Source organism: Anguilla anguilla, chromosome 7, assembly GCF_013347855.1.
Source record: "Anguilla anguilla isolate fAngAng1 chromosome 7, fAngAng1.pri, whole genome shotgun sequence".
Taxonomy (NCBI): Eukaryota; Metazoa; Chordata; class Actinopteri; order Anguilliformes; family Anguillidae; genus Anguilla; species Anguilla anguilla.
The window spans coordinates 7,265,557-7,409,735 of NC_049207.1; the positions used below are offsets into that span (position 1 = coordinate 7,265,557).

Here is a 144,179-nt window from a genome sequence, read left to right on the forward strand (position 1 = left end):
AGCTTTGAGTCACAAAATAACAGGGTGAAGCTTAACTGTAGCTGCTCAACGTGAGCACATAGCTCTCAGAGAAAGACTGAGAATTGGGGGCTGCTGGATGGCTCATTTGGGTTCAATTTAAAATACTACTGAGAAAATTTGAACAGCGCAGTGAGTTTCAGGCACGGGGGCGTTTCCAAAAACCTGCTTCTGGGATGAGGAATAAAAAGAAAGTCAGCAGTCTACATAAATAATAAAAAAATGTGATTTTAAAGTATATTCAGTCATTGCGAAATGAGAAAGAGTCTTGCATCATGGTTGTCTTGGAATTTCATCATTCTTCATGTGGAAAATTCCACCTCTTGGGACATTTTTTTCCATTACATAAGCATATTGGATATACTGTATTCGTAATTCACATATAGCATGTGTCAGCATATTACTGTAGAACTCTCTGGCCCTTTCTGAACTGAATATTCATATTAATAAAAAAATCTTATCACTGTGTATGAATGCTTCAATTGTAAGCATCGACCAGTAAACAGACTTCTATTCAACTGCTCAAATCATTAGCTCAGACTCTGAGCGATTATACTACAAAACAATACACATTCTGTAGTAATTAAAATTAATCAAAGTACAGTCAAATAAAACAAAATACATATTTTCCAAATAAGCAATGGATTCTTTATAATTTGACAAAGTTCCCGCCAATGTGCCCCGCAGTTAGACTGAACAGAGGCCTGTGTGTGAGGGACCAGGGGTACGTAAGGGGTACGTAAGGGGTACGTAAGTCAGTAAAAACCTGATGGTCATACAGTACTGTACACAGTGCTTGATGGACATGCAGTACTGTACACAGTGCTTTATGGTCATACAGTACTGTACACAGTGCTTGGTGGTCATGCAGTACTGTACACAGTGCTTGGTGGTCATGCAGTACTGTACACAGTGCTTGATGGACATGCAGTACTGTACACAGTGCTTGCAATACAGCGACTTGGTCACGGCCCTCAAAGGAGCTATACAGATGTCACAGAGAGCCCCCATTATAGTTTTTCTTCATAAAATATTTAATTTTTTTAAAAAAAGGTTTTTTTTTTCGGGTTTTTCCAGTGTTAATTATCCCAGGCAGCGCATGTGTAAGACAGACGGCAGAGATTCCCAGCGGAGCCTCTGTCCCCTTTGCCTGCCGCCAGCCCGTTCAGTCACACTTTCGTGGGATAAAGGCCCTCCTCATATATCCGCATCTGTTGATACCTTCCCCTCTCACGATCAGAGCCGCGCTTATAAAACGCTTGTTGCTAAACAGATGACGCCCCTGACATAAGCTGAGCGTGGAGGTGAGCAGTGCGCGACCAGCGATTATTTACCTCACTGATATACGTTTAAAAAAAAAACCGCCATGTTTCCATCAGATCCGCTTTTTATTGGATTTTAAATCAGTCCGTTTAAACGACATTAAAATTTAATTGCGCTTCCTGCGCCACGGCAGACCTACAGGACCCGTCGGACGTCTCCCGACCGATAAAATAAAACGCGTGCCAGCAAACCCCCCCCCCATTGGTTGCTTAATGGTTTGGCCTTCAAGCATCAGTGGGTTTATAATCTGTTCGCCACATCGGAGAAAAAAAAACCCAAAACCAAACACAATACGCGCTGCGGCCCATTACGGGCTGAAGCGTTTACACTGCGATGAATTTTTTAAAAATACCCGCGCGCGTTTCTTTTTTTTTTAGAAGGAGAGTGGACAGTCTACCCTCCTTACGCATTTTTTTTCCCCACTCTATCCAGTCAGATAAGCAGGAGCACAACGGGCTGCGCATAGAGACAGGATCACAGTGCAGAATGAATGTGCCGTGGCAGGGAATCGAACCCCTGACTGCACGGGGGGGGGGCATGGGTTAAGCGCCGCTACACTTAGGGCTTCAGCACGCGACGTGCCCGCATAGTGAGTTTCTCCAGCACCCCAGCTCCTCTGTCAGACTCACATTTCGACACACAGCAGAGGCACGTAGGGAGATCGACAGGGAGCTAATAACGCACCATCTTCAGTGCGATTCTACGCAAAGTTCTGAGTATTTTTCCATTTCGGAAAAGCGTCGATATCGGTGCTTGGCATCAGCCTATGGCGTCGTTGCATCTCATTGGTAAAATCAATAATATTTACTGTATCACCACACTGCTTATGGGAACGTATCGGTTTAAGAGTTGGGAAGGCCGAGTAGATGAATCCAAAAATGAACTCAAACACAGCTGATAAATGCATATCATACCTTGGCAGTTAATCATCAGTGTATTGGAACGTTAAAAAACATTATCAGAAAAGCTCACTGCATGTTAGATCCCTGATCAACTGAAAAAGAAAACAGGGTTTAGTCAATCAGCTCACAATTTTGTAAAGGCTGTCTTTATATTTAATTTCTGAAGGATTCTCGACTCCAAACAAAATTTGAGTACGAAACTGGAAAACCTCCCACTTGACTCTACTGCAAGCTTGAAGAAGGCCGACATTCTGAACTTCAGAATTACAAACACCACATTAAGAAAAATGGACAAACGTCCTTGGACTATTTTTCTTTACTGCTGATGTTCCCAGTTTAACAAAAGCCAGTTGACTACGGCTGTTAGACATTGTGTTGATGCTCAGAGTAGTGTATCTTTTATATGGGCAGGTTTTCAAGTGAATTACAGTAAACAGGTGGGCAGTGATTGTGTGCAACTACACATTTTTAGAGGACTTCTTCCCTTTTCTTCCCTTCTTCCCATTCACACCTGTGCCTGGTTCTCATTCCTCAGTTCCCCCTTTTCTGCTTTGCAATATCTTTAGCACTGTAGACCAGGTTGCTAATTTTACCGATTACATTTTTTAGGATTTCTCCTTGACATTTGCCTTCATTGCTGCAGTGTCCGATATTCCACGTTTAATATTCAGTTCTGTTAAGGGGGTTGTTGGGTGGGATCGTCCTGAAAAAGCACTGCTCTAGAGCTCAGATGGGCCCCACAGTCGCATGAAATCCAGACTTACTGTCACCCCATGTAGGGGGTCACACAATTGGCTCTAGCGTCACCCGGGTAAGGGAGGATGACAATATATTTCCCATCAGTGGCGTCACTAGACACCAACCCTAGTGACGCCACTGATGGGAAATATATTGTAATATTTACAATTACAGGTAAGAAGGATATGTAAATGTTTCGACCCCCCTCAGCCTGTTGTTTTTACCTCTTTTGGGGGGGGGTCCAAGTCTTAATTCGGGGGGTCAGACCCCCAATCCCCCCCCCCCCCCCCCCCCCCCCCCCCGTAATTCAAACCCTGATCTTCCTCCTGCTCACGTCAGTGTGAGCTCGGCTTTCATAATGCTTTGTGATAAGAAAGAGCTGAATTGTAGCTGAAAACATGGGCTTCGACCCTTACAAAAAAAAATCACGTGACATTTGCCTTATCCTATGTGAAAATCACAATTTTACATGCAAATTTAACGTTTTTTCCGATTGCACAGTTTTTGCTGGCCGCTCTGTTTTCTGATTGTTATGATTAAAATGTGACGAATCGTGTTAGTTTTTGCTCTTTCATTAAAATGTTATAATTAGCAGGCCGTTTGTGTCCGTGTGTAACTCCATTTCATCCGAACGTTGACGCGCAGCCAACGCTACTTACACATCCATTTGCTTTCACGCCACGGTAAATTGATAAACGCACGCTCTCTCACTAAGTGTATAGTGCAGGTCTCAGCCAAGTTTGTGCACATTTTAGCCTAGCAGGTCCCTGGGAAATGAACTACTGGCCACTACCATTTTACAGTTGACTCTGCCTGTGGCAGGATGGCTCTGTTTATGGCAAATGGGAGCGAATGATCATGTTTTATCGCCCATAATTATTTTGTAATTAGCGGGCTATTGTTTATAGCTTAGTTATAAACATTGTCATCAGAAGGATAATTCGTCTAACTTTGTTTCGATGGAGTCATCGCATTATCGTCAACAAAATACTGTCTAATAGCTGCGACGTACTTTAGACCCCCCCCCCCCCCACCCCCCACCCCCACAAGTCAGAACAATCCTGTGCCAATGGCCATTTCCCGGCTCAACCAGACGGTGAGATTAAATACATTTGTTATTTTATGACCTTTTACTTTTTATATTACCAAATTTTTAATAAGATCCCATAATTAGGAAAAGTCACAAACGGGATAATGCATAGTTTTAATTATCACACAATGATTAGACATCTGACACCCCCTCACACCCCCCAAACACCAAAATACAAGCAGTTAATTGCAGCAACAGAAATTGCCTGACATATGGCTTGAAACTGAAGCTCTGTCGACCCCTTGCTGGTGGAGGACTGAAATTACTGCAAAATAACATCCCAATTATTTCTCTAGTGCCCTACATTCCATAGACCCAACAGATAATCAACTCTATTTTTAACATTAAACATTCTGTCACCTTACTGTTGAAGCTTAAATATTCCAGTTTGATGAATCTTCCGAAAAAGGGGCACGACCAGGGAAAGAAATATGGCATTTTAAGATGATATTTGGTAAGTATGATGATTGTTTGTTTTCTTATTACCACCATTTTTGGAGTCTAAACCAAGAGCCCCCTTGGGCTGTAATTGGGTGTCCCTGGCATATAGGATAGAATGAACGCCAGAGCTGACTATCTAGTGAGCATAAAGAATCTCTGCTGCTCCTCGGCGAGCTGAGGTCTGCGGAACGAAACAGCGAACAGAAGCCGGTAACGTCAGGCGGAGGGTCCAAGGTCCGTGCGACGGGGGCGCTAATTTCAAACGCTTCACCGTATCAGGAACAAATCAGCCTGCATGACTCAGAGGGACCCCTGAATCGCATTCTTCCATCTGAGGAAACAGCGAAAGCTTCGCTGCACTTCATTTACACAGATTCTGAAGGATGACACAGAATCGAATGTAGGTGAGGCTGAACGACAGAGCGAGAGAGAGTACGGCACAGAGAAAGGACATGATGGGAAAAAAAACAACAGGGGGAGAGAGAGGGAGGGGAAATGGAGAGATGGAGAGAAACAACAGGGTATAGTTGCAGACGGGGAAAGAGATAGGCAGACCGGCAGAAACAGAGGAGGAGAGAAAGATATATATAGAAATCTCATCCAGACTTGCCTGCAATGGGGGGGGGGGGGGGGGGGGGGGGAGTATGCAGAGAATACAATAATCACAGCATAACCGATCTGCCGACACTGACCGGGAGGGAGGGAAGGATGGAAAGAGAGAGGGAGCGAGAGAGAGAAAGGGAGAGTGAGAGACAGAGAGAGAGAGAGTGAGAGAGACATGGAGTGAGCGAGACAGAGTGAGAGAGACAGAGAGAGAGAGAGAGAGACAGAGAGAGTGAGAGGGACATAGAGAGAGTGAGAGACACAGAGAGAAAGAGACAAAGAGAGAATGAGAGACAGAGAGATAGAGAGTGACAGACACACAGAGAGACACAGAGAGACAGAGAGAGAGAGAGAGAAAGAGAGAAATTGCCTGCCCACAGACTGCCGCTCCCGTCAGGGAGACAGACGTGTCCTTAACAGACAGGCTGAGGGGACGGTCTGTATCGCTGTCACACACCAGTCAGGGGGGGGGAAGGGTGACGGGGCCGGGGCACAGCTCTATCAGTGACAGGATCACAGAGCGCACGCACGCAAAACCTTTCAGAGGAAACAGCTCTGGAAGTGGAAGGCATACAGGTGCCTTCGCCCACCTGGATCTCCCGTCTTCAGGAGCAGAAGAACGCACTGCGCAGACCCAGCCCGTCCGACACGGCACCGCACACGCAGAAGAAGGACAAGCGGCGAGACTCATCAAGGGAAACTTAACACTGGCAGACAACCCCCGATGTTAGAACATTCAATTTCGCTCCGCCTTTGAAAGCGGCGGTATGAGGTCATTAAGGCGGCTCGGGAGAAGTCACAGGATATTACTCGACGCGCATTTTTATAAAGAGCACTCCCTCGCCAATAAAAACCATCAAAGCAGATCTGATTTTAAAGAACGACTAAAATGATAACACTGACATAACAGCCTTTAAAGCTTTTCACGGTAAGATCTTAAAAAAAAAAAACGCTGACAAAATATAAACCATTTCTCATCATGGTTTTTTTTTAGTGTTCCAGTTTATTATTGTGTACAGGGTTTACGTTTTTATTACGGCTAGAGGCATTAAACGGTCAACCCTACTCACGGGGTCAGGCGCCTTTTAACAGCACAACTGTCCCAGCAGCCAGTCAGGGAAACGGTGACCGGTGACTCACGCGGGTCTGACTGCACCCCTGTAATACCCCGCGAATAATATTACAAAACGCACGAGCTATTTTAAAACCTCGGTCACGCAGTGTGGTCCCTCTCGCAGAATCCCAGAATAGCGGCATCGCACCGGAAACCGTAGGCAGTTTCCATTCCGCCTCTCCCCGTCGTGCCAATAAACAGGCACGGTTATCCTGGCCCTGGAGGATGTCGGGACGTAAAACAAACGGGATGATGCGTATACGACCGCAAACAAACCGCCGTGGTCTCCGAGGACAATCGCCGCACTTTCAAAAGACGGTTACTCAGAAACACGAACGGACAGGCCTTGAGGGTTTGTGGGATAGCTGCGGTTTGACGATGTTGCACAAAGGCAACACCTTTCACATGGTCTCGGGGTTCTAAGGAACCTCAGCAGGTTATCCCAGGTCATGCTAACCTTTGTCTCTCCCGAGCACCCCCAACTAGGTACTGTTTGGTATCCCTACAATGCTCAAACGGGGGGGGGGGGGGATTTTGAACACATCAAGAGTTTACCTGTTGGGAAGTCGTGTGATGTCTTTTGTCGTTTGTCTTCTATGGTCACTTCCTGGTCCTTTTTCATCTCAGTCTTGTGTTATCTCTGATCTTGGCTTTTTTTCCCCTGCTGTTCGAAGCGGCTGCCACATCCTGGGTTACCATGGAAAAGAAAAGTCACAGTTTGGTTATTCTCTTTCATTTCCATGTCTGCAGAATTCAGTGTTCATTAAGGCAGTTGAACCTCCTGGTTAGACTTTGTTTTTGTAACTATTCATAAACTATTCATAATTTTAATCTGACTGTCAAATGTTCATATTGTTCCGCCAGCATGCTTTGTTTGCTAATGAATTTGGAGGATGACTTAACAGCTTTGGTCATAATTGCCAAAGTAAATCAAATAAAATATATCTCACACGTTGGATAAGAAGGGAATTTTAGCATGTGACGAGACTTACATTCGTACATGTTCAGAATTCCAAACATTAAACAAAGGGCATTAACCGTAAACAAAAATTCTGAAGTTGAATTCTAAAATGACAGTATTTACCAAATTCTCATTTGCCCAGTGTATGTTATTCCACAAAATTATGCAACATACGCAAGTCCTCGAAAAACAGCTCACTGGCACGAGGAGTGAGAATAACGTACAACACAGCCTTCCTTTTTCCTCCTCAATCCTGCGCGGCAGCAGGTTATCTTTAATAAATGCAGGAGCGTTTTTTTTTCGCGGGGTGTTCATTATGAGAGCACGTCCAACACAGCTGTAATGGAATATGTCAGCGCTGCAGGGCTTTCCAGACCCCCCCCCCCCCCCCCCCCCCCGGAGGCCAGAGGACCGCCCTTCACGCTACTGAAGGGGTACATAATGGCCGATTCGTTAATGAAGCCGTTTTAACTGTGTGCAGAAGGACGGGGGCTTGGGGACAGGGATGAGCCCCTGTGGGCTGCTGTTCCAGAGGGTGGGGGGGGTTAGGGTTGGGGGGTTGGTGGTGGATGTGGGGGCAGGCAGGGTGGGGGGGGTTGGTGGTTGGGGGGTTTGGTGGTGGATGTGGGGGCAGGCAGGGTGGTGGGGGGTTGGTGGTTGGGGGGTTTGGTGGTGGATGTGGGTGCAGGGAGGGTGGGGGGGGGTTGGTGGTTGGGGCATGGGGTTAGCTGGGCATAGATCCACCATGCCCACAGGCCGAAGCCCATGCCCCTTAACCCGCAAACGGGAGGGTTCGCGCCCCTGCGTTCTGTCCCCGCTCCCGCCCCTTGCACAGCTCCCGTTGCATGCGTAACCCCGTGGACACAGCTGGACTTTTTAACTAACCCTGAGTCAGTCGAGGCCGGGCGCGTCTGACCCACGAGGGCGACGGCGTTCATCCTGCCCCGGACCCGACACCCGCGACCCACACCCGCGGACCGCGTCGTCACCACGCGACACGTCATTCAGGAACAGACAAGAGCCCTGAATCAGGGCTACCTCTTTATTCTCCGTTCAGATGAATCACTACTAAGTGTTGTGCTTCAAATGGTAGCAGCATCATAACTGTGAATTAAATTTGACGAAGCTTCTTTTTTGTATTTCTATAATATAATTTTATATTTAAAAAAAATAAAAATAAAAAAAACATGTTTTTGAGCAGGTCAACATGCACTTACTGGATGAGAGAGCCACTCTCTGATTAATGACATCTGTTAAGAACAGTGCGTTGTGTATTCACTTTCCCTGTTTTAATTCAGATAGTTTAATTAATTCTAAGAACATTACCTTTCTTCAGAAAACGGTGATGGATATCGAGGTAGTCAGGGACCGCAGGACCATAAAACAAAATGTTTCACACTGGATGACAGTGAAAGTGCATCAGCCATGTAAAGTAGAGCAGTAATGCTTGCAGGGTCAATTAATAGACTTTTAATCTTCAATGTCACTTGGCCGCATGCTGAACAATACAGTTTTTGTTTGAAGCTTTATTATATGCATTAACCAGCATAGTGCAGAATTTACACTGAAATAACATTTAGGTTCTAAAACCAGCGACTGTAAAGGTCAGAATATGTGTAACTGGGTGTATATTGACTGATGAAACCCACATGTAATAAAATACATGGAGTTAAATATGTGGGTGGAAGAAACTGTGTCTTTTTTTTTGTCTTTGCTGTGGTGAAAGTCTGCAGAAAATGGGCGCATGGGAAAAATTAATTCTTTTATAAATTAATATTACCCCGATGACCAGTGAGTAAGTCCATTCAACGGTTACTGAGATCCAACACTCTTTTTTTCTTGACTGTATTTTTCACTGGGGCACATGGCTGATCAATTATGAGTTACATCTAAATATGTGAACAGACGTTTTCTTGAGCAAATTTCTTTTTATTGATTCATTGTGCTTATTTTTTAAACGATACCCATTAAACTAAATCTTTTTCGGGGCTCCTAATTGGCTCAGTAAAGCTGCCCCCCCCAGGTGATCGGTAGCTGCAGTTTTGAGCCTCGAGCTCTACCACACTGTGTCATCACCCGACTTTGACCAACACTTGGCTTCAGGGTGCCAAACGGTGTCCTCATGCCATGGGGTAACTTGCGTGGGCTTTTTAAGTCAGCCGGCGTCCCTCAGGTTACTCCTGCATCCGCGCCCTTTTGAAGACGCGCCAAACGTTCGCGGCCTACCGGTTGTTATTGCCGAGAGGTACAGTATAAATCTCTTCCAGCTGGCGCTAACCCTCTCTCCCCCCGCGCTACTGTGCGAACTGCGGGGTGTAAAATATTCACTGGCTGGCCGGTCGAGTGCATCGGCGGGCCAGGTGCACTGGATCCACACGCGCTTCTCTTCAGCTCCAGCGCTCCCGGCGTGTGCGGACGGACGGGCTCCACGGTAACCCGGGAGCCAGCGTCAGCGATTCCGAAACTGGGGATAAAGCAAATAGGGGGGGAATGATTGATAAAAAAAATAAAATAAAAAATCTAACGAAATGAGAATACCTGATATAGGATATAAGTCCAGTTCTCAAGTCCAACACATTTAGAGACTTCCCCCCCTCCCCCCCACCCCCCCATCAAATATAACGAAAAAAAAGAGTAAATAAATAAATAACTACATTTACAGAGAGTATTAAATTCCGGGATGGGAGCAGAGGAGACTCAGTTCACCCTAAAAATGCAGCAAATTGCCCCCATAAATCTCCGGGCCGCTCGTCCGGCGGTGGGGGGGGTGAGGGTGACGGCGGTGTTCTGTTTTCTTTCGAGGGACGGAGCAGCTGTGGCCTCGTGTGGCCCCTCGGCAGATTAATGAGCTTCTTAAAATCAAACGGGATCCAGTTAGGGGCTCACAGTGACTGCCTCGGCCGCCCTAACGAGAAATCAAACTTCAATTCCCCTCTCCTCATCAAGCTGGGGGGGGATTGGACCGGGGGCTCGATCCGAGGGGGGGGGGGGGGGGGGGGGGGCAGAGCGGGAACAAACAAACACCGGTGTAATGGGATTTAACGCGCTGCCCGTTCTGCCGGGGGGGGGGGGGGGGGGGGCTCCGGCACGGGCGCCCCGGCGCCGTCTTAAAAAATCCGGTTTGTTTTGGACGCCTGCGCGGAGACGCGTTCGCTCGCTGCCATTTCCTGCGTCTCTCATCCCGCTTTTTAAGCCCCCGCAGATGTTCCTCCGGTTCTCTAAAGGCCCTGGCGCCGCCCGGCGTGACGCGCCGGCAATAATCAACTTTGGGGTTTTCTTTTTGTTTTTTAATCCCTACGCCGCAGACCTGTTTGCTTTCGTCGCGTACGTCACGCCGCTGCTCGGCGGGTTTAACGAGATTTTACCGATATCAGACGACAAATGCATCCTCGTCCGTTTTTTTCCTTTGCTTTGTTGTTGTTGTTGTTGTTGTTGTTATTTTTCACCAATACCTTTGGCAAATACAAGACCCCCCCGCCCCCCCCAGCCCCTTCCCTTCCGCTACACATGAAAATGACTCGGGGGCTCCGTTTTTTGCCTCATTCAAAGGTAAGCCTCCGCCATCCTAAAAATGTCTGTTGGCGGTGGCGAGGGATTTAGACACCAACAAAGGCTCCCGGGGGACGTGAAATTTCATCCGCCGCTCTGGGATGCGAAGCGATTCGGGAAGCGTAAACGCACCGGGCACGGAACAGGGAGCACCCGGCCAAACGAGGAATAAAACAGGAGGGCTTACCAGCCGCAAACCCATCCAAGAACCTAACGGAGCCTTACCGTGTGCGCCGCCAGACAGTTATCAAGCAAGTACAGGGAAAAAAAAAAAAAAAACATTCACAAGAATCAGTGAGAGGAGGAAATTTGGAACAACGAAACGGAACACGAACGCGAGCGCACACACACACACACGCGCGCGTACGCGCCCACTCAGTCGCACACGCGCCCACTCGCTTACTCTCTCGCTCTCTCGCTCACGCCTACACGCGCACGCGCTCGGGACAAATTAAGCACCTCGGTTCAGGCCTGGCGTAAAAAGGGCACGGCGCGTGGGACTTCAGCTGCGAAAACAGATAAAAATACATCGCTAGTGTACCTCCGTTACGTAAGAAAGGGTATTAATACAAAGGCATAACAAGTAATCGAGCTTTAAAAGAAGCCAAACATCTAACGCGTCTAACATTCTCGAACATCTGGAATTCAAACCATCCACCAATAACATCTGCAACATCAATATTTTCCACAGGAACTGACATATTTACACAAGGACCCGACAGGAAGTAGTATTACAGACAAAAGCTCCACCGGGGACAAAACTCTGAACACCATTTCAAGCGCAAGTACAGACCGTCAAAGCTAAGTAACGGATACAGAAATTCACACGGGCGGTCCGCTCGCCCGTAAAGGGCAAAACACGAAACGCAGAGCCGCGTTTAGAAAGTCGTACACATGCCCTCTGGTGTTCGCGCGGTCCGCCCCGCTTTAGTGTAATTATTTATTCTGTTTCTAAAAAGGACTGCGTTTTTTTATTTTTTATTTCAGACCGAAGTTTTATATCGTGTCACGAATCGTGCTTTGTGTTCCCGGCGACGCCGCCGCGGTTTACTGTAAACACTCCTGGCGGCTGAAGAGACCCTCTCACGGTGGGTTTTGGGCTCTGAAGGACGGGGCCCTCCCGATGTTTCCGCTGAAGTGTTTCACTACGGCACTCCGAGGAGCGGTTGGCTGAATAAACAAACGCGGCCGGCGCGAGAGTCAGCGCCGCGCAATCGTTACTCTCAATTAGAGGGCGTCTTTCGCAAACCCAGAGGAACATTAGGCCTCGTTATCGATCGCATTTCCTAACGCCTGTTTTCTGTCTTAGCAGGCGCTAACGGAATCAGTCATCTGTTTTTTTTTTGTTTCCTCCATCTTATCTGCGTGCGAAAGACGGATTTGTGCCGATGCGGGCACCCGAATCGGTGACATCACGACAACAGATGACATCGCGTTAATCTTGTATTTAAACACTAACAGAAAATCAGGGAGGGAGAAAGAAATGACACAACTCTTGTCAAAAAATAAAAAATAAAGAAAAGCCACCTATGACCATTTTATGTCAGCCTACAGCAGACAAACCACAATTCTACAGTAGATGCTCAACCTCCCTCCTGACAGAAATCCCAACAGAAAGTCACACAGCCCAGAAAAAAAAAAAAAAAATTTTGGATGGCTTAAATCCACGGATACAGCTGTGGACCCGGTTCTCAAATTAAACCCTTCAGACGATTTATGGCTCCAGAAACGTTCCTCTTCCAATCTGACAGCACGTTTGCCTTCTCCTTTTTTTAAATTTTATTTTATTTTTTTAACTAACTGCTTGATATTATGAGATAAATATGAACGTGAAAAACACAGGAGAATTGCTAAGGAAAAAAAGACCTGACTACATAAAGCAGAGATATGTTTTATGCTGAGGTAAATCTGACAGCTTTGACAGCTCTCCAGGTGTCTGGCTGTGGTTATGTGAAAGGATGCGCAGTAACACGGGGTTATTTTTATTTTTTCGTGACTGGCACTTTCCGTCGGCCTCTGCCGTTATTTTCGTTTCACCGAAACACATCGCCAGAGGAGAATTTAAACTTTCAAGAGGACGCAAGACCTGTGTTGGTGGTGTTTGAATTGGCATAAAAAAATCTCCATTTCAGTTTGTTAAATCAAGGCAAACAGCGAAAACAGTGAACCGTGTTAACGGGAGTACACTGAGTGAGCTGAAACAGGACAGTTATCCATGGTGAAATATAGAATAGATAAATATCCACACTCTATGTCCATATTCCTGTTTTTTGACTCAGGACCACAAGAGAATTTAACACAGATCCAGTGGGTAAACGTCATCATTTTTGGTCTTACAAATATATGAATGCCAAAAACAGAAATGTCCATAGTATTAGGCAGCACTGCTGGCTCAGTTTTTTTGTGTGCCTTTAATCAGGGCATGCATTGACCAAGACAACTTTAAAACAATAATACTGTATGATAAGTCAAAAATGGTATAGAACAAGGAACTGAATATTACACCTACACCCCTTCACACTACGTTGAGTGTGTGAATGGTACATGCTGTAGAATATTCTCTCAAGGAACTATACTGGCAGTGTAATACATTTTCTGAACGTAATACAGAGAAAGATGCGGTGTAATACATTTTCTGTGAAAAAACAGTCAAATATGTGAACAACCAAAACAACCCTATTAACCCAAAAAAATCCCTATCGAGTGCAGTAAAATTGGTTAACTGGTTGATTAACCAATGAGGATCCTGCTTCCCTGAAGCCAGAGCTGACCTCAGGCTAGGCCTGACTCCAGCAAACACAAATGCGCTTGTGTAAGTGCGTTACCCCCCTACACTGTAGCCCGGGCTCAATCACAGAAAACCCGAGCACACATTTTAACTCCCACCGAGAACAATTACTTATTTCACCGGAAACTTTAAAAGGAAGACAATCTGATGGAAATGGGCGACTGTCGTCCCCCCCCCCCCACATCAAAAAGAGGGACTCTGTGGGACTGACAGGAGCCGACAGACGGAGACAGACACCCGGGCCTCCCCGCCGGGAGATGGGGAGACGGGACGCCGCCGTGGCCTCTGATCTGAGGACGGCTGCCAGCTCCGGGCAGAACGGCGGCACGTGGAAGAGGACGACGGGAGGAAGAGAGGGAGAGAGAGAGAGAGGGAGGGAGGGGGAGAGAGGAAGAGAGGGAGAGAGAGAGAGAGGGAGGGGGAGGGAGGGAGGGAGAGAGAGGGAGGGAGAGAGAGGGAAGAACAGAGGGATGGAGAGAGAGGGAGGGAGGGAGAGGGGGAGGGAGGAAGAGAGGGAGAGAGAGAGAGAGGGAGGGGGAGGGAAGAAGAGAGGGAGAGAGAGAGAGAGGGAGGGAGAGACAGGGAAGAACAGAGGGATGGAGAGAGAGGGAGGGAGGGAGGAGAGAGAGAATCATGTGATGGCTAAGCAGTAGTAAAATTGAAAAAGATGAACTGAGACCCTGAATGCCTTCATGGTAGTGATATGACAGACTGTGTGTGTGTGTGTGTGTATCTGTGTGTGTCTGTGTGTCAGTATGTGAGTGTGTCTGTGTGTATGTGGGTACATGTGGAATGGGAGGGGCATATCCTCGATATTGCAGGTTGAAGCAGCCAGGCCTATCACCAGACCTCACCATGGCCAGGAAGCCAGCCTTTGACATAACCCTGTGGGATGCCAGATCCACAGACACCCTGTGGGATGCCAGATCCACAGCCACCCTGTGGGATGCCAGATCCACAGCCACACCGTGTGAGGGCAGATGTTCCAACCAGAAGGCTATGAAACTGGCAAATGAAACAGCACATTTTGTCACATACCCCTTTCCTTTAAATCAAGTAATGTGTCACGTATCGATTGTACTCTACCTCCATTGGTGCAATAATTGAGACTAAATTAAAAACAATGTCCTTCATCAATGTAATATTTTAAATAAATTCAATGCGCACTAAACTAAAACCAGATCAATATAACCAAAGCCTATCCCCCCCACCCATACTCCATTTAAATTAACAGCGAATATTAACCTCTGCAATCAATAATGCAATAATGAACAAACGAGATTCATGGCTTCAGTGCGGTCTTGGAGTCCTTCACATTTTACGTGGAATAAATTCTGCAGATGTATGGAAGACCACTGCCAGGCTCTTGCGTGATAGAACAATAGAAATAAAACTGAAAATTATGCCCCATTCACATAACAAGAGTAGACACTGTTTAAATAAGAAAAATCCATAGATTGGATAAATAAGACTGCCTGAAGGGCTTCTTATATAAGCTAGTCGTCAGTTACGTGGAATTGAATAACTAAATATTGTTTTGCATCATGTTCTCGTTGAAAAGGTTAAAACAGCATTTGAATGTGCATGTCCATTTTGTCAGCCAGTTCATACTTCTAATCATTCTTGGAAATGAACTCCTGGCCTATACAGTACATTAACTTGGCCATCTATTGTTTTTTTTGTCTTATGTTCACGGTTCTTGAGAGAGTTCAAGAACAAGGACCACGCGCTACCGCATTTTTGTATTCCTGAGCACCGATGTTCTCGTCTACTGTATGTTGTTCTGGAAAAGAGCATCTACTAAGTGAATACACTGTAATGCAATGAGTTCACTTGTGCCATTTGCAAAAAAAATGCAGTCCTTGTGCCATTTCATTCATTCTGAATAGGCTACTTGTAGAGTAACTTTTAAAAGAACTGGTTCTGATGGGATTCACTGCAATTACTTTCAACCTGTCTCCTGTGACTGTAGTGTGAATCTGGTGCAAGAATGACTGGACAGACGGACACATAGAAATCCACTCGATTCACACACTGTTAGAGATTCACTCACTGGATTCTCACTGGCTGTTTGGAAGGTTGTCTGTCTCTTTACTTTTGAAAGGTGTGGTTTCCCACTGATGGTTATGCAGTAAACACAGGATTCGGTGTTTATTACGCAGAAGAAAGAGCCAAAATGTCGGAAAAAATATGTTGCGTTCTATAAACACAGATATTTCAAGGCCTTTTTTTAAAAAAAATTGGTAATGGTTACAATGGTAATTGAGCTAGACTTGAACCACAACAAGATAACTACTCCTGTTTCATTGAGCCAATCGTATTTCGGCGTCTGACATGTGTGTTGTTTTTTGATGGTAATATTTACACAGCCATTGGTAGCATTGCTAGATTCAAAAAGAAAGCACTAAATTTGAACGGAAAGTCAAAAACGAGATGCCACGCTCCACCTAGCTTGCTCAGCATGAGTAAATTAAAACTGAAATTGCTCCTAGGGTTTTTTAATATTATTAGCCTGCGTGGCAAAAATTCATTTTGATCAGAACTCCGAAACATTTGGCTTTTTATATCTTATTTTATCCCATTAATTCCGCTACTTCATCCCACTTCTGTTACAAGTGTTACAATAAAATTATGAACGACAAACATTTATTGTGTTATTGTTTTGAGTTGACTCATTATGGCAAAAAATGTTATATTTATCCAAATTTAAGTGAGTAAAAGAGAGTAAAAAACACAGATTTTGAAATGTCCTGCATTCCATGGGCTAGCGTGACCGCTGTCATGTCTTCTAAGCAGAACTGGAGAATCAGCGACATCCATGTGATGTGGCAACTGATAAATAATTGGATGCCTCCCCATCACTGGGTTTCTGAAGAGGTAGTGGTTAGGAAACTAGCAAGATACACATCTGCATTAGCGTTTCCGTTCTCCAGTTCGATATGCAATTATACGATACACGCAAATTCACAACTAGTAAAAAGATGGCCCTTGTCTGGTACTGCACCACAATGGCAATTGCACTGTTATATAAGAGGCATCGCCACTCTCGTGCAAGCTGTGACCGGAGGGTAATGCAGACAAATCGAATGCGTATTTGATGCTGTTTGATGTGGAAGAGGAGAGAGAAAATGTAGAAAGCTTGAGCGGAAGAACAAGACAGAGAGAGGGAAAGAGAATGAGCGTTGCTCTCCCCCGTCCTATTACACATGAAAATGAATTCATATCTCTCTTCAATGCCAATGGCCTGGTTCAGTAGAGGGAAAAAAAGCTCTGCAGAAGAACGTGACCTACCATATACCAATAAATGCAGTAATAAAACAAAGACTGAGAGACAGTTCTTGGCATCGAAATAAAAAAAGTAAACAAACTTCATCGCTAGAGGGGTCCAAGCAGAGACTTCCCACCTGCTGAATATCATAATGCTGCCAAGGAGAAAACGAATGAGACATATCTTGGGTAACTGATCACAAACGGCCTACTGATATATTCAGACACTGGACACTGACCAGACGAAAAGTGGTGAGAAAGGAGAGTTGGAGACAGAGAACATTTTTTTCCCACACATTTGAAAAAAGTTCATTCTACTTTATTCATACCACACCAGCCCTCCCCAACACTGAGCGAAACTGAGACAAAGTCACCCGGGGAGAAATCGCACGGTTGTTCCAAACTGTAAATGGAACCCTATCACGGAAGGACACCGAAGACTGAACATTGAAGCTCATGAAAAATCCTAATTTTAGACCAAACGCTAATGAGATGACGGACCTCCAAAGCGGCAGACCGCAATTTTTTTTTTGCGCAAGCACGCCCACGCTCATGTCGCAGGTACTGTCGTAAGTTACAAGCGTGAACGTGAGCGTGAGCACGCCCACGCCCACGCCCACGCCCACACGCACGTACACGTATGCGAATCCGTGCATCAAGCGAAACTATTTTCATTTAATGAAACGGAAAGAGAAAGAGGGGGACAGAGAGGGAGCGCGTGATAAAGGAAAAGAGAAAGAGGGGGACAGAGAGGGAGGGTATGATAAAGGAAAAGAGAAAGAGGAGGACAGAGAGGGAGGGTATGATAAAGGAAAAGAGAAAGAGGGGGATAGAGAGGGAGGGCGTGATAAAGGAAAAGAGAAAGAGGGGGATAGAGAGGGAGGGCGTGATAAAGGAAAAGAGAAAGAGGGGGACAGAGAGGGAGGGCGTAATAAAGGAAAGAGAAAGAGGGGGATAGAGAGGGAGGGTGTGATAAAGGAAAGAGAAAGAGGGGGATAGAGAGGGAGGGCGTAATAAAGGAAAAGAGAAAGAGGGGGACAGAGAGGGAAGGCGTAATAAAGGAAAAGAGAAAGAGGGGGACAGAGAGGGAGGGCGTAATAAAGGAAAAGAGAAAGAGGGGGACAGAGAGGGAGGGCATGATAAAGGAAAGAGAAAGAGGGACAGAGAGGGAGCGCGTGATAAAGGAAAAGAGAGGAAGGGGGACACCAGGGTGCCTCTCTTGGATTGCAATTAAGGGAAAAAAAGGTCATTAATTAACAAACAGGCCAGCTGCGATGCTCTTTAAAGCTTTGCTTCCCCCACATTAAATATAGATTACAGACCAAGACTGCCGTGCCGCGGCAACACTAATAAACCAATCTGATTATACCCATTGATTCTTTCCCTCCTGAATAATACAAATAAATGCGAGCATCCCGGTTGTCTGAAAAGCCGCCCTTTGAAAATTGACGGAGGACTCGCGGTGTCGGCTACGGTGTCTCCCAGCTCTACTGGGGGGGTGGGGGGCGGGGGGGGGGGGGCACTGGAAAAATCTACCTGACAGTTGCCATGGCGACGCGGGCGCAGATGGGTGAAGCGCTCGGCCTGCGGAGCCTCCCTTAATTGGAAGGCTTTTAGCCTGCGCGTCGTTCTCCGCCGCTTCCGAAGCTTATATCCAAAGAGATGATTAAATTTCTCGATTGACTCGCGCGGGACGGCCTCGCACAATATTGTTGTTCTCGGAGGTGGGCGCCCGACGCGCCCGGCGCGGCAGAGGTAATTTCGCGTAAGAGCCGGGGGTCCGAGGGGGCCGGCGGGCGGGCCGCTCGGTGACAGCGAGGGGCTCGCGGCGCTCTGCTACACCGTGCCCACGCGAGGGGGTCTGCTCCGGTGTGTGTGTGTGTGTGAGTGTGTGCGCGTGTGTGTGTGTGTGTGTGAGAGAGTGTGTGAGTGTGTGTGTGTGTGTGTGTGTGTGTGTGCGGTGTGTGTGTGTGTGTGTGTGTGTGTGCGGTGAGTGTGAGTGTGTGTGTGCGCATGTGTGTGTGTATATCTGTGCGTGTGTGTGCATGTGTGTGTGTGTGCGCGCATGTGTGTGTGTGTGTGAGAGAGTGAGTGTGTGTGCGTGTGTGCATATGTGTGCGTGTTTGTGCATGTGCGTGTATGTGTGGCGTGTGTGTGTGCGTGTGTGTGTGCACGAGTGCGTTCATGCGTGTATGTGTACGTGCGCTAGAGCGAAAGGTGCATTAATTAGCAAATACAGCCCTGTTTGACTGCTGACGTGGCTATGGACAAAATTTCCTGTCAATGGTTTTATCTTTTGTTTTTGTTTTTATACAACAAGGAATATCAGCCATCTTTAAGCACTGCAATAGCTTATGAGGGGGTAACAGCATTATGCTCATGAAAGCATTGGGAGGGTATGGAATGGGTTTTGTCAACATAAAAAGAGAATTCTCACAGCTGAGTCTTTCACACGGTCTGGGACTTCTGTTACAGACTGGAGAAGTCTGGAAGAAAAATATAACCTACACGGGTCCATCTACTCCGTATGTAATTACATTAACACAATGCACTGTACGGACAAGACAGAATATATTTATGGTATGTACCGAACAATCTATTATTAAGCACTGCGGTAAACAACAACATAAGCATCTCACAGTGGTCATGATTTTGCTTATGCAGGACATACCCAAACAGACAGGTGCGTACGTAATTAGCGATAAAGTCGCTAATTATTCTTGAGCGGCTCGTTCTTCCCTCCCTCCGTCAATAACGATCCATATCAATTAAGGCGGTTTGCATTCGAAACCACGCGCGTCCGCGCCGATGGCTTTCGCTGATTATCCAACGACGCGGCCCTGGTGCGGCGCGCGGTGTGTGTGCGTTAGCGTCCGCGTGTGTGTGTGTGCGCGCGCGCGTGTGTGTGTGTGTGTGTGATGTCTGTCACCTCTCATCCGACTCGCTCTGACGGCTATTGAAAAGGATCGCGCGCGCGTCAATCACGGTCCGCCATCGCAGTGACAGGTCAAGCCGGCTCTGCGGGCAATCCATACCGCGCGCGGGGACGTCAGTCTCCGGTCCGTCGAAACCTCGGAAAAATCATCTCTAATCGGACTGACAGCGAGAGAGAGAGAGAGCGAGAGAGAGGTATGCAAGACAAAAATATGGAGGGGGATGATCTGTCCTGCCAGAACCTATAGCCCACTAAGTGCTGAGGGCATGCTAATACTTGTTATACAGCCCTGTGATCCTATTGCAGCTCTGCAGCTGTAACTAGCTCCTTGTCGCGGACCGGATTTCTTCCTCTCGCACCGCGAGCGAACGACAAGCAAAGAAACGACGAGACCGGCCACTCTTTGTTCCCGAAGCCGCAGGTACGCGCCGGCTAATGCACAGCCACCTTCGTAATTACGGGAATTACAATGCAGAAATGTTCCGAAAGTATTATGCGCCAGTCTGGTGTCAGAGGTAATTTCCACCTTTTATTTCGCAGTGGATGTATAGTGCGCCTGCCTGCCCACGCTGTTAAGGGGGGGTGGGGGGGGGTGTGTGGGGGAACCGCAATAATGGCTCCTCTGTCTGCGACTGTTCTTTAAAGGTTAACACGCAACTCGGGGCGCACGCATTCTCTTCTGAACGGTCCCACTTAGGGGCACATGTGGCTTTGGCCCTTTTTCCAGGGGTTGCTTTCATACCGAATATCGATTCTCCCCTTCGCCTCTCGGTCCGGCTCTGGCCCCTAACACGGCAGAGGAAGTGACCTCACTGAGCCGGTGAATCGGCCCCGGAGGTCTCCCCCAATCAAAAGCCTGCCCCCCCCCCCCCCTTTAAACTAAGGAGAAGGAACACAAACACAGGCCACCACAGGGACCCCCACACAGACACAAACACACACCCTCCCAGGAAGAGAACACTTCCTTCATCGGAAGCCTCCTGCTCACACTCCCGCAGTCCCTATTTTCCCCTGCAGAAATTTCCCAGCATGCCTTTTGGCGCGGTCTCCGGACTCTGCCGCCGCGGTGCGTGGCCAGGTGTGACTCCACTTCACTCCGGAGTGTTCGGCGATATCGCGCTCGCTTGCCGCGCAGGAAATGAGCCGCTTCCCCTCCCCTGCACCCCCCCTTCGCCCCCCGCCCCCCCCCCCCCCCAGCCACTCCGCCCGGGGGCCGCCTATCTCGGCTCCCCCAGACGCGGACCCTCATCAGACCGGATCGATCCTTATCGACGCCGCCTTTAATCACATTCCATTAGCTGTCAGTCCTAATCCGGCCCTCTGCTCAGCCGCCTGCACCGCCACCGACCCTCCGTTTTTAATTCAGTTAGCCCGGCCGATAAGAGGGATGAGCTTCTTCAGACAATACCCCCGGTTTACATGAGACAGGCTGAGCCACTACTCCACCTCACCTCCTCTTTTTTTCTCTTTTCTTTTTTTTTTTTTTACTTCTTCCTTCCTTTCTCCTCCCTTCGCCGAAACAACATCGTTCTATTGCACCAGGGCCTCCTGACGGCGTGCCGTCGCCCGGCTCTGACGACGCGACGCGAGCGCCAGGAGAGAACCTCTCTCTCGCTCCGCTCACCATCCATTTCACTTCACGACTGCCATCTCTTTTTTTCTTTTTTTTATCTCGTGGCAGCTACGGCGCTAGGGCAAATCACGTTTTTTTTTTTTTTTTTCTTTTTTCTTTCGGCAAAAAAAAATCTGAGATTTTTTTCAAAGAGGTTCACTCATGCGTACGTAACGCGCGTGCGCAGTCTCCTCTCCCGGTGCCTCCTGGGACCCTCCTGCCGGTCTGGGAACCCGAAGACGCGGGATAATTAACGGGAAAAAGCCGCGGCGGTTCGTTTTTTTTTTTTTTTTTTTTTTTTTTTAAGGCGGCGAATCAAGATTCCGCTCTTGCAGAAAGGGGAAGACTGAGGGGCCGTCTGAGGCTGCGTCTCCCCTGGGGACGGCTGTCCTAACAGCGATTCGCACCTCTCCGCCGTGATTAAGAGCAATGCGCCTGATCCCCAAAAGCTGCCCGCGGGGGCCAGCGCTAACCCCCCCCCACTCCCGGCCGGGACGTCTCACAGGGAAATGAGTTACCCTCAGTCGCGTCCTGAAAGAGAGAGGGCCCCGCGCGTCACCAAATTACCTCAAATTGCCTGTCATGGCATTTAAATAAAAATAAATAAAAAAATATTTAAAAAAAAAAAAAAACAATCCGGATAGATAGGAATTTAAGACACAGTTTGAACCGTGTTCATCCTCCTAACAAGGGAGTGATTTAGAGCATTAAATGCAAATTCCCACTTTTTTCCCTTTTCCTACCCTGAAGGAGAGTCAAAATGTTAATTTAACTTAAATTACCTCCCATTACTGTTCTTTAAGTATGGTATTGAAAGCATGTTTCTTCTCTTTCGCGATGAACTGCAGACACACACACACACTTGTAAGGGAAGAACAATTTTTTGGCTCCTCCAGCAAATCTGTTAGTGCCTTTGTTTCACCGTTGATGTTAACAGACTAGCTGGACTTCCAAATACCTTCATACATACTCTAATTAAGAGTGCAAATTAAGGATGTCCTAAAAGAAAAGTAGGGTACAGAAGAGGTAGAGTGAGATTTGAACTTCACACATGATTAGTAACCGGCTAATAAATAATGCAAAGCTACAAAAAATAAAGGTTAGCTGGAAATGGTTTCTTTACTTTACCTAACTGACATGACTACATAGACAAAATAAGTATATTTGAAACAGGACGAAACAACAACTCATGCAGCCTGAATGCCGAACATTTTTGGCAATAAACTAAATAAGAACACTTCCTAAATGTTTACTGGTTTGAATATCCGTGCAGAGTATGCTCTTGTGAACACAGAGTGTTTTTTTTCTGGAAAATATTGCAGATGTTAATGATTTATAGTTATATTTTGTTGTAACAGTTGTACCACACCTCGGTTACAACTGTCTGCACGTTCTCCACAGACGTTACGTTTGTTTAAATTGTACACAAACCGTTTGTGAACACCTCAAACTTAATGAGACTTATTATAGCAGACAAATGCACACTCTTCGTTATGAAATTTCACAGCTTTTTATTGCATTACAACTGAGTAATTGAGTAAGAAGTGAAAGTTGTCACAATTGTGTCAGTTTCTCATCTATTTACTCATCTTTTCCACATATGGCCAGCTGTGTATGCACACCATCTTTATATCTTGATCTATTTAATTTTTTGTAACAATATACAAGAAGTGATGGGTGATGGACCTGAAAAAAGCAAAGATGACAGGAATGCAAAAATAAATCAAATTAAATAGCTTCTCAGTTACTCTCAATTACTTTCACTCAGTGCAATGCAATTCAGCAAGTGATTTATGTTTCGCCATATGCACCTATATAAGTGCACGTAAAAAATTAAGAAAAGAAAAATAGGGAGGAAAATAAAAAATTTTTTAGGTTTCTTTTGATAGTCTGACTTGCTTGTTTCCCCAATATATTGTATTTGATATTGATATTTTTGATATTTTTTTTTGATATTGCCTGATATTGTATTTTTATTGTGTATCTATGGTATTCCTGTTCCATCACTTCAACATTCTTGACCAATTCAGGAGGGTGTGGACTATGGCATGAGTGTCACCAAAAACGTGAGCAGCCATTTTGCTTGAAACCACATGCCAAGATCAACCAAAGCAGTCACGCTAGAGCAATGAGGTGGTGTCAACAAAAACTCCTAGCCTATGGAACAGACGCACTGGCACGGCCAGAATTTGTTCCAAACCGCGAGGTGGATCGCAACGCTGATATCCAGCGCGTTAACTGCGTACACCATCAAAAAGGCCCAAAATCCATAGGTTTTAAAAACAAAATGTGATGCGTACAAATGTGAGTGATTCATATTGCAGAGAAATAAACAAAATGGCCACAGTTCAAACGAAAGATCTAATGTTTCTCTCTCCACTCCGCCAGTATTACCCCGTGTCCAGTATGCCTCGTACTTTGCGCTAGGCCTTCGAAATCAGGCTTCGGCACCGTGGCGAGTCAGTCAGTCTCCATAACTACGCGTTCCCTCCGTTAATTCAGTCTTTGCTACAGAGTGTTGAAAGGCTGCCGTGCTAATGAACTAGCAGGGCTCCTAAAACGACTTCGGTTCACTCTGCGTTCCAGGCGGGGCCTGCCTGACGGACTGGGGGGGGCGGGCGATGTTTCCCGGTTGGCGGCCCGTACGTGGGCAGGCGGGCGGGCGGGCGGGCGACGCCGTCGTTCCCGACGCAGCTGACGAGGCGATGCGGATTCGGAACGACGACGATCCAGCGAGGCGACGGGTTGCGTGGGTGATTAATTAAACCCCCCCCATCCCCCCCCCGCAGCCAGAACGGCATGACGCTTAACTTCAAGATGGCGTTCGCGCGAGAGAGCGGCGGAGCCCAGCGAGGGGACCGAGCACGTGTCCCGTTCATGCCAGGACTCGAGATTCCGGCACGCTTCGGGTCCTCTGATGGCGCTCTGTCACAAATCCCCCTAACCCCCCCCCCCACCACCTCCCCTCCCCCCCCCCCTCCCCCTCTTTCTCTCTCGCAATGGAGAGACGATAAAAGCGAGCCTCGTGGTCCAGCACAGAAGAGCTAAGAAGCTGCACCATGGCACGGCATTATCAGCGCTTCACAGGGAGGGAATCGGACCCCCCCCCCCCCCGGTTGTACACTATGACCTCTCTTTTTATTCTCCAGACTTATCTTCCTGTTGGGTCAAAGGTCAATGGCAGCTTCGATACACTAAACAAGGACCGGGGCCGACAGCTCCGCTTCCTCAGGACATTCACTTGTGTCCATTGATTTTCTCTCTCTCTCTCTCTCTCTCTCTCTCTTTCACTCCCCACATCTCCCGCAGGGGGTTTTCGGATAAAAGCCCTCTCACACCCGGTTCCTCTTTCCTGTTTATGAGCATTTATTGCATTTTTCAGAGTAAAAATAACCGTGTTAAGCCTATACTAACATGAAGCAATTGGTGCAGCGACTCCCCAGCGGCCTAACGCTTCAGATATCGTAATAGTTCTGAATCCATACTCGGTCTGAAATCAGTGTTTTTAATAATGCATGCTTCTACAAGCACAACCTTTAAGTGCACGCTACCGCGATCGATCAACGAGACGAGAGGTCAGTTGAATGCAGATCGTGGATTGATGAAATATGTAACTCAATTAAGGTAAAGGATGAGAGTCTTTACCACTATCAACAAATATGATGTTATTAACAATGAATTTTGTTTTTCTGAAGAAGTGTTCTTACAGTGCATACAAAAAAAAAGATTGATCCCCATTGCTACCAGTCTCCACTGAACTGAAATAGCCTAATATTTTGGTTTCAGACCTTGTAAATGAAACCACAGATTATAAACATGCGCGATGCAAAATGGATGCTCACCTCTTAGGCACGACCTCAACTGTTAGCGGTAAAACATTACCCCGCTGCTCTTTAATGGAGACAGACAGGCAGACGAGCCCAGAGAGACGCGGAGCACAGAGTAAAATGCAACGTGAGCGTAACAAAGCCTCCGTCTTTTTTGATGTAGAGCGCAAGACTGACCGTATCGATTTTACACCTTCCAGAGCCGCTCGGCGGTGCTCAGAAACGCACACTCTAAAACGCTCTTTCCTGGGTGAACGACTGCCAGTCAGCTTCTTCAACCAGCGACACTGTATTTGTACCTGGCTGTGCTCTCTCTCACACACACACACACACACACACACACACACACGCACATACACACGTGCACAGACACATGCGGACGCGGACGCGGACGCGCGCGCGCACACACACACAGACACACACAGACACAGACACACATGCACATGCACACACACTCACACACCTACACACACACACAGACACACACACGTACACACACACACACACACAGACACACACATGCACACACACGTTATTTTATATATAATGTACTTCAATGGGGGGTATAGATAGTTTGTACATGTACACAGCGGTACACAAGGCCATATGACTCACTGGAACCTTCCAGAGCCTCTCTTATGTCATAGTGCAGAATCAGAGATTCCAAACTCAGTGTAAAAGAAGCACTTATGTTTGTGGTGAGGCTGGTAAGGTTGTGGGGGTGCTCGAGGAAAGGAGAATGAACTGGTGTCAGTTTAAGGTTTTTTTTATTTTTTTTATTATTTTAAAAAATATTTGTTCAATAGATTTTCAGAGCGGTATTGTTAAGTTAGGAATGGCCAGAAATTATTATCTTATCTTTCATAAAACAGCCTAGCAGGCCGTAAAATTCAATAACACCCCCCCCCCCGTCTGTGTGCCCCTAAATGAATTCGTCATTTCCTTAGACAGAAAACTAGTCCGGTAATTGTTAAGGTGTAATACTCTGCCATCAGATATGTTAGCCATCTAGTCAAAAAGCACAAAATGCAACGTGTGGGAGTGAATATCAAAATGAGTATTCATCTCCTCGAATCCTCTAACACCCCCGGTTGTATAATTCCAGGATGTGTTCATTTTGCCGTAGAACAATGCTAAAGCGGCACCTAGATTTTTCCTAGATGTTCTAGATTTTTCCTAGATGTTCTAGATTTTTCCTAGATGTTCTAGATTTTTCCTAGATGTTCCGCGTTTTGATAGCTCCGCCGCGAATTGGACTGGGCAATGATCACAGAAGCGTAAGTTCAGTTCGGAATGTTAAATACCCTTCAAAGTCGCGGAGAAGTAGGAACGTAGTCCACTAAGCAGAGGGAGTCTTTCATGACAAGATGAAAAAAACGTGTAATCCCTTTTTAGGTTCTTAAGGTGCGTCGCATATCTGACATTCCCCTCTTCTACAAAAAAAACGTCTTACAGTATTTGAAAGGACCAGGCTGGGAAAGTAGCAGTAGTGTGAGGCGAATCCATACGTGGTGCCGCGGTATCGTTTCATACTGTTATTGAGACGTCTGTGCAATCAAGAATATTATAAGATTAAAATCTTCAAACAGAACTTCAAATACATTTCGGGCATTAACATAGACTAGCTGTAATTTACTAAAGTAACAAGAGCATAGCCATGTCTATATTTACACTCCTTCAGCCCTTGCAGAAGAATATGAAATCGGATGGTAATATTTATTTTGAAACGTTTCTTGAATAAAGGCAGTACCCGCAGTCTTGCAGCTTAATAGATCCAAGCACTTACTGTCATTCTTAAATCAGCTCATGCACCAGCCCAGCTCAGGCTCAGGATACCAGGGCTTTTCATAACTCTTTCTTAATTAAATGGGATGTATTCACATAACTTGGAGGTAAGGTAGAGTAATTCTGTCAGTGGTAAATGTTCAAAAGACTTGATAGCCTAATCCTAGAAGGCCTTCCATTGGTAAGTGGAATGACGCTACATGGAGCTCTCGTGCATGAGCACACTCGATGTACACATGAAGGATTTTTAAAAAAGGAAGCAAACAAAACACAAAAACAGAACACAACAAGCTAGGGAATAAAATACTGTCCCAACGCAATTAAAAGCAAACATAGAAGATGGCGTTCAAGTCAGCAGAGCTAATTCTCGTTACGCTCCAGGCTTGACAAATGCCAATTTACGATTGTTGCACTATTGAAAAGAAAAAAGAAAAAATCCAATTGTCAAATTATTTTAGCTGAATTGAGTTAACATTAATCACTGAATCATTAGACGGTATAATTTCAATTCGACATCATAAGTGCGATTCTGGTGGGAGACTCGGATAGGAGGAGCTGAGAGCTGAGAGACAAAAAAACGTTTGGTGCTGAGGAGCCTCAGCTGAAGCAGCATCGCTAAAGGAACTAGCGGCGAGCAGTGGGCCTACCCCAACACCGACATGGAAACAAAAGCAAAAAGAAGGCTAATTGAAAATGACGGCACTGAAAGCTGACGCAAGTAGTGAATTCAACAACATGCCAATCCGGGATTCTAAAAATACCAAAACAAACAAGGCACGCAGCTGAAATATTTCTTCCCGGTAGAGAGAGTACTTGCAAAACAATAAAACAAGTTTTGGCCGTACATTTGTTTTTTCTGTAGCCTCTTGAATGCATTTAAACTTTGGGGGGAAAAAAAAGGCGAATATAAATGTTCCTCTTGCTCATAACTCAAGTTGATAAGTATGATATTGTAAATAAGAAGCTGAGGTAAGGCATTATTGCATCTGTTCAAACAACATCCATGCCAGTGTCAGTCATAACGTGAAGATACGTACAGTAAGCTCACATTAGCACGGGCATAAGCGGCTGACTGTAGTGATTTGAACCCTTTTCAGTGGGTGGAGGAGCAAATCCACACCAACCCACTCATCCAACCAAGCAGCACTGCATGCAGGCACAAGAATGGCGTATTGACCGTGCAGTAGGAGGGTATGGCTACTATTCTAAAACCCAGAATACCCAGGGGAAGGGTTGTAAATGAGGTATACGTCTCTTATGTAATCACCAGATACATATACAGTTATAGTTAGTACATAAGTAGAAAAAATTTCAGATTTATTCGGAGGTGTGGAAAAAATCTGCCAGTCTGAACCTTACTTCTCCGCCTTTCATCCTGGTTACTTATCAGAAGGTAAAGCAAAGTGAAAAGGCTGATGTAAACGTACCGATGAGAGCCTGCTAATTCACTTCAGCACGAAGCATTGACCCTCAGCGGGCATGGGCGACAGTGCCCACGTCTGCACCACCAACTTTACCCGGCTGTTCTTCTCCACTCAGCTCTTGAAGAACTTGTCTACAACTTGTCCAATCGCTTGGATTTGCTAATTAGCACAATCCTTAAGCCAGGAGGTAGAAATAATTAGCGAAATCAGCCGGGTGAGCTCGTAGATGGAAGAAACACATTGCAGGCCTTCTACTTTCTGACCCCTGGACTTTACGCGTCTGCTGTCCGTTCTGCGGTAGCTTGCTTCAGTCGCTAGACGCCGGAGCAAGTCATCAGTGCGTTCACGTTCAAACAGGAAGAAGCTTGACCACACAGACGGCCACACAGACGGCCATGTCATGTAGCTATTAGGCAAGTTAGCACGGCGACTATGCCTCATCGCCCAAAGTTACTCCGTAAAACCCTCCGTCTGCTTCGCTCGTGACCCGAGTCGCACCCCCGTGGGATTAAACTGTGACCCTTTTCAACGGCGAAATCAAAACAAGCCCCGTTTGATAAACACTTGTTTAGGAAATTGACCGCTTTGAAAATAATTGCGTCGTTAGCTCGAAAATAAGCGAAGGTAAGTACTTCACAGCCATCGATCAGAGCGCACGGCTTTCAAAGGCGGCACGTGGCCGGGGAAAATGAATAGAAGTTAGAGGAGGTTTAGGCATCCAGGCCAACCACGGTATATTGACCGCTGGCTTCAATTATATTTGACTGATCGGATCCACCCGTAGTTAAGTTGAAAAGCGTTTTTTATGTTGATTTTCCGGTGTAATAACCACTTAATGCCAGCCCCTTAATGCCAGCGGCCTTCTAGCACCTTATTTATTGAAATTACCTCCGAGCGAGGGAGGATTTATCGCTCTCTCTCTCTCTCCAGACTGGAGGGGACGCGGCGGAAGTCCACGCCGGGCGTGCGGCACGCGCTCCGTAGCGCCCCGGTCGGCGCGGAGAGAGGGAATGTCCGCGCGCGCAGGAAGCACGGGAACGCTCTGGCGTGATTTACGACACGAAGAGGAAAAAAACAACAGTCTTTATTTTCCCCGCTCGTCCTCCGGGCCGGCTTTCCCCGCGAAAGAAAAAAACCCCGTTTAACGGGCGTCGCTTCGGCCCCGTCCCGCGGGGGCCGCGCGCGGAATTGGCGGAGCCCCCCTCCCCTCGGTATCCGCCGCGGCGTGAGGGGTTTGCGGTTAAGAGCTTCCGCGCCGGAAAAAAAACCGGAGGAGGGGGGGGTCACGCGTTTGATTTCCCAAGTGGAACGCCGCAACACCGCCGCGCCGCCCCCCCCCCCGAGCGGGGTACTTTACCTGAATTGCTTCAGCCGGGGTCCCGCGGCGCAAACGGGTAATGTGTAAAATGTAAGCCGTGTAATGCACTGTCCGTCGGCCCCAGGTGAGGGGGGTGGGGTGAGGGGGTGGGGGTGGGGGGTGGGGGTAGGTGGAGGGGTGTATGAATAATGTAAACACGCTGCCTGTAGCCTTCTGATGGCTGACACGGACGGCAATGGGGACCGCAGGAGTGCGGTTTAAAATCCTATTTCGCATAGTCCCTATACGAGAACTGGTATAGCCCCCCCCCCCCCCCCCCCGGGTGTACCATCCATTTCAGTGCCTGTTAATGCAGGTAAACGCATTAATAAATAAAAAACAAGGCAAGCTGGGGGGGGTGGGGGGTGATAAACACAGTAAGCGCCCTGACCTTTCCACGCGAGCCCTCCTGCCCTCCCGCCCCACGGCGCCCTCCCCTACATAATTCATACCTCCCAGGTAGACCGAGCGGCTTTATTGAAATGATCTCTGTGATCCTGAGGATGGTCCATTATTCATGCCGCTGTGAGCTCGGTCATTAGGCTGGGCCGGCCAGCGGTTTAAGAGGCTACGAGTAGCGCTGCACCGCGGCTGGGAGACGGGGTGGGACTCATGAGAAATACAGATCGCTTAATGGAGGGACATCCGGCGTTTATGGGAGGTCCTCAGGGCTGGGGAGAGTGGAGCTTTTACATATAAAATATCTCACTGCACTGGATAAAACCACCCCCTGCACTGCATAAAACAACCCACTGCGCTGGCTAAAACAACCCACTGCACTGGCTAAAACAACCCACTGCACTGGCTACAACAACCCACTGCACTGGCTACAACAACCCACCGCACTGCATAAAACAACCCACCGCACTGGCTACAACAACCCACCGCACTGGCTAAAACAACCCACTCCACTGGCTAAAACAACCCACCGCACTGGCTACAACAACCCACTGCACTGGCTACAACAACCCACTGCACTGGCTACAACAACCCACTGCACTGGCTAAAACAACCCACTGCACTGCATAAAACAACCCACTGCGCTGGCTACAACAACCCACTGCACTGGCTAAAACAACCCACCGCACTGGCTAAAACAACCCACTGCACTGGCTAAAACAACCCACCGCACTGGCTAAAACAACCCACTGCACTGGCTAACACAACCCACTGCACTGGCTAAAACAACCCACCGCACTGGCTACAACAACCCACTGACACATTATACCATGGAGCAGCAAAACTATAGAGCCCAAAGACAACTGCAATGCCCAAAGACATGCTCAGCACAAATCAAAGCCTACATCAGTCTGGGTGCTTTTCCAATATTCAAAAGAATAGCGTGTCCACTGTCTACACCAACCTTTAACATGAACGGGTAGAGTTATTAATGAACGAAGATGAGGAGGCCAACTCACACTCTTATAGTAATGGACTGACCAATCTCTTATTGATTTAGACCATTGAGCGCTAGTAACTCATGAAATAGCTACATACAGTAAGCGAAGAAAATGAAAAAGAAAATGCCAGTTAATTTTTTACTTTTTTCTTTGGGTTTCATCTGTCTAAAGCTGCAATAATCCCCAGATGTGAAATAAATCTTCAGACTACCAACAAAGTTTATTATCCATATTCATTACCCATGGAATGCCTCCTACTGGCAAAGGCTGATTAAAGCAGGCTCGGTACAGGTCTCCTGATCTTAATATTTATGGAATATGGATGTTTTGGATGAATCATCTCTATTAACTATGCACTTATTGAATTACATAAAAAATCATCTGATTTGCATAGCGCCGGATACTGAATTGATGCCTGTGAATAAATTTGTTTGATGTCAGTCCACGAGAGATGTAAGCAGAGGAAAAAAAAGAACAGGAAAGATGGAGAGAAGCACAGGAAGCAGGGAGGTATAAACCAGACAGGGGAGAGGAAATAATATATATGTCCATACAGGCATTAGTGCAGAAAACACATGCACAGATGCACAGGCACACAGACGCACAAACCCATGCACACAGTACACACACACACTCACATGCGCACACACACGCGCACACACACACACACACTCACACGTGCACTCACAAGCGCACACACACGCGCACACGCACACACACACACAGCACTCATGGGCCAAAGTTTGCTTAGCTCACTCAGTTATAAAGAGCATGTCGCAGAAAGAGGCAGAGACCGGGGGCTTTTATTTTGAAAGGGGAGACGCACATCGCCACAAGCCCAGTGGCACGGGGTTAGAACTCCATGTTCCCGCGGGGGCAGCGCTACACATGGGTGCGCGTTCTCTCTCTCTCTCTCTCTCTCTCTCTCTCTCTCTCTCTCTCTCTCTCTCTCTCTCTCTCTCTCTCTCTCTCTCTCTCTCTCTCTCTCTCTCTCTCTCTCTCTCTCTCTCTCTCTCTCTCTCTCTCTCTCTCTCTCTCTCTCTCTCTCTCTCTCTCTCTCTCTCTCTCTCTCTCTCTCTCTCTCTCTCTCTCTCTCTCTCTCTCTCTCTCTCTCTCTCTCTCTCTCTCTCTCTCTCTCTCTCTCTCTCTCTCTCTCTCAGGGGTCCACACGTCCTTACACCCGCCATCCGCGTGCTAACGCAGGATCGCACGTCTTCACACATAAATACACATACCGCACGCGTGCTTGTGTGTCGGTGGGGGGTGGGGGGGTAGGTAACTAACCCCCCAGTTTAGCTTGTGACTGCAGTTCCTGAAGGCACACTGAGTACCAGAGCTCAGAAAGGCTAAGCAGCTCCAATAATTAACTCTTAATCTAATGTTTTTTTTTTCCAGTAGGTATTTGGATTGAAACCCTACCTTCAAACACCCAGCAGGCTGACAGGGTTGCAAATCTTTTATTGTTCATTGATAACTTTTAAAAAATATTTATAATTGCACACACACACACACACACTGTACATGCACACACACAAGCATTGTCACATGCACTTGCTCAGAATCCCAGAGAGAAAAACACCATTGTAAACAAAACCTTGGGAAAAAAAAAAAAAAACACTGAATGGTGAAGGTAATGACCCAAGCTAATCCCTTGAAAGATATAATCAAAATCAAAAATCTTATGGGAAAAACAGACAACAAGAGGAAAAAGAAAATAAAATAGAGAGGAAACGAGGTAAAAAAAAAGGAAAAAAAAAGGAAAATCTTTAACCGTTAAAAAGAATAAAGTATCAGTGTAACAAACAAAAACAATCAGATGACTACAAGCCACATGTCATTTGCGCTACATCACTAATAACTAGAGGACAGTGCAAATTCCAGGAGTGGCAGAAGCCGTTTCTCACAGGGCCACAGAACAGGAACAGGCAGGGAGTAACAAACCAGCTAGAGCAATGTTTCGAAAGGCCCCTGTGAAGGGCTGTTATTAGCCACACAGAAAAAAGAAAAATCCATGCCCACGCACGCACACAGACAACGTGTGCCTTCGAACGCACACTGTGCTTCCACAGAATTATATTCAGTAATGATCCAAGATCAAACCGTCCTCTGTTCGTACCGACTGATTCTAAGCAAATAATTACTGCGGAATCCATATGGGTGGGAAAACGCGGCGAGCGGATTCCTACGTTGCGTCTAATGATCTCTTCCACAGGGCAGGAAATGCGGGGGCTATTTGCACGGCGGATGTGATCTTTTGATATTTAGATGGACGCCAGAGACAATTTATGACAGTGGGTTCCCAGCCCTGTTCCTGGAGACGTGTCGTCCTGTGGGTTTCCCACTCCGAACCACAACAAAGCACATCCCGTTCAACAGCCACAGATCTCGCCGAGCTGCTAATTAGCAGAATCAGGTGTGCCGAATTAGGGTTGAAATGAAAACCTAAAGGACGGCAGATCTCCGGGAACAGGGTTGGGAGCCGCTGATTTAAGATGTTAAGCGGGACAATCAAGATAATTTGAGTTCTTCAGAGTACCTGAGGTAATCAGCGTTCTTCAAGAGAGGGACAAATCTAATCTGCGTTGATTTAGAAGACTGCACAAGGCAATTTGACTGGTTCATGACACTTGAGATGATCTGCATCGTGTAGGAGTACATCACAGGTAATAGTTTTTTTCTAAGGCTACCAGATTTAATCTGTGTTGTATAGAGGAAGATGGTAGGTAAACTGTAGCCGTTTAGGCCAACAGTGGTAATCTGTGGAGGGTAGGTGGACGTCAGAACTGATCTGCGCTTGTCAATCTGATGTTGTTTATGACGCTGGAGCCAATCTGTGTTCTGTACGAGGACACCACAAATAATCTCTGCTGTTTACGTGGAAACTGCGGGGAGCCTATCTTCTGTTTCTTTCTGCAGATACTCCGCCTCCAACTGCCATTTTCATGAGGTCAGTGATAGAGAGAGGGGGAGGAGGGAGGGAGGGAAAGGGAAAGGGAGAGAGAGAGGGAGGGAGATTGAGAGAGAGGGGAGAGACAGAGAAACTGAAAGAGAGAGAGAGAGAGAGGAGGGAGAAAGAGAGAGAGGGGAGAGAAAGAGAACGTGAGCGAGAGAGGAGGGGGAGAGAGGGGGGTGAACGAGGAGGGGGAGAGAGGGGGGTGTGAAGAGAGAGGAACAGAGCTACTTATATCCACTAAAAAAATAATAAAAAGAAAATATTATAAACCATGCGCAAACTTTTCCTTTTTTTTTACCAAGCGCCTGCCTGTCAGCCTGCAGCCGTCAGGTCGATACGAGCATCCTGTCCCCGGCAGGAGGGATTACTATCACTTAGGCACCACTGTGTTACTCCTCTCCTATTGGAGAGAGGCTAATCTCCTGGAGCCCCAGCGCAAATCATCTGTGCCGAGAACCCTCCACATGAGTAAACCAGGGAGATTAGAGGGAGGGGGACAGAGACCATAAAACACCTTTTTCTCAAACTCCGCAGGGGGATCTTTTTTTTTTTTATAATGGCAGGACAGTACTGGGAGGGCGGAGGGGGACGGGGGGGGGACGGGGGGGGAATAAATCTATACAAGCATTTAAAAGGTCTGCTTCTCACAACAGCAATTTATTCTTGCTGTAATGCCATTCCCAGATGGAGGGTGGAAGGTGTTTTGGGGGGGGGGGCGGGGGGGGGGGGGGCTGTTGGTGGTGGGTTGATGGTGGGGGGGGGGGGGGGGCTAGCATGCACAATCAAACAGAGGCATTATATTTTCATAAAAATAAAAAAAGATGAATGATGCAATATTTTCATGCCAGGGGGAAATTATTGCATTTCAATTTAGAAGGGTGACATGAATAGTATAAGAAGAGGAGGATTTGGGGAATATAAACCTACAGTGGTAGAGGAAATTATATGCTAATGATGGTCTATATTAAAAGCTGCAACCTCTGTGGTGATATTCAGCACGCAGAGAGAAAGCGAGAAACAGAGAGAGTGGGGGAGAGAGAGAGGGAGACAGAGAAGCAGAGAGAGTGGGGGGGAGAGAGATAGAGGGGAGAGAAACAGAAAGTGGGGGGAGTGAGAGAGAGAGAAACAGGGAGATGGAGAGAAACAGAGAGAGTGGGAGAGATATAGAGAGAGAGAGATAGATAGAGGGAGAGAGATAGAGAGTGGGAAAGAGAGGGAGAGAGATAGAGAGGGAGAGAAACAGAGCAGGAGAGAGATAGAGAGAGGGAGAGAAACACAGAGTGGGAGAGAGAGGGAGAGAAACAGAGAGTGGGAGAGAGAGAGAGAGGGAGAGAGAAACAGAGAGAGACAGAGAGAGGGAGAGAGGCAGGGGGAGAGCTGGGTGCAGGAGCTGTCAGGCGGGAGCAGGCTAAGCCCTCTCCCTACAAGCTCAGCTGTATAATGACTGCCTGGATGAGCGTGCTGGAAGCTGGCGGTCCCGTCAGCCTGACAGGCAGCAGCGCCGGGCCTGATCCACCCCAGCGGCTCCGCTCGACGGCGAGAGGAGAGGAGAGGAGGCGCAGGAAGTGTCAGCATCCCCCCCCGCCCACCCCCAACCCCGCTCCCCAAACCATACGTCAATGCGCTACAGCGGTACAACAGGAGCCCAACAACACATGACTCACCTCGGCGGGCCCGACGCTTGTCTGCGTGAGAGGGAGGAGCGGGAGCCGGGCGGAAGGGGGGCCGGGAGGAGCGGGAGCCGGGCGGAAGGGGGCCGGGAGGAGCGGGAGCCGGGCGGAACGGGGCCCCGCTCCGCGTTAACACGCCTTTGATGGGATGAAAAGGCGTAAGAGAGCCGGCGAATAACAGCGTGACAATGAGGCCCGGCACAAAACACGGAATGCTGTTCTGCCCGTTTCTGAAGTCTGCCCTTAAAATAAAATAAAATTTTAAAAAAAAGGTTTTTTTGAATGAAGAACCATTGATGGGTGCATATGCCAAGGGACAAAAATTTTTCCATTATTTTCAACCTTGTGCCCAGAATTTCTATCGGTGTGTGAAATGTTACGCTTGCCACATCGCTAAAATGGAGGGGTTTACTTTATCGGTGCTTCCATGGGCAGGTCCACTGACCTGGACCGACTGTTTGGCCACTGTGCTTTTTGTCCTCACATGCAATACAAACCCCACACCAGGAAATGCCGCGATTCATTTCTTGAGTTTTCAAATTCCAACTGTATTTCTACTCCCCCACCCTGCTTCGTTCTTAAGGTGTGGGAGATGGGTCATCCCTTACTCCCTTGCGTAAACAGAGTTTTTTTGTTTTTTGTTTTTTTGTTTCACGGGAGAAATCGTTTGATCTGGTTGCACAAACGGTGACAAAATGTAAACATGCCAACTGCCTCGGCCCTGTGGGAAATCACATCCTGTAAAAGATGCGTCAAAACACATTCAAACACGATACTTCAACGGTTCTATTTTCGGTCTCCTTCAAAAAGACCGAGGTAACAAAAACAGCAGACGAGATGAAGATCAGATCGGACAGAAGTTGAAAAGAAGAATCTTCACTTCGCATCAAACTCGCGCACTGGAGCCATGAGCTGCTAATTATCTGGCCGTTAAATTATAATATTTATCGCTATGGGGACCCTCTTCAAGTACTTCTCAGGAACGGTTAGTGATGGAAAGTCATCTTAAAAAAAAAATCACATTTTGCTTTGAGCAATTGTGGCACCTGGCTAACCTAAAATCTTCTCAACATGATTCTGCAATGTTGCCATGACATTGCCACACTGCAGACTTCAGTATTTTATTTTTCCCCATTTCATCTCCAAGTTTTCTCATCGCCAGTCCTAATCCCAGTCCTGGTTTGACTTCCTTTCATCGACAGCACATGCCACAATCCCAGAAGGCGAAGGCAAGCGCTAGCTTTCCCCTGATGCTAGCAAAGCTAATCACCACTTTTTTCCCCGCTTGATTTTTTGCGACTAGTTACTAGGCAACATAACACTGGTTGGAGAAGAGCACTATTGTGGCTGGCACAGGCACAGCTCTTGCAGCCACCACACTGCCAGTAGGTGTCACTGGAGAGCAACTGGAGGGTGATTTTCGCCCTGTTTGTCTATCCCTTCCCATGGCGACGTGGACAGTTACAAAAATGATCCAGCAAGATTTGAACCCACGCTATACTGAATCTTGGTCATGTGAACGGCTGTGCCCCTACTGCAATATATTTGAATAAAAAAATAAATAAAAAAATTTGATTTACATATCACCTATATGGGCAAACAGATACGTTTGACAGCAATACAGAACTGAGTATGGAATAAAGTATAAACCCAAACAAAAAAAAAAAGGGCAATAGTAGCTAAATTCTGGGTAAAAGGGCAGCACCTGACTAGACTAGTGAATGTTGGGGCATCTTCATTAGAGGACACAGTCCCTTCATCTACAGAGACAGGATGTACTGCTTGTAGTGTGGTCAACTGTAACTCCCAACGTAGCTCAATGTTCCTTGGTCATTCCCCATTTTGTGATTCGCCCTTGATGTCTATGAACGAATCGGGCCAGAATGCTGTCGGCGCATGTTTTTTAGGAGGAACCAATGAGGCGACACTGTAACTCACAAGACCCTCCCACCCGGCAGGACGAGGCCAATCGCATTCTCCCGAGGACTCGCTGAACACAGCCGGCTAATAGCACGGCCGAATCCGGAGGCGAGCGGGTCAAGCTCACCTGCACAATGGGCGCCATTGTTAGCCGAGACCCTCGGCAGCGCCGCGCAGTACCCCCCCCCCCCCGTTCACGCTGCGCGGGAAAGCAGAGAACAGGGCGAGTCCAGGCCCCGCAAAGAGGCTCTCAGGGCAGGGCTGCATTAGAACCCTATTTATGAAGAAAGAAAGAAATTAATTCCGAGCGGAAATAATGCCGAAAAAATCCCAGGTGCCGATTATGTCATGAATAATGCACCGGACCCCCTGGAAGCAGAAATACCACTCCAGGAATAAAAGCCACGGCTTTTCGGCCTCTGATTGAAGCGAGATCCGCGCTAATGGCGATATGATTTTGGCACCAGCAGTACACAGTTTGAAGTGCTGCTGACGAATTAGAGTTTATTGTATTTTTTTTTATTAAAAAAAAAAAAAAAAAAAAAAAAAAAAGAACAGAATGGAAAACTGCAGGAGAAAATTCCTAGCCTCTTTGGTAAAAGGCTTTTTTTTTTTGGCGCGGCCCGTTCGGGTTTCTGGCACGGGACGGCGGTCCGGTCCGTGCGGCCATGTGCGCAGGAAGCCCTCGGGCGTCGCGTGAGGGAAGTGTCAAGCGGAGCAGCTTGTTCCCCAAGGCCCTGGCACCCCCCAAATCTCCCGAGGAGCCCGCGTGCTGCCTCCCGGTGATGCAGAGACCCCCCCGCCTCCCCCCCCACCCCCCCCCCCCAACCCCGAGTCAGAGATAATTCAGAGGAGCTGCAGTGACAGCGCGTGGGGGGGGGAGGGGGGGTGCGGGACTGCGCCCGACACGAGCTCCGGGGACGCGCCGTCGAAGGCCCCCCCCCCCCCCGTGTGACGCGCGGCGCAGGAGAACCCCTGGGGTGCACCGCGTGACACCTGCCTGACAGCCGGTCAAATTAGGGATGCCGCGCACCTCTCCGTAAAACAAGGTGGCGGGGAGCAGATGACAGGCGGGGGATGAGCGGCAGCAGACAGCGCCGCGCCGGGAGCTCCATCTGGATCCCGCCGTCCTCGGCAGGCTCAGCCAATTACAGCGCGCGGAGCCGCCGTCCTCGGCAGGCTCAGCCAATTACAGCGCGCGGAGCGGCACCCGCTACCTGGTTTCCGCCGATTGCAGGTTCCCTCGCCCCCTCTGCGGCTTGCGGCTAGGTTTGGGGGCTAAAATAACTAGCGCCGCTGCACGCTCTGATCATGCGCACGGGGGTCAGCGGAGGCGATGGGAAAGAGTGAGTGAGTGAGTGAGTGAGCGAGTGAATGAAAATGAGTGAGCATGAGTCCAGGAATGAGTGACGGCTAGTGTGTGTGTGTGTATATGAGTGACTGAGTGACTGAGCGAGTGTTAACAGAATGAGTAAGTGAATTGAGAAGACGTGACTCATGTGTATCGGTGTTGCTAGGTAAGGGTGAGGCCATGAATAAGGCCTTGCTAAGTGAATGAGCAGACACAAGTAGCCTATAATGTGAATGAATGAGAGGGTAGGTGATGTCATAGCTGAATTGATGTTAGGGTGAGCAGGCGGTTGAGGGGATAATAGGTTGCGCAGTGAAAGCGGTTTCTGAAGACAGTGGGAAAGATATCACAGGCTTTAAGGCTATTGAAAGGCTTCATAACAGAAACGTTAAGTGCGTGTATGAGCTGGTGAGAGTACTGTAGGTGTGCTTTTCAGCCTGGGAGAGAGAACGCAGCTGGTACAGTATGCTGAATTTGCTAGTTTCCTAGCAACATTAAGTTAACAAATTTCCAAACTCTTTTTTTTTTTTTTCCTTCTTCTCCATTCTCACTGTCTGCTGCTTCCACGACTGCTCCGATCTCAGACATCTTTGAAACAACATTCGGCGACACAGGCTCCTTCAGAGCTTCATGTCCTCGTATTAAATGAAAGTGAGAGGAAGAAACTCGCATTGAATCCAATTAGCACAACGTGACTCTTTGGGGAAGGGAAGGGAAGGGAGGAGGAGGGAAAAAAAAAAGAGAAGAACTGTGGATACAAACTGAGTTGGAGCTCGCTGTGAGGGAAAAAAAAGCGAGTCCCACTCCAGTCTTCCAGAAGGTTCCAGCCCACGCACAGCTCGACACGTCCTCGGCAGCCAGTCTGTGACGACTGTGACAAAAGAGCCTCTTCCCCCCCCCCCTCCCCTACTGCTGGGGTACGTGTGGCGTGCTGGCTGTGGGGCTCAGAGGGGGGGGGGGGGGTGGAGAAGGGGTGGGGGTAGGGGGAGGGGGGGTGGGGGCGCTGAAATCCCAGGTGGAAGATTGTTCCACGCTTGACCAAGTCTGTTCTGCTCAAACGCGTGGGTGGAGACACCGACACATCCTCGAAAGCGACGTGTGAAATTGCATCTGATGGTGGTCTGGGTCAAATGGAACAATGAGAAATTAAATCTATTCCTCAATATATCTGTGGTGACCACAATAGCAAAATAATAATACAAATGATGAAAGAGGAATAATAATAATAATAATAATAATAACAATAACAATAACAATAATAATAATAATAATAATAGGAGGAAGATGTTGAAATACTGTATAAAATAGCTTGGAAATCCCTCATATTCAGAATGGATATACTTCTCTGAAATAGACTTATATGGCCTGATATTTACTGCTGTAATTGAAGCCGGTTGCTGAAATCTCCTGAGCTCTGGTTTGATCGTTCAGACTGATAGGGCGGTACGACTCTGACACCCAGACTGCACCCTTCCTCAGTTAAGATAATTGCACAGTTGAGAGAACGGTCCCTACGCTTGTCATTGTGCATGCAGGGAGATCCGGGATGTACGCCCCCACATGAACCCCACATTTTACACCTCCTCTCTCTCCAATTCTCAGCTCAGCCATGACTCTGCCAATCATCTGTGAAATGGGTCTATTAAAGAAGCCGTTCTTCACTGTAGGAGCGACTGAGCATTTGTGTGAATCAGTAGTGAAGGCCCAGTACTTATGAACAGATAACAAGGGGAACACAGAACCACGCACAAAGGGCTTTTGGGTCCAATGGCATTCATCTTTTGTGCTTATCATTTAGTGTGAAATTTAAGACCCGGGCTTATGAGCACAGGAGTATATGCTGAGCAGCAGCCCGAAGTATGTTAAAAATGTAGTTAAACTAAAACACATTGGTGCCTAGATGGTTCATGGTATATCCATTGTGATGCAAAACAAATTCTACTCTGAATCAAGATTACAAACTCTTACCCACCATTCTGTGCACAGTCCAATATGAAGATGTGCTTTTGCCCCTTCAGTTTGAGGGTGGGGAAGGTGATACCACTACACCTGACTAAAGCTGAATCCAGCTTTGTTGGCAACCAGTGTTAAATAAGAGAATGCCATGCAATAATTACACATAAAAAGTGCAGAACTCTGATAATTCTTCAGTTGATTTACTTTTCCCCCAAACAACAGTAATTATGAGAAATGGGTTCCATTAACAACCAACAGTGGAATGATTACACAAGTGCTGCAGAAGGGTAGCTGGTCATTTCCTGGAAGAGGAATTTTCCCAGAAGTGCAGATGCGTGGCCATTTTAGGGGCCATTTTAGATGTCCAACGCTGCAGTGGCACCGTAGACATGGGCGTGAGCTGCACCACTGCATGCTGGGAAAAGAGCAGAACCCTGCCAGGGAAGAGCTCACCGATGACATCACTGGAGCAGGCTGATCCATTCGGAAGTTTTAGTCTGGCAAGACTAAGACCTTTCCGTGTGCCACTACAGACCAAACCCCAGCCATTTAAGGTCACACGCAACTTAATAACCCTCTAAAATATCCTTAGACAACCAAGTCAATCTAATGCCGAGTCAGACAGGACTAGGCTACCCTGTACCAATAAGCAATGATGGAAATGAGATGATGAGATCTGGTTTCATACGCATCAGTTTAACTGCAGTGCTGCATAAACGACTTCCGCTTCCCCTCGCTTTTCGACGTGAGAACGCTCACACTGAACTGCACTCAAGGCCTCCAAGGACTACACTTGGATGAGCACATGGACCTTCTGATCATTTGTCTTGATGTACATTCCAAAATGGCTCCTGGGGAAAAAATATAAATATATTTTTAAAAATAATTTCATAATTTCACGAGCGTGTCCTCACCACCGCAGTTACGCGGCACCGCCGAACAGCCTCACAGTGAGCGTGCGATTACCGCGCAGTTACAGGAAGCAGGTTTACTGCCTGCTTAATTTAAGTGTGACCGCCCGCCATGACTGCGGCTGGCGTCTCCACACAACCCGCGCCGCGTGTTTGCGCTCTGCACTTAAATAAACGTGATTTCATTTCGCAAAGGACCGACAATTAAAACATCACGCGTGCGAATAACTGCCGAACGCGGACCGCGCGTACGCGCAACAATTTCCCGTACGCGAGGAGCTTGATATTTACAGGGTGATTTAATTCCGACTTCATGCTTGCACACACACACATTTAAAGCGGATGCAATTACTGAGTTCATCCAGCAATGATATCACATTGCGCTGAGCATGGGGATATAGTTCGGCAGTTGAATAAGGCACTTGGGGCTCACTTGGCTCATCCTTGGGCAATATGATGTCAGTAATGCCACCCCGTTTACTTCCCACGCCATCTAGACTCTTTAAGGAGGGCAGATATCTGCAGTGCACATTGGTGCTCTACATTGGTGACTACAAAGTGAACTGATCCATTTCAGGGGAGCTGTCATTGCCAGTTTGTGACTGCAGATATTGTTCACAAGCAGATACCACATTAAAGAAATGCCATGGTCATTATTAGTGGGTGTCAAAACCAAGATCAGCTCAGGTGTAATGTGTATATCAGTTGACCGTATGTCCACATCTAATACGATGCCAAATTTCATGTTTTAGTGAAGGACGGAAAACTATTTTTAATAAAACACACGATGTACTTAAAACAGAATATTAAAATCTGACTAGATTCACCTGGGAAATTGAGGAAAGTTTATTTATTTTTTTCCCCCAGCACTCTGATCATATAAAAACAACTAGAAACCGCTTCAGAACTCGGTATCAACCCTAACACGATAAAACCCTGACAAGACCTTGCCAAAAGTGGCGAACAGGTGGTAAACCAGAACCCACTGGAGATGAAGTTTGGACGCGATGACGTTATCGACGATTAGCACCCTGTTGTGAAGAAACGTCTAAAACCGATATGCTACCGTACCGTGGCCGTCGAGGAGCCGGCGGCTGGCGGGTCAAAGGTCGGTGTTCGTTAATCAACACGCCCGTCTGACGAGCCTTCCTCCTGCTCCCCCCCCCCGTACCGCTCTGCCACTTAAACTGCCTCTGATTCCCAGCATTAATCAATGCGGGGATCAAAGGGGGACATCACTAGAGAAATCTGTTCATTAATTACCCGCGCTGTAAAGGATTTTTTGTCTTTAAACATGCTCTTTAAGTTCACATTACCACCCTCTCATTAAAAGAAGGGTGGGGGGGTGGGGGGGTGGGGGGGGGGAACCCGGTTTGAATGAATATGAGACGACGGGCGGCGACCGTATGCCCGGATTACAGATTGGCGTGATTAATGCCGGGCACAGTGCCGTAAACCTGAGCGTTTTCGGTTGTTTCCTGTCCTCCTTATGTACGCCGCTGCCGTTAATTTGTCAGCGATTGATCAAATTACACCCGGTGCAGGGCCATAATAAGTGCCTCTGTAGAGCAATTTGTCAAGCGCAAGCACTAAGGGTGACCCGGTAAAAAAAATCTAGGAAATATTAAGTGGATAGCCAAGCTCATTTTTAATACATGCCCAGTCAGAAAGGTCAATAAGAATGTTCCGGAAACTGTCAGATCCCATCTGAGGATATCAATAGAGTGCATCGAGGCCGCCTTAAAAAGAAAGCATGGGCGGGAGGCATGAATGAAACAGACGCAGACATTTCAACCGCCTTAGCGGGGGGGGGACCCTCAGCGGGGGTTACCGTGGAAACGCGCGGCGCTCGGCAAAACCCCGACCACCTTCACCTGGCCGCCGTTAGCCCCCTTCCGCCCCTCACCCGCCACCGCGCAGCGGCACCTCCATTAAAGCCTCCACCCCCCAACCCCCCCAAACCCCGGCGGACCGTTTTGGGGGGGGGGGGGAAGTGGGGTCGATCCTCCGCTGCCTTTGGTTCCAGTCGATCCGGTTCCCGGCCTCTTGTTCCAGGCAAGGGCCCCCCCGGTTCCCCTATTGAGTCCCGCTCACCGCGGGCCACCATTAATGGATTCCCCCGGACGGCCGGCGCCGCTGAGCTCCGGTCCTTTTATTAATCTCTCCTCAGCGAGGGAGCCTTTCACACTTTTTATTTTTGTTTCGTTGAAAGCGCCGCTTTGTTTTCGGCCTCCTGCAGGTGTACCAAATACGCTTTCTTTTTTAAACTTTTCCCCCACTGCTGTGAGGCACACAAAAATAGCCAGCGCTGTTACTAAAAGCTACTTAAAAGGGTCACGGAGGGATATGGGCAACGCTAATCGTACCCTGAAGACAGACACACGTGTATTATCACTTATCCCTTCAGCAACTGATCCATTCAGTAGAGCTTTGCAATATCCTCAAATTGTTTATTGAACAATATGTCTGAAATCTTGTTCTTTCATCGCTGAACCTAAAAGGTTCTGGTGAAAGAAGGTGCTCATTAATATAACATTAGTATTCAACTTTGAATATCTGTATAACCTTTGTAAACCACAAACATCAGAATCAAAATATGTTCAAGACTTGCCTGGTGATGAATATTCATGCATAAAGTGGTACAGAACAGTTTTTTTTTAAGAAAGTCCTTTACAGACTGTAAAATAACCTGTCACTGTTTCTGTAGTGTGATCTATATTAATTAGACCATTTTATTAAAACTTTAAAACTTTTTCTGTGAGTACAGGGATAAAAAGGCAAAACTTTGAATGGAAAATTAAAATGATAATAATTTATTAAAATAATTTATTTCAATTCTTGAAATAAAAAGATAGAACAAGATAGAAGGATACAAGCGATAAGAACGATCCTAGGTTGGAAGTGCCCTGCAGATTAGTGATAGTTTGTCCAGGTACAGTCTGGAGAGGTGCGTCTTCAGACCAAGACGGTGGAAGATGGGCAATGACCAAGTGGTTTGTAGAGGAACGAGGATCTCATTCAAACCACTGGGGAGCTAGGGCGGAGAAGCTCTGCGGCCAGGACGAGATCATGTTCAACACTACGGGCCACACAGTACTACAGGGGACATAGCACTAAATCAGAGCCGAGACGTAGCTCTCCATGACGATAACTGCCAGCCTTTGGACACTTATGAAGCGTAAGTACATGGTGCAAGGAACTGAGACGGCGGTAACCCAGGAAACCCTGGCCAAATGAAACCGTCCGAAACTTTGGCAGGAACAAAACTAATTGTGTCCCGCTGCTCTGGAAACCTCACCTTCCGAAATGGCGGCGGCATTGTGCCAGGACTGTGCTTATGGTGATTGCTGTTTACCGACTGAACTACATGCTATCCTAGCCACAAAGAAATCTCAAACGAGACCTCGAACTCTGGCCAGACAGAATGCTGCGGCAATTATCAAGCACAATTGGATACTTTCGAATAATATTGGTATTCTGGGCTGGTGCAGAAGGGGGAAAAATAATAGTCCACCAAGATTGATGTTTTCCTTCTTGTTTTTTTTTTTTGTGTGTGCTTTCATAGAGTTGCTGTGACAGAGGCTGGGTCATTAGTTTTGGGGCGTGGATTAGCACCAATGCAAAACACCACTCAGCAAGCACCGGTTTTTGCCAATTACACCGGATCAGTTCATGACTCATCCTGACCAACCGTGACCTCTCCACAGCTTTCCAGAGCCCCGTCTATACAGGTGGAGGCTGGGGGGGGGGGCAATGACTGCCCATTAAAAATGTTGTGGATGCTAAGATGCATTATGCCCACATCTCCAAGGCAACAAGCTTTCAAACGTCAACTGTCAGGCATGCGGTGTTGAGTGAAGGTCTGAAATTCTCAAAATGCATTTCAGATGTTTGGACAGATTATTACACTGCAATATAGCCCTCGGGTGATGTGTGTGCCCTTTCTAGAGGGCAGTTCAATTTTAAGAACTTTATTGAATTCAGAAGCACACCCAAGACATTTATAAAGGCTTACCATTTACATAAACAGTTTTTTTTTGTTAACAAATTAGCAGACCTAACCAGACCTAAATTAATCAATTAAATTCAGCATACATTTTTAATACAATATAAATGAACGACCTTTATCTGTAATTAGGAATTCATCAGCAAAAACACTAGCAAGGTCAATTAATACCAGAATAAATGGATAGTTGAAAATGAAAATTGGTAAAGAAAAATGAAAAATGAAAAATAAGAGACAAAATGGTGGTGGTATAAATGCTCACTTAAAGGTAATGTACGAAGTGCATAGTAATATCAGAAATCATTACAGAATTACTACGGGCGAACGTGCCACTTGAGCCACAGTGTGTACACCAGCCACTGAAATGCCGAAAGTAATACAGACATCCCCCTGTACCTCGTCTGATCAGTGCTAGCCCACAGAATGTTATGTTTATACGATTCTGTTCGCACAGCCAAAATAAGCTCCCTACATTACAAGTGAAAAATTGTTCGCAAGAATGCTTTGTAATGTTTGACCGTGCAAGCCAGGCTTCGGCCTGTGCATTTGAAGCGTCTTAAATTGAAAACAAACGGCTCCTTGAATCTTGTTTTTGCCTGGGGCAAAAGTCCTTAGTTATAGGCTAGTACTTATTTCTGTGTCCAACAGTTGTAAAAGTGCAAGCTTGGAGAATCGGCTAAACGTCATTGTAGATCACGTCAATGACCAGTTTCTCCAGCATTCTAATTTCACCATACTCACTGTTTAATATTTGCCACAACGTGATACGATAAAATGCCACTGTTTAAACAGCAATTATGGGTGATGCGAGCCGTTTAGCTGGCCTGCAATCAATACCATCCTGCTAAAACAGTACATTGTACATTCAACTGACTTGCAATTAGGAACAGGAATTAAATTTTTTTTTAAGTATTTGAGGAAGAAAATACGCGGGGAGTCAGACAAATAACGGTGAGTGAAAAGAGTGAAAAAGGGAAGTTTGGGGCGCTTCGCAGACGTGTGGGAAGCGCCCTGAAGCCGGGGATAGGCTGACAGACGCAGCGTGAGATTTCATTACAGCCGGAGCTTTGACTGACACCGCCCGCTCACCTCATGTCCGCCTCGGCCCCGGCGGCGGCGGGAAGCCAATGTGTAAATGTTAATCAATATCGCCGCGCTATTAAATAAAGGAGAGAGAGGGGCCCGGGCGAAAAATCAAAGATCCTCTCTCTCTCTCTCTAACGACCGCCGCGGCTCTTCCCCCTGTTCCGCCGCCGCCGCTGCCACGGAGACGGCGGCCGCGTAGAGAAAGAGGGGGAGACGGGAGAGAAAAAAGAAATAAGGAAATAATGAAAAAAAAAATAAAACATCTAAAATGAAAGGGAGAATGAAAGAGAGACGGCGGTAGCTTTAGTTCCCCGGCTCGGATTTTAATTCTGTTTCCTGCGCAAATTTAAATAGCCGAGAAGCCCATTTAAAGACCCAGCGTGCGCGGGAGGCGGGAGGAGAAGAAAGAAAGAGCAGAGAGCGAAGGGAGATATGGGGAGGAGTGGGCTTATGCAGAGAGGGAAAAATAATGACCATTTAGCCGCACAACCTAAAGCTGCTATAAAAGCCTGTGATGGACTTGACTTCCACACACATTATGGTCTAACCAGGGAGGGCAACCAGAGACAACAGCGATGTGGATAACACATTTAATGAACAATTATGTGCGTTATATTAATTAAAATAAATAAAAGCGACTAATAAAAGCACTGGAGCATTTTTTTTAAATCTTACTGAAACAAGACTAAGGCTGTGCACCGAACATTTGTTGAAGCGAGCTTCAAAGCAAAAAAAAAAAAAAAAAGAAAAAGTTATCAGCTCATCAACTCAGTTTGTTTGATGTAAACCACAATTTTCTGCCAACCTGACTTTAACAGACATCGCTTCTGACAAAGAGGGGGATGATTGGCCCTATGCAGCACCGCGTGCTTCAGGTTCTCCCTCCTCTCCACCGTCTCTGTGCTGACAGAGTATCATCTGATGAACTCAGAGTGCATGGAAGAGGCCGGCTGATGAACTTAAGCACAAACACCGTTTGAATGAATGGGGGATACCAGGAATGCTGAATCAAAGAGCAGAGAAACAACATTCCCTTCTTTAACTCACAAGCACGTTATGGACAACAACAGCAACTGCCAAGCCTAGGTCCACTTGAGTTTATGTGATGTGATGCCGCTTTTGGAATTCATATCAACCAGCTACCAAACATCTGCCATGTAGCTAGCAACAAGTCATTGCTTGTTTACAATCACGTACACTTGACAATCACCAAGTTTATTTTCCAAATTAATTATTTATTTTTTGAACAATAGAAAGGATAAAAATGTTTAAGGAACAATTTTACATCATCTGTGGGTGAAAAGACCATCTAGGTTTAAATAAAGATGATAAACCAGAGGCAGTACGACTAAATTTATTTAACATAAACTACTCATCTGCCATTCACCACACTCTGCCCGGCCAAATGGAAACAGGTACACAGCAGGCTTATGTCCAAAGGCAGACACCAATAATTTAAAAGTGCAGAGCCTGAATGAAATGCGTTTCTTAATAAAAAAGAGGGTGGGGGGATTATAATTAATCTCTGATGATGAAAATGCAATTGTCTGTAAGAAATACCCAAAAATGTGAAAGTGGTCATCAAGAGTAAGAAAGCCATGTCCCCCCCCCCCCCACTGAGTATGGCAGGCTACCAGGGAGCGTCACCAAATTACCCTCCGTTTTGGGAAGTAAGGGAGACACAAAGAAAGAATAATAATAAGTTGTACAGAAAGATCAGAAGGAAAAAAAAATTGAATTCCAAATGCAAAAGCCCTTCTTAAATCGAATTACCTGATAATTGTAATGGGTTACTTATTATTAGTTGCTTTTCATGCTCATTAGTCAAGGAAAATAAATGAAAATACATTTAGAAGCAATCAAACGCCTGAAGGGAAATTTAATGCACCTTCGCTTTAGAGCTTACAAGGTTGTCATTTAGATAACATAGGAAATGACATCATGTGCTGTAAGATGTGGATAGTAATGGAGTTGGGATTTGGTATGTTCATAGCTTCTTTCTATTGCTTACGTCAGACAATAAAAATCTAAAATTGATCAGTACATGCGCAGTTTGATTAAATATGCTCTCCACGGTTATAATTAATAAAGAAAGAAAGAAATCTGTGGTCTTCAGTTAATATAGCTTAATATGTACAGCGATTTGCTTATTTACAGTATGTGTCTTCGCAGCTGGTTAAGTGCCCCATTTTGTCCTACCACAACAACCAGACACCATTTTACGAACAGGGCGAGGGCCTTTCGCAAGCGCGGGCGATGGAACAGGTGACAGTTTAATCCTGCGCGTGATTGACAGAACGCCCGGACCCGGAGTGGTAGAATAATCAGCCCCTGCACAACAGCGTGTGAGAGTGACGCAACCTGCCTCCCTCGCACGGATAACAAGCAGGTGTGAAATCCTCCTTGTGTAAAGGCAAATGCCACAGCGCCACATTAACACTAATGGTCTTGTTAGTGACAGGCGAGGATGTCCTTCTCCTAATGTTACATTTCGCCCGTGCTCGATTCACAGCGGGGCGCCGAGGTGAAAAAGGTTATTAAGACAAAACCGCGTACAAGTACGGCACTCACGCACGCACCAACAATATTACAATACATACATAGATATTGTTTGGTGATTATCAATAACGCAATTTCTAACTGAACGAGGGCCTCAAAGAGAAGCAAGTCGTTGCAAATGTCGAAACCGAACGCACACACACATCAGACATTCCTCTCGTCAGATGAATTGTTCCAAGATCAGAAAGAGATCGTCATATCGTTTAAAAAAAAAAAAGAAAGAATTAATGGCACCAGGGAGAAGACTCGTATTTGCCTGCTGTAATGAACCCTTCAATTAAATAATGATGTTATGATGTTACGATGGTGATACTCCATAATTAGTGAAATTGAAAACGATGTTAAAACCAGCATGAGCCAGTATCATTTCCACGGGTAAACCATACTTTCTGACAGTTTCACAGTGTCACTTTTGAGACAAAACTAGGCTATATAAAAATGACTGAATAATAAAAAAACGACTTCCTAATTTCTACAGATGATTCTATAAAAATAAAAAAAGGATTCAGGCAGTTTGGTTCACCGTGTGCCCTCTCTTTGAAGCCCAGACACGATTCTGCTTTTTTTTGTGTTCGATTGGCTGTGATCACTCGAAAGCACACACTGTAGTGTGTCATGACAGATGCCAATGAAATTGCCTTTCAGCCGTAGCAGCGTTTTTCCTGGACAAATGCGATTCTTTCATCACACTGAAAGAATTTGGTCGTCAGCCACTGGCCACGTACTGCACTGAGGAAAAGCCTGCTTTTTGTCAAAGGGCAGGAAGCACGGAAAACACCCAAACCACAGCCAAGATTCAGTCAGCATCCATCCCGTATCCACAGTGTTTGTTGCCTTTCCTCACAAACACAGTTCAGTGAGTTCTGAAACCACTAAGATCAACACCTAAATGTCTGTGAATAAAAAAATCAGCACTTGCGTGCATTTTCACAGACAGTCAAACTTAAGGACAAATGTTATTTAATCCTGGTCTACAGCTCAGTTGCAGAAATCTGGCACATACTGTAGTGCTGCCTGGCCTGTTTATTGTGAAAGAGAAGAGAAAGTAAACGTTTAAACTATAACTAGTGTACGGTATTAAATTTTCTCCTTGCATGCCTGATTGCTCTGTCCACATATAAAATGCTGTCTGATGTTGTATTTTCCTAAACGTTCTGCATCACAGAATTTTTATTTCTCATTTAAAATAAACTCTGATAGACTTCTTTTAACTATGGGTCGGACATTTTACACACGATGAAAAGATGGCTTGTCCTTGTGATTACTCGGGTCATTACACTTTGTTTGTTAGCTATTTTTTGGGGCCTAAAACCAAATTTATATTAGCAGACCTGGTTTAAAGGCTTCGCAGAGCATTTTCAGTGGCTTTGCTTCAAACAGAACACCGAGACTAAGAGAATAACCGAATAAACACTCGACAGCAAATCGTCTCCTTTTCAATAGTTATTAGGCTTTAGTAGACTGACCTTGTTTGATAAATGTTTCACTTGGCTGTTCTGGGATGGAAGACATCAAAATACACGAAGCTAGGCTACGTCTCAGAAAGCATTTCCAAAGATGGTAAAACATTTAGCCTTAAAGCCTATAGTTTCGTGTCTCTCATGTGCACCGCACTCAAGGGGACGAATGACAACTTTGACAAACCACGAGCACCGTGGAAAATAAATGCACTATAGGCTAAACGAAGTGGATCCAAACCAAAGCTATTAAAAGATAGAGAGGCCAACAAGAGAATGTGTCTCCTGCACTATGCGCCATCTTGTCTTGTAAGCTACTACACCTGCACAGGCAATGTGCTTTGGCCAACAGAGAATAAATGTGTGCTTCACAGAGATAGGCTATGGATAGCTCAAAGGCTATAATATCATATTTTGACATGTGACATTTTCCGACTTTCACAACGATAAAGTTACCTCTTGAATAGCCTAGAATAAAAAGAGCTGTGTTAATACAAGGCTGATTAGGCGATAGTAACCTAGACTGCGTTTGTGCTATTCATCTTCCATCATGGTAATTGCTTTAGAAGAATACATATTTATTAACCATATGTAAAATGTGTGTACAAGTACAACACACATGAGTGGGAAAATATACATGCACGCACAGATAATCTGATGCAATCAGTGTTTTATTTATATATTTCCTTTTGTATATTAGTAGCACCTTGTAGTTTTCATTAGGCAATAAAAATAAAATAAATTAAGATTTTCTGATTACATTTTTTTTTTCTAGGCGCTTAAGAACCTGCATATATTAATTCACTTGAGTAAACAGTCCACCCCGGCTGTGAACTCCAGTACTCGCAGTCCCGGTGGGGGAGTTGATTGACCGGTTGATTTAGAGTTTACTGTGTGAGAGAATGTGAGGTGTGTGTTTACAGCTCCCCGAGGGAAATTTGGGTTTGGGGCACTGTACTTTCATCTGACCCGATTTAAAAAAAAAAAAAAAAAAATAGGTACTCAAGCATAAGGGCTCAACCATGCTACTGTAGCTTAAGAGGCTGGGTCATCAGGTCTACAGGACCTCTCTGATAGCACTGTCCACCAGACCATGCACGAGAGAGGCCTGGTGTGTTTGCTCCACTCAAACGATAGCTTTCTCCTGACATTACTGAGTAATATGGTGCAAGATTTGGGTAAGGTGACTTCACCCCCACACTGTGACGGAGATCGCCGCGGACACTGGCAGGAACGGAGGTCTCTCCGGGTCGCACCGAGGCATCCTGGGTAATACGAACCGCAGGTTTCATCAAATGCTCCCGGTGCCCATGGTAACCCTCTCCTGCCCCTGCCCGTTAGATGCCCTCCTCAAGAGTTTTTTTTTCCCCCCCGCAGAGTGCCAGGCGGGCTCGGGGCTCGGAATAAGCTCGTTACACGTCTACAGCGGCCTTTATTCCACAGCCGCTACACGGGCCTTAATTAAAGCCGCAAATTCCCGGCCCCGTCTCCGCGGTCCACTCCCCCCCGACTTCCCCCCTTTCCCCACCGCCATCATGACAGCCACGGAGTGTTTATCAGGAACGCCGTAACGCGGAGAGCACCACGGGGGTCCCGAAGGCCGCGTTTCCACCCCCAGAACGGAGCGGCTAATTGGGGCCCGGCCCGGGCTGCACGGCAGCCATAAATAATACATTCTGCAGGAGCGGATCAGGCCGATCCTGGGAGAGCACTTACTCCATATTCTTTTTCTTTTACCTTTGTTCTGTTACGGATGACGTTGTAAATGAAGTTTTTTCTTCTTATTATTATTTTTGTTTCACGTGAAAATCTATCTTTTTTTTTAGATTTTAAAACAAGGACATAAACATACTTTAATGACTTTCTATGGTAAAAGTTCATTTAGTTTTTAAAAAAAAATTTTAAGCTGGCTTGTTTCTTTATTGATTTATGAAAGCTGGCTTTATTACACTGGTGACTTCCTGCTTTAAACATTTAAAATATCGCTTTGAAATATTTAAGCAGTACAACAGTTCCCTTTTTGGCGATGTCAGCAGTCGATGAAATTAACTGTTGCGTGTAGTACTTTGCACCTCACCTGACAACCACAGTACATTGAAAGAAGAATGTGTTTTTAACTTGCTGTGTCACAAAATGAACACGCACACAGACAAACACTTACATTCAAACATGCTATTTGGATGGCATGTGCCAAGTTACAGGTTGGCGAGGCATACTTGTGAAGGCTCCAGGTTGGCAGTAGTTTCTCCCTAGGCGTACTGTAGGTAGTTTACTGCGAAAAAAGTAGGCTACTGTACATACCCCATCCATATACAGTACCCAGAGTTAAGCACTTTACCGGGTTTCTCACAAAAATAAATACAATGACCATCTATGAATTCAAATATTTAGGGGTCCAAGCACCACCTGTGCTGAAACTCTATTGTTTTTGCTAGGATTATATTTTTTTCTCTCCTCCCCTTTCACCTCAAATAACCATGGGCTGGTACGGCCCAATCTTGGTAAGCTTGTCTGAACTCTTGGATCCTTCAAATTGAAAACAATTGAAAATATAAAGTCTGGTCAGTTTTTCTGCCATTCAGCCACATCATATTTGTTGGTAGGAAAAGCAGTAATTGTGCAAATGATATGCAAATGTTATGGTGACACAAAATGATACAATATGTGGCTATTACTTCCTCATACAAACATAAGAGAGGCAAAAAGCATTGCTTCACTACTTGAAAACTTCGGTGATCAACGCACTTCTAGCAAAATGGAAAGAAAATTGCCGCCGCAACTCAAACGATTGCGAACACGAATCTCCGCAATGCAGCGGACAGGACTCAGTGGGAAGTGATAGTGAATTACTTTCTCGAGACTGACGAAGGAGAAATCCACCGGAGGGTCACTAGAGAACTGTCAGGCAATGAGGAGGAGGAGGAAGATGAGGACTACCCTTCAGATCAGGAAATTTACCCGGAGCCGAACAGCGACAAAGGGTCTGACACTGACACGGATACCGAAGCTGGAGGGAATCTCATGAGGACGCGCTGATGGGCGATGCCATTATTAGGACAACGGAGGAGCGGGGGAGGGTCGAACGAGTCACGAAGCCACTTGACACGGTGATTGCGGATCCTAAATATGAAAACGAGCCGGGAAAAAATAAGTGGATGGACCTGTGGCCGCGCACGGATGGGAAAAGAGAAAGAAGACCGCGTACTCAGCCGTGAATCTTATAGCAAGAAGCTGCTCGAGCCACTACTGTGCAATTGCTGCTTTTATACCACCGAGATTGCTATATTTGTACCGCTAACCGCTGCATTTAGGCTATACTGTATTTAATGTGGAAAGAATGATGAGGTTATTCACTATTTCATTGTCTATGCACCTTCTTTTTTTAACTTTTAATAAAAGTTATATTTTTGTAAGTGTCACTATTGTCACAGCCCTGTGACTTGCCGCATTAAGCCCCCCACATAAGGCGCCCACCTGTATTTTGCACCTTGTTGAGCCCCCTCTGATCCCCCCCCCCCCCCCCCTCCCCCAATCATTCATTTTGTCTGACTTATAACGTCCCAAAACCTCTGGACCAAAACAACCGTAGTTTCACAAACTGCCACATATTTATCATTATAAAAAATTGACCGATGAGGTTCTCTTTGTTTGTTAAATCACATTTTCTACATTGAATTCAACGGGCAGCAAGCTCTTTTGCCCTACACAAGCACAATAGAGGCTGTTTCCTGTTACTTCCTAGGTTTCACCACCTGGCCCCTCTAACCCTAACCCTAACCCTAACCCTACCCTCTCAAGTTCCTACTGCAAGATATGCTCTATGCCAAAATAAAAGGCAATTCATTCTTTACAAACAGAATGAGAGACGGAGAGAGAGAGGGACAAAGAAACACTTGTACGAACTGACACACAATATATAAATGCTATGAGATTCTTGACTAACTACGCCAGTGCCTCCACTACAAAATGTTTAACAAAGGCTTTGAGCATCCATTACGCGTCCCAAAGCAATCTGATGCACTAACAGACTGCATGGACACGAGTCACTTAACCAAGCATGCAATGCCCAATGCTAAAAAAATCATTTTAATGTATTAATGTCGTTTTCGTGACAATGGAACGCACCGTCTGATATTTAGAGCTTGCTGCATCGGTCCCTGGAGGCCCGTTCTCTCATTACCTATTTTTATTTTCAGACACTATACCTACAACAATTAGCAGCTGCATGTGTACAATGTCAAAGGCTAGACATTTTATTTAATACCGCAATCCCCGGGTGTCCAGCTTTTAAAACCAAAACGCGCAATAATTGTGAATCCCTTTACAGTTATTTGGCAAGTTCAAGTTTCCAGCCTTTAGATCTCTCTCTCCCTGCATGCTCCCGAAATCAATTTCCTTTGAAATGCAGCTGATTAGCATGTTGCCTGGGTAAAATTGGACTTTTCAGATACAACAAGGTTGTGGCCGCTAGCTCCATATTGACCTTCAGCACAGATAATTGGAGTGGTTATATTACCTAAATGCCATGATTAAAGAACAATTCTTAAAAAAAAATCCATTAAATGAAATGAGGAAAAAGTAATTAGATGGCTTTAAAATGATTTTTTGCCTCTTAATTACTTTATTTAACCACATGCTACTTTGACGAAAAAACACACCGAATATCCAGACAGCGATCGTTTCCCCGGGTCGCCCCCTTTCTTCCTTTTTCTCTCCTGCTCGTTTTTTTTTTTTTTTTTTGTTCTTTCTTTCTTTTTTTTCCTCCCCGCAGTAGAGAGCAATATGTCGCCGTGGCAACACCTCGAAAAGTAAAAGTCACTGAAATGCCAGGTCTTGCCTACGTTCGCCTGAGAGAAATAAAACAGCCGAGGAGGTGTAAGGAACTTCCACGTCACGGGGTAGTTTAAACATCGCGGAGGGCCGCGAACGGTTCTCTGCATAACCCGTGATTGCTTTTGCTATACGGTTCATATATATATATATATATCTGGCTTTTAAGTCTGACCTTCTTAAAATAAACCGCGGGCCTGGTGGGAGGGGGGCAGGTTGGGTTAGGCGCTCGCGCACATATAGGCCTACTGCATGCGTGTTCAGCGCATCGCTAGGCAAACATGATGAACACGTTAAGCTTTAAAGAATTAATTTCCGAGCCGTTAATAATTAATCAGTGAATAACAACCGCATAAATCCAGAATTAATCCCCAGTTCCATGAGAAAGTACACCTGCAAATTCATATGCGCTTAATGAAAAAAATGACTTCTATAAATAGAGTACATTCTTTGATTGTGTCAAACACACAGACATTAATACAAAGCACTAATTACATGAACATAGCATTGATGTGATCGATTTTCCAACTACATTTCAAATGTATTATTTTTTTCCTGTTGCAAAGGCACTTGAAGTGTGGTGGATGGGGAACCATACAGATTGTTTCAGTTCTATTTTTAATACACCATTACTTTAATATACCGTGCGCGAACAAGAGGTGAAGTCTTCAGCCTTGTCTTATATAAAACGCCCACGCACATGCACATCAACACACACGCATATGTTAACGTGTCTTTAATAACGGGTGGGTTAAGTCGAGTTAGATTTTATAAAATGGTGGCACATGAAAGCAGAAGATGGTGTCTCACTGCAAATTATACAACCAACGTTATGCTTTAATAGCAATCTTATGGGCAATTCACACGCTTTAATGCAAGGCTCTGACTTTTCAGTGAACAAGTTTCATATTCTGAAGTAATTCTGAAATCGCCTACATGCCTATTGCACAGTAGCTGCTTGAGCTGAACACATAAAAATGTAATTAGCAATGAATATTTGAATAATTAAAGAAATGGCAATTACGAGTTTTTTTGGTAATGCAACAAGTAAACTGAATTTGACTACAACATTCTGATGAAATAAAAAAGATTTTTCTTGAACAAAAGTACCTGTAAGCTAGTTACTGTAATGAATAAAGATGACTTATTTGCACACAAAGCAAGTTGTAAATCCATGTAAATCCATGACACCTCTTATCTTTGAAAACAACCATTTGTTGCACATATTTCCTTTCAACACAGTAAAGGCACCACGCAGCCAATACTTTTGCGGCTGTCATAAAAGTAACAATTTCACGAAGAAACATTTCAAAGAGACATTTTAAATGAAACATTCATACATTTTCCTCCATCCATCCATCCCTTTTCTTAAACCGCTTATTCGTGGTCAGGGCCAATGGGTTCTCTGGAGCCCGTCCCAGCATGCCAAGGGAGGGAGGCAAGAAGGTCGCCGCCAGGCCCACACATCATTGACTCACCCGTTCATTCACTACAGGTAAAGTCTCCAGTTATTCTACTGTATGCCTTCTGTCGGTGGGAAGAAAGCGGGGTACCTGGAGGAAACCAACGCAGGCTTGGGGAGAACGTGGGAACCACCCACACAAAAAGGCTCTCGGTCGGGATTCAAACTCGGCAGCTCCTTGCTCTGAGACTACAGTGCAGCACCAGGCCATATAGCCTACTTTAGCAGATAATTCAGTTTGATCGTGAAATGTCTTGATTGTGCATACACTGCATGCACAATAGTATCTTGATCTCCTCTGAGTCAGTCTTGTGCATAGAGAGTCTTGGCCTTGACTCCATTATTGTGGAATGTAGTATGGATATAATATATTACCCACAATGCAGTTGTTGAAAATGATCTTTCACTGTTTTTCTCTGGCTCCAAGGTTATTTTGCTGTCTTTATTTATATCCTGAAATGCAACAGTCTCATATTCACGTGCTGTGTTACAAGTAATAGTTGTAATACCACTGGTTATTAAATAGTAATAATATTATAGTTTTCATAACCTCATGGTTATTTATAGAATCTAGCAGAACTTATAAGATGTCCACAAGAGATGTGCATTTTGTAAGGGGAAAAAAAACAACAAACACAACAAAACAACAAACATATGCAACGATCGCCTGCACTGGACAAGTTTTTCCCCCAGAAATACCCACAATGCACCTGGCGTCTAATAACAGAGGCTGCGCTGTGGAGCAGAAGAGGAGTAATTAGCTTTCTCATTACGCGCGCACGCGATATTGCGCTGGGCTGGGGCCGTGCGCTCAGGAGGCGCTCAGGCGGCGGCTCAGGCGGCCCGCGCGCTTTATTGTTTTATTGTTTCGCATCGATCCGGCGGGCGGAGCGCCGATGGCAATCAGGCCGAGGGGCCGCTAAACTTTCACGCCGCGTTAATCCCGCCTCTCCCCTGGAGACGGCTCGGCCCACCCCCCCCTCCAGGGGGGGTCGGCCGCCACATCTCCGGGGGCTCTGAGCTTTCTGATCTCGGGTCGTACCCCTGGACCTCATTTGAGCCCGTGAAGCATGTGCACACCGGCCAAAAAAAAAAAAAGCGCTACGGCTAGCGAGGCTTCCGGGATGATTCTCTGAGCAGGATTATTTGCGAGCCCTCAAAGGGCGCTTTCTGTTCAGTGTTCTGCGTGTCTATTCCCGACTAGTAAATAACAGTATTTACTTTGTGTAGATCCGATCTTAAAGCACCAATTTACTTTGTGGGGGAAAAAAAAAAAAACTACTTGTGAATAAACTAAGTAAATAAAAAACATGAGCCCATAAAATGGCAATTTCATTAGCCCATTTTATCCCATCCTTGTCCTATAATCCAGCAATTTGAGCAATTTGCCTCTGAATGTGGTTATTTAAAAAAATAAAAATAAAAAAAAGACACATTTGATGGGGGAACAGTGTACCGGCAAAGAAATCAATGTACAAAAGAAAAAAAAGGATTCCGCTCCTTTTAAGGCACATGCGGTTTTGCGTTCAAATAATTTTCTATCACTGAAACAACACATTTGAGGATGCTCCAATATCTGCCGACGCAATTACCTGTCCCCGCGATTGGAGAGTCGCATAATCTGCGAAAAAACAAAAAAATAAATAAAACGCTCCTAATCTCCTAAATGAACGGCCTGTTGTTGGTTCTCTACCCTCCTTCCTGCCCTGGCCCTGGATGTGGAAGAGGCCGGTGCGGTTTCCCCTCCAGAACGGCCACCCTGGCCTTTGAGAGTGTGAGATTCTAATGAGCGCGTCTCCCGCTTGCCTCATTAAGGCTCATCCGGGGCACGGAGCGAGCACGCCCGTCTGCTCTGACGCGGAAGAAGGGAAGAGTCTCACTTCCTTTTTCTTTCCTTTCCGTGCAAAAGGTTAAAGTATTCAATTTGCCCGGGTCCACAACTGTCCTTAGAAATGAAAAATGAATGCCTTCATTTTATTTTTTTTGGCAAGGTATAGAATAACTGCATATGAAAGAGAAGCCCCTATGGTGCCATTACAAATAAACGTGCTGATTGTACGTTTGTGCTCTCCTCATGTCGGGATGAGGGGTTGAGGGGCATTAATGGGAAATTCTGACAGCTGAAATAGAAAATATGGGAATCGTCAAGATATCTGTTAATAAGCCTTGTGGATCCACATAATTGGTGACGATTCAGTAAATCCTTGACAATCGATGTTAAGAAACGGGCAGATAAATGTTATATGCTGTTGATACTATATCCCTGGGTCTTGTTTAAAAATGGTATCGAACGCAAACGTAACACTGACCAAAACATTTTGCCGTTGTTGATTTGCATCAGACATAAGTAGTCATGCAACAGTACATTATGCAAATATACACAACCACTTACATCTTTCCACTGACCATGGGCACTGATTTCATTTTTAGTAAGAGATGTCATCAAACGTGTGCATTAACTGGGTTTCATCTCTTCTAAAAGAAACGCTACTGTCTGTGTCCTCCCAGTACTGCTGCCCTCGTCACCATTTCAATATTTAATAACCCAAATGTTTTTGCTATTAATCTAGGTCCTTGGAAAGCTTGAGTAGACTGTGAAGCCCGATTGCTCAATTAGATTATGCATCTGATAACATTGTTTAGAGCACAAGTGTACATACTTGGGTGGAGGGTATATGTAGAGGATTTCCTAGTGTACAGAATTTATTCATAGCACTCAGCTATGCCCTGAACTGAATCTTATCAATGTACAAAAGGTAAACACACAAAAAAAACAATGAAGATTTAAAAGTCTGCATCAAAATCATTTGATTTTGAATGTCTTGGAGCAACAGTCAATCCACAATTATTGCGATTTCAACATAGGAAATGGATCTGTATTCCTAAAAACTAAGACAAAGCGAAAAAAGTATTTTTTTGGTCAAGATTCTTCTCGAGTCTCCTTTGGCGTACTTGAGAAGACGCAGATAACATTGGTGGTATATTTACGGAGGCTGGGGGATTATTCCACACTGCTCCGGACCACATAGCATGGTCTTTATCCCTCACCATCGCCTTCTCAATCACCTAAGGTCAGGTTAGGATTTCATGCGCTCTCCGACAGGTTTTATTTGAAAATTCCATGTGTGTGCCGTAGATATTATTCAGTATATGCCACTGACACTGTTCCAGAATACAATTCTCTATACTTATGAAGTGTAGAAATCATATGAGTTCCCCCTTCCCTCACAGCTTTGATCCTTTGGCATCCTGGTCCTGATAACTAAAAGGTAAAGGAGTGCAGTTATGACAGGAGAATTCTGGGAAATGAGGCTTGACTGGACGGATTCTGTATAAAATACCAGTAAGAGATACCTCTTCAAAAATTTATTTTATCAATAATTATGTGGAAGACAGAAGGTATCCTATAGGTGGTTTGACCCCATTGTTGTTTGTTCAAAAATAGCAGATCCCTAACTTTCAAAATTAATCTGTGTAAATTAATGCTACATTAAAGAAAACCAAGGCAGAAGCTGTTGACATGGACTGCGTCTGCTAAGCATTCAGTGCCGTTTCACCCTTGCATGGAAACTTCGCTCTGAATAAGTCCACCATTTACTTTAAGCACTGAGCAGCCATTTGCATGTTTAAGTTGTCATTGTATGCTTCTAACGCACTTCAACGAATAGCGATGACACGGATGATGAATATTCCATTCAGAACTTTCCAATCATTTTCAATAAAACATGCTCAGTTTTCAGAATAAACCAATATATTAAGTTATTAGAAATGTGGAAGCACGTTTACTGATTCAGTGAGCCCAGTTAATGCTAGTTCAGAGTTTACTCTGCAGTAAGTCTGCAACTGACTAATTATAAAATGTTGGGGCTTCATTTCACCTCCCCGAAAAGGCTTATTTCTGCTTTACGAGCTGTCAGAGGTAATAGAATGGAAATATACTTCATAAGTGCGTAAATCCATGTCTAAAGCACGCAACGGATATTTAGGGTTTTTTCTAATATTCAATCATAATCCAAAGTATAATTTAAATAATTTAAAAATAAACAAATTTAAAACTCATTACAATTTATGCCAGTTGAACATATTGTGAAAGAAGGCTTTCATCATTACAAGTAATAATTATAATTTGAACTCTCAAGTTAATATTCACAAAGACTTAGACTTATATTAAAGATCAATTCAATATACCATTATGAATGTTTACACAGTACATTCTTCGGTATGTTTTTATTTTGTATGTTTCATTAAGAGAAGCTCATCATGGCTTCATTTCATCAGTAAGATTATGGATTTATGCGCAAGTTAATTTTTGTTCTTTTGTCATTTAGTTTTTTAATCTTTCAAGAATGGTAAGATTACAGCTTGGAAGATGAAAAACATTCTGTAGACTTCATTAAATGCTTTAAAATCATAAAGCTCTCCTTTTTAAATCCCAAGCATGAGATTTAGTTGTATTTCCACCCCTTATAAATATAATATCAGGGTGTCATGATTAAAAACTTGAACAAAACTTTTCTTAAATTAAAAATTAAAGTGAATTTCACGTGAAAATAAGTACCTGTAAATACCAATGAACGATTGTATGTAAATAACGAAACACATGTGAACAGCAGTTGTGAGATAGAGGCACAGTCCAGATTTCCTCTATTATTGCATATTTGTCACACCGAATGGTTTCAGATCTTCAGATAAAATGTAATATTAGACAAAGGGAACATGAGTAAACACAAAACACATTTTTTTGAAACTATCACTTATTCAATGTTAAATTATCAAACAACCATATCATCCATGTGAAAAAGTAATTCCCCCCTAAAACTTAATAATTGGCTAACCTGCCCAACCTTTAGCAGCAATAATTGCAACCAAACACTCTCCATAATTTGATATCAGTCTTTTACGTGGCTGTGGAGGAATTTTAGCCCACTCCTCTTTGCATGAGTGCTTTTTGAGACTAATTGGTAGGTTTTCAAGCATGAACTGCTTGTTTCAAGGCCTGCCACATCATCTTCATTGGGTTCAAGTCGGGACTTTGACTAGGCCACTCCAAAACTTTAATTTTGTTTCTTTTCAGCCATTCAGATGTGGATTTGCTTTTGTGTTTTCGATCATTGTCTGGCTGTCTCACACAATTATGCTGCAGCTTCAGCTCAGGGACAGATGAACGGATATTCTCAAGAATTCTGTAGTTCAGAGCAGTATCTATGGTTCCTTCAATAATGGAAAATCATCCAGGTCCCAAGGCAGCAAATCATCCTCACACCATCACAGTACCACCGCCATGACTGTTGGTGTGCCGTCCTTACTGTGAAAGGCTGTTTTACGCCAGACATAGTGGGACCCGTGTCGTCCAAAAAGATCCACTTTTGACTCATCTGACCACATAGTGTTATCCCAAAAGGCTTGAGGATAATACAGGTGCAAATGTGAGATGAACACTGATGTTTCTCTTGGTTAGCAGTGGTTTCCGCCTTGCTACTCTCCCATGAATCCCACTTTTGCCCTGTCTCTTATTGTGGAATACTGAACACTGACCGTAGCTGAGGTTAGAGAGGCCTGCAGTTCTTTTTGGGTGTTCTTCTGGCCTTTGTGACTTCCTGGATGAGTTGTCGCTGCACACTTGGGAGAAATTTTGGCAGGGTGGCCACTCCTGGGAAGATTCATCACTGTTCCAAGTGTTCTCCATTAGGAGGTAATGGCTCTCACTGTGCTTCGGCAGAGTCTCAGAGCCTCAGAAATGGCTTTTGTGCAAGTATACAAAAGTGTTTGTACAATGTCACACGTTTTTGCTGTTTCGGCTCTGTACTACAGCAGATTGAATTGTGTAATGAATAAAAATAATGAAAAGTAATTGGACAGCTGGCTGTTCAGCTGTTTCTTGGCCAGCTGTGTCTCTTCTCATTATTACTTCATGCGCAAGAAAGCTAACAAAAGGTCGAGAGTTGATTCTGGAATTCTGGAATTTTCATGTGGACTCTGTTGCTGTAGTCTCTCAACACAAAGACCAAATAACTGTCAATGCCCGTAAAGCAGACCACTATTAAGCTAAAAAAAATCTAAACACTGGGCGTGTCAAAATCAACAGAGTGATACATTGTTAGGCAGAAATGAAGCACTTGCGAGCTCAGCAATAGCAAATGACCTGGTAGACCATGAAAGAGCACTGTACTGGATAACCAAATAATACTTTCAGTGGTGTGAAAAAAAACCTTTTCTACTGTTGAATGGACCAAGAACACTCTCCAAGATGTATGCACAGATGTGTCAAAGAAAAGACTACACCAGCATAACCACCAGAGGCTTCACCACAAGATGCAAACCACAATTAAGCCGCCTCTAGAACAGAACAGGCAGGTCCGAGTTCACTAAAAAGTACATTTTTAAAAGCTGTAATTCTGGAACAAAGTCCTGTGGACAGAGGAGATGAGTATTAACCTGCACCGAAGTGAGGGAAAGAGGACAGTGTGGGGAAAGAAAGAAACTCGTCAGGATCCAAAGCACTCCCCTCATCGGAGAAACATGGTGGAAGTAGTGTTACGGCTAGGGCTTGCATGCCTGGCTGCCCCTGGAACTGGTTTGCTTCACTTCATAGATCATGTGACTGCTGATGGCGGCAGCAAAATAAATTCTGAAGTGTACAGGAACATCTTATCTGCTCAGATCCAAACTAAATGCCTCAAAACTCATTGGACGGTGCACTTCTGCACCCTGCAGAAGGATAATGACCCCCCCCCCCCCAAACGTCCTACCAAATCAACCAAAGAGTGGGTTCAGGGTCAAAAAGAGGACTGTTCAATCACCCATTCTGAATCCAACTGAACATGCATTTCAGTTTCACTTGTTGAAGGTGAGACAAAACACCCCAAAAAGAAACAGGAAATGAAGACGACTGCAGTACAGGCCCGGCAGGGCATCACCAGGGAAGGTGTCCAGCGTGTAGTGATGTTTATTGGTCGCAGACTTCAGCCAATCATTGATTGCAAAGGATTTGCAACCAAGTACTACAGTAAATATGAAGATTTCATTTCAGATTGTCTATGCGTCAGACTATGTAATTTATGTTAATTTGTTAATCTTTGATTTGAGGGATGTAAATATAAAAAAATCTTAAGAGCTTTGTAAGACTAATGATTCACATGTTCGAAATGGTTACCTTACCTCCATCCTACCAATCCAATCCAAAATCACTTGGCATTTTAAAAACAGCTTTCACTTTTACATTGCTTTTTTGTAGAGCCATTATGTGTCAACCAGAATGGCTTTGCTCAAGGGCTTGCTGAAAGGATGGCCAGTGCTATTTATTACATTTTGATGGAGAATGAAACTACAGTAACAGAAATGTTTGAGGAGTGAAAATGCATGGAGTTTCAATGAAAGGGAACATATTCAATTGAATGCACTAACCAAAACACCAATTTGACAATACATTAATAATAAGCTCATAATCAACTTTAATAACAAAATAATTAGTTACATATTTATATGCAAATATGGATATCTTCTGTTAGTTGGTTAGTTCACATATCATCAAATGCTATCCCCATGTTTATATTTTCCAAGGTAAAAAAAAAAGAGTAGAAAATGATTATGACTTGATAAAAGGGGACAATGTGTTTGATATATGTGACCCAGTTTCAATGCTCTGTGTCCCATTGCCAATTACTGCATAGTGCATCTGTGTGTGAGTGTGAGAGTGTGTGTGTGTGTGTGTGTGTGTGTGTGAGAGAGAGAGATCCAGTGCATGTACCAGTGGGGGAGGCAGTCGTCTCATTAGTGCATTAACACAGGAACAAACACAAATTTCACAGGAGTTTCTGCATCTTCCACAGTAAGCAGGGAAGCAGAGTTGAAATATCCGTGATCAATTATTGTTCCCCGGGGCCAAAAAGGAGCCATATTCACTGTCTGATAAAAGAACCTGCTCATTTGAAGCATTGAGGGGGAAAAAAAATACAACCAATCAGTAAAGAAAAGCAAGGAGTGAGGAATGCAGTCTTGCAGGAATAAGGTTATGATTTTGGTTTCATTTCTCCTCCTGTCCAATAAAGGTTTATTATTATTTCCCGTGCAAAGTTGCAAGCTCATTTAGAAGGGCTGCCACTCAAATCAGCGCCTCAATAATGATTTCTCCTGGTGTGGGCCCGGGTTTAATCTAGCTTCAGTGTTATTCATATTGTAACAAGCATTAATATGAGGGAATCACACTGATTAAAATCAAACCTGTTCAATCCGGGAGTTCACGCGGGCTATATTTAGGTGGGAGTCTATCTAATGCGGTCTCAGCCTGAAAAATAAATTGGCTGCAATCCTTTGTTACAACGCGGTCAGGTTTTTAAGCCATCCTGAATAAAGTGTCTGCTCGGATAGATCAATACCGAGGACTTATCTCCATTCTGCAGTGGCTTGTGTGGGTAAACCTTCATCAATTAAAGAAAGCCAAAATGAGAAAAGCATAGAAAATGTATCTAATCTGAACTACTTCTTTTGTTCTTATAACAGGATTCTAAAAATTTACACATTGCAAAACATTCTTTTAGCAGACAGTCTTTATCCAGAGCAACTTACAATGTAGGAGAAGCATAAGAGCATTTAGCCTACCTGATGAGGATCAGCAACAGCCAGACCTGGCCGGCTAGCAACAACCAGAAGAGCAAGAATAGATGTAGCATCAGAAGAAGCGCTAGGGTAATTTAACCATGCTAATCATGAATCAAAATACAAATTCACAATACATACATATTATACAATAGTCACATTAAAGCAGGATTCTGCCCTTTTTTTAAAACAGAAAAAAGCCATAATGAAGGGGAAACAATTATGTTCTGTTCTATAAACACAGATATTCCAAAGTCTTTTTAAAAAAAGATTACAACAGGCAATGACCCAGTCTTAACCTCGTTTAACATTGATGGTAAGAACAGTGGATGAACTATGAGTGTGAATTAAAAAAACAGCACTTCCATTATGTGTACAGACAGTCAAACCTAAGGACAAATGTTATTTAATTATGTCTCAGTTGGAGAAATCTGGCACACAGTGCTCCACTGTCTGTTTAACTAAAAGAAAAAGGAAACTAAATGTTTAAACTATAACAATGCTACTGCATAAAATGGTCTTTTTATGCTTGATTGCTTTGTCCACATATAAAGTGCTGTCTAATATGTTTTTCCAAAAGTTCAGCACAGCAGTTTCTCTTTTAAGGAGGGACATTTTACGATTTTCTCTACACGATGACAAGTTGATTTGTCCTCACGATTACTTGAATACACTCGAATACCTGTTTTACAGCAGCCGACCTGCTTAAAGACACAGCAGAGAATTTTTCTCTGGCTTTACTTCACACAGAACACTGGGACAGTGTTGAAAGAGTGAATGAGCATTCGACAGCTCTCAGTCTCCTTTCCAATATTTATTACGCTTTTATAAAAGCGATAAACATTTTATTTCGCTATTCTGGGAAAAGACAAAAAAAAAAAAATGCAGACAAATCTAGGCAGGGACATTCCTTTTCAAAATCCTATCATGAGGCCCTTCTCTCCTTTCACTGATGGGAATTCCAACACCAACAAAAGCTTTAGTAGTAGCTTGTTTGTGAGATCCTATAAAATAACTGTTGATGAACCTAAATCAGAACCGTGTGCCTAACTGATACGTGACACCCATATACCACCCTTTTCATTACATCATTCTACACAGTGTCACGTTCATGATATTATTCCATGTTTTCATACCATGCAATTGACCCACACACATGCATACGCACACGCACAAAGACACACACACACACATATATATATAACTCTCTATTTTTGCGCCATATTTCCTTCAAAACCTACGAAGAAAGAAAAAAAAAATTGTTTGGCAAGTACATTTCTTATATATATATGTATAATAAATATCTCCTTTTCATCATCTCTCTAAAACAGTATTCTGGTCCAATAGTGCTGTGTGCCAAGGACATGCTCTCAATTCATATTCATATTTACCTTTTTATGATGGAATTATCTCCTGGTAATGTTTTTATTGGGTCTCATAAATGGTGCATTCCAAGGGCCTCTACCAATATTTGCTTAATTCTATTGCCTCCGATATTGTTATAATCAAATTTGAAATATAAAAAAAGAAATCTTATTAAACATAAGAGCACACAAAGTTAATATCTTCATGACACTTTGATAAAAAAAATAAGCTCTTCTTACTTTCTATAAAGCATTAACGAATTTAAGAACACTATTAAATGGCACTTTACGAGATAAAACTAGCGCACTAAGAAAGTGCAGATTCTGGGAGAACATTGTATAGTAAATGAGCACTTCTCTCTTGGCAGGGCTTCATTTCCACATAGCTCATTAAATGAGCCCTTGTCCAGTAATATCCCCACGTTTCACGCCATTGCTGGACTGCAGTACAATGAACAGGTGTAATGAATTGCATTCACAATAGATTATCTGCAGTCCTCGTTTCTAACTTCTAAAAGCTACACAATTGTTGGGTATATACACACACATGCACAACAGCCATTCATAAATAAATAAAAAATACATTTAGGATGAATGTCGAGTATCACATTTGTTAAAGAGGTGAAGGAAAGTGCTTTTTTTAAAAGCCCAAGAATAAGACAAAGACGTACGTTTACGTCCTTTGGTACTTTTACCACTTACAACAATTCTTTTGAATGAACTATTTAATGAATTATTCTGTTTAATAGGAATAGGATAAACACAGCAGGAAGAGAATAAGATTCTCTGTCTCCTCCCCCAAAACAAAAACCAGGATCCTTCGTTCTCCTGAAGGAGCTGTTCGGGGAGCTCCTGTGGAGTTCAGCACGATGTGAAACCTGTGGCGCTAAATATAGCCGCCCGTGGCCCAGACGAGCAACGACCCGCTGACGATTTCACGTGTGATGCAATGCAGTCAGCTCGGATTTGCGTCGCGTCTGAGCGTTCCGTCAAAACAAAAACAACAACGCCGCGCGCGCGCACAAACAAACAAAATAAAGTTTTTCGAGAAATCACAGGAGCGTTCCTAAAGCGGGAAGGGACCCCTTGTGTGAGAAGAAAAGCGGGCCAACCAGCGCGGCCCCCGGGGGTAGTGCTAGTAGCCTACCAGAGAGCAGGGTCGGAGAGCTGAACCGAAAAAAAAAAAAAACCTCGGGAGGACAAAACGGCCGAGGTCGGCCAATCAGATCCTCTCCTCATTCTTGCGTTAGGACAATTCCGAGGAGCTGAAAGAATGAGGAAGAGGAGGAGGAAGAACGAGGCAGAAGAGTACAAGGCGTTCAAGGAGGAGGAGGAGGAGGAGGGGGATGAGGATAGGGTGGAAGAGGACGGAAAGGAGAAAAGAGAATTAGAGAAGGAAATAACAGTTGCTCCAGTTAATAGTCACTCATTTAATGCTTAATAGAGGATCTCTTGACTGCCTACACTTTATCTTACCCACTTCTTTATGCATTAGATTCCGGTGCACCCCAGACAAAGAATGCTAATTCCTACCCTCTGAAGAGAGTAATTAGGCCGGTGTGATAATTCGGCTCTGGGACGAGGGAGGTCTCAGCCATCCAAGAACAGTGTGGTTTGGGAACTCGGACCTCTTTCCTTTGTATTTCAACGCTATCGTTTTGCATTTCATGTTTTAATATCTCCCAGCCCGGCATAAATTCAACTAAATAATAATGGTTCCACTGGATATGAGATATATATATATATATATATATATATATACACACACACACACACACAGAGGGAGAGGCGAATAAATGTAAATAATTACAGGACAATTACATAAATCCCTGTGTGCTCAGGATTATTTCCATAAAAGGCTATGCAAAAATACCTGCGATGAAACAAATTTGATATTCAAAGAATAAAATATGAATTTCAGAAGTCTACAACAGGAGCCTGCAGCATGCATATATTTTTTTAATCTGTTCCACATTTCTCTTCTTTACGCATTTGTGAAAAGTTGAAGGAGGGATTATGTTTGACGGCGACATTCCTCTGATACCGGCTGACTTTAACCAATGAAGGAAAGGGGTGGAGATCCGTTTGCTTTTCACATAGGCTATGTGTATGTGTGTATTGTATGTGCAACTGAAGAGGATTTGAAGAGAAATCTTTACTGTAGATCAGGGATCATCAACTCCGGCCCTCGAATCCAAATCCAGCCCTGGTTTTCTTTTCTCCCGGGTAATTAGTGCTACTGATTGGCCAGACTGTCTTCACACCTGACTCCCAGGCAAAGGGAGGGTGGAAAACCAGCAGTTCTCGGCCCTCGAGGACCGCGAGTTGCTGATCCCTGATGTAGATTGTATCAGGCCACGGTATGCGATGCAGTCTATGGGGTGTGTCATAATACAGAAACCCAGTTATTCAGCAGGACATAGCCTAACTGTTACACGGCTAATGCAAATCCCCGGGGGATATTTAAATCAAAGTAAAAAAAACAGACAGGAACAACTAACCGCGCGCTGTGCTGATTAAATAATAGCCCTTTCCCACAATGCCCCGGGCCGATCTGAAACTGGCGCTGCTGACCGAGGGACACGCTCGCTTGCTTTTGAGAACACTTCTTTGCGTTTGCAAATTTCTACGGAGGCGTTTGTTTGTTTCTCCTCCTCCTCCTCCTCCTCCTCCTCCTCGATCAAACGCACTTGTGCGCCGCTCGGCGACGGTGTAGAAGCTAGCGACGGCACGGGAATTAAGGCTGCGTTCAGACTCGATCAGGCAATGCGGGGAAACGCGGCAGTCCTCCCATTCGTCTGAATGGGGAGTAGTGCGTTTAGGCTGCGGGAGTGGGGGACCGCCCGCACCTCCGCACACGCCCCTGCGGGAAGGTGCCGCATCGGCTGATCCGGTCTGGACGAGGGCGACGGAGACAGAACCACGAGCCCGAATGGCGGGGGCGGGGGGGTGGGGGGGGGGTGACTCCGAAAAGAGAAACGCTGGAACTGTGTGTGTGTGTCACGGCGGAATAAACACGATATTCGGTAAAACGGGGTCAGGCAGGGGAACGCGGAGCGGAAAGGGCTGCCAAAGTTCAGGCTGCGCACACAGGACTAAACGGAGTCACGAAACGTGCGTTACAGCAGCTCTTCCTGCGAAGGAAACGTCCGTTTCCTCGTGGATAAAACCTCTTCCCCTCTTTCAACGGGATCCCCGGTGATTAATAACCCATTTGTTGACTTATTTTTCTATTTTTTTTTTTTTTTAAATCGGTGGTGTGGGGGCAGTCTGCTTTAGGGATGAAAACGCCTGGTCTGCCGTTTGATCCACTGTGCCTGGGCTATCTTTCTCTCCCCCCCCCCCACCCTGACCGAGTGCAAAACCCCCCAGTGATGAAAGACCGGCGCACTCTGAAATCCCCAGCTTTTCAAAAGCACCTCCAGCCCCGCTGGGTCACGTGCACCCGGTGTGCTTGTTTCAATTAAAACACACAGCCAAACCGGAGAACTCCCCTCCCCCTCCCTACCAGGCTTTGGGAATTCTGCATCTTGGGGGCTGTTTTTCCTCTCCTCGGCTCAAACCCGGGATGGCAGTGTAAAATCCACCCTCCATTTCTACCGCCTCCGCCCCCCTCCCCTCTCCGTTCCTCATCCCCCCCCGCCCCCCCCTTACTCAGGGGGATAAGACGGGATTCGCACGCTCGGGCTCCTGTCAGCAGAACCTGACGTGAGCGAGTCCCTGACACCGGCGCTCTAATTAGTGGAGCCGGGTGTTTGGCTGGGAGGGAACCGCACGCCCCCCAGCACTGGCTCACAGACGGGAGCAGTGCTTTAAAGAGACAGAGCGAGCGAGGGTTTCTGTTTCGGGGGGGGGGGGGGGGGGTCGGGGGGAGAGGGAAGACAGCGGGGGGTGGGTTTAGGTGGGGTGGGGGGTTGTGGTTCACAGGTACATTATGGGGGAGGGAGAGGGGTGGGGGGTTGCGAAAAAAGGAGGATAATTTTAGCCGTCCCACATTCTCAGTTTGTCCTGCCTTATATTTCACTCTCCCATTGTTGTTGTTGTTGTCGTTTGTTCCGCCTTCCAAATCATATCCGGAACTCCCGCTGGCAGACCCAGGCGGCCCACAATGCAGCAGGGAGCCATGGTTACGGCGCCCTCGGCGCGCGACATCCACGCAGCAGGTGCGGGGGCGTATGACCTCACGCTTTCCTCCCAGCCCATTGGTTGCGTTTTATTACAGCCGTGCGCATTTATTCCCTCGCTCGCTCATAACACCTTTTTCACGTTCGTTCCTCCGGAGGGGATCCTGCCAGCACATAAAGGTGCTGTAATGGGGCAAGATGTCAAACTCGGTTAAACAAGGGAGGCGCGGTTCGCAGCCACAATAACAACCCTTTTTATTGCCGGGAGTCGGTTTTGGGCTGGAGGCCTAGCGGTCTTGCACCGTACGCACACGGTTTTGGTTTCAAAAAAGGGGTGCGTAATATTCCCTGACAAATCGAGACGAAGTCAAACAAGTGGACTGAATTCCTCAGGGAAATCTGTACATTCTGTGTATGTAGTTGTGTACAGTGCTACGTAGCTATGAGTGTAGAAATGGAAGTAGTCACAAACGTGCAAATCTCGATGAGACATTGCACTAATTGTAAGCAAACAAAAATGGCTGTTTCTTAGAGGCAAGCTAATGTTTAATGACAACATTCCGGAAATAAGCAGACATCATATTTATATAAATTTCAACTTGTCGTGTTTACGAGTGGACTTTGGATGTGTGAGGGTCGATCGCTGACGTTAAAAACGTCAGATTTAGCGAGAGAAGAAAGTAAACACTCTCCCATACTGAAGTGACATGCTCCTTTTCTTTTTTCTCCATTCTTGAATGCAAAAAAAAAAAGTAAACTCCCCAAAAGCAGGATGTACAGCAACGCATGAATCCCGGGCTGGTTTCCAGCAGTCCCTGCGTTTAAGAGGATCCGGCATCAGCCCCCTGCTATAAATAGAGCGGGGGGACCTGTCAGCCACATTAGCATCTCCCCCGCACCTTGAAGAGAGCTACTGGGGAGCCTGAGGCCAGATCCAGGAGATGACAACCCCAGCAGCATTATCCAGGCCTCTGTAGTGCCCCCCCCCCCCCCCACTGGGCCAGTGCTGCCGCCATTACCTGCAGTACGCGCATTTCTGCACGTTAGCCAAACCCGCTCATTTGAGGGGCCATCGGCGTCTTCGTTTAAACGAACGCCGTCGGACGCGGGTAGGGTCGGGTCACGTCGCGTCACGTCAAGTCACAAACCGACCCGACCGGAGCGCATGACATTCGGAGATGAATAATTGGTCTGGAAGTGGGTCGCTCTTGATATCTCCCTGTCATGATTTATCAGGTTTCACGTGAAAAGCAGTGGTTATAGAGGAAGAAAACACTGGCTCGCCGTACATTTAGAATTTCAAATTTGAACCTACACTCACACTTACCGCTGCTGACTGCACTGTGAGCATGAATTACATATGTGCGCTTTAATACACAGTGAACTCCCTGTGCAAGACTATCGAATCGGTGCACCTAAGAGTCATTTAAATCACTGTAAATAGTTCTGTAACAGAAGTGACTGATCTAATTGCAGCTGGTTGATACTGTGTTGCTTTCTATTCAAAATTTAGACCTACAGTACAGTTAAGTATCGTGATAATGGCGATGCATTGTCATGCCAGCATGCTGGTTTATATGATTTTAATAAGAACGATCAGCCAGTCCATTTCTGCACACATTTGCATCGCCTGCTGTCACTATAGAAACGTCTTGTTCTGGTTGCTGGCAGGTTTGCAGGCTTTTCCTGGCGACATCAAAGACAACATAAAGCATTTTCAGATTTCAGATCTCAGTCTAAAGCAATGCTTACCTCTCCACCAAAAAAAGGCTGAGTGTTGGCATAACGACACATTATACACCAGCCATGGAGTGTTTCATTCAGTTATGGCCCTACACATTGATAAGTAGCTCACTATATACGACACCAACCGTGCAATTTATATTCAGCATAAGTAAGTGAGAGCATTAGGCGCAGAGAGCGAAATCCATAGTTCTCTCATTCTAATGCACACAAATGTCCTTTCACACGTTTAATACGTGCTCTGCCCTGCTTTCTCAGGGCCAAAGCCACCTCACAAACCTTAGGTAAAGCGGAGGTCTATGTGTCTTAATCAGGCATCGTATTCACAGGGAAGCCCGCGGACCGTAAAGCACACGGCTCAAGCCCAGCCCTGAGCTGAAGGATGGAGAAAGGGAGTTTAAAGGCTGAGGCAATCTGCCCCCACCCTTCACCTGGATTTACGCCCCCCCCCCCCGCCCCCAGGAGAGCAGGAGAGATGACAAATGAGCGAGGGACCACCACCTCCCCCGGGTGAGCTGGAGTTCATGTGTCCACGCGACAGGGGGGGTTGGGGGATGGTGGGGTGGGGTAAGAGTGGCTCCTCAGTCCGAAACATCAGCACGCCTCCTCCATTCCTCACGACCTGTCCCCCTCCCCTGACGCTTATCTGTCCGACAACTCACACAGGCGCTGAAAATCACTCACTGTTGCGCCGATCGATGCCTGTCCTGTTCACGTCACATGGTATCGACACGGTCAGAGTGATGGGGGTGGGGGGGGGATGCGGTGGGAACAGCGAGGATGATGGGGGGGGAATTAGATGCCAAAATCAGTAAGAAAAAGTGGGGAGGGGGCTGTGGGAACATAAATGCCCCCCTGATCAGGAGAGAGAGGATGCAGGCCTACATTATTTCTGGAGATTAACGTTGCCGAGTTCCAGGACTTTATTTAAATCGCCTGTGTGTTTCTGACTGATTGCACGTTCCGAGACCTTAAATGCACTTCGACAATCATTGGCAATAGCCAGTGCGTGAGTGATAAATTGATAGTGAGCACGACAGCAGTTTTCAAAAACAAAAACCTCCAAGCAAGAAATCAGAATGCAACGCAGACACAAAGAAAATCTGAACTGACATTCTGTCAGATACACTTATTATACGAGTAATAATTTATTTACTTAACAGACTAACCTACATTTTAAAACAGCACTCTTCCTTTTTTACAGCTTTTCATGGAATAAGCTTGTGCTAAGTGTCATTCAGAAGTTGGCTTAAATACACCCATATCCCTTTAATATAGATTTAATTTATTACTTTGGCTGTGTATAATTTAGCACTTTGACTGAAAGTTTGCAGAGGTGGGAGACAACTGGCTTTATCCTACCCGGGGGAGGAAGAGCTTAAGTTTCACTGCTGGATTGGTTGCCGTGGTCTTTTGCCAATTCATGCGTCGAGTTTTCACTATACAAGGCAGTCTTTCGCTAATTCACGGGTTGAGTTTTCATCATTAGATGTGGTCACCGGATCTTTGAATTGTGGCACGAAATGGCTTCCATACCTGCTCTCCTGTTGCATTACATACACACCCTTTAAGGTGGGAAAAGTCCCATGGATTGTGGGAAAATCGCTGGGAAGAGCAATATGCACTTTGAAGGAGTCCTCTTTGCAGGGGTGGGGGTGACACAGCAGAAAATGGAGAAGTCCAGCAGAAGGGGGAGTGGGGGGGGTGTCTTGAATGATTGTGTTGCTGTACCAATTAGCCTACAATGTTAAAAATTAAAATTGCACTTACGAGAGACAAATAACGATCAGTCATATCGAGCGACGCACCAGCAGAAACTCATTTATGAACGTGCGTTACTTCATAATTAGAGTTATGGCGCGCTTAATTTAAACGGAAGAGACTCTCTTCCGCTCATTTATTACATGTCAGACATTTTGTTTTCTCTACTCTTGTTCTTTCACAATTAGCTCTATAACTTCACCAGTCCTATCTCAGTCGCCATTGGCCATACCCCTTTTTGGGTTTTTTTGGATTCATTCTCTGCACTCATCCTTTTAAGGATTTTCTTTTTACGTAATGTTCTTGATATGTATTATGGCGATGCGATGATCTTTGATATTGTTGGTGATTAATGCAGTAATTAAGCACCCTGTCAAAGATGCCCACCAGTAGTGGTGCGGTGGTCCAGTCTTACTTCCTGTGGTCAGTCGGGGGTCCTGGATCGACAGAACGGAGGCTAATTCGGTGGTGTTCACAGGGCTCAACGGTCTCACAAGGCATAATACGGAAACTGTCGCCGTCATTCATCGCTCGACGTGCCCGACGATCGATGGAGCCGTCCGAGCAGGGCACACAGTGTGATTCAGAGCGTAGGAAAAATACCCGAAGCTATTTTAAGTGAGTGCTGTTTCCGGCGGCAACGGTCCCCCCCCCCCCCCCGTCCAGCCCGATACAAGAAGTCAGTATATAACTGTGGGACAAGCAGCTGCCAGTCTCCTGCAGGGACTGCAATTCTCGTCCGCTAACACAGTGCCCGCGCACTCGCTGACGATGTAATGAAAACACTGTTTTATTAGATTCAGACAACAAAGCCCCGGAGCTGATCGGCGTATAATAACTGTCCGGTGGAACGGCTTCGGCCTGGCAGGCAAGGGGAAGGTGCTATTCTTACGCCCCATCGGGGGAGGGAAGGGAAGGGAAGGGAAGGGGGGGCGGGGGGGCGGGCTGACCTCTTTAATTCCCGCGGAATAAAATGTCACCGCTCGACGGGGACCTTTTTTACACTCGCTGGGAGCGAGGCGGGGAGTGGACGGGGAGAGGTCACAGTTTACACACACCCAGACGAGGTCTTTGTTAGCGGAGATCCTCGACTCGGGAACAGCAAACGGCTGGAGGCGGGGGGTTCCAGTCAGAGACGGGCGGAAATCGATAAGACCGCGGGGCCCCTTCCTCACCGAGCGAGCGCTTCTCCATCATAAATGCCAGCACTCCCCCCCTCCCTCCCTACCCCCCTTGCCCCCCCCCCACACCCTCTCTATATTGTTCTGCCAATTCTCTCACTTCTGTGATGCGCTCTCTTCCGTCGTTCCCTGCTACCTTTCTCAGGCCCCCCGTTCCGACTCCCTTTGTCTTTTCTCGTCCACTCTCTCTCTCTCTCTCCGGCTTTCGAACACTTTTCGCCCACTTCCATTCCGTCTGACTCTCCGTCTCGTGCTCTTGTCCCCCGTCCGCACAGCCATCATATTTGTCCGTCCATCTCTCAGGCTGTCTCTCCACTCTTCACTCCCGCTCTTCCTCTCATTTTTTTTTTTGTTTTGCATTAGACGGCGAAACCCGCGCTGAACACCTCGAAAATAAATTGCGGCGTTCCCGCCCGTAGTTGATTTACACACCCAGGCCTGATTGTAGGGTGGCGTGAGAGCTCTTTACATCGCTGTAAAACAGGCAGCGTTCTTAAAGGCACAGGCACTTTGCCTGTCCTGCCAGTGCTAAACAAAAATGGCTCCACTACCCCATCCACCCGCCCCATGCGTTTTATAAATGCAGTAAAATATAAAACGAGTACAGCTGAGGAGAGATTTTCAAGTCTACCCAAATCTTAGAAATATACAGACTTGCCACAAGAGCTGTGTCCAATAAATATTTGAAGTAACCCTTTGCGCACCATAAAAATTCCTGCAGATAGTACATTTTGGTTAGTGTGGATTTCATCCAAAAAAATGATCAGAGATCTGCAGGCATATCAGCACAAAAGCGGGAGTGTCTGACTCAAGCCCTGCACTACTGCAGTGTCTGTAGGTTTTTGTGGCTTCATCTCAATCCGCTACCAGTTTAGTCCTTGGAGACACGGTACATGTGGACTCTGTAGCCTATTAATGACTGGAGCTGAAACAGTGTAAGCCAGCAGACATGTTGGCCCTACAGGACTAGAGCCTGACACAGCAAATCTAGAGAGTTAAAATATTTCAGATGCATAGTCGAGCCTGGTCTGGTTGCCACCCTTCAATTACCAGGAAGAAATCTATAGGGTGTTCTGACATTTGCAGACAAGGTTAGCGCAGGTTACCGCCAATTTAGCTCAGGTTTTACCCGGATATAGCCTGGCTATGTCCTAGTTGGCTAGAAACCTTTTTCAACCAAATGTAGCCAGGTTTTCACCCAATGTCTAGCCTATATGTTACATACTGTCTATCTGATCTTAATACTAGTTTTCCTATTTAATTTACATAAACTTACTTGTTTTAGACATCACAAATGTAAGGAAAAAAGACATATTTTGGGATATACGTATGAAAACCTGTGTATTTTTATTAAATATGGGGAAAAAATTCATGGTAAAATAATTGCTATTTTATGCTGCATTCAGCACCCCATACTTATGAAAGGCACAAAATTACATTATTCATGGAACTATAATTAACTATGATTAAAAATGTCTGAATTGGTATACGTTTCAGACTAAATATGGATGTGTAATCAATTTTGTTTTTAAGTAATGCACAGCAAATAGATTATTTAAAAAAAAAATTTTTTTAAATAGAAAATATTCCCTTCTGTTTGCCCCACTGAAAACATTATCCACCATTGATCCATATGGATATTTATGAGGTGAATATGGCATCATCTGGACAGTTTGGTTATATCCAAAAAATCTGAAACCATTAGCATAATCATTTAAGACACACACACACACACACACACACACAGATGCAATCACAAGTTCATAAAATTGTCTTGTGATTTGTACTTGTGCTGACATCATACGCTAAATGGATTCCCGCAGGGGGCATGTGAATTCAACTTTAACTGGCACTTGTTCCTTAATGTCTTTAGAATGATATTATTTAAATTAAAACTCACACAAGGCCGTACATCCAATATATTTTGAAGTGTAAGAGGAATTAGTAGGGACTAAAATGGAAATTATAACATAGGAATCGAATATAAAAAAAATTAACCGCTTATAGGCATGTTTGTCTCTCCATCCATTGTAGCAGACTGACAACTAAAAGCCTATTGAGATATCTACATAATCCCATCGAGTTTCTCACTTAATTCACATGATTGAACAATGTGGGATTACTGTGACATATGGCTGGTTAAAAATAGAAAGCCACAGCTTTAATAGCAAAGAATGAAAATCTGCCCAATATAAAATATCCTCATAAACACGTTTAGCATCATGAATAATTGCCTTGCAGTCCCACACAAACATGTACGGGCATTTTGAAAAACAACAACCGTCAGTTATTTTCGACATTCACAAAGCCAGCCGGCACGTATACGAACGTTCCCATCCGCACGCATTTCGCAAGGTTGTATTAAAACACACTTAACCAGCCCACAGGGGCACGCGTGTAGCTTGTATGCAAAAGCCATCTGTTCTCTCACTTAAAGGTATTCAGCACTACTGAATACATCTTGACTATAGAGCTTCTGTTCGACCACAGCTTCAATGTAATGTCAACGATTGCCTCTCACCCCCCCTCCCCCCTGCCCCCTCCCCCATGCCTGTCCTTTCAAGTGCAGTTTAAACCACGTAAAGTAGACTTTACTTAATGAACCGAAAAAAAATCAAATTGAATAAATACCACCTGTGTTTTCGGCAATGATGATAAACAGCAGACAATATAATACAATGGCAACAGCGTGATAAATGTATAAATAAATAAAATGTACTCATTACGTATTTGTTTCTCCCCGCTTGATTAAATAATATGATCACCCCTTCGGGAATCAAACGAGGAGTTTTGTTTGGCGGCAACGTAAACAGTTCTCCACACAGACATCATTAATATTGGCGAGTGTAGCCTCAGCTATACCCCTAGCTGACTTTGTTGACAATCAAAATGTGGAGGGGCGAAGTTCGGGCGATGTGAAAACTGGTAGGCTAACAGGAGACAAAAAGAGACAAAGACTTTCCAGAGGAAAGGATATTTTACTACTACTACTATTACTACTAATATTATTATTATTAGTATTACTATTATCATTATTATTATCTCCACTAATACTAGATATACACTGAAAAATGCAGTTTCATAGTTACTGACAGTTAACTGAAACCAAGCCTCAGGACATGAGACACACAGTACAGAAACTTATTTATAATATTTTCATATTTCGGAAATGAGTTACAATTCCAAGTTTGTTTAAAGAGATGTTTTTTTTTATAGTTTTTGTTTTTTTTACCTGGCAATATATCTATGACAATCATAATTCATGAATGATGATGAGCAAGAGAGAACCAAAGACAGGAAAATAACAATGCCTCAGTCACTCATGAATAATATGTATGCACAGTGCGGTGGGCTAGCATCGCGCTCTGTGTTTTTTGCCATTACTGCGTAAACAATGATTTCTTTCCTTTGATCCACATTTTATTTTCATAGTCATGCATCAGTACTTAGTTGTTCTCCGGTATCCTCTAACAAACTCCCAACCCCTCCCTCCGCGTGTCTTTCTCTGGCGTCTTCTCTCGTGTAGGCCCCCGCCTCGCTATTCCCACGTGGCCCAACCCCCACAACCCTCCCACCCACCACCTGCCCCCCCCCCCCACCCCCCCAAAAAAAAGAGGAAAAAAATAATAATCAGTGCACGCCTTGGCCTGCCCTCAACAATATGAAGCAATAAACAGCAGCAATCAGTCACTGATGTCTCAGTCGTGTCACCCACACTTCATTACGGCAGACCGCCCAACGCCGCACCCAACGGCGAACGCCACGGCGTGCGGCGGCCACGCGCTCCCCGAGCGAAGGCGAGGAAGACGAGGCGCTTCGAGACCCCTCCGCGTCCCCGAGATTATTCTCAGCCCTCGCGGAAAGAAAAAAAAAGAAAAAAAAGAACACTTTTCACAGGTGTGGGAGGGAGGAATCTTGATTTTCACGCCACTAATTTAGTTCCGCTGAGCCAATTTCACCATTCTCACATTCTCCAGTCCTGTCAGAGCATGCTAATTAACAATAATAAGTGACATGAGTGAGGTTTAAAGGCCAATTTGCATAAAGTCTTACACGTAGTATTTTTACCTTCTCTAATCAACACCCTCACACATTCCCTTATTTAGATAGGGGAGGAAAAAATGGTTTGACGCAACTGAAAAAGAAAATTAACATCCATAAAACGCAGCAATGGAAAAGCAACACTGTTGTTTTATATTCGAACTGTAATGAGCATTCTATCAACTTCGGTGCTCACAAATAATTATATATGAACAGTAAAAATCATAGTTTAGAAATGATTTATGTAGTACACAGGCCTGCATGTTGGTGTTTTTATGTGGATTACAAAAGAGATGGTATGAGATAGATGAAATGGAAAAGCTTTTTATACCCTATTTATACTGAATTATATTTTTGATACTATATATACCAGTGGAAGCTATAAAACATTTCTTGCATTCAGGCTACGGCCTGATAGTACATTGTTGTACATTGCTGTCCTAACCACTACTCCACACTGCTGCTCTGACCACTGCTCTATAGCACTGCCCTGACAACTGTTACACACTGCTGCTCTGACCACTACTTCATACTGCTGCTCTGACCACTGCTCCACACTGCTGCTCTGTCCACTGCTCCACACTGCTGCTCTGACCACTGCTCTCTATAGCAGTGCCCTGACCACTGCTCCATACTGCTGCCCTGACCACTGCTCGACACTGCTACTCTGTCGACACTGCTACTCTGTCCACTGCTCCATACCTTATGGTCATGCTAATGCAAGATTCTGCATTTTTTACGTAGAAAAAAATCCTAAATTAACCATAACAAAATAATTACTCTTGTTTTTTTGAGCCAATCATCTTTTGGTGTCTAACATTTGTGTTGTTTATTCATCATAATATTTACACAGCTGTTGGTAGCATTGTGAGATTCAAAGAGAAAGCTATTAATTTAAATTAAAAGTTGAAAATGAGATGTCATGCTCCAGCTAGCTTGTTCAACTTGAGTATATTAAAACAGAAATTGCTACGAGGGTTTTTAGATATTAGAGTGGCCATGTAATTGCAAGTTTCTTCATTTTTTGCACAGAAAAAAAGCCAAAATGTAGGGAAAAAAAAACACTATTCTCACTAAACGCAGATATTCTGAGGTATTTTTTTAAAGATTACAACAGGCAATGACCCAGACTTGAATCACAACAAAATAATTACTCCTGTTTCTTTGAGCCAATCGCCTTTCACTATCTGACATTTGATTTTTTATTGATCACAATATTTACATGGTAGCCTAAATATCATGATCATTAAACGCATTGGGAGATTCAAAGAGAAAGCTCTTAATTTGAACAAAAAGTCATATATGAGATGTCACACTAGCTAGCTTACTCAACATTAAACTAAATTATAACAGAAATCGCTCCTAGGGGTATTTAACATTATTAGCCTGTGTGGCAAAATAGTTTTTCATCAAAACAACAAAACATTATTTGTAGCTTATTTCATCCTACTAATCCCGCTATTTCATCCTGCTTCTGTTACAAGAGTCATAATAAAATTATGAACGACATACATTCACCGTGTTATTATTTTGAGTTGGCATATTATGGCAAAAATTGGCGTGCTATTTTTTTTTTGTGTTTGTGTAAAACACAGATTCTGAAATGTCCTGTGTTCCATAGACGCAACATTCCACACGACCACCCGTACTGCTGCTCTGGCCACTGCTCCACACCGCTGCTCTGACCACTGCTCCACACCGCTGCTCTGCCCACTGCCTGACTCTTTCACAATACGGGGAGCTGAAAGTGGCCCAGGAAAGGAATGGTAGAAGCTCCCCGCGCTCCTCAGAAAGACAGGGGCCTGTCCCTGACCGCGTTTCACACGGGAGCCGCTATGCTGAGCACCGCCAGACGTCTCCCTGGCACAAGCCTTCCCAGGAGAGGAGCTGAAGCAGATGGGAGGGGCCCGGGGCACATAGAGGGGGGGGGGTTTAGGGGGGGGGGGGGGGGGCACCCGGGGCAGCCCTCAACAGCAGGGACAAGTGGGACGGCCTGGTTTGCAGAGGGCCTGAGGACGAGTGGAGGGAAATCACGCCGGGTGGTGTGGCTCCACCTCCTTACTGTCCCAAGCCACAGTTTATATCTACACTTCATGATAGCGATCAATGATTATGATTAAATCTTCTTCATGTTCCGGTTCGAATTTCTTTCCCTCGCATGGTTAAAAGTGGCATTTCCCCTATGTTCCGATTTTGTTCCAGTGATGCTGTTATATCCTGAAGTCCACCTGAGTTACAGTAACCAGGGAAAGCAACCATAGATGTAACACCAAGCCACAACACAAGTAGAAACTAACTCAAGTGCTGAAAACACAAATGTATCCATAACAAAGTGCATTACATAAACAAAATACAGATAACAACGAAGCAAACATAAGCAGCACTCATATGACTAAATGTAACAGGGGACAAGATGAATGGGTGAGCCACAGCAGGTAGGCCAGAGCAGGGCGTGCAGAAGACTACTCCCCTGATATAAGAAGCGGTAGAGAGCTTCCTTTCAGGAGAAAACAAAATGGTGAGTCAAGTCTGACTAAAGCTTAACAAAAAGGTGCACACAAAGAAAACAAACACCTCCTTGTCCTTTGTGCCCTAGACAAAACGAATCACAAAGGGAAGAAAGAGAGAGAGAGACACCGGGAGACTGCAACAAAATGGAGCGGTTTGGCGTAAGCGGCGTCTGACAAGGAGCCAGCGAGACGGAGAGAACGAGGGGGGGAGAAAGGCCGCGTTCATCCCACGGACTGCAGGCGTCCAGGCGCGACGCATCAGCCTCATTAATCAGCCTCTCCCGCTGTAGCGCCACCTACAGGCGCGGACAGGCACTTCTACAAAAGAGAAGGGCACAAAAAAGAGAAGAGGGCGCAGCAGTGTAACCGCTCACACATCAAGCCCAAAAACACAGGTTCGACCGGGTCGGCGTTATCTAACCAGGTACCAGAGACGGCAGTGAAGACGCGTGATTGTGCGACACGGCGTTGAGGCGAACACGCAGGAGATGGAGGTTTGGAGAGCGATGCTGTTCCCATCAGCCATCACTGTTCAGCAGACCCCCCCCCCCATCCCTTATCATCACGCACAGGGCGTGCCGTTAGCCTTAGCCACTCCGCGCGGTGGCATTCAGATGAATGAAACGTGGGCTTTTCGGCGCCGCGCGGCGGCGCGTCGTCCTGGAGTTAAGCGGTGGCGTCCGGCTGTCAGCGGCGGCTTCCGACACCGCGCCGCGAGAGGCGGGACAGCCGGGGGGGTACGGTCGGCCTCGCTCGCCTCGCCACAGGTTCCCAGGGCGTCTCTGCCCCCCGTTTCTCCTCCACCGAACCCCAGTTTACTAGTTCATTTCAATCGGCGGACGCCTTTAGCCAGAGTCGCTAACAACAGGTGCGTTTGGCGCGGCAACCGAACGCCCCTAGAGTGGGAGAGAGAGAGAGAGAGAGGGGCGACGTTATGAATCGGCCAGGGGGGCGTGAAAGAGGCCAGCTGGCACGAGCAGGCCGAACAGAAACGTCCGCCTGGACCGTGCGCTGTGATCGTTGTCTGAAGACAGGTGAGGCAATAGCACTCACAGCTTGGCATTCCGGTGCAGTTGATTCGAACTGAATACCAGCAGCCACTGGAACCCAGCAATGGGTGGTCAGAACAAGTGAATTTTTTTGGAATATTGAAGAACAGGTGAGCAGCAACACTCTGGACCAGTTGCAGTGACCTGCTGAATCCAAACAAGAGTGGACCTTGAATGAGGAAGAGGGAATATCTTACTCATACCTTTTTAATTGAAATTGGGATGTGCAAATTACACAACAATTATCATATGCTGCTTTTGACTAGCTTGAGGGGATCATACCAAGTCTCTGTATGCATATTGTTTCAAACCTTTTTACTGAAAAGCATTTATCAGGTTGCCCACTGGTAAATAACCACCTAACCACATTAGTACAAGCCAGAGTCACTTGCAAAGAAATGTTCTATTTTCAGCAAACCACTTTGACAAGAAAACCGAATTATTAAAGCTTACCCAGAACTATTTTTATTGTCGCTAGGCAATGTGGAAACGTCAGCATTCTGACATTGTCACCTGATGTAAAATATCAGATTCACATAATTTCCCTCACAATGCAAAAGGGCAATTAACCGTGAAAGTTTCATGGCACATATCAAACATAAGAGCCATTTGAAGTTCTCAAGCTGCACATTAGGGCTACAGCACAGGGGCCATTTGAAATTCATGTCTCATGCTGCTCTACTATGGGGTATCCATTACAGTAAAAGGAAAACAAAACAATTTTCCCATTTTTCTCTCACTCAGCTTTAGCCTGAATCTGTCATTTCCCCAAAGATTTAGAAAAACTAAGTCTTTTTCTCACTGATGTGTGGAATACACCTTTTAATCATCTCACATGCGTTAACAGCTATTCAAGGTTGCATCTCCAGCTAAATATTACCATGCACAGTAGTGGCTGAATACAAGTTCTTATCTGGGGCACTTAAGTGATTAAACTGTAGCATAAAACCCTGGATCACTCAGGGTGGGAACACACTAACCTTCTGATGAGACCAAGTCTGAGTCAAGAGTGTGGCAAACACATCATTCTTTTACGATAATAGTCTTTCAATTTGACACTTTCGTGATAAGTATTTGATAATTTTGGAACAATATATAAATACATAAAATAATAAGTAACAAGGAATGTAAAATGTTTTCCAGTATAGTCATTCACAGTAAAATTTCACAGAGCGACGAGCTCTATCAGAAATGGAAATGGATCAAATTTCAAAGCGAACCTGAATAAGCTCACGACTGCACATCGTAAGATTACGGCGCGCCGCAATAGACAGCTTTTCAAAACTACGCGACAGCCTGACAGACAGGCGTGGGGCCGGACCTCCAAGCTGCTCCTGCTGTAAGCCATCAATCGATTGGAACCCACCAAAACACTTTGCCCTCCAAAATAAAACATTGATTCGTTCAGTCAAAGGGCCATTATTGCAATAGATTGCCCTATCTGTAATGCGCACGAAACTGTCCCTGCGCACCTATGCTACAATGGGACTTCAATAAGAGGAAAACCCAGGTGATGGCGCTCCACAGAACATCAAAATAATGAATTCCACAGAAATGTACACGGCGCACCATTCACAGCCCATGACCATTTCTCCTTCTCCTATTAATTATTTTCAGAAAAATCTCTCATTTTTAATGACAGCCACAAGCATACAGATACGTAATCTGAAGCGCAGGCGTTGCGTCGAAAACGTTCCCTCGTGCATCTGGGCGTCCGTATCAGGACTCGGGCTATTTTAGTCGCATCTAACGGAACATCAAGAGGATTAATTCATTAGCATGTGCGCGCGTGCGCCTGCGTGTGGGCGATGTACGAGCGAAGCCGCCGCCAAACCAATTAGCACATCACGCCTTAAATACATGGCGTCAGAGCCCCCCCCCCCGCGCGCGATGTCATCCGTGACATCACCGGAGGAGCAGAGAGGGGCGGTGGCGCTAACAGACAGCAATGGCTGCTGGGAATGCCGACGCCTTCGTTCGTTCGCTCGCTCTTCTCCGCGACGAAGTGCCTCCGTCTATCCCCGCGAAACAGCGGCCGCCCATCTAGTGCGGCGAGAATCTCTCCGCGTCCCCCCCGAGCTGCGCTCCCGGGATGAGGCGAGCTCGAAATTCCTCTTTCCAAACGAGCGAATTCGCCGCTGCAGGGGGGGAAAAAAAACGCACGGGGCCCCTGTGCGCTGCCGTACGCACCCAGAAAAACGAGGGGCGACTGTTTACTTCATCGCCGTGCCGAAACGGAGCAATCAGCCCAACCCCTGGTTCTGTCCGCGGGCCAGATGAGCACCGCCCGTCTCCAGATGGACGGGGGTGTGTCGGCGGGTTGTGTGCGCGGAGCAGGCCCACGGATCTGGTTCTAGGGCGGACGCAGCAGCTGGGAGCGCGGGTGTCCAAGCACTCCGAGCAGCTACGGATTGAATTTAAATGAGCCGGACGGAACGGAATTGAATTAAACGGAACCGAATCGGACGGGATTGTATCGAATAGATATACCACAGGAAATAAATATCTTAATCAGCGATGATGACTGAAAAATAATCCCTCGCGACCTGACGCGGCACATGGTTCGATGCTATCGAGCTGGCGCTCGCGGCGGACATGTGGAGATAGCCTGGCATTGAGCCGGCTCTCCCCCCACCCCCCGCCCCCACCCCCACACCCCCACACCCCCCCTCAGGGCTGGACAGCTCATAGACATCCCCAGATCCTCTGCAGATCAGCTCAAAAGTGTTTCCACGAGAACCCTGGGGAATGGATTTGAGATTTGGAGCCCCCTCCATCGCCCACGGTCCCTTCTGCCAAAAGAATGGTTCCAAGGAAAATTGGAACTCCACACAGACTCCCACACTTGAGAACACAGGCTAAGGTTGGATCCCTATAAGTGGCTCAGATGCAAATGAAATGTGCAAGCTGCACACACACACTCTCTCTCTCTTTCTCTATCCCTACCGCTCTCTCTCTTTCACTCTTGCTCTTTCTCTATCCCTCTCTCTCTGTCACTCTCTGACATTCATGTACATTACCTGCATGTTTATGTATGTCGACAGCAACTACACACACTCACTCTTGCCCCCTGAAGCACACACACACACACACACACACACGGAAACACACCACTCACACCTTGGCACTTCGTATCTTTTTTTAAGACGGAACAGACGCAAAAAAACTGATTCCGTGATATTCCGCATTCCTTCATAACGCTCAACGGTTGTCGTGGTAACCACGAAATGGAATTATTCCTCCTTTCTCTGAAAGAACAGCATCATTACAGAGTTTCACCCTGGTCCATCGACAGCTTTTACAAATTATACGAACAGGTAACCGGACAGACTCAGACAGACGATATGCTGGAAGTTCCACACAACTCCGCTTCAATCCGCTACCGGTAGCTGGACGAAGAGATGCTTTAATGACGATTGCAGATGTTTTCCGACGACTAATAACTTCCATGTGTGTGCCGGTGTCAGGTGTGGCTCGCCCCGGAATTTTTGTACTCGGGGGGGGGGGGGGTGAACCTCAAACCGGTGATGCGTGCATCCTGACCCCCGCCGGCACGATTCCGTCTGACCTTTCGAGGCCCTCCCCCCTGCGCCAGAGGTGGGGTGTGTGAGCGCCCCTCTCTCTGCTGTCCCGATTCACCGCGAGAGAGGCTCGTTCACGGGGGCCGTCCCAGGACAGCCCGCTCAAAACGGCGGCTCAGCTGACCCGAGCCTCAACGTGCGCACCCGAGACGCCGGAGGAACCGAAAAGGGCGAATTCCACAACCCCTCTGGGGCAGTGAGCACCCTCTTACCCCAGAGCTCGTGGCGCGTTTCACAGTTTAAAGCATTTTAAAGAGCTCTGTGAATTTAAAGAAAGATATTTGTGACACCAAAGTGTCATAAAGCAATGATTCATTATGAATCTTTCACAGTTAAGAGGGAATATTGGTAATCGTTATTTACCATTGAATGGGCGAGTGGAAGATATCACACTGTGAAGAAAAAACCCCCCAGAAACATCAAGTAACACATGCTTTTTATATGAAATAGGGCACTTTGTTACTAATTCTATAATCTCCATCATTAATATATGCAAATAAAATATGATAGTTGTTATGAGACTATGCATACGACAAGGTTTTTTGCTTAGAGCTGGAAATTTTAAGAATGCTTCCTACACACACCCCCCCCCCCCACAAGTAGACTATATATATTGTACTTTGTATTTCTTTAACTACTTTTTCCATTTTGTGTTTTGCCTTGTTTTTGCACATTTTAGTGCTTTTCTCAGTGTGCCTGAAATACGCCTAGACACATTTTCCCTTAGCCTATGTAATAAAAATCGCTATAACTTAGAAATAAAAATGGTGAAATTGACACAGTTATGTCCTTTATTTCAAGAAAATAGTTTCGCAATGTATGGTTTCATAATCTTTATTAAATTAGGTCTCCGTGGGTGCAGAAATCAATGCAGTAATGCTGGATCAGCAGACGAAGGTAGTAAAAAAACATGGCCTTTCCAGTGTTAAAAAAAAGACCTTGGAATATCTGCGTTTATACAATGATTTTTGGCTCTTTTTCTACATACAAAATACTGAATCCGGCATTAATGCGACCACTGGAGTTGCTGCATTTTATCCCAACAGAAACAAAGTTCGTATTGTGCCCATAACATGGTGGTTTGGTATGGATCATTTATAATTTAGCCAATCAATCGTGTGACCAATTGTTGTCTGGAATATGCATGTGCTTTCTCTACCAGCAAGTATACTCTGTTCCAGCAGTCTAAAACCTTCTCATAATTGACCTAATAGTGAAAAGTGGAATCGTTCGTTTTTCATTTGTTTGCAGCCATCTCCTGACTTGTGAAGGTCAACAGCACTTTGTCTTGTTTTTCCTTTGACCGTCTCCATGGTGATTGATGACACATGAACTCTACAGGTTTGTTACCTCGTTTTAATACCCCAGTGAAACCAAAAGTCATGGAAAGCCACAGTTCAGTTCATTAAGACTGAGATGAACATTAAAGTGGAATATTGAAGCAGATTTATATTCACACGTTTTACTTCAAGGAATTGCCATTACACAGTTACTGCGAATATACCGCGACATTTATTTTTGGAAAATACGTAAACACACAGTGCTCCCATATTGTACTGGCAGTTAAAAGCTAAGGATTAAACACAGTAATGGGTGCGATCGAGAGGGGCGGTGGGGTGGAGGGTTGAGGGGGATTGTCGATGATATCAGTGTGGGAGACAAAAAACGTCTGTGGGCAAATGATTCATTTTTACTTTTTTACTTACTTCGTTGGTCCCTGGAGAATTTCTTTGGTGAACAGTAGAGAACCACATACACTGCAATGGGAGATGCTGCTTCTTGTGATCAGTACCATCAAAGTTCAGCCATTTCTCTCGCACACATAGGATTGTTGAAAAGTTATGGTGTTGTTAGAATCAACAAAGCATATTTATTTATTTCTTAACCAGGGAAAAATACAATGGTTTCCTACGGGAGTATGTTTGTACAGGAGAAATTGCTAGCAGAAGGGATGGGTAAAAATCATAAAAGATATATTTTAAATCAAGAAGTGTACCTGCCTGAAATATCATTAATTGTAGCCGGCTGTACACGTCTTTGAAATAACTGATTTTCCGTGCATTGCCCAGAAACAAAATTTGCATGTCATGTCATTGACATGCAAACCCAGACATTGGCAATGGAGGCAGTTCAGAAATTTCAAAGTGATATGAAAATACATGAATTTTCACTGTTTATAAAATGTATTTACATGAATCATATAGTTAGAAAACCCATATTTTTAAACAGGCTACCATCATTGTGCTGCTGTAATCTTTCATTTAATTTAATGGGCATATCAATACACAGTGGATGAATGGTGATGCACTCTAATCGATGTGTTATGTTCGAATGTGGACGTATGAATATATGTAGCACGTTTCACACTCAAGCCTACGAAGCATGGGCACATACATACATGCTTGCTGGAGGACATCAGTAATTACTGAGCTTAAAATAGTCCAGTGCCTGTAAATCACTAATACCCACTCATTACACTTCAGTAGAAACTTACAACATGCCTATAGTAGCTCTGACAATATCGCTGGTGTGACGGCAATATCACCGGTGTGACAGTAGGCTTGTGCTTTGGTGCTACATCGCTATTGGTCCACGGCTTTGAAAGAGACACTTATCTACATCACAGTTTACACAGCAGCTGGCAATATAAAAACAGTCAATATATGAATGGCCCGATGAGGCACAGTCATAATTAATTTTTGTTTAAGATGACAATTATTAAACCAAATGATGAAAAAATGAGATTTAAACAGCGCAACAAGCAATACTACAAGAACGGATTGGATTGATTTTTTGCTACCCCCCCCCCCCCCCCCCCCCCCTCCCCCTCCCCCAAGCATATTATCCAAAGGCTCAGCCAAGTGAAAATAAGAATGTAATTAAAACAGAGGGATACAGAAATGTAATACAAACTATGGATCAGAACAATATTAATCCCTTTACACCGCGGCCTCTGTGATCTGCTTTGTGACAAACCAATGGATTAATGCGTTTAATAGCTTTTGTTTAAACGCCGGTCCGGAGACTAATAATTATTCCTTTACACTGTGATACTAATAGTCGGTCAAGGTTTTTCAGCTTTATTACACATTTCATTTATGGCACGTCTGCAGAATGCCGATTTGCGCACGGAGAAAAAAATAACAGCGGCAAACGCCTGAATGTAAACAGGGGATCAAATCCTTGCATGAGGATAAAAAAAAAACGGGTAATCAAAAGCACATGGGAAAAACCTCCACTCCTTTGAAAAGAGTCACCTTTGAATTTTGAAACATCTGCATTTCATTATATTATTTTATCGTATGCTAATAATAAAAGTCCCCAGATACGGAAAAGGGCAGTGTGGCTGTGTCTGTTCGTGTGCGCTTTAAGTGGATTGTATTGAGTGTATATGTGAGAGCGTAAGAAGGTACAAGGTCCATAGTTTAATTGTATAGACTTGTTATTATTGTTCAGCAGTACTATACACTCAATACATTTTGCACATATACAAAGGCCTACCCTGAAGACCCACTGCATAAAAAGGACTTTTGGGCTATAAAGGGCATTACAGTAGTCATTTGAAACAAGATTTCCAAAATTTAATCCTGGATTTATATGGTTTTGTACCATCACAGTGTATTTTCTGCTGTTTTAAATTTTTTTTTTTTTTTGGGAAAAAATGCTTAAAATGTAGGCCTACTTCCCACAAACCCCAAGTCTGATTCATGTGAAGATTGCTGTACAATATATTTTGATTAGTCTCATTATAGTTTGCAAAGTTGCTCAAATACAATACAGCACACATGGGTTTTGCTCCCTGATTTGCATGGGAACAGCTGACAAAGCCAAACTAAGCCCTTGCCTGCTCTTGCTGTATTTTCTTTGCATGCTCCAGCAAGGCACCAGCTGCTTTGTACAACGGCAACATCTGCACTGCTTTGTCCAGTAGATGGTACTGGCTAGCCGGTATGGCTAACATTCTCATTATGGCTAATCTTCTTCATTTTTCTTGGCTTCTCCGGCCATCTTTACCTTGATGGCAATTAACGGTGCTGCTTTTGCTTGTCGTTGGCCTGTTGGGTTTCAATTTATCGGCCATTTTAACATCAACGTAAAACGGTGCTCAGGCTTCTCAGTCGGGTTCTCAACATCAGCTGGCAAAAATGCAAACGGCACATTCAGGGCAGGTACAGGGCACAGTGATGCACAATCATACGGCTAACACATAGCATAGGTCTACAGCGGAGAATGCCATTTATTTCCAATAATCAGATTAAAAAAAAAAAAAAAAGAAATTCAGCTACCGAATGCATTTTGCAGAAGAATTCTAGCTATCCAGCAACCAATCGAAAGGCCGTGGCCCCAGGGTTGTAAACGTATGCGTGCGTAGGTCTTGGGTTATTCGAGGCCTCCCTGGGATAATTAGGAAATGGCTAACCGCTTCCTGCGGTACTGGGCTAGGGCCGGAGTGGCCTTAAATCAGCTCACGGGTAATAGGCTGCTCGCGGGCCCTCAGTCGCGGCACGCAGCCGACGCTTTACTGCTTTTCATCGCCACGGTAATGACGCCACGAACACTAAAAAAAAAAAAATAAATTGATGCGGGCCTTTTTAATGCCGAGCGGTAATTTGTGTTAATGCTTTCGGGCGGACCCCTGCGAGACTTTCGACGAGGAGATATTTACGTCTCCAAATGAGAGAGAAGGTCTTCCAGCGCGGCTTCATCCCATCGACCGGACGCGATCGATGCGGGGCTAATGTTCTCCTCGTAACTTTGTTGTTTCGCCCCGGTTAGGAAATCAGAAACATATTTACGGCGGTCATTTTCTCCTTCGCAGTTATTTAAAGGACAGCGGGGCACGGCGGGAGATTAAAGCCCCATCACGCGCATCTTTATTCATGTTTCCATCATTTAAATTGGCAGTTTTATTCCTTTGTGGCAATTTTCAAAGGACTGCCGTTCCTTTAAAAAAAAAAAAAGAAGAAAAAAAAAAAAAAAATGTAACTTGAAATAAGCAGCCAGGAACAATTTTGTTAAATTAGGCCACATTATCTCTGCTGGGCTGACATTGATTCGAAAATCAAAGCCACAGAGCATTCCACTGCACAAAAAAAAGAAATAAATAAAATAAAGTTTTTCTAAGTAATAGGCGGGAAAACGTTCGTAACAGGAATAAACAAGCACGTAAATAAAATAAATAGCGCTGTAAATAGGCATGTGGAGAACATTCTGAGGAGACAAAATAATGATCGCCGATAAATAACTGCCAATTATCGATAGTCAACCTCAAGGATTATGACATGAAAATGATCAGGTCATGAATTTCACCGGGCTCTAACGCAGGACTACATAACCCAAAGGGACGAGGTTATTGGCTAAATGCGGGATTAGGCCTAAGAACTAGGCCAATCAAGAGCCGGTAAAAACATGCCTCTGGAGGTTTCCTCCCCAGACAAAGGAGCTGAGGGGGGTGGGGGGGGGGCTGTCATTTATCTCTCTTTTGGAACAATGGTTTTTTCTTATCTTTGCTCATTTTTTCCTGAAACGCTCGGTCTGCAGAGCCAGCCGTTCGAGCCGCTCCTCCATTTTCAGGCCGTCTCCTCCGGTGAGCGCGGCCGGCCTCGCCGCTCGCTCTGCGATCTGAAGCGCGCGCTGCCTGTAACCCTGGCAACCAGGGTCACCAGGCAGGTGCCCGCTGCCGCTTTGAACATGTCATCAACGCCCAGCAATTAGGCTGCCCACCCACAGGTGCAGCCAATCAGTGCGGCCTCCTGCGGCGCGTGCAGCTCACAGGCGCCCGGGGGGGTGCTGGTGGGGGGGGGGGGGGAGACTCCCCAGGGGTCAGGGGGTGAGGTTCAGTTTCAGTGCAAGCAGAGGTCTCTTAAATCTTAATTAGGGCAGCTGGTAAATGAATGACACTAAACCCCCCCCCCCCCAACCCCCACCACTGAGAATAGCTCTGGACACTTAATCAGCACACAGAGTTCCGGGCCATGCACTAGTGAACTTCAGCCCTGACTGTGCACCCACTCAGCACAGCCCTGTGTACTGCTACAATGCAGCCCTGACTGTGCACACATACAGCACAGCCCTGTGTACTGCTACAATGCAACCTTCACTGTGCAGCCATTCAGCATAGCCCTAAATGGAAAAAGCAGCGGCAGCCTGGTTCTCTAGCTAACCTGATATATCATTTATGTCCTTCCATCCCCCCTCCCATCCCCTCCCTCCCCACATCTGCTCTTCCCCAGATAAACCCTGACTCACGGGATCCCCCCCTGCTCACCACACGGCTTCACCGCAAGCTGCAGCGGCAGGTCTATATTTTTACCGAACTCCTTGAGACATACATTACCCTGAAGGGGAAGACGATGACACGTGTTAAAGGTGACATCTTTGTGCTGAGTCAGGTTAACAGGCTGACCCCGGCACAAAGAGCAGCTTTATTGGAGCGTTTAACACCGGGCCCGGGTGTCACGGTGATGAATTGCCGTGTCCCCGCGCCGGCTATTATCTCCCCTCGCCCCGCCCGACCGCACGCCGCACCGACGGGCGACAATAAACGGTGAAATATTGAAAACTTCTGGCTAATTTTGATATGAAAGACGACACTCTGACCTCCCTAAATTATTCCTTTTGCTCACAGTCGTACATGTATTGGACGAGACAGCAGCGCTTCGCTAGGACCGGCTCAGGCAGAGCGACGTGAAGCGGGAAAAACCTGAGGACTGATGAAGTGGCTGTTAATCCATTGGGGGGGGGGGGGGGGGGGGTCACCAAGGCAACGTGACACGGCTCTGACATGTGTCCGCACACGTCAATCTGTTATGGCAGTTTGTCACGGAAGTGTACTCTGAGGAGCGTCTATGGAGACAGATGAGGAGGATCTCTAATGCGTGTATTATGGACAGTGCACGGCTCTCCAATCTTGTCTCTTAAGGGACAGAGTGAATGGAGGATTTTGTTGTAGCCCAACACTAAAGCACCTCTTTCAAGTAACCAAGTTCTTGACTGAAGACCTTCATTAGTTGATTTGTAGGTAACTGGATGTTTTATTGCCAAGCTAGATCAAAAGCCAGTACCCACATCGACCCTTGGAGGCTCCTGGACTGTGGCACACAGTACAAACACTACTGTCCACTAAATCTTAACCCTCTAGTTTTAAATCCACATGCTCCATCTCTGATTTAGCACTGGGAAAACTTTGATTTTTTCATCTGAATCATCATCCCTGAGACTTTGTTCATGCTCCACCCCACCCCCACGTGATTTGTCAAAAATTGTAACTGACTGTTATCTTCCATGCTAAAAATTGCAGTTTGAACCACCCTAAGGTGGCCAAGCTGATTTAAGCTATATTTTTTCGATAGTTTTAGCTGGTCGACTACCTGTTCTACCTATATAGTCAACTAGTCCAACAGTTTGACCACCAGCTTACTCTACCGGCTTAACCAGCTTTGTCCAGCTAGAGACCAGCTTTGATCAGCTACAGGCCAACTATCAACCAGCTATGACCAGCTAACGTCCAGCTATGACCAGCTAGATGTGTCGAAAGCACATCTTAAACCAGCTTAGAACCCCAGCTGATGTTAGCTGGAATTTTCAGCCAGGTTATTAGCAAACCACGTCATTGAGGTTTGAGGGGGTTATACTACATCGAAGAGAGAAGACTGTCAGGCTCATAATTATCGGCATTGAAGCAGACACAATCAATTTCAATCACATTTTATAGAAGTATACTTGCACATATGGTCAGGACATCAACCAAAATTTTGAGAATATGAAAGAAAATCAACTGACAGAAAAAATCTTGGATAATTAGACTTAAGACAAATTTTAATTTTAACAGTGAAGGAGAGTAGAAATCACACCATACTCATTTGTCACACCTGAACGTTCAGACCTAAAAATAAAAGATTAAAAAGCTCAGAGGTCTGAAGTAATTTGGAAAAGTGACATTTCATATATTGGTAGAGTTAGACAATATCAAGTCCTATTTTGAGGCCAGCATCTTGTTTACAGTACAGAATTGGATATCCTTGGAATATATGAAGGCAAATTCAACGCGGGCTTTTTCAATAAAACAAAAAGATATTTCCTAACGCAAACTTTAATTATTTTTCCACGTTATCCAAATCCGTGGAGTACAAATCCAATCCCGATCCAGATCCTTTCGCGCCACAACACACCCTGTGCAATTGTCTTTGAAATTGGATTATGATAACCTGTCACAATTTTAATTCAAAAAGATATTAGTTGTGAAAATGGCAGTGAAACCGCGAGTCTTAAAGGGAAATTGCTTAATGGAGTGTATGACACATATTCTTAGCATAGCATATGGAGCATGGCATATGGACCATCTGTGCCCTACTCGAGCTGCATGGGCTTCCAGTACACCTTGATATACCCTTTAAACAGCCATTATACGGTGAGAACGAAACCTTTTCTTGTAATTTCCTCTCTGGGTGATTGTGGGTACAACCTGCTGTAGTCTGTGAGAACGTAATAATTAAAGCAAATGATTATTATTATTATTATTATTATTATGGATTTACAAATAAATGGCATACAATGAGAAAAAATATCAAAAGCGACAATAGGAACAGACTAAATTTATAAAAATCCACTTCTGTCTTCTACACTTCAATAACACGAGGAAAAAAACCACTACCTTGAAGGTGATTTAGGAGGCACATCCTTTTTCTGAGCACTTCCTTTAAAGTATTTACATCAGAATCATGTTGCCATCTCTCTACATCAGTACAACAAAATGAACACCCAAGGTCATTTACAGGCAACCTAATAGCCCTACTTGCTCCTCTACTCGAAGCTGCTGCAGTCTTAATACTGATCATCAGCTGGCTTCACACAGTGTGAGCTATGCTAAAGTTAGAGTGAGTTAATTAGCATTCACTGTAACATTTTCACTTTGTTTGGACACCCCGTCGTTTGAGTTGCCATTTCTCCCAGCGTTCATCCCCATGCAGCCCCGAGACCGCCGTGTCATGTGACCTAGAGACACAACCTGTGGCTGTGACATTCAAACATGACTGTGGAAAAAAAAAAAGATATCTTTTTTTCTGGTTTCCTTAGTAGCAAACCAAACCAAAAATAAACTTTCAGGTAAGTGCCTATCACTGTTGGAGCTCCACCATGCATGCTAGCTGGATGAGCAGATCACATTTAAATAACATGCTATTCTGTGATAGGTCACCGTTCATTTGATTTTGCATTAAAGAATGGAACCCTTTTACCACATTAAAATATGTCCTAGCCATCCATTAAAATCTCTGTTTCAGCCCAAAGGGGAAAAAGGGGCATCTTCAGATATTTTTACAAGATCAAATGTGCTTCTTATTACGATGTTCATCCCAATCCACAGTAAAAGAATCTCGATTGCATACGAGACACGAGAGGTCCAATATGATTTGAACCGATGCACCCAGCTTCACGTCTACAATATGGTTGCATCAGTGTAAACAGCTTGAAGTTCAGAGCTTTCTGCGGTTTAGTCGTTGCGGGCTTCTTGGCAACGGAAGAGCCTGCCATGCCATGAATATCGGTCTTTTTATGTTTGCATCAAACACCGCCCTTTGCTTGACTTAGTGCAACCCCCTCTCAGTATGCCAGAGCTGTGCATTAATGCTGTTTTTGCCAGTAGCACTGGTGCTAGTAAGGTCAAAAACTTTGCAGTGGAGTCTAATTCCTAAAAATAAAAAAAATCTCAAGATAGCACAGTAGTTCATTTGTTGGACTGTAGTCCTTGTGGAAGGAGTAATATCAGTTATATTTCTTTTTTACTGTAAAATATTTAAATTGTACTATGTTCATTCATGTTGTTCTCATTGTTAATAAAAAAAATTGCCTGTTTGAAAGGATTATTTTGAGTTGACTGATTTTCATGTTTTACTATTAACAAATATTCAGAATAGGATGTTATCATGGTCAGCAAAATGTGAAGGAGACAATTTCAATGTAAATTTTTCTGTGCCTCCTCCATAACTGGGTTGTGTTGATTTATGCATTAAGATTTTTTCTCGCAACCAGTCGCAAAACTATGCTAGAGTCAAAATGAACTGTTTCCACTGTACTGAATTTTATCGTATTACATTGCACCACATGGAATTGCATCAAAACAGAGCTGAATCATATCGAATTGAATTGCTGGGTATTAATATGTATCTTAGATGCGTCAGGTTGTTGACTGCTTATCAAGAGACGTTTTGGATTGGTCTCAGAAGGAGAAATTTGCACTGCTTAACTTTCATATGCGAGTGCAATGTAGGCTTAGCTGCAGCTAGTTGTCTAGAAGCAAAATGTGACACCAATCCCACCCATGTTTTCAAAAACACTTCAAAAAAAACTTAGCAGCTTTCAATTCATTCTTGTGATTCATTGAAAATAAAATGGAGGTCAGATGCTTCTGGTAGCAACAACATGTTAAGACTCGCACCACAATGCTAGTCAACCATACAGAGGCTAATTTTTCTTGCTAGTGACTTATGATACGTCCTCTTGCAGTTTTCAGCCCAGTGAGGCTGCTCACATTTGGGCATCCAACTGGGCAGCCAACCCCTAAACAGCAGCTTTAATACCCAATTAATAAGTTAGAACTTAATAATTTAAAGACACAACTAGGATATTTCCTAGAGCACAACAAGGTAGGCACTGGTTTTTCCCCTGAGGGACACCTGCTTCCTACCAGCCTACCAACACCACTTCCAGCAGTATCAATATTTTCCCAGGAGGCATCCTACCCAAGCACTAACCAAGTAAGCCCCACCACCAATCAGCATAACTTCACTGGGTGCAATAGCTACTGGCAACGTAAACATAAAAAATAAGGGCTTAATGTAATCCATCCAGGGTGCTGTTTAGAGTTAAATCGTGTAGTTCTAAATTGGAAGTCTGGGGAGCACCAAAGAGCGTGTGACCGTGTAGATCAAATCCTCCTTTTCCATCAGCTCAAAAATACAAACCTTCAAAGGAAGCCACCGCTATGGCTTGCGCGGTTTCATTTTGATGTTTCCACCAGAATGGGTTCCATATTCCTCCTGAACCAAATTCATAACGTCACTGAGGAACAAAGAGCAGAGCTTAATGAACAGCAAGACCTGATATGTGTGTGTGTGTATATATGTATGTATGTATGTATGTATGTATGTATGTATGTATATATATATATATATATGTATATGTATATATATAAGAAATGTATATCAGGTTCAGATGTTGTTCTTATGATAATGACAACACACACCATGAGGATGTTTGTACCTAATTATAAGGCAATTAATATATTCTACAGGTAACTTTTTTATGGCCCCAGTTAAGTGTGATGACCCAACTGACATAAGTGACAAATAAGCGGTTTAATGAGACAGATTGTACTTTTTTTTGCCCATTAAACTGGACCGGAAGACATCATTGCGATGTACCACTGCTATAATTCACCTGTTATCTTATCGTGCGATGGGTGACTCATTGTTACTTTTTCATGATGCAAATTGCTCTTTCCCTCTCAATCCATGACAGTCCTAATTCCTGTAATCCAATCACCCGGAAAACAAAACAGACACAACATCCCTTTTTTTTTTTATTTTTATAATTGTGCGGTCCTTAGAAGATCAAAACCATCCCTTTGCCTCGTCTGATGAGGGAAGATACACGCAGAATGAGAGAGGAAGTGGGGGCTCTTCCTTCCCTTTTATACGCCGATTCAAAAGCTGGCATCCTTTCCCAGCCTCCTCCTCACAAGTCGCCTTCACACGCATTTTGATGTCTTTTGTAGGTTCCTCCACATCTCTGTCTTTCTTTAAATTAATAATCCTCCTTTGAAAGTACTCTGCAAGGCTTCGCTTTTCATACATACTGAGGGAACGTTTGTTGACAAAGTGATCTTGGCACTTCATTGAAAAGAAAGAAAAAAAAAAACCCACCAGATGTTAAAAAGACACAAACACAAAAAGGTATTTATGTCATTGGACGCATGGGGGAGAAACTGGTCAGCACTCTGACCTAAGCAAAGCCAGTACTGTCACCAAATCAAGATGCAGATGGGAGTCTACATCCCTTAGACAAGGATATAGCCTATCAACTATGTAGCCATAGGCTCAAATCAGCACTTACTATATCAGCATCAAGTTATTTAGTCTTTTCCTTTTATATTTTCCTGACCTAGTGTTGGGTGTTATGGTTTTGACACTGAGAATCCCTGATCCTTTTTGGTGGTTTTGGAGGATAGCCTCCTTATTTTGGGTAGTGGTGGTTTTTTTAAAGAAGTTCTTGTATTGGGTGGCAGTGGTGTTTGGGTTGGGTAAATGGTGATGGGATGTTGGGAGTGTTGGGTGGTGTTTTTTTGAGGGAAGTGTTGGATGGATATCTTTGGTGACTCCCACAGCAGAGCTAGTCAGTTCAGATAGCCAATCAGATTTTCGGTTTGATTTTTTTGTGACCGTGAGCTCAGTTTATCTGTTACCTTACAGTTATTACCATAAAAAACGGCGGTTTAAAAAATCAGTCATGTCAAATGTCAGTTTCAAATGCTGCAATGTTTTTGTCCATCCACACCGGTTCTCCCTGAACTGTACTACGCAGCTCAAGTCTTCTCGTCTCCTTCCCTCTCCCAATTTTTGAGTTTCCTTTTCTCATTTCTCTTTCCTTTCTCCCCTTTCTTTCTCAACCTACCGACATCTCCCTGCTCCACCCACCACATTTATATTTCCCCTTTTTTCTTGGCAGTTGATGAGAGAACGTCTCAAAGGGATATTACAATTGAATTTTTATCTGCACTAGCATTAACAGCTTTAAGTGGTAAAAGACTGACAAAAAAATAATACTAAAAAAAATTTATAATACCAAAATCATTTCATATCAAATCTTGTTGATTTAAAAAAAAAAAAATGTCTTTGTACCAACATGTGGTAGCACTGCAGATAAGAAATTCCCTGCTGGGCTACAGTTATCAAAAAAAAAAGGCCCAAAAATGGGCCCATTGAGAAGCGGCATGTCTGAGCCTGGGCTGTATCATTAATAGACTGTGCTATGGGAACCCACAGGAGGATGCTGATTCGTTCCACCAGGGTGTTGGGAGGATTTAATTGGCCGGGTCAGGGCTCCTGTGGTCACTGATCCTTTTAGTTCATAGGATATCGGTTTTTGTCGGTGACAGAAGCGATGCTTTGTGATTGGTCCGTACGGTGTGGATTGTAATGGGGGAACACTGTTACTGGCTCGCAGGCAAGAGCACCGGGGACGCACCCATACGTCAGCTGCATAAGTCCTACCGCAGTGTGTCTGTTTGGCATAGCATTAACATGCGCGACTGATTATGAAAACAAACAAGTTCATAAACATTTAACTCAAAATCAAGTCCATAAATAACTTCTGGGTCCTTTTATTGGAGGGGGAAAAAAGCAAAACAATGTAACACATTTTAATCATTTAAAAGGCTTGGTAATACTTTATTTTAGATTCCCATATTAAGGGCTAATTAATACATTTTTGATGATGTACTAACTGCTTATTGAGACTCTCATAGATGACTAATTACACATTATTAGGCTGCTTTTCAGGCAGCATCTCATTCAAACATTAGCCGCAAGTTAAGGGCCTTTCAGTAATTACACCAGTATTAGTATTTTGCCATTTCAATAGTTTTGAACATGTTAAACAATTTGCTTTATTTGCTTCCGACAAATTTATGAGCTGCTTGTATAATGACAATTAAGAAAAATAAGTTCTGTAATAAATTGTTTTTGTTCTGATACAATACAACAGTATAATAACAAGGCCGTTTATCCTGCATTGTGACTTGGTCAATAAGTGTGCTGAGAGTGGCAAAATAAGTCATTAATTATCTAACTGAAGGCCAGCAGCAGTGTGTGGGCTGGGTTGAATTTACCATACACCTGTTCAGTCACTGGGTTAAATCCCTTACACTTCTTCAACACCTGTTCATGGACTCATTTCCAAACAGAGGAGTAAATAAAACAAATTAATTTAATCTGAATAAATTGTTCAACATGCTTCTAACAAACTGCTAACACGTGTCGTGGAACAAAAACGAAATCTTGACTAATGTTGTTATAGTCAAGGCTAGCAATATGGCAGGCTTTAGCAATATGGTTATTAATTCATTAATATGAAATGAAATGCTACCCGACATAAGCTGTAATAAATGGTTGGAAACAATTACCTAGCACCTGAATAAGTAGTTATCAAATTTTTAAACTTAATTTTCCATTAATATTTGAAGCCTAAAATAGTGTTACTGAATTATTTTTAAAAACTATTTTGATATATTTAGCAATTTTTTTGTTGTTGTCCCAAGCAATGTGCATCTGTCATTTGTCATCTTAATGACTTAGAAATTGTGCAGTCTAAATTACATACAAATATCAATACATATCTGAAATCCATTGCAGACAAATCCTCTTAGGACACAACTATAATAATAATGACGAGTCGACATACCTAAGGACATCTGGTGATGCAGGAACAAAATGATTGGGCTTTTCAGAATTGAGCCCTGCAGTTTTTCAGCAAAAAGATGGAGCTGGTTCATCAATTAGAACCAGTCACATATGATTTTATTGCAACCGCTCTCATTTATAAAAGTTTCTGCAAATGGCTGCACTGTGCCTGATGGGTACACTTGTTTGTGCAAGGCACATTCAGTTTGTTTACTGCGGTTTGCTTCACCTCTCGTAACTACGGAGACACGAGGTTCTGCTGGGTACTTCACATTCCACGGTATAACTACCTGGCCATTCTGGTACAAGTTGGACAAGTTTTGGACAAGTTGGACTGCTTTTTATTATTCAATTAGTAAATCCTCCAATGCAGAAGCAATTACTCATATAGCCTACTTACTTCTTTTCTTTTTTTTCTTTTTTTAAAGTACCTATTAAACTATTTTTACAGTTAGGTATTTACGGCAAGCTGTTCAGGTTGAGCCATTGCACAAACAAGGCACTTAAATGACCAGGCAGTACACTACAGCATTTACAAGGATCGTTTTGGACTTGTTCCTGTAACCTCTGCAAGGTGATTGCCTGGACCACTACACAACGCTGTTGCCTCAGAGCAGCTAAATGCACACACCTCACAGTGAACTCCCAACACTTTTCACTGGCTTATCTCACTGGCTTCGCATCCAAGTATTAACCTGTATATTAAAGCCCAAAAAAAGACTGCAAGTGATGCGTGCCTCTTGGATTTTTACTGCTCGTTTGAGATAAGGCAGACAGTTTCACTTGATCACAAAAATGTGTCATCTATTTCCCCAACATACACAGCCATTTCCTGTTGGGAGCAATGATCTGTGGCTGAACACAGAGGGAAGGATAGGTTTTAAGCCTCCCAGGGTTCATCAGGTTGCCCAGTATATATGTTCCTCATTAGGTCATGTCAGGTTCCCACAGGCTGCCAGCTGTCTCCAGTACCTCTGCTCCAGTTGGCACCAGCTTTCTCTTGTCGGTACCGCGTTGGCTCAGTTAGACACCGGACCACAGGTCGGCTCATTGGAGGAGGGGACGCCATTGGCCTGGAGCTCTCCTGGTGTAACCTACAAGAGCGGGCGGTGTGGTGGAAACTAAAATGGCGCAGCCGGGTGATTCAAAATTGAGGAGAAAAAAAAAAAAAACAATGGGAAAAAAAATGTAATAATGACTGGTTGCAAATGTTGTGATAGTTCAGCTTTTCTGTGAGAAAAAAGCACTGCATGTTCCTGATATTTAAATTCACACATGTGCAAACTAGTTGTAAAATTAATGGGGAAATAGTTAATAGTTGATACATGAATGCTGATTTTTTGAAATTTTTATATCAGTACCCGCAACAAATAGATTACAAAAAATGAACGCAACAGAAAAACATGGCGTCTCTAAATATCCTACATATGGATTTTCAATTCCTGAAAACCCATTCTCCCTCCCTCTCTCCTTCCATCAACAGTCTCCTCCTCCCTTCCCGCCACCCCCCCCCCCTCGCTCTCTCTCTCTCTCTCTCTCTCTCTAGCCTTCACACACGGCAAGCTTGTCAGCTGCTCTGACAAATTCACTTCAGAACCAGAGATACTGTTTATTCTAAGAGAAAAAATAAAAAATCAATGAGCCTTTCAGGGGCCTGGTGTTGTCAGGTGAGAGTGAATAAACTGCTCTTTCTAACATCACAGATCGATACCCGCAGACGTACAGATGGGAAGGGGGGGGGGGTGGGCGGGGGAGGGGGGGGGGATTCATTGCCGCCATTTGCATTCGAAGAAGACAGACGGGCCCGAGTCGCCCTAATTCAGAGGGATGTGATCAATACGAGAGGAGTAGCGGTGACAAGCAGGAAAACACAACTTCCTTAGGACGACGCAAATGGGGGCTGACAGACAAGCTTCGCTTACCCCAGCGACCGCGAACGCAAAGCCATTAAGCGGCGGGAAGAAAAAAACACCAGCTAACGCGTACCGGGGCGCGTCAAAAACGGCTGAGCGCGGGAGCGGCGGCGGCGGGAGCGGCGGGCTCCGCGGCAGTTAAAGAACAGAACGTGACATCAATACCGCGGAGCCCGCCGCTAATCGCCCGTGCAGCTCGGGCGCAGACTCGCTCGCCTCCTCGCGCTGACAGAGCGCCGCGAAGCCGCGCCAGCACGCCGTCAGCGCCCGCCTTTCCGTCAGCGCCCGCACGCCGCCAGCGCCCGCCTTTCCGTCAGCGCCCGCACGCCGTCAGCGCCTGCACGCCGTCAGCGCCCGCCTTTCCGTCGGACGCACCGGAAACGGGTCCCGTCGCCAGAGGTGGGGGAGGGGGGCTGATGCTCAGGGCGGGGGGGGGGGGCTGGGCTTCTGGTTTTGAAACGGCGGTGAGCCCCGGCGCTGGACTGACAGACGGTATCCGCGCGGCGGAGGGGCCGACTTTGGGACGTATTCGGGTAGGCAGCCCCGGAAGAGGAGTGACGCCCTCCGTAACGGGCCTGGACAGAAGGCTGCCCTCGCAAAAGCCTCGCGGTTCGAGGATAACGGACCCGGCAGGGCGCCGAGGCCTCGCACTTAATCTCGCATGACGTTCCGATCGCGCGGGGAGCGGCACTTCACTCTGACGATTTTACATCGCAGTGCGCGGGTGATGCAGTTCCTGTGCGGCGCATTAAAGGGGATCTTGCGCTACGTCGCGCTTAACGGGGTTTCCTGGTTTGCTCGCTCCACATCGCTCCGCCTGTTCACCCCGGGAAGTACGCTCAAACAATGACAAACATAACCGGGCCTTTTCTTTGATTTCAGATTTCAGGTTTCAATTATCCCTAATCCAAGACCCCTGAATCCACGGCTGCCAGGCTGTGACGCAGAACCGTGTACGAGACTGCACGGATGTGACAGAACAGGAAGGAACAGATACACAGTAACGGGGAAGGGTAAATACGACCGTGTACATGTGTAAGAAGAAGGCTTGGCATTCTTACGGTATCCACTAGCCCGAGAAAGAGATTCTTAACTCAGCTGCAGAAAAAGAGCCACGTCTCTGAAGCCAGGGGTCTAATACCGATCTCAGTAATGTCCCCAGGCAGAAGGCATCTCTGAACTTACCACACTCATGTACACAATAAACTGCATTCCATGTAGCGAGTCCACCGAGCAGAAACTCTATGCTTTTTTTTAGCCCAAGGCCTGCTATACTGGTACTGGAGTGAGCGCACACAACCACGAGCAGGCAGTTGAGGGCAGAAGAATGAAAGGATTTAATGTTGTTCCTTTCTCCGACCGATTTCACAACCATTTGGTCGAGGATCAAAAATCCATTTTTTTTATTTTTATTTATTTTTTCTTACACAGAGGAAGCACAAGGAGCACATTTATAACCCTCAGCCACCCAACATGTTATTCAACACTAAGCCTTTAGAGTGGCAAACCAAATGTTTTGTTTCAGCTTAAGCACTTGCACTGTAGATTTTGGCCGAGTGTTTCAGAAGAGTGGAACGGCAATGGAACTTATGATATGCAGCGGTCAGTAAGTCATGTGAAGAACACGGTGCGTGGGGCAGAATGGCTGGCAAATACTGCACATATCTGAACTTACACAATAGACATGTGTGGTGATGCCAGGTGAAAAGGACTGTAGTGAATGGTGTACTAGTGCTCAGGCAACAGCTGAATAATACCAGAACTGATGTATTAAATGCACTCAAATTAAACGGTTGTGATGTGCCTCTTCACAATGGGAAGTCATCTTGTATTGCACTTAAATAAAAACAAAATTAAAAGACAAAAAACTATTCAACTATAAATAGCGTAAAAATGCATATGTTATAGAATCTTCTGGAAAATTTAGAAGTCTTTCCGAGCTCTCATTTGCAAGCATACGCGTGCGTGGATTGGTGTTGAGCGGCTGAGAGCACTGGGTGGGATCCACACTGCGTAGGTGGGATATTTTGGTGACCTCTGACCCCCAGGTTCCTCCACGCTGATTCTAGGGAGTGACCGTTTCATTAACGAACCTTCCAAATACAAATTGCATCGGGAACTGACCTCTGAAACGTTGAAAGTGATGTGAAAATGCAGTCAGAAATCCAATCATTTATTGATTGAAATCATTAGTCACCCCCAGACTATTCTCATTGAATAGTTATAATCCTGAGCTCAAGGTAATCACCAATTATCAACCCAGCTGTAACCGCTATCTCATTAAAGCATTCTTCAGTTTTAGTGGTTGCTTTCCAAACTGCAATATCTGACCATTTACCCAGTTATAAACAACGTACAACATTAGCTAGCGTGAATGAACAGCGTCTACATACTGGTTAATAAACTTAGGCCACAAGCAGATTAAAAAGTTTTCTGGCTAGTTACATGCATATCAGCAATCATTTGAATGTTATCATTGAACCCATTTCATAAAGAGGCATTTCGTGTTCTGGTCTTGAAGAGTAGAGCAGTGGATTTAATAGCATGTATCAAAGCAACCTGTTCCTGGCATTATTAACGATCTCTGAATGTTGACTGGAGCACGTTTATACTTTTTGTGAATGAGGACGAGAAACGAGGGAACATCAGGCGACAATGGAATGTTCGTGCACGGTCGGCGATTTTAAATTGAGCAATGTTCTCCCAGAGTACAACCCAGCCTTACCTCTCACATTGAATGCTTAGAATTTTCTTCATCAGTGACAATAATGAGCCTGATAAGGTGAAATCTGCCAAAGTTACTCCCAGTTTCCAAACCTGTTTGGTCGATGGGACAAATAGTACCTGCAAGCCTATCACTGAATTTGTTCATTTCACTATCACCAATGAAACAAATACATTCATTAAAAATGGGATATTTCCCTTTTGCCAAAATGAACAAGTGTGAAAACAGAATGGGAGTGCTTTCAGTCATGGATCATGGTGGCACTAAAATGACCTAGCACAAATGTGCGAACGGTGGCATTTGCTGTTCTGAAAGACGGTCTGAATCAGTTCAATCCAAGTATAGAATTTTAATACGTCACTCCTAAAGAGGATTTCTTGAGTTTCATAGCATGCATGCATTGCTGACTATAATTTATTTATTTTTTCTGCTGTAAGCTAATTTTTTATTTTATTTTTTCCCCACACTCAGGTCGGGGGGGATAAGGCTCCACTTTCAATTTTACTTGCGGAGATTTATGCACGGCCTACAATATCATCATGCTTGAAAAATCTCTTTGAAATCAATACAGATTGTGCTTTCCAGAATTACCAGTCCAGATGTGTGTGTGTGTGTGTGTATATCTTTTATACATTTAGGATGTACAAAATATTTCATAATAATATCAATATGGCAACAACAAAACCTGAATGCACATTCGTAATGACAATATCTAGCTTATGGTACCAAAGATTTTTGAAAAAAGGAAATAGTAAGTGGGAAAACAAAATCACAACCTCGTCATTGTTAAGATACTGTCAAACGCGAGTCACACTGGGAAATTCACAGAGACTCCGCCACGCAAATTATCTTAAGAATTTAATTTTTCACTCTGATGGAGAGATAAGAAACAGATGAGGCCTGTCGAGGTTTAGCGAGTTAAAAAGCTCTACCAGAAATTACAATTAGTTAAATCATGAAGAAAGGTTTGCTTTTCAAATTGAACATAATGTGAATCCAATAAAGAGACTAAATAATGCCTGCACTGGGATTTAAGGCAGAATGCTACAAAACTTAACACCAGATGTGAGATAAATATTCCCGATTAAAGTCACATTAGTCCTTTCAAGAGCTAATGAATGAAATGCTTCTCTACTTATCAGCTAAGCCTTCCCATAAATACAGCTTACATCAAGTCATGTGAATGGCTGAACTCACATGCAGAAAAAACTGCACTGTACTTTTTCCCCCCCAAAAAACTGAAAGGCTTATGTTATGTTTACAATGACATCCTTCACAATGGATTTTGTACGCTCATTCTTGGCTGTTGTTGATTTCCATTCCATTTTACTGGACCATTTTGATTTGTCTTGTCAAAATAATTGCTTTGGGGGGGGGGGGGGGGGGGAGAGAGAGAGAGAAAAAAAAATAAAAAATTCAACTCAAGAAAAACAACAATAATGTGAGATTAGGCTGACACCAATTTGCAGTTGCCATAATTATGAGGTTCTATCTTGGTAGGGACATTTAAAAACATAAAAATATAAAGAGAGGAACTGATTTGTGTACGGGGTTGTACTGTGCTGGAATATCCGGATTTCCTGCAGCTGATGTGACCATGAGGAGCCAGAATGACCAAATCAGTATCAATTGTTTTCATCGAGGCAGCCGTTAAGAAAGACAGCAAATTATTATACTCTTGCTAAACACCCCCAATGGCAGCATAGTCCCACCCAAAAGATCACAGCAGTAATTTGGGGTATTTTTTTTCTTTTTTTTAAAGAGCAAAACATATTTTTGCATAATCATAGCTAAGCAATGCGACAACAGAGGCTACTGCTATGTTTACCTCCATGAATATTTGCAGCAGACAATTCATAAAAGTTGAGGAGGAACTCAAAGGAAGCAAAGATAGAGAATAAGATTGTTACCAAGATCCGGTGGGCACTTCGTTGTCCACTATGAATGGCCAGCCATTCAAATACGCAACTGTCAGAGCTAGATGTAACTATATGACTTTGCTATTCGATATACTGCAACAGAAATTGTAGTATTTGTATTACCTGTACTACTGTATGAATTATGTGTGTTCAGGGATCAAACAAAGCAGCTTTGCAAGGCAAAACGAATTACTGTGAAAGACGAAGTATAATCTACACTTATTCTAAACCAAGAGGAGAAATTATTCACAATCATCCCCCTGGATGCCCAAGGAACGTCCATAAGTGAAATATCACACGGATCAATGCTGAGGAAGCTTGGGACAAAAACCATTTTGCATCAAGTCAAAGTCATATCAATCATTCTGACTGCCTAACACAATTATTCTGAGAATCAATATGAATGTAAGCATAGAATTAGCAGAGCATTGGCTGATGGAACAGTTCCATGCAGTAGATCAAAGGACAATAGAATGCAACTGTGTATTTTTAGGATAGGGATAATAGCAATCTAACATATGCTGTCTAATATTAGGCCTTAGTGGAATTAGTTGAACCAGCTCTACAGAATGGGGAGAATACACATGCAGAGCTAGCATTAAGCAACAGCTCCCTCTATGTTCATGGATAGGAATGACACACTGCATACAGCATGTCAGTTTTATTCCTAATATAGTTTTGATGATATTGACTGCATATACTTTTGACTGAAACCCCATGCAGACACAACGCCGGTGTAGTAGCTATTAACTAGTTGTAGACAGCAGTGCTTGCAGACTGTAATTGTTATTGGCACAGTGCCACTCTTCTATTTATTTTCTCAATAGACTTAATTACAACATATGCGTTTTAATCGGAAAACGTTATAACATCAAAAGGCTTGGCACTGACAAACTGTAGGTTGTGGTTGCAGAAATCTATACCTCTGTAACAAAACACTCCCACACGATTTGTACTTTCTAATTGTAATTTCCAACAAGCCTAGCATCTTGCATGTGCTGTTGCGTTGCCATGACAATCATAAATCACATAAGTGAGCTAAACTGTTTTTCACTTGTTCTACAGTCGGCTGGTACTATTAGTTATATTTAGAAAATGTGGGAAACATTTTGTTCGTTAATAGCTTATCTGTAAAGCACAAAGTGTATCAGACTTTGTACTCAAAGCATATCATGCATGTGCCACCAGCAATAACTTTCATACGGGATGGGATAATTATGAGTATAGTGTGCATAGAAAAAGTTGACAAGAGTACATACGTGAAGCCTGAAATATAACGAATTAAGTAGGAAAGGGAATTTGGAGTACTGCAACAGTCCGTTTCAGACAGAGGCAGGGCTTATGCAAATGTCCCTACTTAGGTTACGGACAGAGATAAGGTACATGATAATGCCCCGGGTTATACGAACGGGCACGCCTAATTGAAAATGACTGGTAGAAATTAGCCAGTGGCGGATGCTAGTAACGATGGTCGCCTGTGCAAGATTTTTTACGGGCCCCTTCTCACCCTCAAACGCACAAAAACATACACTACCAATAGGCCTATTTTACAGTAAACAATGTGTTGGGTTGCACTAGTTAAGCGGCTATTGAGAAAGTAGGTCAAGTTCAGAAACCCGGACAGTGCTCGGCTGTAGGCTAGCGGAAACATAAACAAACATTCAACAAAACAAGCAACATCCCAACTAGCTGGGCCATAGCTTGCTTAGGCCTACACAGCACAACGCATCAGACCAAAAAAAACAGAAAAGAGGCAGGATCAGACACAAAGGCTCATACTTAAGTAGGCTATATGTAGCCTATACATTGGGTCTTAATCTACATATTTTCCGACTCACCACTGGGCTAGGCCGTATCCAAAACAGGCTTGAAGTTAACCCATACTAGCGTGCTAAAAACAAGCTTAAAATAAAATCCACCTGTTACCACTTGGACATTTTTGCTTTCCTCCAAACCTTAAAAGCTGCGAGGGCAAAGTATGGTCAATCTGGGACCCCAGGATTGCTATAACGTGGGGGTCACGAACAAATAACCTCTTATCCACAGTAAACAATTTCCTAAGTCAGAAACATTCTTTTAGGCTACTAAAAATACCATCACTCACCCTTATGCTTTTGGATTTTTTAAATGATCTGGTCCTTTCCAGTGCATGTGGATCCTTATCCGAAAATTTACAATCAAGGTTTATTGAGACTACTGTTTAGCACAGCGGATTTTTGCTCATACAAATCAAGAACAGTTGTTGAGATGCACGACGGTGGCCCAACTCAACAGACTGGTGCAGTAGCCCATCGGAAACCCAGCACCAATTACCCTGAAAAGCAATCTAGTTTACTCACTCGTTTTCAGGGCAACCGAGGAGCCTAGCTTGTGTTGTGCAAAATCATCAGCGTTCTACTTCAAATTCAGCTCACGACCTCTGACCTTAGAGCAAGTAGCATACAGATAGTCAATTCAGTCTCTCCAGCCCCATGATGCTGATCAAGTAGCCTACGTAGTTCTTGATAAATTTTAATGCGACTGCGTCAACAACAGTACTGCAGTAGCCTAGCCCACACGTTACCGGATGTTGTTCCACAATAATTAGGTGTGTGTTGAACAATCTCACTTTTAAAACATATCCCGAATGACAACAGTTGAGCAGGGAAGGCTATATCCATACTGTAGTGGTCAGACAGACTGCTTTTTTAAAAATACAAAATTTAAGTCACCCAACTCGGGCATCTTGGCTACCTTTTTTCTCCTGGTCCGTTCTCTCTTTTGAGATCGACTTTTGTGTTGAGAAGGCATTTTGATTTGCTTAGAAGCTAGGGCACCTCTTTGCTCTCTTCCTCAACTAGCTAGCTGACGTTAAAATTCCACTGCCATAACTAACGTAACATAAAAAACCCAGCTCTCTGACAGGGCATCATAGCTGGCTAGCTGTATTGCAAAAATGCACAGGGAGTAGCAACAGGAGCCCAGGGGTTCGTTAAAAAGCAACATGACACCCAAAGAGCAGTCATAACTGGCTTATGAAGGTTATAGTGACCACACTCATCAATATCAAAGACATAATCATGACCGGAGCACCAGATAAACTGTAAATCACTAATGCGTGCTGTGCATATGTTCTTGTAATTTTTTTATGCATGTATGCCCAAAATTAAATGTGATATTGATAAATTGGTGGAAAGGTTTTGTGGGCCTCTGATTTATACTGGAAATCAATTCCTTTATTGACGATGCAGTGATACTGACATTGGGAAAAGCCTGGCAGTACTGCGCCGAGCTTTTCTCATGCACATTCAGAGTCAGATATTGATCGACACAGAGGGGGGGAGTGACAGAATGCATATCTGAGATAGCATCGCTCGTATCCCTCTGCTCCGACTGCAGCACACTTATCATTCCGCCCGGGCATTAATCTCATACTCCAGAGCTTAGAGAAACACCCCCGAATCTCAGAGGAACAACCTGTTTTCAACCAATTTCCAGCCGTCCTTCAGCTATTGTGCCGCGCATTAATACCGGAGCCGGGACAGGAGAATTACGGCGAGATTGCTCTCAGACAGTGGTAATGACACAGCCAATGCATGTGCCTGTCAGTTACCAACGAGGAACGATAAGGAATTGCCTGTGCCGCTTAAGTGACAAACACGCCGGCGCAGAAAAACCCAGATTACTGTGCATCACACGCCACTGCGACCACACGCGGAGATAAAGTCTACCTCAGCGCGTTTCGTCTCTATATTGAAAAGTACATCACTTTTCACCACATTGTCTCCTGTGTACACGAGCAGATTTCAGGGTGCGTGATATTCCGTTCAAGGATATCGAGCCCAGGTTTGGCTGTTGTGTGAATTCAATATCAATGGCAATTGTTTGCCAGGTTCATTTTTTGTGTAAAGTAAAAAAGTAAGAAAGAAAAAACAGCTAGGCCTACGTAGATTTAGAAAATCATTTTTACCTCATTATAGTCCAAATTTTCATTATTACTACTACTATGCACACAGACATATGTATACGACTACTACTACAAACAGAAAAAAACAACTACAACAATAATAATGATAATAATTATTATTATTACGATAGGATTTTTGCAGATAAACAATCTTTTTCCACACAGAACTATAACACAAGAAAACAGTAGAGACCTCAATGTGTAAGAGTGAGGGTTCATCTCTCTCTTTCTCTCAATTATACACACAGAGAGATATCTTAACATTGCAGTAGAATATAAATGCAATCTGAAATATGCAGAATACCCAGATACCAAGATGCAGCCTTAGTTAGATATCCTATTAAAAAAAGAGGTGGCTCATCCTGTTCAGGCACGGTTCTGGTGCGTCCGACTGTGGCCAGCGGTCCCGTGGGGCAATGCATAATTGGGCATGGCGCTACCTGGGGTGAGAGGGATTTCAGTCAATAGAATTTCCGTGTCTCGTCGTGCATCAGTAACCCCTTCTGGTTAGTTGGGTGCCCACAAATCTGCCTGTACGAGCAGCACACGAAGCATCCTCCTGCAAAGCTTTAACCGGTGGTACTACAACACCGTTACAGGAAGCAGCTGACACACAGCACAGAGGGAGAGACCATGCCTCTCTGCGCTCTCCCGAGCTGAGAGCTTGCGAGTTCGCAGCCGCGAGCAGGTGCACAATTAACTTGGCTTTGCAGACTGCAGGGAGAAAACAGGGGTGGTGTTTGAAAGACTGCGAATGGAGGGGCTGTCTTTTTGAAAGACACCCCTCTGTAAAAAAAAAGGAATGCCATAACATGAGGGGGAGATGATCGCTCCGTACCGAGAATTGACTTTTTGTTTGTATGCTACCTGTATCACATCTATACTGTATGTACTTATGTATCATATCTCTGCATATCTGTCATAGCCATACAGTGCATACATGCATTTATATTGTGCGCATTTTAAAAGGTCACACGTGTTCATAACTAGTCTAGCCGCCCACAGGTTTTCAGTGCAAATTAAAATTTCACTTTCGGATGGATAAATGTGGAGTACACGCTGACCCATTTCAAAACACTGAGCACCCTCACTTAAGGAAGGAGCGGATTTGCAAATTGCACCTCAGTTCACATCAATCCCCATATACAAATAATAGCGAGAGCTTCCCAACACCAATTAGCAAGAAGGTAACCCTACGACCTCACTGCAGAGACCGAGAGCCTGGATCAGCGGCGTGGCCTTTTCCTCAAGTATGAGGATGTGCAGAGAGTGTGCGCTCATTTTCTCATGGTGTGTCGTGTGTGTGTGTGTGTGTAAGTGTGTGTGTGTGTGTGTGTGTGTGAGTTCGTGTGTGAGTGTGTGTGCGTTTGTGCATGTGTGCGTTTGTGTGTGTGAGTGTGGGCGTGTGCGTGTGTGTCTATGTGTGTGTGCGAGTGAGTGTGTGTGTATGCATGCGCGCGCGCGCGCGTGTGTGTGTGTGTGTAGGCGCGTTCGTGTCTGTCTGTAATAATGTCAGGCTTCCTCCATTTTCTTGATTTTGACACAAATTGATTTGAAGAGCGCGCTGTGATTTTCTCCGTCCTCAGCCTCGGTTGCCACGGCGGAGAGAGGGGGACTCTTCATATCTAGAGCCTCTTCGCAAAGCCGGTCTTCTCTCCTCTTTACCGGAGGGCCCAATCAGCTCAAGACGTCACAGAGCACATACGGAGTGGCTGGGGGTCAGCAGAGGTCACGGCCCCCGCGCGAGGGGCAGAGGAGGGGGGGAAGTTACTCCCAGTGGCGTATCGCCGCGGAAACAGAGGCGTCGTCTCTCACTATGCCCCTCAACAAACAAACACAAAGGTGCACACAATTAAACGCCTGGATTCATGTACAGCCGTACACACTTGTGCTCACTCACACAGTCATACAAAAACACTCACATTTGGTCCCCCATATCCACCCTCCCCCCCAACACATACATACACAAACACATACAGACATGCACACATAGGCACACACTAATGGACACACACATACACACACAGACAGACAAACTCTCCTTAGATGAAGTACTGAGACACCAGAGAAACTGAGAGACACCTACTGCCCATATTTGGGAAAAATTGAATGTACGCACACACACACACACACATACATACACATATGCACACAGACACAGGAGAAAAGAGATTGCTTATCTCAGTGGCACTTCCTGATTAAATAAGGGTTGAATAAAAATGAATTGTGCCCATATGCATGCCTGTATGCTTATGGGGAAAAGAAACATATCTTTCCCTAACTGTCATCAGCTGACTGATTAACTCCTCGATGCGCCATATTTGGCTCAAGCACAATAATAACGCATACTACAGTCCTCATGTCTACTGCGTTTCAATCCATAAAAGTTTAAAACACTATTAGCGTGTGACTCATTGCTTTCTTTCTCGGTATTCGTTAATGAGGGTAGCTGCAGGCTGATATTTGAATGCACTTCAACTTAAGGATGATCAGCCTTTAAAGTAAACTCCCCCTTCAAATTTCTGGGAAATGTTCCATCATCAAAAAAAAGCCAAATGTCTTATTCAACTCGATTAATTTTTTAAAGCTTTACCCTTTACAGAACGCTCCGTTTCCTGTGTATTTAAAACTTCCATTTGCTTGAAACGGAGTAATACAGAGAGTTAGAATTTCTGTGTTGCTGTGTTCACAGCAATTCCCAACAGAGGCTGAGAATCAATCGAGTCTTTAACGTCCCCTTTAGCATTTTAAAGCCCTCAGCTAACAAGCCCTGTATGAATGACCTCCGAACCTTTGACAGCAGCCGAGATCGATGTTCGATCATGTGACTACTGAGCGGACGGCATTATACAACATGTGCGCGGGAGGGTTCGATCTGGGACCGTTTTTTTGGCCACCGGGGTTCAGCAAGGTGAAAACAAAGCCCGCAGAAGTAAACATCCTGCATGAGGCAGAGAAGGAAAGAAGTCAAAACCAAATAAATAAAAAAAGAAAAAAAGAAAAAAAGAAAAAGTACACGAAATCGATAAGTGTTGCGGCACCGCAGCACATACCGCACGCCCACGCTCGCAGTCAGCTCACATCACAGGAGCAAGTACGCTGACCTATAAGGATAGCGAAGACAAAATGAATCCATAAATTAAACGAAATGAAAACAGACTCATCCTCGACACGTTGACTCACAGCCATAATTCTCCATAGTTCTGGGAGGTGAGCATTTCATTTTGTTTCAAGCTGAGTAATTAAAAACGAATATTTAGTGAGGTTTCTTCTTTTTTTTATTTTTTTGGCTCTCTGGGTGATGAAAACTAAAGGTTTAAGGGTCTTGCTGCCATTCAGGGGCAGGAGTGATGAAAAGAAGCAGAAATTATGTTGCAAAGGTCTCACATTCCTCTGAAATGTCATTCCAAAAATAAGCTGGCGTTGAAAAAAAAGAAAACGGGCACGGGTGATATTTAACATGCACAGTAATTAAATATCACCAGTATCTGCTCCGATTGCATTATTGCCTCTGTGGATATTTAAATAGTGGGTGCAGAAATATTACACAGAAGCATGACAGGGATGAACTCCTTAGGAAAAAAAAATGTAGCAGGCTGTAACTGTCTATGCGCATAACTATAACTAAATAGCACTATACTAAGCTTATTGTATCCAAGGTCAAGTTTACTATTTCAATGGAGAAAAAAAATACATTGCATTCATTTAGCACAGATTCTGATGCAGCATAATTACATTATTATTATTATTATTAGTGGTAGTAGTGGTAATAGTATACTTTAGCATACACAGTATTTTTCATATTTGTGATAGGAATTTAACATAAGATATGGATTTATTAATAATTTACAGATGACATGCAACAGTTTAGAAAGCATTTCTTTCTTTTTTAGATCTCACAAAAGTGTATTTATTTATTTGTATGTGTCTTGGGCAGATTTGTTTGTTGGCAGGTTACATGGCTTATTAAAGGATATCAAAATCAGGCTAATTCAATAGGCAGAATGCTCAGTTATGTTTTGAACACTGAAAGTTCACGGTTGAACCGTTTTCTATGTTTTGTAGCAGCCCTCTGGAGACGTTTTGTGGTGCATTGTGGGGGCGGGAACACTGGCCTTCCTGCATGGCTGGTGGGGTAACACATTGCAAAGAGGTAAGGGATGAAATCGGACATAGTATAAAAGGCACACACAATCACCCTTGGCCACCAAACCAGTAACCATCAGCCCGTTCATTTTAGCCACAATTCTGTTCTAGAACGTTTGCATAATGGTTTGCTGTTCTTGAATATTTGGTTTGGTATTGAATGAGCTGAATTCATTTATGCATTAAATGTTATTGAATTATTGTGCCTTATTCAGTTTTCTTTTCCACCACAAATATTGGACAGCCAAATGAAGTGCATCTATCTTATTTGGTAATATTAGGGTAATATTGTAAACACCAACATTAAGTCATCATTATCATCAAATACGAATTTAATATGAATATGCATAAACAGCATAATACAAATAAAAGAAACATCTCAGCACAATAAAATATTTTACAGCACAAAGGAACACAAACATACAAAACATAATTACAGAGAGTTATTGCAGTGAATACTTGGCATTCTATATAATGCCACAATGCCACAGATCACCATTAGATGAGTTGATTGTGCAGTTAAGCACCTGATCTGGCGATTAAGCAAGATGTGCATTTACAAGATGGTATCTCCATGCAGTATATCTCATTATATATAAGGTGCAGAACTTATTTGTAGAATTATTTTTGGAGATGGGAATGTCCAGAGATAAGATGTCTCAAGATTGCAGAGAACGAAAGGCCACCAAAGCTGTCAAAAATTAAATAAATAAAATAGCAGAGAAGATAAAATTTGCCTCTAGTACCTGATGGTAACTACTTCTGGAATAATGTCATTATTAAGAGGTTAAGTTAAGAATAAATGTTTTTTATTTATTACGTTTTATCTTTTAGATTTGGCACCCGTAGTCCCTCTTGAATTTGGGGAACTGTCCAATTCGGGAATTGTGTACAAAAGTACTCATAAACACCCTTGCTGCTGATTCGGATGCTGAAGGGTGAAGACAAACAAATCATGGTTCTCCTCAAGAACACACAGTGCCAGCTAGCTGCTTTTTTTCACACCACAGCAACAAGGCAGGTACGCGCAGAGTAGGGGTGGAGGAGACCCAATCATACTCGTGTGCAGTCAGCAAGCCACAGGTGCCTGGGTGGCCAATACGGCCCACTCTAGCAATGAACCCCACTACTTGGGGCGACTCAAAGCCAATTGTGTAGCACACCAGCAGGGCTGCTGCTCGCCACAGTCACAGGAACTTTCACGAATTCGATCTGAGACCACGGTGCTCACTCATACCCTCCAGGACACTTTTACCGAGTGAGCTACCCAGCGGTCTCTTAAGTTAAGAAACTTGATATTTTATTGTCTATTTTGTTTTTCACACCATCTCCAAATAAGGGATGTTTGTTTGACTTTATGTACGATGACATGAGAGCGGATGCCTCCGCTCTCCCCGCAGAGAAGGTTCGGCAGCAGAACATCTTTCGCAAGTCTATATTTATTTGCAGAAAATGGTTCATGACACATTGACTCGGCAAAACAACCGAGGCGGTGCTGCGAAATTTTATTTTTGTCTTGGATTTTGTTTCACTGAACATGAATCTTTGCCACCCAGTTCCGTGATATGAATACAGCTGGTGTTGTGTGTACTAGCTGACGTTGTCTCCTCTCAATGGTACTTGCACGGTGCCTCAGTTTTAAAAATGATCCCAAGCATAGCTGTTTAACACGGTTATTCATTTTAAATATAACGGATTGTAGTACGTTTTTTGATCCCGCTGTCCGAAATGGCTACTTTTGCTAGGTGCACTACCATTGTGCAACAGGCTATTTGGTTTCATTCTGAGAAACACTTAAGGTAAATGTAACAAAGAGCTCTACTGCTGGCTTCAAGCAGCGGTCCCCAAACAGTACTATAAAGGCTTCTTTGAACTAGGGGACCTACCTCTTGGAGAAACAGGACTATTTTTACCCTTTATGGAGGCTCCACAGGATGACATCATCTTCTGTTGCGGACATTCTGTTACACAAGCACTGAACCGTGTTTATTGCACTTGTCAAATTAAACTAAAATGCAGGACAACAGACTGTAAGCAGCACATCACTGTAAACGGTTACCATCTCTGCAATTGCATTTAGTACAAACGTTTCCTCAAATTTAATCCCACAAGTAGTACCACTGTTGCGGTTAGAGAGAAAAGACGTTGTGTAGGGAAGTTTTCTTTTCTCGTGATCTCTTGCACCCCCTAGCAGCATAGATGTTGACTTCCTGGAGTTCTCATCTCCAACGCTCAAATCCCAAACCCTTACACTTCAAAGCTTATGCCTTTCCGTGCCGGGCCAATACGCAGAAAATGTGGAAATAAACATTTTCATTCTTAGACTGAACCGCTATGCATCTCTGCTTTCCGACCCGTATTGCCGACCAAATTTGTTTGCATCCAGGAATTTGTTTGCGTCCCGGAATACAAAATCCCCCCACCCTCCCCCCCCACCCCCCATCATCACGGCCTCGCTCAGCAGCCTGGCGATGCGTGATTTGGCCTCTTGTCGTACGCTGAAATAACATCTTCCCCCCCCTGTTCTGGCTGCGGCAGGCACCGACAGGGCTAAACTCCCAGCGCACTCGAGCGCAACGTTTCCCCTACAATTTATTAATATTCTGTCTGCTCTCACGTCCACTTTAACGCTGATAATATGACAGACGGAAGGTTTTAATATCGCTATAAATCCCCCCCCCCCCACTCCGCCCCCCCCCCCCCCACCCCCATCAAGGCATGCTCGCAACACTACATCAAAAGTCACTTAAAGCTGGGCCAAACGATGAGACCGGATTAATTTTATGAGATAATGGAGAGAGAACGAGAGACGGCGAGCGTGCACGAGAGAGAGAGACAGTCTACGTTTGTGCTTCGCAGTGCATGCTTGCGCATGTGTGCCGGGGAAGGTAAAAGCACTATTCGGTGCGTTTACTCCGTGTGGAACGTGAAACTGTTTTTCGTTCTCGTGTCTGTGCCCCCGCACCCCCCCTGCCCCACCAACCCCTCTCCCATTTCCTCCATAGCGCACAGGGAACCTTCCGTGGGTGGCACAGCTGTACGACAAGCGACTGTAACAGCCTAACACACAAGCGGTCCAGTGCCCTCTGCGGGCGGGCACCACTGCAGCAAAACTCACGGTGGAAGGGGGGGGAGCACGGGAGACCGCATTTTGGATGATGACAGCACTACAAGCTGTAAAGCAACCACTCCCGGCTGCTTTCACCGGCAGAAGTGCGCCATTACGGCTCTCGATGCACAGGGCAAAAGCAGAGCACTCTCCTGCTTCCAGTGACCTTTCGCAGCCATTGGCAAAGTTGTGTTCCACCGGATTTTTTTCGCGCACTACAAAAAGTTATACCCGCGGGAGTCGTTCGCCAAGTGAACGCCATGTGTTTTTTTTTTGCCTCAACATCAATTATTCAGCAAGGAACAAACTTTTTGTGATTACCAAAAGTTCAGAGAGATCTAATGGGTCCTCTTCCCCACAAAGCCAAATTCAGTGAGGGACAGGACCTCTGTTTAATATGTCTGCCTCAGCCTTTTTCACATCTATTGTGTGGAATTCCAGGAAAGCCATTTTGAATTATTCACTATAGCGCCAATTCAGATCATCCACCTGTGCGCTGCACAATACGTGTTCCTAAATTATAGGGAAATGGGCGAGATAGAAACTGATAGGGCACTCTTTCTTAATGCATAATTTTGTGAGCAATTATACGTTGAGAATTAAATGTAATACCATTTAAGTCTGGGATCTGACTTCAAAAGCACCTTGAAATCTGACGGAATTAGCATCTACATCTGTGAATGCGACTTGTTTCTCTGCTGCCACCTGAACCTTCAAAAACTAAATGAGCTTCTCGGTTCCTCTCATTTTAATTCCACGGCGGAGTCGGCAAGAGAAAACGAGGGTGACAATGACGCCACGTCTTTTGAGCTCGGCACTGAGCACTTCCCTTTCCAACAATAGCCATCATTTTTCAACGGTCGGTTCTACCGCTTTGTTCTAAAATGACATCACTTCCCTTCAGCCGTCTCTTTCGGTGCTCCATGGCTTCCATTTTGTGCCTTCGGTAAATTTCTCAGCTGGAACTGAGGCGCAGGGCTGCAAGGCTGTAAAGCGCTTTACCTCACATAGTAAAGTAACAAAGGTCTGAGGTCCGACAGTAACTCTGGGGTGTGGAGTGGGGTTTGCGTGAAATGGCTTCCTTAATGGGTGACAGCTGCTTGTGTGAGTCTGAGGCCGGAGTTTGGTCACTTCCATGGCTGAGACTTGCAGAGGAGCCAGCAAACAGCTGTTCATTAGCAAAGTATACTTTATTTTATATACCCCCCCAGGAGGGGCATGATGCTGGAACAATCAGAGACATTCAGTGATTCATACATTGCTTCCCATATGTTCCTTGTAGATAAAAGAGGTGGTGGGTCCTTAGCAGACTGCCCAAGGCATGCTCATGCTGACCTGGTGATGATGCTCCTGGTGCTTTTCCACCATAGACGTACATATACATCTAAAGTTACAGTAGATGTTACTTTATTTAATATTGATCCAAAAAATCTACCATGACTCATCACAGGGAAGGCAGGTTGTTTTTCGTGGGGTGAGCCGTTTGTTTCATCCACGAAGTCCCTTGCTGCAATATTGATGTTGCTGTGCAAACTCAATGGAGAAGAAGTTTTCCAAACAGTCTATTCTGGTCAGTTCCTCCAGACGCACACTCACCGGTCACATTGAATGTCCGCCTCTTTGTGGTCTCCCACCCCCGGTCTCCTCTGAGTCTGTCTCTTTCTCTGTGGGAGAGAATCCACCATTATCCTGAGAGCCCCAGGTAACATTAGGCCTCTCTGTCCAGAAACAGCAGAGTGAATGGACAAGCTTCTCACAGAACCCAGTGCCATTCAGAAAGACAGAGGTTGAGCAGCTCTGTCAACTTCACGTTATCCAAGCAATAAACTCTAGGGAAACTTTGCAAAACAATCACAAAAACAACTGTGGTCAAAATATACTTCATGGTTTATATTTAACTTTACCATTTATAAAAAAATATGCATGTCAAAAATACAGCATGCTTATTGTCTATAATTTTGTTTTTATATTGTTCGTCTGCAACCATGTTATTTGTGCTGCTGCCTGTCTTGGCCATGACATTCTTGAGAAAGAGATTTTTATTCTCAATGAGGTTTTTCCTGGTTAAATAAAGGTCATATATTTAAAAAATAAATAAATAAAAAATACAGCATATGGAAGATCTTTTCAAATGAACAATGCAGACCCCTTGCCATGCTCCACAAACCACTGGATGGGTTCCAGCTCTTTTCAAGACATTTTCCAGGACATCTTTCTGAGATATTTCATGTGACCAACACCTGTAATATATAGAGGAGCAGATTGTGATCATAGACGGAGGGTATGGGGGCAGATTACAATCACAGACCGGGGCACATAAGGTTTTGGCCTATAACATCACTAAATACATTTTCCAGAACAAATAATTATTTTCCCATTTTCTCATTTTCCATGACTGGAAAACTGCACCTAAAATTCCAGGATTTCCAGGATGTCTGACTTGGTGACTACCCACACCCTAGATCTCATGCCTTCTCCTCCCTACAAGACAGAAATACTCTAACATGGCACGTTGACAATATCGTTGTAAGGCAGGGGTGTCAGACCAGTGCAGGTAGTGTCTCCTGGTTTTTGGTGCATTTACGCACTTCAGTGAATAATTTAAGTCATACATTAAATCAAGATTATGCGGACACTGTAGCCTTCCAAGACTATTACATCCATGTTCTAAGAGTTCACCTAAATCAAGTCAGGAAAATTAATTACAGAACCACCAGAAACCTTCACTATTTGAACACTTTCTTCTTTCCATTTTATTGCTGTAAACATTGTTGCAGCATAACATAATAATAAAATATCGTAACCAGTAAATAGCTTACTTTACCGAATTGAATTAAAAAAATCAAGTTAAATAGTCTGTTCTGTTTAATATTGTGAAGGCTGGAGACAGCTATGAAAAAAGAGGGGGGAGGGGGCAATATTAATTCCAGCACCTGGGAGGAAGGGATAATTATACCTGATGATGGTCTCCAACATGGCAGCCACCCAAATCCCTGAAGAACTGTGTCTGGACTGCAGTATCTGATAACACTTTGAGAGCTCACAAATCACAGACGCACAATTAATAGACTGGCTCCTGCGTCAGGGAGAAGCAGCTGAGGGTACGCAAGCGCTGCCAAGATTGGATTCTCGGGAGAGCCCCTGATCTTTACACGCACGGTACGTGTACGTAAAAGTAACACGTCTGAAACGCAAGACTGCATTTGTGATGACTAAAATGAAAAGGAGAGACGCTAACGTCTGCGTGTATGCTAGGCATTGTATATGTCACGGGTGGAGCAGTAATCCTTACTTCTGTACCACAAGCCCCACTGATATCGCGGCTTTCCACCAATCTGGCCAACCAACACATGGCCTTGGCAGTGGAAAATAAACACAATACCTTTATTTATAGCATTCATATGATGAAAACATTACAAACGGGGACCTAACCATTTGCCTTCCTCCATGTTTTCTCCTTGGCTACCGGGGTTTAATTTACCTATCCAGATCAAGGACTGCCCCTTGCAGGTACAGCAAGCGTACACCCTTACACCCCATAATAGTCACAACTATTCCAGGTCAAATATGAGACGGCACTGCCCTCCCGCACCCCAGCCACAGGAGAATCATCATGCACACACAGCACCTACAAAGAAATGGAGACAATGGCACTGAAGAAGACAAGCAATGAGATAAAGGAGCACCATACTCAAACACAAAGCGAAAATCAAAAGCCCACCTAATCTACCCAAAGCAAAGCAGCTACCCTCACGTAAACCCTGATCCTTACCCCCCAAGCACCCCCTGGCCCCCCCACCCCCACCCCCACCCGACACCACCTTTTATATTCTCCAGCCACCTCAATTGCTAAACAGACGCAGGTGCAATCAATTTTCCCATCTAGCGGCCCCACCCATTCGCACTGCAGTTTCCTTCCTTCCACTTTGCAGCCCATTCCCACTGACATACACACAATCCATCAATTAAAAAAAAAAAAACATCCGACAGAGGCTTGGAGGACCGCATTATTATTTTCCCTTCAAATCAACAATCTCAAGCCCACAGCTCAACCAATTAGTCTCAATGAGACGTCTGTAAGCTAACACTGCAATCAGCAAGCCGGGAAGACAGACAGTTTCAAATGAGGGGGTGAACTGAAGGGTCAGTGAAAAGGGAAAAAAAAAACCAAAGGCTGCGTTTAAAAATAGCAGCGGAGAAGGAGAGTTCGAGCCCGCTGCAGCTCCAGGGTACAGGTTGAGCTGATTATGAAGGAGAACCAGGAGTGTTTTTTTTTTTCCATTAACTCTCACAAACAACAATGGCGCACAGTGCGCGCTGCAGTGATACCATAGCAACTTCAAGTCATGCGTGCTAGCAGGGGTGCATTTACGGCGTTTGGTACACGCAATAGTCTTGGCTTTCGCCGACAACCAGCACCACCTCCCTCCCCCGGCCCCCAAACCTATTTCCCTCCCTCTGCCTCTCCCTGTCTTTCCTTTTCAGGATTTGAGGTCGAATTCCTTTCTATACAAGACGTTGTAATGCTGTGTGTTATCAAAGGAATGAAATGTGCAGCACAGTTGTAGAGGTGAGCAACAAACAAAAGACAGGAAATCATCAGTAAATGGCTTCTGCTAAGCCCATGTAGTGTGCACGAACTCCTCTAAGGGAGTCAAGGGGTCAGTCATTCTGTGTGTGACATCAGTGGCTGACCTCTCAGACTCTTCACACACTGAGACTCTGAAGCTGGTCTGTCCACACTTGCACATGAACACAGCAGGTCATATTTTTGGTGGCAACAGGAGTGCAACATAGCTGAGCTCCAATGGAACTGCCTAATTTCTTCCTGTGCAAGATGAATATCTTTCACCTCCAGCCAGTGAAAGATATTCATCTTGCACAGGAGAGTGGGAGAGAGAGAGACAGCGAGAGACAGCAAGAGAGAGAGAGCGAGACAGTGAGAGAGAGAGCGAGAGAGACAGCGAGAGACAGCAAGAGAGAGAGAGCGAGAAGGTGAGAGAGAGAGAGCGAGAGACAGTGCGCCCACACAGACCCAAAAAAAACAAATAAACTAAAATCTATGTCCTTCCCTCCACACTGGCTTTAGCAAAAAATAATACACTAAAAAAACACAAAGACAAAACAAAGCGAACCCAGAAAACCCAGCGTTTAGCTCTCCAGCGTTCTCTGCCTCTCAGCACCACAGTTTTTCAGCCTTGTCTACTTTACTGCTGCTTTGTTTCTTTTCTCAGACTGGCTTGCCCTGTCTCAGTGTGTGTGTGCTCCCGGTCTCGGCCCCGTACTGTAGAGAGGAGGACACCTTTTAGCACCTGGGCCGACTCATTAACGCGCTCTCTCCCGTCAGTAGACATGGCCGAAACTATACCGATTCTCCGCTGGATCGAACATCGCGAAATATTCTATTATTTAATAAATATATCTTCGTACAGTTGAACTTCAGGCATAAATAAACAAGTTTTTTTTCCCTTCAGAAATACAGTATGTTCCTGCTTTAAGGTTAGTCCTTTTTCAGGTTTTGGCGGTGAGTCTTGTGGTCAGAAGTATGAGTATGAGGCAGGATTTGGGTTATGTTCAGGAGCTAGGGTTTTTTGAACAACCCAGAAATGTCATTTATCAAAGGTCTTGTAGTCTAATGTATTGACATGGCCGAGATCATGATTAATACAAGGATTTGTCTTTCATTTTGGATAATCCAAATTTTATTGATGTTGGAACTTAAGGCTTATCTATTGTGATATAGTGAAATACATTTTTCACACAATTCATAATTCATTTTATTAGTTTTGTTGAAATGCCCACGTCTATTTCACAATATGAGTTTAATACAGGCCTGTGCAGACAACGACAACATATGCTATGGCAATTAACTTCCATAAATTTATATAGTCTAAATAGTCTCTTTATTATGTGTACTGTCTTTTACCAGCACAAACTAGTGATTCTGAGGCTCCAGATGGTAGTGGGTTGTGGAGGTGAGGGTTCAACTATGAGCCACACTGAGTCAAGTTTTTCACGCGCACACAGACATGCTTATGATGAACATTTGGAAGAATGCATGCACAAACGTATGCGTGCATATCCTTTCAGCAAAAAACGCCGCACCTACACATGTATAATTTCAGCCACAGGCACTGTGCAGACTGAGCTGGAACACTGGAAACATCACAATCAGATGTTAATGTACCAGTATTACTCCTGAAAAACACTCCTGAAACAGCTGAATACAAATGGACGGCAGGTAGGGAGTTAATATGAAATCAACTTAAATCTGCTAAAACGCATTTCCTAGTTTTCTGTTTTCTTGAACAGGATGGATTGTATGTCCATTCATGTTGCAATATTTTGAGACTGCATTATGGGTTCATTTTATTTTGTAAATAAATAACATTTTTCACTAGAATGCTAATTCACAGTGGTCTGGATAACATATTAACCTCTGTCAGTTTTCAATATAAATTAATATTTGAAGTAATGAAAGACCGAGTCCTATCTATGTACACAGCTTGCATTAATGCTTGCTATTTTTTTCTGTTATTGCTCATTTACTCAATATAATGGCCAACACTTGTTTAGGGAGAGATATTCAATGGCTCAGTCAAGTGCCAGACAGCACAGGCCTTAACACTTCAGAATCAAAGCTAACACACTTTAATATAAGCCATAAAGTAAACAGCCATGTGTCACTATGGAAACAGTGACTGCCACTGGGGTTCTAACTCACTCCATTTTGTCCTTGGCGAAGTGAAGAACAGAGACCCCTTGAGCTCGTGGATGATTGGTGTCCATCCTTGAGAGAATGTCAGGCAGGTGGTTTAATTATCTGCAGCACAAAACAAACAAATGAAACAGGGCCAATGCTGGTGAAGACCTTTCGTTCCACATTCAGTCGCCACTCTGTTTTGATTATGTCACTTAAATCTCTTTAACCAGCACTGGGAGGTGACAGCGTGTCAGCATTTACTCAAACCATAATTTGTCCCCTCTCCCTCTCTCTCTCTCTCTCTTTCACCCTCTCCCTCTCTTTCTTTCTCTCTCTCTCTCTCTCTCACACACACACAATGGATTTTCAGAAACCCACTCTCTTCATTTTTAGAAAACCTTTGCAGTGACTTTCATTGTTCTGTCAGGTGCCAAATATAATTTTTGTTCAATTCTGCTGAGTCCACTTACACAAACATGGGCTGGGACTGCAGGTTTCAACTCTTCAACACACACTGTCCTTTTCCTTCTACAGTGTTCTACACCTATGGAAGAGGACTTCCTCACTACCTAGTACCTACTGAACCCAGCTCTTGTTCCAGGCGGTGGCCACCACTAGTCTCTCTACCTCCACCATCACACCACTGTAGCTCATCCAGGATTCTGCTGGTCCTCTGATCTACGGTAACATCTAAGGCAGACTTTGGTCAAATACTCATTTGTTTTGGATTCAAATAATGTTCTACACATTATTGATCTTGTCTGGTGTATTGGAACCAATGAAATACTCTCAAAAATTGCAAACCCCGCCTTCTGGTCATATTGGCAGGCTCAATTACACCAGGCAAGATCAACAGAGCACAGAAAAGTATTTGAATCCAAAACAAATGCGTATTTGACCCAGGTCTGATTTAAGGTAACATTGTGGGGGACAGACACGGCTTTCTCAGGCATCAGGACGGGACGTGTCCGCTGCGGAAATGATGACTATGAGTGTACAGCTGAGCTGACGGGAAAATGTTTTCTTTTGGGACTCCCTACACTGCCACTAATCTGATGCTTAATTTGCGCATCTGATTTGCTACACATAATATTGTGGATTAGAAATCGTATGTGTTTGTTTACTGAGCAACTGAATGAGTAATCAAAGGCTGTGATATAATAAAAGGTCACATCTAAGGTTACACCATTAAAAATTAAACCGGTTCAGATTGGAACGAGGAAATAAATATATTAATCTGTTTCACAAGAGGATGATTTAAAAAAAAAAAAGCAATTAAGGACTTTGACGTCTGTTTGGCTAAAAATGAATAATTACCCCCCTTCTGTGAGTGCCGGATTTTTGATACATTTTTTTCGTGTACAATCTCTTATTAGGACAATGGAAAACGTGGGTGCAGATAGAGGCAGACTGACAGGCCCGCGGTTCGGCTAAATGCTAATGCGCGACATGACATTTATCAGCTCTGTGACGCTGACCCGCACTTACGCGACTCTGCGTTGACTGACAGACGGTGCCGTGCCCCCCAGGAAAGGTCCACCGACAGGGGCCGGGGGGGGGGGCAAAATATCGCCGTCCCAGCCCCTCATTAGTATTAAACAGCCCGTGGAGTTTCTCCGCGTCGCCTTCTCCCTCACGGCGCGAGACATCTGAAGGAGGGACGGCACGGGACGCAACTACAGAGAGGGGATTTGTTTGGGAAATTGGACACAGCCCCATTGAACTGTGGGAATGATGTGCATCCCCCTTCTTTTTGTTGGGTTGGGGTTTTTTTGGGAGGTTTACCTGTGATTGTGAAGGGTATCTGTGCCCTTTTCCTTGTCAATATCCCACCATCTTAACCTCCAGGTGTAGTTGTGTAACCAGTAATCATACCTGGCAATCGTATGAAAGTAGAGTGAAATTTGTCTTTACAAGCAGTGACAACTCATACTGAGGAGAACATGCGGATTGTAGCCAGGGTCGAACTGAAGCGATTGGGGCTCAGCTCATTCGAGAAACAGCCTCAGAATTCTCAATTCTGTTTTTCCCCCCAAAACCACAAGTGTTGTCAGTAGTAGTTTTCTTTTTTTTTTTTTTGCCTTGCACTGTTTTGGGGTCCTTTCAGTCAACACTGAGTTTTTTTTTTTTTTACTGCGATGAGCTCGCAGGTCGCTGAAGAATCCTAATACTCTGATTTCTGTCGACTAGCGCGGGGAGCCTTCGGGCCTGTGCCTGAGGAGCACGCGGAGACACGGAGATGGGATGGGGGTTCTGCTCCCCCTCCAGTCCAGGGACACAAACCTCTGATAAGAGCCTTTTTCAGCCAATATTGATTCTCCACGTTGTACTTCAATTGCGTGTTCACTGATAAGAGAGAAATGTGACTGGATTCAGTAACAATTCCAGAGCAGTAAAAAAAAAAAACCCTTATATACAGTATCTGTACAGATATCTTTACGTATGAGATTGGGTTTTTATTTGAACATTAGTAGGGACATATTTGACTATTGTCATTGGCTGCACTTACCTCGCATCACACACACACACACACACACACACACAAACACACACTTAAATAGTCAATTAATTGATAAATAGCATATTACCTGAACATGCTGTCTTTCAATTGTCAGTATTTAAGTTACTGTGCAAATTCATGTTCTCAAGAGGAAGAAACCTATTGATTTTGGTGCCCCATGACCTTTCCTGTAGCGCCACCATCAGGCCAAACTTTAAATTTGCGATTGACATATCTCAGAAAGCAATGGCTGGATTGCCATTGTATTTGCTGTGTATAATTATGTCCCCAAGAGGAATAAACCAGTTGATTTTTGTGACCCCTTTCCTCTAGCACCACGATCAGGCCAAACATATCTTGAAAAGTAATGACTGGATTGCCAGGATATTTTTTGTGCACATTCATGTGATGGGAGATTGCTGTGCCTTGGCGGAGGTCTATACTCTACTGAGTGCATTCTTTCCAGTTACATTTTTGATTTAGATAATTCCTGCACTGGCTTGCACCCAGAATAATACTCTTGTGCATAGGGTACTCTCTACAGTTACTACTAAACTAATCAAATTTGCATAAAAAATTACCAGTCAAACAATGTTCTGGTATGAAGTTACTGGCGGGGACAATTTTAATGGTCCCTACATCTTGGTAGAGAATTGTAGCCCTCATCTCCAAATAAAATAAATATTTGTCTGTGTACATGAGGGAAGATGGAAGGGAAACAAGGGCAGATGTGGGGGCGGCGGGGGGGGGGGGGGGCTGTAATTTGATTATTGTCTGCTCACCGAACTCATCCAGCTAATAAGTGCAAAATCAGCTCCAAATTGCGGTAAATTATTTGTTTTTCTCTCTTTCTCTCTCTCTCTCTATCAGAACCTCAGACATTAGCACAACAGAGATTTGTCTTTTGAGGCAACAAATCAAATTTCACTTTTGCCTAAAGGCCTGTTTGAAACACGGCCGTTGTGCTCTCATCAGTGAGGATATAACTCAGCCCGGTTTATCTGGTGCTGCCTGGGAAATCTGGATTACGGGGCTTTCTACGAAACCAGTCAAACTTGCGCAAGTTCATTACATTTTATTATGAGTTCACTGCATTCGTGAAAGTCAAGGCAGTCATTATATACTGTATGTATTGAACCACTATATTTCGTTTTTTCCTCGCAGTACATGGTCTATGATGTGTATCTATTTTATGGGTAATACTCGGCTTTATTTGTCCAGTTATGGATTTTTCCTCGTGAACTTTAAATTATGTGATACTGCATAATAACATTTGACACCAGTCACCCTGAAACCAGGTTGACAAACACATTTCCCCTCCGACTCCACTCTCCTTCAGTCATTGGAGAATTATGGGTACACAAAATGTATGAAAAAAGCTCCAATGGGCCTTTTACATACAATGCAATACCTTCCGTGCCCCACATTTTGAGTGACCCGTCAGCCAAATCGAATGGGAGTCAAATGTAATCTTGGAATAAGGAAACGGCTAAGCCAAGAAAGACCTCCAGAGCCACAGAGTGACTCACAAGGAGCAAATTACGCACACACCGCCCTCTGGAGGGGCAAAAAGCAATATCGGTACAGCTGACGCACGGCTGAGGTCGAGAGCTTCCCCGAAGGCCCTGACTTTCTATGTAGGAATTCCAAGGAGCTCGACGACAGACACGGACCAGGAACCTATGAAGTAGGACGAGTGAGGAGGAATCACCCCCACTGAGATAATCTGTGGCTGCTGCTTCATCACATGACTGCCAAGCTCACAGAGAGAGAGAGAGAGAGAGAGAGAGAGAGAGGGGGAGAGAGAGGGAGGGAGGAGGATGGCGAGGCCTGATAGTAAGGTTGAGTTACAGTATAGCGGGTGTGGGTCATGTGATAGGGAAGTTTTACGAATTTGAAGATTTAAGTTTTTTGAGTTTCCAAAGGTTTGCTTCGCTGCCTTGTTTTGCGCGGCGTGTGTGGGGTGTCGGCTGAGCCGTGAAGCGAGCTTGAGAACTTTATATCTCTCCGCGTCGCTGTCTGACAGGGGCTGATATAACTCCGGAGCTTTCGCGGAAGGCAGGCCGATAAGACGGCCATCTGACTCTGCTAACTCCACAGTGCAGCTTGGCTCTGTCTGGTGTGCGGCCTACTGAGAGCTTCAGCGTATTTCCAATTATGTGAGCACCGCATGTCATTATTCTGCCTGTTTGTGTGAGTGCGTGTGCATGTGCATGTGTATGTGTGTGTGTGTGTGTGTGTGCGGGGGACTGTGTGGGAAAACTCACAGGTTAACAAATTAACGCGTTCCAGTTAACCTCTGCATATAACATATATCACCAGAGACCCCAAAATTCCTGTCAGAGAAGGAACAATCATACGAAATGACTTTCTTTTTGGCATACCAGCTAAAAAAAAAAAGTGTTGTATTTACAAGCGGAAAAAAAACCCTTTGTTTGAGGCATTCCAAGATAAACTAATGAACTTATCAGCTGAGCCACAGTGCCTTGTACTGTCTGCAGGCTTATTTCATTCACTCGCTCTGCTCTCTGTAGCTGACTGATTGGATGTCATCGTGCTAGGTATGCTTCAAGGTACTGATTTAGAGTCACGCTGTTGTCTAATCTTCCTTTTATTATGCTTTTCTTTTGAGTACATTTTGAGTATTGTTCTCCAGATTTGGAGACGTGCACGGAATGTGTACCTGCACATGGGTAAAAGTTCTACATTATAAACAGCATATTAAAGTTAACTGGACAAAACATGTTTCTTTTTTTCCTTATTTGTTCTTACATAATTACAGCCAGATAGAAGACATATTTGTCAGAAAAAACATATTCCCCTGTATGCACGAGTTATTTCAAAGTAAATTGACCCCATTGGGAGCATTCAGAAATAAACATTTTTGACATCAAAACACCGAAAGGTGAAGCTTCAACATTCATGTTGCCACGCAACACAGGCCTGAAGCCCTTAGAATCTGTCTTTTCAAATGATTTTGAGTCTAAGAGGAAGCACGCATTTGGCTTCAAGCAGACAGGTCAACTTTCCCCCAGTGTCTTGAATAAACTGTTAAAAAAAAAAAAAAAAAAGTGGCACTGAAGAACATTAGGTCCTGTTTGCACAAATGTCTGTGATTACTGCTTTTGAGTGCTGCTTAGTAAACGTGTGCTGAAAGGATGAAGTGCATGTGTTTGAACAGAAAACCACATTGTCATGCCCGTAAGATGTGCATGCCTGCCCTTTTCCACTTGCTGTAGCAAAACCTACATCTCCATGGCCATTTTCACATAGCTAATTAACCAGGTCACTGGTCGAAGCACTGATGACAAAAGTGAGAAAAGGCAGGTCTTTTTAAAAAGCCATTTGAGCCATGATCGATCTATGACAATCATTACATTTATATAGTTTTTGTTTATGTTTGTTTCAACATATTGGGATGTTGTGCACAAGTTACATGTTGATATTGTAATACTATTACTTATCGTGATGCTTAATCTCTAAACCCAGAAAAATACATTTCTAAAATGTATGTCGTATCATTAAGATCATTTGCACCATTTTAGGTAAACCCTCTGTCATATTGTTTTGGAATAACCAGCAGGAAAGCCACATCGGGGCTGGCTAGCTGTGTTGCTAAACAGCGCTAAACAGTCAGAAAGATAACTTACTGGCTTCAGATAGTTCACATAGAATTAAACTACTGAACTGCAGCTAGCTAGCCTGTCATGTCATAATTTCCTGGATGGCTACATGGCTGTTAAATATTAGCTATGTTTCAGGTGTTTCGTTTACAAGTCGAGTATTACATAGTGACCAAACTTTACAGTTAGTTGTAGTTTTCAAGCTGGTTATACTGCTGCTAACTGCTTCCTACCATCAAATATGTAGTTCTAGTGAACTACTACTGTAATTCCACTTTCATAAGTGGACAGATTCCTATTCCTACTTGCATTAGTACCTAGGCTACTAACGATTCATTTCAAAATGTTATATTGAACACAAGCTTTGAAATGTTTCGTCTGGTTAGCTATATTATATATCCTACAAGAAAATTTAAAAAACAGATGGTAAGATTAAGAAACACAGTTACTTTGGTGATTGTAAGAAAACATGGGTAGCATTGCTTTTGATTGTGTCTCATTTATGCAAATCATATTGGTTCAGTTGTAAATTGGCATAATTTTCATGACAAATGGGCATGCAGAAAAATATTCTGGAATTGTGTTTTCACACATGTATTGTGCATGCGAGTACTGTTTCATGTTGTAAGCATCTTTGTTGAGATTTAATATGTCTTAACTAAAACCGACAACTCTTCTGTTAGATGACATTGTGAGTCAGTACTTAAGTACACATCTATTTAAATAACATTAATGCATTCAGTATCATGAAGTGCTTTTGTGGGTGACATAATCAAAACTGGATTAGAGAAGTTTTATTTATAATGTAATTTGTGCTTTTGTTATTTGTTATAATGAGCATGTTCTTCTGATAAAAAAAACATGCCAAGCCAATTAGTAATAAATTAGAAATTATAATCTTTTGATAAACAATCGTACGTTGACATCTGGGGGATTGTAAAATCTCACATTCATTATTCATGTGATAATTAACTTTATAGGTGTCAGTGTAGAACACCAGAGGTTTTTTTTGTGAAACAGGAATAGTTATACTATGCAGAAGAGTATTGCAGAGTACACATGCCTGAGTATTAGATATGCTGTGCGTAACACAAACCGTAAAAAACTGCCCCAGATATGTCACAGTGGGACTAAAAAAAATCACACAAAAAATGCACTCAAAGCAGGAACAGGAAATCATTGATCTTGTTAAAATACAGCTCTGAGAATTGCCATTAAAGATTACTTATTAAGGACAATATTTTCTGAAAGGAAAAAAAAAATAGGACAGAGCACTCGATATCTCTCCTGATGTAACAGCCCTTGTCATGAGTATTTGTTATAGCTCCTTTAAGGAGGCCTGTAGTTTTCTTGAGCATTATGCACAGTACCAGGAAATGAGAGGTTATTTTTCTTTGTTTTTCTTCTCCGTGAGGCCGTGAATTATAAAATCCGCATGTACTGTAGGTATACCTCCCATCTGAAAGGAATCATGAGGAAACTTCACAGTGCCTACTTGTACTCTCCATTCTGGAAACAAATTCTATTATGGGAGAAAAATTAAACATGGGTGAAATAACATGTTATTTTTGTCACGTGGCCCAAGGGAACTGTTTTTTTTCTTCTTCTTCTTCTTCTTTTCTTGCGTACAGAACACTGTGATCCTTTATTTCTGGAATTAAATATGTTAATATATGAAGTGTCAGAAAATGAAGTACTGGTTTCTCTACCCTTTCTAGACCAGACAAGCTCAGCTGGCAGTGTGGAGAAGCGAGATGATGTATCCACTAAAAAAAAAAACAAAGTTTTAATTTGCAGCGCCGTTAAATTAGGACCTGCATACAACAAGTGAATAGCTGGAAATGATTGTGATGACAATGGGTGCCATGATGGTTCTGGGCTCAGCACCGAATGGAAAACTGATACAAGTTGTTAGGAATGAAAAAACTGCTGAGGAGTATTGGGGCTCTAGGAACATCTACAAAATGCTAAAAAAATAAATAAATAAAACATTCTTATAAAATAGAAAATACATTTGGCTGAAATTGGTCATCGATCCTGGAAATACAGCAAGAACTGGTAAGAAATAAACAAAGTAAAAATATGGCATGAATGGAACAGTGGCACAAAAAATATATCTTAATAAATGTACATCAATCTAAAGCTCTCTGAAATGTAAAGTACTAAGTACTAATCCTTACAAGCAACAGTAATATATTTAGTAATAAATTATTACATGATTAATCATCTTATATTAGCCTTCAGTGTGAAGCATTTCTATCCATTGGCAGTTTTTGATCTTTTGTTAATGTTTTTTAATGAATTAATGTTTTTGTATGTTTTTTCTCACAATTATGTCGAAATGTATGCGTATTTCTGTTTGTAGTTTTAGTTCAGTCGTGTTAGCCTTATGTCCAGAATGAAAACCATCTGAAAAATGTGGTCTGTCTCACAGAATGCTTATCTGAATGCTTATTTGATGCAATCAGAGCATATAGTAATATATATATATTTTTAAAATGTAATGAAAATCCGGGCATGACTAAAGCACGTTTGATTAATCTGCTGGCTTATGTGGAGGTGCACTGCCTCTGGGATGGGATGCAAACTCAAATGAGCAGAATATGATTTGCATTTAGCCCACTGAGCTGAGCTTTGTTGAATACATGGGGAAACACATTGCCCCAGAGGTAATGAACGAAGTTGACAAATAGCACACATGCATCATGTTGCTGGGAGGAAAAAGAGCATTTTACAGCGAGAGTCTTTACCAACAACATTGTTATTTATTTCTTCTGAAGGGAAAGAAGCACACGAACAGAACCTCGTTAAATTTTTGGCCGTACTCATGTCTAATATTTCTGGAACATTTTTCATTGTGGCTTCTGGACTCGGTGAATTTATCAGTCAATCAAATTCTATTTATTTCAGTGCCAACAAAACCATAGTAAGCAACAGCTAAGCCTTTTAAATGTGTTAGACAGAGATGTGATACCAATCATATAAATATCAAGAGGTACATATAACTACAACTGTAGAAAAGATGGAAAATTACAGTGCACAAAGAAGACAGAATATTCATAAATGGGAGACAGGGTGATAAACAGAAGTAATATTTAACTTAAAATAGCGCACATTACAACAGAATCAGCACAGCATAATTGTTCCACTGTTTAAAAGATAACTGTTAAATCTCAGAGAATCTGCTAAAAAGGGCGGAGCAATGCGTCTTCTCCCTGAAATACATCTGCAAACTAAAAATGAACAAAAACAGCGAAATATGCAGACAAAATAATATAATTTCTCATGTCAGTTGATTTTTAAATGCTAATTAGAAATGCATTCAGAGTGTAATAATGAGGCGGTCTACGTGACGCATACAATAATCAACAACCTTTCAATACTTTTACCTCAAATATTCTTTATGAAGTTATGGTGCCTATCGATCTTCAGGAACTGGGAGACAAATATTTTCATTTATTTGTTTGACTTTTACTCGTGTGATACTGAATCCATGGCACCATATTGAGCAAATTAATGACAGCATGAATATCAATCTACCCTGCACACCCACACCCAACATTTTAGTTATAAAATGGTTTCCGTTCTCTACCCATTTGAAACCGAGAGAGAGAGGGAGAGGGAGGGAGAGAGAGAGAGAGAGAGAGAGAGAGAGAGAGAGAGAGAGAGAGAGAGAGAGTGGGACGCACTTTCCGGTATTCTTCAATCACGCAACCACGCTCGCACATCCAGTCAGGTTGCGAGGGTTAAACACAACTGTCAGCGTGTGAAATATTTCCACATATTTCCCCCCCAAAACCAATTATGCTTAATGCCGGCCTCTCATGCTCAATGAGATAAAATCTCTTCTTTTTTTCCTCTCTTTCTCTCTCTCTCCGCTGGCATTGATCTGCTCTCTCGCCCACGCGGGCCGTCACTTTAGATCCAAAGTGGGCTCGCTAACGAAACGCGCCGCGGCCGCGTGGCAGATTGGAACCGCCTGTGGAAAGCGGGCTGCATCTGGCCGCGGTGAAGCAGAATGGATCTGAATTATTCCTATTGATACTTACCGAGACCGAGGCGAGGACTGGCGGCCGCCACAGACAGGTTGTGTGAAGGAATGTAATGCAAGGGATTCATTATTTTGTTTTGTGAGCGTGTGTCAGGAATGGGACTCTGCTGCCCCCTACTGTTCACACGACATTTTGTAACAATTTTTTTGTGGGCTCTATGCACAGCATTAGGGAAATCGTTGGGAGCCCTCTCTACCTCATACACTACACGGCCAAAAGTATGCGGGCACCTGGCATCCAAAATTATGGGCATCAATATGGAGTTGGCCTGCCCTTTGCTGCCATGACAACCTCCACTCTGCTGCTGCCGCTCATGCATTAAGCCACACAGGGGCTTTGAAACTGTGTGCCAATCAGCTAAAAGGTGCCAAAAGGACTCTTTCCACTGTTACTTACATTACGTAATATCTGCACAGTACCCATTACATGGAAAACATCAGCAGTAATACTGATGCTTAAAAAAAGTCAGGATCCAAATCCTTAAATGACTTCTGCCTTCCCATCCATGCTGTCGAAAAGTGTGGAGAAGGTTTTATGTAATCACTATACCTCAGCTGTAGTAAAAAACCAGCTTGATCCATTACAGTTTGCCTATAAGGAACGATGGGGAGAACAGAGCATGCAACTTTGACCATGGTAAATATGGTATCTCGTCATTGACAATGCCGTATGTCTTATCTTAAGATTTCACCTTCAGCTTATCGTTCAATACAACGTAAATACACATAATGTTACAACGGCTTGGATGTGGAAAGAGGGTTGGTCCTCTGGATCAAAGGCCTTCTAACAGACCAGCTTCCGAGGGTTTGCCATAAGGATAGATTTTTTTGCCGATATACTATACAGTATATTGAACCCCACGGGGTAATTTGTCCTCTTCATTTAACCCATCCTCGCTAATTAGGAGCAGTGGGCAGCTTCAGTGCAGTGCCCGGGGACCAGCTCCAGTTCTGAGGCCACTGCCTTGGTCAAGGGCAACGGCAGGAGTGTGCACGTCCTTCAGAAAGGCAGGAAACTGGAGCACCCGGAGGAAACCCACACGAACACGAGGAGAACATGCACGAAGAGAGGAACCCTGCTGGCGGGACTGAAACCCGGAACCTCCTTCTTGCATGGCAACAGTGCCAACCACCGTGCTGCCAATGTGCTCCCTGAGGAGATGGTTTTATGTACGGGTGCCCTGTGAGGCACCTGTACATAAAATCCTCTGTTGTTTTCCATTCATGCCAATGGGAGGAGGCTACAGGGCAACAGTGTACCGCTATTTACATACGCGGACGATACGGCTTAGGTTGGTTTATGTTCTCAAAGCAGAGATCATGATGGACAGAAATACTTTGAGCAGGCCTCCGAACTTCAGGAATGGTGCAGGTCTCGCTATTCATTGATCAATGTGGACAAAACCAAAGAACTGATTCTTCACAGAGGTGACCCCTTCTCATCACTTACCCTCTGTGATCAATCAGCTGAAGGAGTGGAATGTTTCAAGTATTTGGGGGCCAAATATAGATGACTAGCTGAACTGTGTACACAGCACTGATGGCGTTTTTTAATAATGTAAACCACAGGTTGTTGTTGAAAGCATCCTTGTTTTCAACATTACAGTATGGATTGGAAATCTAACCAACAACGACAAAAATTAACAGAACAAAATAGTCAAAACCGTAGGCAAGATGGCAGGCAGGCAGCTGAAGCAGCTAAATGTCCTTTTTGACCGCCCTCTCCATTCTGACTTCGATGCTCTTCCTTCTGGTCATAATTTTAAACTGCCATTGGCTAAACGTAACCTGCTGTAAAGGTCATTTGTCCCTAATGCAATTAACTCACTCTCAATAGAACACGATGATTATATTGGAATGGTATACAGTTTTCTCAGCGGCCATATTTAAGTAATGTCGTGAAATGTGTGGGTTTTTTTTGTGATATGTGATCTGTTTTTGATGGTCTTGAGATGAAGCCAAAGACAAGTTTTATTCTATTCTGTTCTGTAAAGACAATTACTCAAAATATTTGAGCTTAGTTCATTAATGCTGCGTACAATACTGTACAGTTGTACTCAAATTATATTGAATACTTTATTAAGTAATTATTATACTGTACGTCCGGCCTGCAGCAATAATGGTTGTCTTTAACTTCAGATGAATAGTTTCTCTTGAAAACATAAACAGAACATATGCAGTAAGACTCTGCAGTGGGGTGGAACTGAAGCTATATTTCACATATAGTTTCAAATCATGCCGATTTTCTCCACTGTAATGTCACGCCATTAAAGTGGTGGGCAATCTGCACTAAAACATATCAAGTGCGTGTCTGTCGAATTACAACAAACCTCATGGCTATCATTCACTGTACTACATATGCTATCGCTGGAGCATGATGGCTCCCATGCATGTAAGTGGCAGGAAAATGCCAGATGCGCCATTTAAATCCTCTCAGGGATTCGTTTACCTACACTCAGCACTCCACTGCAGCGCCAGACCTGGCTGCAGAGGCATGTCAGCCCATTCCGTGGACACGACACCGGTAGACATGCATGCTAAAAGTTAAAATGCAACAGAGAGGCGATGGGAAAACAAACCAAAAAAAAACAAACCCTGTTTACTGTCAACCCATGGCAGAACCAGCCAGGATAGTACATAATAAATAGTCTAAGTATGTAAATAAAAATAAATACTGGATGTGCTCGGGGGAAAAGAAGGATGATTATGCCATTTATGTATAATAAAAACACATGACAAAGAACAGATAATTATATTAAATCTTACTGCAAGACATGTCCTGCTACTGTCATGGATAAATGGGTTGAAATTTGAACAATGGATATAGCTAATTTCTCTACACGTCCCTCAGCTGCAGAAATGGAAAAAAAAAAAAAACAAGCACATGAATACAAATGAATCAAGCATGCACGTAGATAAATGTGCAGATGCCACCTTCATTATAAAAATGGTCTAATTTCATATTCCTCATTATACATATGCTTTGTTTGTGTATCTTCACACGTGCATGCAACACAATCAAAAATGATTTATCTTGCCTTGAAATTGATGATCACCTTCCCACGACAATAGTGCTCACCATTCAGAGACAGAACATTGATTGACATCTGACATAATCTCTGATTGGCTGTCTCTCCCATAGCCCCCTCTGACCTTATCCTTAGAAGACAACAGGTGATTGACCAAGCATGGCGATATTCTAACATCACGTTACAACAGCTATGAATTCTAATGGGGCTTTTCAAATAATACAAATCAGATAACCTTAATAAAGTAATGGAATTTAAAGGTTATAGAAGGGCAATTCCATGAAAACCCCTTTGCATTTGAAAAAAAAACTGCTTGTACCCAAACACCTGTATTAACATTTCTTATATTCACGGTAGAAGTTAAAAGACAAAATGAATCATTAAATAAAATATAGTCAATGCAATGCAGAATTTTATGCTTTCAGCAAACAGACATTTGTCAACACAATATTATGGGAATTGCAAAATATATTTAGCAAAATACAATCCTTTGCATATTCATGTGGCAATATATGGTATCTGAACAGGTTGCTTAGGACGAAAACAGTAAAAACTGACTGCTAAATTAGTTTTTAAATGTACTGCACATGAAAGCTATTTTCATTTCCCCAAGGGAGTTCCTTATAAATACATTATACGTTCTACTGTGCTGCACACATTTAGCTAGCGATTAATGTAACTATTAACATTTACATATATATTAAACTGACATATTAATAATATAATAATTTCATAGAGCTGAAAAGACTTTAATAGAATTTCAGCTATTCAGACCCTCCCCTCTCTCTAGGAAAATCAGATATAATAATAATAATAATAATAATAATAATAATAATAATAATAATAATAATAATAATAAAACACTTGTTTAAAAAATAAAACAAAAAGGTTTCTGTGGCAAATTAAAAACAGTACAGGCATTTTAATCTTCACTGTGAGAAGTCAGTGGTACATAGTGTTTTCTGTCTAATAGGCTGTATTGTTAGTTAAGTGATACATTTTACTTTTCCACATCGAACTTTGGTTTAGTCCAGGACCCCTACAAATTAAGGGGGAAGCAAAATATCATTTACGTATATCAACTGTGGGAGACAAAAGACAAGAGAGGCAACTTCCTGAACCTCGGCTTATTTGCAGTACTTCTTAGCAACGGCCAGGGTCATCTGACAATGACCGAAAGCACAGTTCATAGCGCGCGGAGTTAAATCTTAGAGCTTAGAGACGACTGTGACCACAGAATAACTGACCTCCGGTTCACAGCGATGCTCCCGCCTCTCATAACCCATGCAATGATTCACACGACGAGAGGTTTTTCTTTCATTATTTTTATTTTTTATTTTTCACAGAATGAACTTTCTTCCACGCGGTTTTCACGAGCAGGTTAATTGGACGCCAAGCGTGCACCTTAGCCCTCCCGCGGACGCCGTTCTCTGTATGAACTTATTTTAATTGGCATCATTATTAAAGTGTGTTTTTTTTTTTTTTACAAAACGGGAAGCTCACAGAGCAGAATAGGATAGTCTTTGTAGAATGAGGTCCAGTGGGAGCTTTGCAATGCAGTGCAGCCACGGTGGAGAACAAGATTTCATATGGAGATTATATTTTAGTCCTCAGCCTTCCATTCAATCCATCCATTACCTAACCTGCTTATTCCTGGTCAGGGTCGTGGTCAGGATGCCAGCCATCCTAAACTTTTATCTATATATTAAGTTATTTAATCGGGCTATACACTTTGTTTTTGATTTTTTTTGTTTTTTGGTGTTGCACATTCTATTTGTATTTTATGCATATAATTAACAATATGTTCCCATTGGCGTTTGTGGTGAGGAATTCTCTGCACTGAGGATAAAAAAAATCATTCTATTCATTTCCGAAGCCACAGCGATGTAATGAGCAAGTAACAGACAGAATGCTCAAAGGATTTGATTGTCTGACAACCTTAATTAGGTTCTGGTACTACGTCTCTGCAAAGCTAGATTTGATCCTGCCCTCTTGTCACTTTTCTGCAGTTATCTCTCTCTCTCTCTCTCTCTCTCTCTCTCTCTTCAAAAATAGCATATACCCCCACATAACAAATCTCTGTAAACACCAACAACTCCATCACATGGACTGCTTCAGGTCCTTCCATCGAATTTGTGTTGTATGCGTTGTCTCTTATCCAGCGTTGCTGTAGCCTGGTATTGTGCAGGGATGTGTAGTGACACAGAAAGGCAGTTCCTCAGGGCGATTTCTCATTTTATTTATTTATTTTTTTTTGCTTTCGCGGTCGAGGTTGGAAGAGCAGACGTGGGTGTACTGAACCAGGATGAGTGCCTCAGAGACATTAAGTTCCTGGGCACATCACAGGCTGGAGCTTCAGCTTGTGCCTCCATGTTCCAGCCCCGCTACATCTCCTGCCTTTTCGGTAGCAAACATTCCATAAATCGCCTTCAAACATCTCTTGCAACTGACTCTTCTTCTATTCCGCAGAACAGCACAGAGTACATCAGGCATCAAGACCCAAAAAATGAATCATGTAAAATTTGTTGAATATTGGCTCTTGGCCTGGAGAACAACAGTCGGCTACATTTTTTTTTTCTTTTTTTTTTTTGTGTTTCAGTGCTCAAGTCCATAATTTAAGTGCTTAAATGTTTACATCACTGATTGTCTAAAGGGTCCACACACTTTGTTTCCAACCGTCTAAATTTTCCTGGCGATTTGAACGAAATCCATAAAAGCTTGCAGACACTGTGGTCCTCCAGGACCTGGCTTTGATAACCCCTGATGTAGTGTAATGAGAGAGGGTGTTTCAACAGCAAAGTTCAAACTTCAGGTTGATATGTGACACCATTACAAAAGACTCCAGGTATGTGCTGTCACAAAAAAATCATACCAGGCTCTTAACATTCTGGGCCTTTCTTTCCAGAAAATTTTCTCCCCATTTGCTTAGCTGTAGTTTGACACTAATGCTCATCTGGTTGTAGAAGGGGCACAAAATGGTTGTCTAAACAGAGGCAACTTTCAATCAGGTAAGGATCTTGAATCCTTACATGTACATCATGTCCCACAGTAATACAGAGGCTACACAAAATGTGATTTTTTTTGTTGTTGTTTTAAATCATTCGGTGCAGCACATCAAAGCTTGAGAAGAGTCAGACGGCTTCACGCAGGTCAGAGGGCCAGACGCCAGGGCCGCGGGGTTCAGTTCCGACAGCACTTACTCTCACGCGGCTCCTACTTTAGCACGCAGTGACTCAACCGACTCTTTCTGGACCCGCATCATCGGGCACAATGCGCTGAAGCCGCCGCTCCTGAGCCGCGCGGACACCTGGAGCACGGTTTTACTGGGACGAGGGAGCGGCGGCCATTTTCCTCGCGCTGTGCGCATGCTGATCTCGAGCTCGAGCTCTGATTTTTCCACTCGACCGAGGGTACACACCCTTAAAGGGGCACAAATGCACAAGGAAGGCGTAAATATGCGCCTCCGTTCAAATCCAAATGACGCATGAACATTGTTCTCAGAACCGACACAAACCATCGGTGATAATGGTACGAACATCATATGTATATATAGACATATAATATCTATGGAAAATTTAAACAGGTTTTTTTTTATTGTTGCTGTTATTGCTGTTTTTTTTGTATCAGTTCTATTATTTGTTTTACATGCTATCAAACATTTCACGACTGATTTAACATCTATTGGGCAGTGTTAAAAGCGGGCTCTTTGTGAGTCTTTTTGCCCACTGACAGAAGATTCGCCAGTGGTTATTTTTGTACGCTGGCAGATTTCCTTTTGCATCACTATGGTGGTCCTTAGGCCACTCTATTTACATTCTGAATTACCGGAGCCTTGACTCAGTGGTCCAGCAAACTCATTGCATTTGTGCACTTAGCCTTGAGTCATTTTATCTGACTGAATTCTATGGCTATTAGTTCAAAGCTTAGAGCCAATATTTTCAGCTCTCGTCAGTGATCCTGGGCAAGTAATTCATCTTTGCTTCACAAAGTAGTGTTCTTTCTGTTCTGGGTATATTTGCCATTTCCAATTTATTTCTGAAAAAAAACCCACGCAATCATTACAAAGATTTTAACTTTAGAGGTAAATTTTGACTTGAGTCTATGACAAGCCATTCAAACTTGTAGCTGGAAACAAAGAGAGTTTCTTGCCTCCTCCATTTGCAGCTAATGCTGCTAATTCTTTTAGCGAGAAAGAACCAAACCCCATTTGAAAAGAATGAAGAAACAGAACCACAATACCGGATCTTATTAAAGAAAAGTCGGAAAAGGAGTACAGGCAAATTCATCTTTTCCATTCAAGGAAATGAGTGAGGATGAGGTCATCTAATTACGCTGAGTGCATTGAAGCTGGACCACCCCTTTCATAGTTACGATGGTGCATAGCTCAGGTCAGAATACTGCACGGCCACCTCTGATGCACTTACGTTTTGCATGAGAGTACCTAAAAACTCCTCAAGACCAGAATTTGACCCTGAATAAGAAATTCCAAAACCAGGCAGAGCACTGGGTGTTCTCTTCTTTAAAAGTCAAGGTGCTGGCATAGACTTTATTATTCAAATACTGGAGCAATTGGAAAGGGGGCTTTAAGGTCAAGGCAATTAGACCAGTTTATCAGGTGATTCATCTGTATGTTGGATTGCCTGAATATATAAAATGGATTACATTTTAAATAAATGACTGGTTTATGTATATAACTGGCAAAACCTGTGGATATCAGTACTGGATGGATACTTTTACCGTTGGTCTGCTGTTGTCAGGAGGAGTGAGGACAGATAACAGTAATGGTCAATTCATGCCCAGTCAGGTAAAGGTGTC

General features: G+C 44.1%; 1 long non-coding RNA gene across 2 annotated transcripts; it reads right to left on the reverse strand.

Annotated features, from left to right (window-relative positions):
* Positions 1–4,811: 4,811 nt before the first annotated feature.
* LOC118231468 lies at positions 4,812–110,793 on the reverse strand. 2 transcript variants are annotated; one of them, XR_004766071.1, is made up of 3 exons: positions 110,597–110,793; positions 6,785–6,916; positions 4,812–4,888 (listed from the first exon to the last, which is right to left on the reverse strand). It is a non-coding gene; the product is annotated as an uncharacterized LOC118231468 (long non-coding RNA). The 2 variants fall into 2 exon arrangements; XR_004766072.1 differs by lacking the exons at positions 4,812–4,888; positions 6,785–6,916 and adding an exon at positions 102,431–102,821.
* Positions 110,794–144,179: the final 33,386 nt, after the last annotated feature.